The sequence below is a fragment of the Ornithorhynchus anatinus genome, chromosome X1, assembly GCF_004115215.2.
Source record: "Ornithorhynchus anatinus isolate Pmale09 chromosome X1, mOrnAna1.pri.v4, whole genome shotgun sequence".
NCBI classification, from domain to species: domain Eukaryota; kingdom Metazoa; phylum Chordata; class Mammalia; order Monotremata; family Ornithorhynchidae; genus Ornithorhynchus; species Ornithorhynchus anatinus.
In genome coordinates, this window is record NC_041749.1 from 3,949,627 (window position 1) to 4,074,013 (window position 124,387).

At 46.8% G+C, this 124,387-nt stretch overlaps 2 protein-coding genes across 4 annotated transcripts; both read right to left on the bottom strand.

Annotated features, from left to right (window-relative positions):
- Positions 1-9,565: 9,565 nt before the first annotated feature.
- DCDC2C (doublecortin domain containing 2C) lies at positions 9,566-91,793 on the bottom strand. 2 transcript variants are annotated; one of them, XM_029050040.1, is made up of 12 exons: positions 91,410-91,793; positions 87,808-87,859; positions 77,739-77,815; positions 72,692-72,820; positions 71,436-71,573; positions 56,644-56,686; positions 47,011-47,137; positions 46,413-46,513; positions 43,472-43,543; positions 23,232-23,295; positions 13,598-13,725; positions 9,566-9,702 (listed from the first exon to the last, which is right to left on the bottom strand). In XM_029050040.1, the coding sequence occupies exons 1-11, from the start codon at positions 91,700-91,702 to the stop codon at positions 13,679-13,681; spliced, it is 1,143 nt and encodes a 380-aa protein (XP_028905873.1). In that variant the 5' UTR covers positions 91,703-91,793; the 3' UTR covers positions 9,566-9,702; positions 13,598-13,678. The 2 variants fall into 2 exon arrangements, with proteins under 2 accessions (XP_028905873.1, XP_028905874.1); XM_029050041.1 differs by lacking the exons at positions 9,566-9,702; positions 13,598-13,725; positions 23,232-23,295 and adding an exon at positions 42,030-42,175.
- Positions 91,794-93,368: 1,575 nt separating this feature from the next.
- ALLC (allantoicase) lies at positions 93,369-115,064 on the bottom strand. Of its 2 annotated transcripts, XM_007672888.3 has the most exons (11): positions 114,859-115,064; positions 110,513-110,563; positions 109,461-109,548; positions 107,189-107,314; positions 105,200-105,279; positions 103,967-104,099; positions 101,756-101,911; positions 99,406-99,479; positions 97,598-97,706; positions 96,318-96,445; positions 93,369-94,233 (listed from the first exon to the last, which is right to left on the bottom strand). In XM_007672888.3, exons 1-11 carry the CDS (start codon positions 114,946-114,948, stop codon positions 94,081-94,083), a joined length of 1,188 nt encoding a protein of 395 aa, XP_007671078.1. In that variant the 5' UTR covers positions 114,949-115,064; the 3' UTR covers positions 93,369-94,080. The 2 variants fall into 2 exon arrangements, with proteins under 2 accessions (XP_007671078.1, XP_028905701.1); XM_029049868.2 differs by lacking the exon at positions 101,756-101,911.
- Positions 115,065-124,387: the final 9,323 nt, after the last annotated feature.

The window sequence follows — 124,387 nt, forward strand, 5'->3', positions numbered from 1 at the left end:
CCGGTATAATAATGTTGGTATTGGTGAAGCGCTTACTATGTGCCGAGCACTGTTCTAAGCGCTGGGGGAGATACAGGGCCATCGGGTTGTCCCACGTGAGGCTCACGGTCTTCACCTCCATTTTTACAGATGAGGTACTGAGGCACCGAGAAGTGAAGTGACTTGCCCACAGTCACACAGCTGACAAGCTGGGATTCGAACCCATGACCTCCGACTCCCAAGCCCGGGCTCTTTCCACTGAGCCACGCTGCTTCTCTATCCTCATTTATCATATCCTCATTTTACAGATGAGAATACTGAGGCCCAGAGGGGTTAAGATGACTTGCTCACGGTCACCCAACGGGAAAGTAGCAGAGCTGGGTTTAGAAGCCAGGTTTCTTGACTCTCGCTACTGTGCTCTTTCCACTCTTGACCAAGCTACTCTGCGAACCGCTCAAGTTGAACTGGAATTCAAATAGACTCCGTGTCTTGTCTTTATTTCTTTAAAAATCGATACACTTAATGAGCTGGGAGGGTTGCTGAAATGTGTTCAATCTGTAGTTTTCCAAAAAAAAAAAATACAATTCGCCCAAAGCCGCTTTGCCATTTTAAGCTCGTTGAAGATATGAAATGATCTCTTCTGCCCAGAGTCAGTGTCGGCATTATCGATACTTTAATAAGACAGAAGGAGAAGTGTAGTTCCAAATTTCAATTTGGAAATCTCTTGGAGCCATTCTGACAAGTTATTTTCTCTAGAAACCACAGATTCTTGCCCCGTCTCTCCCGCCATCTGCCATTACTGCTCAGAAGTAGAAATCACTTCAGTCTTGGTGAAAATCTATTCTGCAGAGAAAATTCTCAAGGGACACCAGCCAACCCTGCCACAGGCCAGCTTCGTTCCCACCTGTCCCGATCCGCGACTCCGGCGTGCATGATTTCACGCTCAACGCGGACCGTCGATTGTCAGGGGGCGAAGGCTTTTCAGAATTAACAGTCTGGAGTGTGAAAACCATCCGAGACAAACACAAATATCGGTGAAAGCTGCCCTCCGTCTCCACCTAAGGAGAAGCTGAGTTCTCTCACCGACCCCAGATATGCCCCAGTTAGCCAAATACCCGCACTGGAGCCCGAACTCTACAGTTTCCTTTTCATTAATAATAATACCACTAATTTTGGTACTGGTTAAGCGCTTGCTATGTGCCAAGCGCTGTTCTAAGAGCTCAGATAGAAGCAAGTTAATCAGGTTGGACGCCGTCCCTGTCCCTCGTGGGGCTCACGATCTTAATCTCCATTTTACAGATGAGGTACCTGAGGCCCGGAGAAGTGAAGTGACTTGCCCAAGGTCACACAGCAGATATGTGGCGGAGCCGGGATTAGAACCCACGTCCTTCTGACTCCCCGGTCCATGCTCTATCCACTAAGCCATGCTGCTTCCCAAACACAATCTCCTGCCCAAGTGGCAACCTCCCCTGCTAATGGCATCAACTAAATAGCAACGGAAGAATTCATTTTTCTAATACGCTTGGAAACCACGGGAAAATCTAGATTTCAACCTCTCTGCCCCATTGTTTAAAAGCTAATGAAGCGAAATGGATTCAGCTTTGCAAAACACTTCCTTAATTTACATTTGTCCTTTCAGAAATCTCACCCATTGAATATTTAAGATGGCACTCTTCATCTCTCTTCCTTTCTGAAATCTGAAATGTCATCAATTATGTAGGTAATCCCTCTTTGGTTTTCACTAAAACCCATAGGGAAATGCCAAAAAGGAAATTATCCAAGATTTGGGGCAGATGACATCATCAAAATGATCCATATTAAGCTCCTTCTGGGAGATCAAGTCTCAAAAAAACCACTGTGGTGTTAGCAGATAAAGCACAGGCCTGGGAGTCAAAAGGACCTGGGTTCTAATTCTGCCTCTACCACTCATCTGTTGTGTGACCTTGGGAAAGTCACTTTGCTTCTCATGTACCTCAGGTACCTCGTCTGTAAAATGGGGATTAAGACCGTGAGTTCCATGCAGGTCATATTGTGCCCAACCAGATTACCTTGTATCTAATTTAGAAAAAACGGTCTAGGGATTGTTTTTAATTTTTAAAGCGCTGTATCTGTTTGATCACTGACTGCTTTGAGAAGTCAGCTGTAGAGTGACTCAAATTTCCAAACAAGAGAAAAACACTGCCTTTTTCAAGGTAGGTTTATCATTTAAAGATTTTAAACGTTATCACTAGTTCATAGATTTTAATGTAAAAGACTTTCATTCAAAGTCAGGGTGTTTTACATTAGACACTAGAGGCTTAATCAGGCCTGCGAAGTGAAGAACATGGAGGATTGAAGGTCATGCAGGAAGTATATTTTAACGTTTCCCGTGTAGACTGTACCTTGTGGGCAGAGATCATGCCTACCAGCTCTGGTTTTTTTTTATGACATCAATTAAGCCAGACTTCAACGTTTAACCTGACAAGTAAACTGATTCATTGATTCAGTTGTGTTTATTGAGCACTTGCTATGTGCAAAACACTGTTCAAAACTCTTCAATAAACAGATATATTTCTGGGCTTTACAAGCCCGGAAAGAGCATGGGCTTAGGAGCCGGGGTCACGGGTTCGAATCCCTGCTCTGCCACTTGTCAGCTGTGTGACTGTGGGCAAGTCACTTCACTTCTCTGGGGCTCGGTGACCTCATCTGTAAAATGGGGATTAAGACTGTGAGCCTCACGTGGGACAACCTGATGACCCTGTACCTCCCCCAGCGCTTAGAACAGTGCTCAGCACATAGTAAGCGCTTAACAAATACCAACATCATTATATATTCCCCACCCAAAGCAAACGATAATTAATCAGTGGTATTTGAGTCCCTCCTGTGTGCAGAGCACTGTACTAAGAGCTCGGGAGAGTCCGACACTACAGAAATGGTGAAGTTCCCTGTCTTCAACAAGCTTACAGACTAGAGGGGGACAGCGTCCAGACTGCAGCGTCATTTTCAGAAATTCAAAGTGCTTGTCATCATTCGGGATTCTAGACTCTCTGTGGATTCTCTGCACCTGTCAATTGCACCGCGTGAGTAAGAAGCATACGTGTGGGACCGTTTTGCCATCCCTGTATCACTGGGTGGGGGGACAAAAGCATCCGACTACCAGAAAATCCAAGCCAAGAACAAAACAGCTCTGCCCACCGGAGACCTCAGAAGGAAAGCAGGCTGCCTCAGATTCCTTTTGAATTATTTGATTCGAGCAGCGTGAATGAGAGGCGGCGCTATTCAAGGTGTTAAACAAAGCATAAAATGAGTCTATAATATGCGGTTAGGGTTGGGTTTCCTTTTAATTCGCCTTTTCGGTTTTTCCCTTGAATCATTAATAAATGAATTATTCTGGCTATGTATTATGAATAAGCAAAGACTGTGTAAAAGCAACTCATAATTTTTTATACCTATGAATGTCATTTCTGCAGCCAATATGCCATACCCAGATGCATTTTATGGATTCATCAATCCAAGTCATGGCATTGTATTCCCACATTACCGATATTTCACGGAGGGGAAAAAACATAGTGCTTTTTATGGGCAATTCCTGACAGAATAGGCAAGCCCTTAAGCAAATTAGCCTCGAGTCGGGGTAGCCCAGAGATCCCCATTCTTGCAGGTTCAACATCGCATGGCCGGGGATTTTACTCGGAATCCCCCGTGAAGTAGAACGATCTCTGCATTGCTTTTTGGCATGTAAAATTTTAAAAAGAGTAGATCTCTGTGGCTGTGCGATTTATAGGATGTTTTCCTTAGGATTCATTAGCAGCGTGGCCCAACGGAAAGAGCGCGGGCCCGGAAGTCAGTTGACCCAGCTCTGCCAGTTTCCAGCTGTGGCAAACTCACCTAATATACCTGTGCCTTAGCTTCCTCCCCTATAAAGCAGTTGTGAAATACCTGTTCTCCCTCCCCCATTATCTGTTAGCCCCATCTGAGGCTTGATTACCTTCTATCTACTCCAGCGCTTAGCACATAGTAGTTGTAATAGCAGGTACTAAGTGCCAAGCGCTTGTATGAAGCACGGGGAAAGACTACTCTGGTGGGAATTAGACACGGAGAACCTGTCCCTTCAGGGGCTCACCATCTATGAATTTAGTTAGTGCTTAACAAATACGACGGTTCCTATTATTATTGGCAAAATAAATTCCTCTTAATTTTATTCACAGCCCAAAAACCTTTTTTGTTGGTTTTTTGGGGGCAATTAAAGAATCCAGTGGAATTTATTCCATTAAAGCAGCACTGCAATTTTTAGTGCACTTCACGAAAGACACTCGTCCCCGAATGGAATCCAAACTAAGCTTGGCGTATTGTGTTACCTGGAAATATTTGGGTGGATGACTGTTTTATTGCACCGTCAACAGATCACCACCCACCAGCCAGCCCTGTGGGCCAGGAATGGGTTTTGTCTTTCCCACGTTCTTAGTACCCTATGTAGCTGGCACCCGTTGGGAATTCAATAAATACGATCACTACTAAGACCGCCATTTCAAAATTTGAGTTCTAATTAGTCAGATGGCCATACTTTTATAAATCTGTCATACCAGGGGTCTGTTCACCCATCACCGATGCGCTGTCAATATTTAATAAATAATGAGCCGGCTTCTCCCGGGGCCGGTGGACTCTATCGGTGTGGGGGCTAAGTCATTCCCTGGGTGGAAGTCAAGCACGAGAAGCAGCCGGACCCCTCATTCCAGCCCTTGGACGCGCTTGAGTGCGTTCCTTCCGGCAACCGGGAATGAAGTGGCCCGAGCGGGCTAATGGAAGCCTCCAAACGCCTGACTTCCTTCCTCGGAGCCACTCGGGACCCTGGGGAGCCAAGAGCCCGTTTGGAATGTCTGCAATGGATGGAAGAAGAGGATGAGAAGAAGAGGGGAAATCTGGAGAAGCATTTCTTTCCTCCACTCGGATCTCAAAAATGTTTTCTTCTGTCAGACTTGAGCGGGTGGAAAAACATGCCACGGTGGATGCCCAAGAGACAAGTCTCCACGTCTCCTGGGTGGATTGGGAGGCAGATTATTAACCCAAGAAACATTCTTCTCCCCTTAATGATGACGGTAGTTGTCAAGCACTGTTCTAAGCGCTAAGTACAAGCTAATCAGGTTGGACAGTCCCTGTCCCATATGGTGCTCACAGTCCTCATCCCCATTTTACAGTTACAGAGGTAACTGAGGCGCAGAGAAGCAAAGTGACTCGCCCAAGGCCACACAATAAGCAAGTGATAGAGCCGGGATTAGAACCCAGGTCCTTCTGACTCCCAGGCCTGTGCTCTTTCCATTCTGCCACGCTTCTTATTCAACTGTATTCAATCGTACATTTCATTCATTTATTCAACTGTATGTTTTGAGCACTTGCATTGTGCAGAGCACTGTACTAGATGCTTGGGAGACACAATATAACAAACGGACACATAGCCTGTCCACAATGAGCTTACGGTCTAGCGGGGGAGACAGACATTAAGATAGATAGATAGATAGATAGATAGATAGATAGATAGATAGATAGATAGATAGGTATAGAGATAGGTAGATAGATAGATAGATAGATAGATAGATAGATAGATAGATAGATAGATAGATAGATAGATAGATGATAGATAGATAGATAGATAGATAGATAGATAGATAGATAGATAGATAGATAGATAGATAGAGATAACAGATATATATATATACATATGCATTGTGAGGATGGGAAGGAGGATGAAGTCAGGGGGTCGCAGAAGGGAGTGGGAGGGCTTAGTCTGGGAAGGCCTCTTGGACGAGATGGGCCCTCAATAAGGCTTTGAAGTGGGGGAGAGCGATTGTCTGATGGGAGGAGGGAGGGCATTCGAGTCCAGAGGGAGGATGTGAGCCCTTTGTTGCGTAGGGATCTTCTCTTTCTGTGGCCGAATTGTACTTTCCAAGCGCTTAGTATGGTGCTGGGCACACAGTAGCGCTCAATAAATACGATTTAATGATTGTGGGCGAGAGGTCGGCGGTGAGATAGACGAGATCGAGGTACAGTGAGAAGGTTTGTGCTAGAGGAACAAAGGGTGTGGTCTGGGATGGAGTAGGAGAGTAGCAAAGCGAGGTTGAGGGGGCAAGGGGATTAGGTGCTTTAAAGCCAAAAGTGAGGAGCTTTTGTTTGATGCAGAGGCGGATGGGCAACCACTGAAGGTTCTTGAGAAGTGGGGAAAGATGGTCGGAACGTTTCTGAAGGAAAATGATCCGGGCAGCAGAGTGGAGTATGGACTGGAGTGGGGAGAGACAGGAGGTCAGCGAGGAGGCTGATTCTATAGTCAAGATGGGATAGGAGAAGTGTTTGCATTAATGTGGTACATTTGGTTACCAACTTTGATTACTCTATTTGTAAATCCCCTTACATCTGTCTCCATTCTAATGAAAGCTCCACATGAGCAGGGAACAATTTCAGCCTTATTCCATAGGAATTTCTCTGTTGGAAAAGCAAATCTCTGGGCCAAGGAAATAAGATACCTGTCTTTCCTTCCTCCGAAACCATGGGCCCTATGAGGGACAAACACCTTCAACCGATTATCTTCTGTCTACCCCACACCTTACCATCTTAGTGCTTTACAAAGACCATTATTATTATGGCTTTTATTGTAGTGTTCTGCATGCTGATTCCACGATGCCGCGGAGAAAAAAATATCCCTACTGCCCAAGAAAAGCGTGGTTACACAAAGGCGAAGAACATTTAACATGTCATTTCGATATGTCGGCTTTTACTGACAGGGTACTGGCCCATCTGTGACTAATTCAGTTCCCTACTTTTCCTAGCAAGTACATTTTCAGAATGAGATTCAAACGTGCTTTCACTGTTCATGATTAACGTGATATCGATTTCACATCTGAGTTGGGATTTTTACCCTAAACGAGGTGCAAGTTCTCATTTGCCAAGACGGTATAAATGAATAAGGACTCTTTAGATTTCTTCACTATATTGGGTCTTAAAGTAGATTGTATTGTTTTTAAAACGCTATCTCGTTCCTTAATAAAGGTCATCAAACTAAAGCGGAGAAAAAGTATGTCATTCTGCTTAGATATGTGAATGGAATTTCTTTATTCTAACTAATTTAATCATCAAACTAATTCACCTCATGCGATGGTAATTTTCCTGCCAGTACAATTATATTTCACAGCATGCCTGCTGATTCAGCAACACAGAAATAATCCATTAGAAAAATTATAGAAAGATTAAACCTTTAACAAAATATAGTTTAAAAAATTACCATTATCCTTCTGTTTAATAACTGGACGCACATGCATTTTAAAAAAAAGCTCCCCAAAGGCCAGCGGGTAGCTGACAGTGGCCAGAGGTCACCCTTCAGGTGAGACTGTCCCGAGGATGATAAAGATGTTTGTTAAGTGCTTACTTCACCATCTCCCGGGACTATAAAATCATTTTGCGCGGGGAATGTGTCTGTTAGTTCTGTTCTACCGCACACTCCCAACTGCTTAGTGCAGTGCTTTGCACATAGTAAGCACTCATATACCACTGATTGATTGCTTATACTGAACAAAGCACTGAGGTAGACACAAGATAGTCAGGTCAGACACGTTTCAGTCCCTCAGAGGGTCACAGTCTAAACGTGAGGGAGAACAGGGACTTTACACTCATTTTTCAGATGGGATAACTGAGGCACAGAGAAATGAAGTGATTTGCCCAACCTCACCTGGCAGACGAGAAGCAGAGTCAGGATTGGAACCCAGATCCTCTGACTCTCAGACCCGTGGTCTTTCCACTAGAGCATGCTGTCCTGATTTTCAAGGTTTTTCTTTGCGGCCTAGCTGGGCTAAGATGAGAATCAGTATGGTTGAGCAGTTCAAGTTCCTCATAGCATCAGTGATGGCGGAGATTACTGGTGGTGTTTTCTTCTTCTTCTTCTTTCTTCTCCTTCTCCTTCTTCATCATCATCACCAACCCCAGCAGAACTGGCCTCTGGGGCTGCAAACAGGAACATCTGCCTCAACTCAGAGTGCATTTCCAGATACAAGAGAACCTGATATTCAAGGCTCTCATCGGGGGCCGGGTCCCCGATTCCAGTCTCACCGAGCTCCAGGCTGACTCGCTCGGGAAGAGCTGCGGCACTGGGCCGGTTTCTAGGGGCAGCAAGGTGGGGAGTGGTTAGGGTTGGAGGAGAAGGGAGAAGAGGTTGGGGGAGAGAGGAAAGGGAGAAGGAGGATAAGGAGGAGGAAGAGAAAAATGAGGGAGGAGGGGGGGAAGAGAGAAAGGAGGAGGGGAAGAGAGAGGAGGAAGAGAAAGAAGGAGGGGAGGAGAGGGAAGAGAAAGAGGAGGGGGGAGGAGGAGGAATGAATGCCCTCCCTCCTCACATCCGCCAAACTAACTCTCTTCCCCTCTTCAAAGCCCTACTGAGAGCTCACCTCTTCCAGGAGGTCTTCCTAGACTGAGCCCCCCTTTCCCTCTGCTCCTCCTTCCCTCCCCTTTCCCCTCCACTCAGCCCTGTGCATATTTGTTTATATTATTTATTACCCTATTTATTTTGTAAATGATGTGTATATCTCTATGATTCTATTTATCTTGATGATGTCATTTTGCTTTGTTCTGTTTTGCTTTGCTGTCTGTGTCCCCCGTTTAGACTGTGAGCCCGTTACTGGCAGGGATGGTCTCTCTGTGTTGCCGAACTGTCCATTCCAAGCGCTTAGTCCAGTGCTCTGCACATAGTAAGCACTCAATAAATACTATTGAATGAATGAATGAATGAGTAGGAGGGGGAGGAGGGAAGGAGGAGGGTGATGAGGAAGAAAGAGGCAGGGGAAGAGGAAAAAGAAGAGGAGGAGGGAGAGGAGAAGGAGGGGGAAGAGAGTGAGGAAAAAGGGGGAAGGAGAAGGAAGAGGGAGAGAAGAAGGATGAGCAGGGAGGAGGAGAGAGAAGAAGGTGCTTTTGTTTAATGCCAGCAGATTTGTTTGAACCTGGTCCGGCATATATGCATGAAGGAGAGGAAGAGAATGAAATCAGTAGGTGGACAGAGAAAGAAGTGATTCTCCCCATCTTTTTATTTGAAAGTTATTTGTTAAGTGTTGCTTATATGTCAAGCACTGGTCTAAGTGCTGGGGTATCTACAAGTTAATCAGGTTGGACCGAGTCCCTGTCCCACATGGGGCTCACAGTCTAAACAGTGGGGTGACTAGGTAGTGAATCCCCATTTTACAGTTGAGGAAACTGAGGAACAGAGAAGTCGAGTGACTTGCCCAAGGTCACAGAGCAAGCAAGTGGCAGAATCAGGATCAGAGTGTAGGCCCCCAAACTTCCAGGCCCGTGTTTTTTTCCACTACATCAAACTGCTTCCCATCTCCCACCTTTCCAATTTTCCCCTTTCCTTTTTCTTTTTATGCATCTCCCCTCTCCTTCCTCCCACGTCCCGCTCCCTTTTTCCCGCCTTCCTTATTCCCCTTGTGCCTATTCTTCCATTCCACTCTTCCTTTTCCCTTTCTTCCCTTTGTTCCATTCCTTTCTAAGACCTTCCATTTCCGCTGCGACCCTTCCAGCTCCCAAGACCCGGTCACCTTCCACAAGAGAGACGCACAAAAAAATCTCTCATCAAATGTTCGGGGGTGTCGCACCTTAGGATAGGCAATTTTAATTGTCTATACCTCTACGGGGCAGAATTTCTGCTGGTTCGATGGCAACTAACTCCCTGAAGTAAAGACGATGTCTCTTAAATCACCTTCCTACAGTCAAGGCCTACGAAGAGAAGAAGAAATTAATGTCAGAGAGTCAGAATTGCTTAATTCTCATTCATTTCTCTTCCGGGGCGAGCACAACCCGAAGTTTGCTTCGGTTTGCTTTTTGCCAGCCCCTACTCTAGCAGCTTTTGGGTTTCGGATAATCTGTACCCATCCCAGGATCAGTCAATCACTCGATCAACCGACAGCGCTTATCGAGTTCCCACCGAGCTGATCATTTGCGAGCACACGATAAAGTTACACCACGCGATCCCCGCCCTCCGGAAGCTTGTAATTTAGAGCGTAGTGATCTGTTGAGGTAATTCACAACCGATCAATCCGTGTTACTTATTGAGTCCTTGCTGTGTGCAGAGCACTGTATTAAGCACTTGGGAGAGTACAACATAGCAAAACAAGAGACGCATTCCCTGCCTACAGTGAGCTTCCAGTCTAGATGGGGAGGCAGACATTAATCGAAATAAATATTACAGCTCTAATAAAGAAACTACAGAGATGACAGATACGTTCCCTTCCCACAAGGAGTTTACGGTCCAGATGGAGCTTCCGGTAGCGTACCCTTCCCTGGACAGAGCTTCCTTCCAGAAGTCTTGGAATAGTTTTGGGGAACCCCCATCCTCGTCGGCAGCAGTTCCCAAAATTATAGTGAGCTCTAGAGGTTCTTCCCACCTGGAACGCTCACGGGGCCCAGCCCTGGGGGCAGGAGCCGGCCTGGCCAAGGGCAAAGCTAGGCCGGCGGAGGGACCGCGGAGGATGCGGAGATAACAAGGGAGTGGGGAAAACGGCACCGGCCTGGAAGTCAGGAAACCTGGCTTCTAATCCCAGCTCGGCCACTTGCCCGCTGGGTGGACTTGGGCAAATCATTTAACTGCTCCGGTCTCAGTTGCAGCGTGGCATAATGGATAGAGCACGGGCCTGGGAGTCAGAAGGTCACGGGTTCTAATCTCCGCTCCGACACTTGTCTGCTGTGTGACCTTGGGCGAAGCAGCGTGGCTCAGTGGAAAGAGCACGGGCTTTGGAGTCAGAGGTCATGAGTTCGAATCCCAGCTCTGCCACTCGTCAGCTGTGGGACTGTGGGCGAGTCACTTCACTTCTCTGTGCCTCAGTGACCTCATCTGTAAAATGGGGATGAAGACTGTGAGCCCCACGTGGGACAACCCGATTCCCCTCTGTCTACCCCAGCGCTTAGAACAGTGCTCGGCACATAGTAAGCGCTTAACAAATACCAACGTTATTATTATTATTAAATCGCTTTACCTAATGTGCCTCAGTGACTTCATCTGAAAGATGGGGATAGAGACTGTGAGCCCCACATGGGACAGGGACCGTGTCCAACCTGATTTGCTTGCAACCACCCCAGCGCATTGCCGCTGGCACATAGTGAGCACTTAATACCATCATTATTATTATCTTTAAAATAATAATTAAGATTAGTATATACATATCTGTGATTTATTTACATTAATGTCTTTCTTCCCCTCCGTAAACTTATCACGGACAGGGAACGTGTCCGTTTACTGTTGCACTGTACTTTCCCGAGCCCCTCTCAGGGTTTGCACCTGGAGAGTTTCCAATCCTCAGCCAGTCTCGGCTCCGGGAGGGAGAGTCGATCAGAGGCCCGTCCGTTCCATCCCTAGCTTGGCCGGTGGCTAGCGAAGGGCAGGCCGTCGGCTACAAGTCAAAACTCACTCGTGCTGGGCGGCGGCGGCCCGGGGGAGAGTCGAGGGCGGAGACTCGAGTTTACCGAATGGAAGACGGCAATGGTAAACCACTTCCTGATTTTTCCCAAGAAAACTCTCCGGATCCACTACCGGAACTATTGCGGAGGGTGAACGGGGCGTTCTGGGAGAGACGTGTCCGTGGTGTCGCTGCGGGTCGGAATCGACTCGACGGCGTAAGACTCTCCCAAGTGCTTAGTACAGTGCTTTGCACACTGTAAGCACTCAAAGACGATCGAATGAATGAATTATTATTATTGTTGTTGTGATATTTGTCAAGTGCTCACTGTGTGCCTAGATCAATTCACTGGGGCACGTATAAGATAATCAGATCCGCCACAATCATTATCGTACACGGGGTTCGTGGTCTAAATAGAAGAAAGTAAGATTTAATCCCCATTTTATAGCAGAGGAGACTGAGGCACAGAGGAGTTAAGTGGCTTGCCCAAGGTCACACGGTCGGCAAGTGGCAGAGGCGGGATTAGAACCCAGGTCCCCTGACTCCCAGGTTTGTGCCGTATCCACTAAAATACCTATTCTCCTTCCCCCTTAGACCGTTTACCCTTCATGGAACCAAGATTAAGTCCGACCTCATTATCTTTCATCTACCTCCGCTTTTAGCACAGAGCCGAGCGCATAGCAAGCACTCAAACTGCCCAGGTCTTATTATTATTACGGGAATTCCGGAGCCGGATAGTCCTGAGAGGCGAACGGGCCCCGGGCCACCTACAAAAACCAGCTAACCGTGCTTCTCTGTGGCTTGGAGCCAAGGAGAGGGGAAGGCTGTCAGAGAGGTCCTGGAAAAGTGGATTTCGTCAGCGCTGCAATCCCGCTCCGTGTTCCTCTCCCACCCGAATCTTCAGATCCAAACGCTGAAATGTCCACATAGGAGACCAAAGGCACGGTGGAGGGGCAAAACTGGCGCCGAGTAGGATTGAAGGCGGCATCGGTCACTTTGTCACCGGCCACTTCCACGTTGGCCGAAAGGTTTTTGGGGCATCCGGTGAAGCAGCTTCCGAGTCCTGAACGACCACATCCAAGGCCATTCTGCCAGCGTCCATGCAGCCTGCTAACTGGTATTTGTACTGGTTCAAACTGGTATCTGTAACGTCGGTATTTGTTGAGCGCTTACTATGTGCCGAGCACTGTTCTAAGCGCTGCGGGAGATACAGGGTAATCAGGTTGTCCCCCGTGAGGCTCACAGTTAATCCCCATTTTACAGATGAGGTCATGGGGAGGCCCAGAGAAGTGAAGTGACGCCCCCACGGTCACACAGCTGACGAGTAGCAGAGCCGGGATTGGAACCCACGACCTCTGACTCCCAACCCGGGGCTCTTTCCACTGAGTCACGCTGCTTCTCTAACTCCACCTGTCTGTTAACCTCACCATATTCTTCCGAGTGCTTAGGGTGGTGCTCTGCACCCAGCGGGTGCTCAATAAATACTACCGATCGAGTGCTTGACTGGCTTGAAGGTGGTGCTCTCTTCCTTTGAACATTTTCCTTTGCAGATTTCCAGCTTTTGCCATTGACATCTGCAAAGCACCCGGACTCACTTTCGAGAATAGACACTGAATTTGGAAAGGTGGCCTGGTCTCTCCCAATTATTATTATTATTATTGAGGTTATTTTCCCTCAACCGCCTCTATTAAACTGCAAGCTCGTTGTGGGCAGGGAACTGTCTACCAGCTCTGTTCTAGTGTCCTCTCCCAAGAGTGTGGCAGAGTGTTCTGCGCCCAGTAAGTATCCAATCGATATGGTTGATTGATTGATTGATTGATCGAATGAGGTGGGATTTGTTCCAGGAAGAGCATTTTATAGCATCATATAGCGACAGCACTTAATTGTACTTAGTGAGAAGCAGCGTGGCTCAGTGGAAAGAGCCCGGGCTTGGGAGTCAGAGGTCATGGGTTCAAATCCCAGCTCTGCCACTTGGCAGCTGGGTGACTGTGGGCAAGTCACTTCACTTCTCTGTGCCTCAGTTACCTCATCTGTAAAATCTGTATCAGTACCTGATCTGTACCTCATCCGTATCTCACCCAGCGCTTAGAAGAGTGCTGTGCACATAGTAAGCGCTTAACAAATACCAACATTATTAATTGTATACCCAACAGTGCTCTAATCGAACCAGACTTTCAACTCCAATTTATAAATCCCAAATTCCATAATTAAAGACTTACCTCTGCCTCAAAATGTGACGCTAATGTAACTTTTGTCTTCATTTGTCTTCTGGTTGCTGTTCCTGGCCTGGTGGGTTTATCTTATTTTTCATCTGTGCTTGGTTTGACTCTGGTGGTTTTTTTGCTTTCTATTGAAAAAAAAATCAGTAACATTGGAAGCATATTTTTAGAGCAGAAAACTAAAGTTGATAACATGCTTCATTAATTACTCAGTGCTGCTTTTTGGAGAAGAGCCTTGAAAGCAAAACGGTCAAAATGCGGAGACACCGCCTGAGCTCTGACTTCTGAGGAAGGAACTTCCAAAGCCAGTTTTCTCCTGTCCATATTGTAGAAGGTCAAACTATCCACCATCTTCATATCGTTAAGCTGGGAAGAGATATATTTTTACTACCCTATTCATTTTGTTAACGAGGTGTCCATCCCCTTGATTCTATTTATTGCTATTGTTTTAGTCTGTCTCCCCCGATTCGACTGTAAACCCGTCAGTGGACAGGGATTATCTCTATCTGTTGCCGAATTGTCCATTCCAAGCGCCAAGTACAGTGCTCTGCACAAAGTAAGCGCTCAATAAATATTACTGAATGAACGAATAAGCAAGCTTCCCATCAGAGATGGTCTTTTTGGGGAGGTGACTGATTTCTGACTGAAGTTGATCACCCTCTAATCGGGACCCTCCTGTCCTTTCAAGCCGAAGGGCCTGAACCGGACAAAGAGAGTCACGGGAGGAAAAGTCTGACCAGACATCTGTCAATCAGACAGTCTTAAAATGAGAATAATTACAGTATTTATTATGCACCACGCACCAGGGTAGAGCCACGATATTCAGCCCAGAGTCACTTTCTGTCTCCCATGAGGAATAAAGTCTGAGAGAGGGAGAGAAGGTAGCTTATCCCCATTTTACAGATGAGGGAACTGAGGCTCAGAGCGGTGTTGAGTTGCCCCGGGTCGGCCAGCAGGCCAGTGACACAGAGCTGAGGCTAGAAGACTGGGACCTGGATCTGTTGACTTCCAGTTCCGTGCTCCCGGCCACACCACCTTTCCTGCCGGGGAAGATTCCCGTGGCGGCCCGGCTTCGGTCGCTGCTTTCAAAAAACGCGATTCCTTTCGGGAAGCAACAAACCCGACTAAAATCGAAAGGGAGCTTGAAATCAGCTTTGCCCGGGACAAATAAATGTCTTCAGACATGTGCCTGGCCCGTGCAGATGCAACCCGAGCTTCAGGCGGCGTGGCCTGGGAATCGGAAGACCTGGGTTCTGATCCTGGCTCTGTCACGTACCTGTAATGTCATCTTGGACCAGTCACCTCACTTCTCTGTGCCTCAGTTCCCTCATCTGCAAAATGGGGATTCAATACCTGTTTTCTCTCCTACTTATATGGCACTTGATTGTCTTGAATCTATCCCAGTGTTTATTACAGTCCTTGGCACATAGTAAGCGCTTAGCAAATACTACAATTATTATTATCATTATCATCTTTACTATAGACTTGGCTCTGACAAGCCCGGAGCTGCCGTTAAAAAGGGATTTTAAAAAGCGAGGGCGGAGATCGGATCAAAGTGGATTTTCCGGTTCAAAGACTTCAGGGAGAGTTTGTTGTTTTTTCACCCCATGTAATTTTACAGTGGAAAGCAAATGGCATGTGGTGACATTTTCTTTTGTCTTCAAGGGTTTCATCAGATGATAATTAATGGAGTTGATTCATCAAGATTAACGAACGGTAAAATACAGGTGTTTGAAGTAGCATGGAAATACCTAGGGAATGTCAATGAGTCCATTTCGCCCTACCACAGCTGGGTAATAATCGTTGATAATCGCAACCAAGAATTAAAACTTCTACAGCCAAATAAAAAGCGGTGTGAAAAATAATGAAACTGAAATAGCAATATATCTTCTTTAATTATGTTATCCACGTGGGGTATTTGTTAAGTGCTTACTATGTGTCGATCGCTGTTCTAAGCATCGGCGGAGGTAGAAGCTGATCGTGCTCAGACACGGTCCCTGTCCCACGTGGGGCTCACAGACTAAGTAGGAGGGAAATTGATGCCAAGTCACCTGTAGCAGGTGACACGTGTACCCAAAAATACGTTTGCTATCATTTTTACAGAAAGACAAGGATTCTACCATGGATGGGAAGCAGCGTGGCTCAGTGGAAAGAGCCTGGGCTTCGGAGTCAGAGGTCACGGGTTCGACTCCCGGCTCTGCCGCTTGTCAGCTGCGGGACTGTGGGCAAGGCACTTCACGTCTCTGGGCCTCAGTTCCCTCATCTGTAAAATGGGGATTAACTGTGAGCCTCCCGTGGGACGACCTGATTACCCTGTATCTACCCCAGCGCTTTGAACAGGGCTCTGCACATAGTAAGTGGTTAAGAATTACCAACATTAAACGTTATCGTTACCATTTACAAACACTAATTTTGTCTATTTTTCCTCAGAGCGCTATAACTCAGAGAAGTGTGTGTCCACTAAATATTTTTCCATGCTCATTCACCTAGCGCTCAGAACCGTGCTTGGCACATAGTAAGCGCTGAACAAATACGATCATCGTCATCATCATGCAATATATGTAGGAATATTACTGGAGCTACTAGCATTTGCTTGCAGTTTGAGTTCCCCAATCAAAATGTGTAATTTCAAGCTGTTTTGAAGGCTGGACTTTCTGGCGCACATATTGAAAGATGGATAAGAGCAGCTGGGGGAGTCTGACAATCCCTGGAGGAAGAAATCAAAGAGCCGGTTAAAAGAGTTCACGGATGGGACTGAACCGCCAACAGGGAGAGTAGGAATAGAATATAATAATAATGTTAGCATTTGTTAAGCGCTTATTATGTGCAGAGCACTGTTCTAAGCGCTGGGGTATTCACAGGGGAATAAGGTTGTCCCACATGGGGCTCACAGTCTTAATCCCCATTTTACAGATGAGGTAACTGAGGCCCAGAGAAGCTAAGTGACTTGCCCAGAGTCACACAGTTGACAAGTGATGGAGTGGGGATTTGAACCCATAACTTCTGACTCCCAAGCCCGGAGTCTTTCCACTGAGCCACGCTGCTTAGGACTGTGAGCCCCACGTGGAACCATCTGATTATCTTGTATCTACTCCAGCACTTAGAACAGTGCTTGGCACCTAGTAAGCGCTTAAAAAATACCATAATGATTATTCTTACGAGACACAGTACTAAGCGCAGGGGTGGATACAAGCAAATCGGGTGGGACGCAGTCCCCGTCCCACGTGGAGTTCATAGTCCCAATCCCCATTTTCCAGATGAGGAAACTGAGGCACAGAGAAGTGAAGTATCTTGCCCAAGGCAACACAACAGACAACAGTGTCGGAGCCAGGATCGAAGCCCTGGAGAAGCAGCATGGCCTAGTGGACAGAGCATGGGCCTGAGAGTCAGACGTTTATGGCTTCTAATCCCGCTTCTGCCACTTGTCTGCTGAGTGACCTTGGGCAAGTCACTTTACTTTTGGCACATAGTAAACTTGGCACATAGTAAGCGCTTAAGAAATCCCATAATTACTATTCTCTGGGCCTCAGTGACCTCATCGGTTACCTCATCTGATTGAGACGGTGAGTCCCGCGTGGGACAGGGACTGTGTCCAACCCCATTTGCCCGGATCCACCCCATCGCTTAGTATAGTGCCCGGCACGCGCCATATTTATTATTTGAGAGAAGCAGCACGGCTTAGCGGAAACGTCACGGGCATAGGAAGCAGCGTAGCTCAGTGGAAAGAGCCCGAGCTTGGGAGTCAGAGGTCATGGGTTCGAATCCCAGCTCCGCCACTTGTCAGCTGTGTGACTGTGGGCAAGTCACTTCACTTCTCTGGGCCTCAGTTCCCTCATCTGGAAAATGGGGATTAACTGTGAGCCTCACGTGGGACAACTTGATTTCCCTGTATCTACCTCAGCGCTTAGAACAGTGCTCTGCACATAGTAAGCTCTTAACAAATACCAGCATTATTACAGGCGTCAGAGGTCAAGGGTTCTAATGTCAGCTCCGCCACCTGTCTGTTGTGTGACCTCGGACAAGTCACTTCATTTCTCTGTGCCTCAGTTACCTCATCTGTAAAACGGGGATGAAGACTGTGAGCCCTACGTGGGACAATCAGATGACCTTGGCACTACCCCAGTGCTTAGAATGGTGTTTGGCACGTAGTAAGCGCTTAACAAACACCATAATAAAAAGACCCATGACTTTCTGAATTCCAGGCCCATGTTCTATCCACTAAGCCACGATAAATGAGGAGAAGGTGTGAGGCGCAAGAATAGCCCCACGAGAAGGCTGTCCGGAGGGAAGGGCTCCAGAAAATTGAAAGAGGAGGGTTCGGTCCAGCTCGGTACCACTCGTCCCCTACCAAGTGGTATCACACCCCCTCAGCCCCTGACCGGCCACCGAGGCCACAACACACTCGAGCCACAGGACCAAGAGGCCTCCGTCAACCCAGGAAGACCTTGGTAGTTACGAAGGACGGGTTCTGGGTCTGTTTCCCACCCAGATGTAATCTCCCAGCGCTTAGTACAGTGCTCTGCAAACAGTAGGTGCTTAATAAATACCCATTAGTACTGTGTGGACTCCAGACTTCCAGGTCGCATGCTTGTAAAACGCCCCTCTTTGGGTGCTGTCTCTCCTTATCGTATTTTTAGCTTTACATTTGAAATCCCTCCACACGGGAAGGAGCGTGGCCTAATGAAGAGAGTTTGGAGCTGGGAGTCGGGGGTCCCGCCACTTGCTTGCTGTGTGACCCTGGGCAAGTCACTTCACTTCCCGGGGCCTCAGTTTCCTCATCTGCAAAATGGGTATTCAATACCTGTCCTCCCTCCTACTTTGTGAGCCCAAGGAGGGATGTGCCCGACCTGATTAACTTATATCTACCCCAGCGCTTAGTAGGGGGCTTGGCAAATAAAAATTAAGTGCTTAACAAATATCATCTTTTTTATTATTATTATTATTATGCATCCGACCCCAGCCCCCTTTTAGAATGGGAACTCCCTGAGGGCCAGGGCCTTATTTATCCTTTAATGCATTCTTCTCCAGAGCTCAGTACAGTGCTTTGCACACAGTATGTCCTCGACAAATACAACCAGGTGAATGGATGATACCTTCATCCATATATCTTCATTACCCTATTTATTTCGTTAATGAGATGTACAGCACCCTGATCCTATTTATTTGCTATCGTTTTAATGAGATGTTCTTCCCCTCGGTTCTATTTACTGCTACTGTTCTCGTCTGTCCGTCTCCCCCGATTAGACCGTAAGCCCGTCAAAGGGCAGGGACACTGTCTCTGTTACCGATTTGTCCATTCCAAGCGCTTAGTACAGTGCTCTGCACAGAGTAAGCGCTCAATAAATACTACTGAATGAATACCGAGCCAAACATCAAGCGGGGTGATCAGCTAGTCAGTGTCGACGGTGCCGACAAACTCCCTTCCCCCTATTTAGAGGCGGGCTGGCTCCCTCCGAACCGGCCAAGTAATTTAAACTCCTTTGCATTGCACCGGAGGAAATCCACCTAAACTACTTTAATTCCTTCTGTAAAATTGAACCTGAAAATGCTCACAGGAGATCCAAGGGAATAAAAATACCTCGGAAATTGTGTCACGCTCTGTAGAAGTCAGAGCTGCCGAGCCTTTTCTCTCTAGGAAGATCCGCCGCACCCAAGAACGAATCATGGCTCCAAACAGTCGATAGGAAGGTCACGGGTTCCAAAGTGAAGCGAATGCGTTTTCCTCCCAAGTAAATCTATGCTTTGCACAAGGATTTCTGATGGGATCTGATTGGTTTATTAACTGGGAAAGACCTGTACCAGGCAGGTTAGTGAAATGCGCCTTATAACCCCAGCAGACTAAAATTGAATTGCGAGGGGATCGGGAGCGGCTTTTTTGGCCAGAGGCCAATCCAATTCACCTGGAAAGATCCGGTTTGATCAGGGGGCAGCTTACAGGCCCATCCATCACTCCGCTCCCCGGCCCCCGCCAATGAACCCATCTGCCACAGCAGTTTGAGGCAGCGGACACTTCCAAGAGAAGTGAGGAGAGAGGCGATTTTGAGTAACAAACGGGGTCTGTCTGCGAAGGAATCAGTTAAGCCCTTCGCTAACTCTTCCTATCGCTTTGGGGAGTCACAGAATAACTTTGGTGAAGTAACTACTTGTCATTTTTAAAGTCTCAGGGCGACTTGCTTCCCTCCCTGAGTCACTGAGTGACCGGGCCTTTACGCTGAAGAAGCAGCGTGGCTTAGTGGCTAGAGCCCAGGCCTGGGAGTCAGAAGGACCTGGGTTCTAATCTCTGCTCCACCACATATCTGCTATGTGACCTTGGGCAAGTCACTTTATTTCTCTGTGCCTCAGTTACCTCATCTGTAAAATGAGGATTAAGACTGTGAGCCCATGTGGGACAGGGACTGTGTTAACCTGATTTGTTTGTATTTACCCCAGCACTTAGAACAGTGCCTGGCACATTATAATTATTATTATTATTATTATTTTAAGAAGCAGCGTGGCTTAGTGGCTAGAACCCAGGCCTGGGAGTCAGAGGACCTGGGTTCTAATCCCTACTCCACCACATGTCTGCTGTGTGACTGTGGGCAAGCGACTTCATTTATCTGTGCCTCAGTTACCTCATCTGTAAAATGGTGATTAAGACTGTGAGCCCCACGTGGGACAACCTGATTACCTTGTATCTACCCTAGCGCTTAGAACAATGCTTGGCACATAGTAAGCACCTAACAAAAATCATTATTATTATTATCCTGAGAAATTGTGTTTCCCAATGAAACCAAGACTCCCGTCAGCAGAAAATTTCTTTTCCACAAACTGAGCTCCTCAACCCCGCAGTCTTGAGGAGATGTGCTGATCAAATTGTAATTTTCAATTGTAATTGTAATTTGTAAGCACTTAACAAATACCATCATTATGATTATTATTACCCAGAACAGCGACCATCAGCCCTGACCGTTCAAGGATGAGCCATGCCATTTCTCCCCAGGGACTCATGGGCTCAGAACGGACAGGTGCCTGGAGCCTGACTCTCCGAGGACTGGTTAATGCATGTTTTCACTGTGATATTCTTGATGGTTTCATTTCAAGTTGTCTAAACTGTGGTCTGTGTTACCGTCTCATTGCTCTCTGGACTTGTCCTTCCCCACGTGGAGCGGGCGCTGCTTGCTGGAATGAGCTGGATCTGAGTTATTCTCCTGATGGAAGAGCTTCCCGTACATCTACGGACTCATCCAACTTGTTATCTTCATTCCTCCCAACCATGCGGTGAACCATACCTCGCTCTCGACTCTCCCGCCTCTGTCCCCATATTCACGCTATTCTCCTGACCAGAACTCTCTCCCTCCCCTCATTAGCCAGATCACAGCTTTCCCCATGTTCAAATCCTTCCTAAAATCCCTCCACCTCTATCAGGCCTTTCCTGAGCAACTTCTCAGCACTGTAAATCATAAAGACCCATCAGGGAATTCTAGCTCTCTATCCTCAGCATTTTTGAATATGTTTATTCCATTGTTTATCCATTATTTCAAATATTTTTATGTCTGTCTCCTCTGTTAGAGTGTGAGTGTTAGAAAAGCAGCACGATATAGTGGATTAGAGCACGGGCCTGGGAGTCTGTAGGTCGTAGGGTTCTAATTCCAGCTCAACCACTTCTCTGCTGTGTGACCTTGGACAAGTCACTTCACTTCTCTATGCCTCAATTGCCTAATCTGCGAAACGGGGATTGAGACTGATAGCCCAACATGGGACAGGGCTTATGCCCAACTGGATTTATTTGTGTCCACCCCAGAGTTTAGTACAGTGCCTGGCACAGAGTTAGCGCTTAACAAATACTATCATTATTATTATTATTATTATTATTATTAAGCTCCCTGTGGGCAGGAAAAGCCTTCCTTCATTCTTCTGTACCTCCCAAGCGACTAGTACTGTGAGCTGCACCAAGCGGATGCTCAGTCAATAATCTTACCACCGCCACTGCTATCGTGGGCAGGGAATGTGTCCCTTTATTTGTTGCGGTGTACTCTCCCAAGCGCTTAGTACCGTTCTCTGCGCACAGTGAGCGCTCAATAAATACGACCGACCGATTGAGAAGCCAGGCCGCACCAGAATGGCAACGCCGGTTTAGGCCATCTGGTAGCAATCCCCGTCTGAACGTTTACCAGCATGTCCCCTCAACAAATGGAGCCCCAAGTGTCTGAACCCCATCCACAGTGCAGAGAAGAAAGTACATCTAACCCAGAAACAACCTCAGCCACGCGCGAGGAAAAGATGGGGGTTGACAAGTGGGATCGGACGTTTCTTGTCCTCCCCAACACTTCCCTTCCGGAGGCTATGGCTCCCCGGGTCTCCCGGCCAAGCCCCAGTCCCGCGATCGGCTCGGCTTCAAGCCCCACCTCCCGACTCTGTTGGAGGTTGTTTGCGTTTCACCGTTATCCCTGTCTCTGTCTACCACCAGTCGAGGCCACGAGCCCCGTGTGGGACAGGAACTGCATCTAAACTGTTATCTTTTAATGCATCCCGGCATTTGGCAAAAAAAAAAAAAAAACGCTTAATAAATAGTAATAATAATGATGGTATTTGTTAAGCGCTTACTATGTGCCAGGCACTGTTCTAAGCCCTGGGGTAGTTACAAGGTAATCAGATTGTCCCACGTGGGGCTCACATTTTACAGATGAGGTAACTGAGAAGAGAAGTGAAGTCGCTTGCCCAAGGTCACCCAGCAAACAGGTGGCGGAGTCAGGATTAGAACCCATGACCTTCTGACTCCCAGGCCCGGGCTCTAGCCATTGCACCATGCTGCTTCTCAAGTGCCATAACTGATCGATTAATGGTCTTTATTGAGCACTTACTGTGCGCACAGTACTGTACTAAGCCCTTGGGAGAGGACGGAACAACGGAGTTGGTAGACATGATCCCTGCCCACAAGAAGCTTACACTCTACAGAGCTAACAGCTCTCGACTTACCTCTAGCTCAGAGGTTTCAGTTCAAGCTCTAAGTACGGTCTTTGTTTGGCCTCCTCCGTACCTAGCCTCAATCCCCAAATCCACTGACCGTTTCCAAGGCAGCTAGGAAACGTAAAGGGGGCCGTGGGGAGGGAGGAACGGGGAGATTCCAATTCCAACCAGGTCTCTGAATAGAGTGAGGAATTGGAGGAAGGGTGAGCTCCTGATGGGAACGTAATAAGCGCCCAATAAACATCACTGATGAAGAGGAGGAGGAGGAAGAGAGCTGGAGTCCGGAGGACTGAGGGCTTGGTCACTGGAGTAGGGAAGAAGAGCTGACACCTGGGAAACTGGACTCCTGGGTCCTCCAGGGGAGTGAGTTCATCTCAGTAGGGCCCAAGACCATTTTCCCAACTTATGGAGGGTGCGTCCTATTTTCAAATGAATAAAATATGGCCATTTTACCAAATGAAATCACTTCATCACCAGAGGAAATCACTTAGGAGTGAGGTTTCATTTCAAAAAGGTAAATCGAAATGCAGCAGTCTACAAAAAGGAGGACTCGATAGTAGTAGAGGATGTGAGATCTGCGTGCATTTTAAAAATGAAAAATTATACTTTTTCTACCCCGTCACTCCATCCCATTCTATTACAGTGATAGAAATAAGTGTTCTAACTCTTTAACACACACATAACGTACCTTTTTCCTTGGGTTTATATAAAAAGTCAAACACGTCCATGAATTTCCAGCCTCTTTTTTGTTCCTGAAACAGAAACCGTGGTGTTAATATCCGACTTTATTTTTTTTCCTCAGTTTATTTGTGGAAACGCTGGTGACGTTCGGGAGTTCAATAAATATTAATTGATGGTAATGGATGATGAGGTCCCCTTGGGAAATCAGTGGCAGAAGCCGCGAGAAAAAATGTTTCCTACCAATTTATCTGCACCTTCTGAACCCCTTCTTTATGGATTTATGTTCATTCTGACTTTAGGATTACATAATGAGAAAAGCCCAAGTAAAGAGAGAGACCTGCGAAAGACAGAAAGGGAAATAGAAGACTACCCTTAAAGACAGAAATATCCCACGTCCACAGAGCGGGGGGACGATAACTTACTGTCTCACAGACGCGGTTTGTTCTTGACGCAGGCTCACAGGTGGTTAATGAACCCATCCTCAACCTAATCCACTGGCAACAGCGTTTCCCCTAGTACTACCTACTTTATCCCACATCAAACTGAAATCCTGAACCATTAAACATCCCTCCCTCCTCCGGCATCCCAGCTCCTGGCATCAAAGAGCCGCTCCACAGCCGCTTTCTCCTTCGCTCTCCCAACCTGGCATCAGCGAGGCCAGTTGTTCACCTCAAAGTCCGACTTTTCCGGCCTCATTCAGCCTCCTGGGGTTCCACCAGCTGGCTGGCACTCTATGTGGGCGGCTCTGCCACCCAACCCCCTGGCACAATGTGCAGATGCCCGGCCATGCTCTCGGAACACCCTCAACCCCTCCCGCCTTGTCAATTCAGAGACCTCTGTGTCAAAACCTCCGCCGGCCCTCCACGGCAACCGCCAAGAAAAACGTTCTCTATCCGACGAGGAAGGAAAGTTCTTCCAGAAAGTTGCTGAAAAAAAGGAGACTTTACATAGTATTTAATCTTCATAGTCACCCAGAGGGCCAGCTGCATTCCGATTCGGGGAGCGGACGGCATCGACGAGAAGAAAGCGGGAAGACCCGAAGAAATAAGAAAGGATCTAATAAAAGATTTCTTTCATTCAATATTAAATAGCTAACTTCTTAGACTGTGAGCTAAAAGGCTTTCACCTTGGGGTGTAAAAATAAATGACCCTGCAAAAATAATAATAATAATTTTATGACTATTATTTTTATTGTGGTATGTGTTAAGTGCTTACTCTGTGTCAGGCACTGTTCTAAGCGCTGGGGTAGACACAAGACAATCAGGTTGGACACAGACCCGCATGGGGTTTTAAATAGGAGGGCGAACAAGAGAACTGAGGCACAGAGAAATGAAGTGACTTGCCCAAGGTCACACAGCAGACGAGTGGCGTAGCCGGGATTAAAACCCAGGTCCTACTGACACCAAGGGCCATGCTCTATCTGTAAGCCACTCTATCAGAAACCAAGGGAATAACAACTGCTTCAGGAAACGCAAGAGAACATATATGCACATGAAGGCCTTTGTCCTCCAGGAGACCTTCCCAGATTGATTTTCAACCTTCCTTCCTTATACCCCGGCTACTGCATGCTGAGTACTTCTGTGCCACCCGAGTGCTCATTCCCTCCGGTGGCATTTCTGTACATACCTTACGTAGCCCTGAGGTTCCAAAAGCGAGGGATATTAGGATAACCAGAAAGAATGTCGCATATAACTGCCCCACTTTGTCCAATTCGCTGCCAACTCCCTTCCCACATCCTCTCCCTAGCCTGGAACTCTCTCCCCGACCTTAACCGCCGGGCCACCGCTCTCCCCACCTTCAAAGCCTAAGGTCACATCTTCTCGAAGAGACCTTCCCCGACTAAGCGCTCCTTTCCCCTATTCACTCTCCCTTCTGCGTCATCTACCCACTTCAATCCGTGACACTTGATATTCACCCAACCCCTAGCCCCATAGCACTTATGTCCATGTCTTTAAATCATATATTATTAATTATTTATTCATATTAATGTCCATTTCCCCCTCTAGACTTTAAGCTCGTTACGGGCAGGGAACGTGACTGCTAATTCCGTTGTATCGTACTCTCCCGAGAGCTGAATACAGTGTTCCGCACATAGTAAGAGCCCAGTAAATAAGAGGGATTGATCTAACAGCCATGAAACAATTCTCTGTCGCACACTAGTCAGGCATAAGCGGCTAAAGAAAGATGGAACTATCTCTCTTTCGATGAACTAAAGTGTTTCACATTCAGTTTCATTCTGCTGTGGGAGTCTGCCTTTCCCAGCTGGAGTCAATAGCGACTTGGGTTCTTTAGGGGTGTATTAACTCTTTCAGGCCATTAGAATATCACTTAAAGGGATGTAGTAAATTTTCAAATGCATAATTCACTTCCCACAGAGATTAGTTCTAGGAAGTAGCCTTCTTAAACGGCAGGAGAGAGATGACCGGCAAATTAATCTCCATAAATCCTCAGAGAAGATAAACAAGATAAACATCGGCATCGTCGATGGAATTTATTGCGGGTTTACTGTGTGCAGAGCACTGTACTAAGCACTTGGGGGAGTATACTTAAAAAGAGCTGGCAGACACGTTTACTGTCTCTATTTTAAAGAAAGGGAAATTGAGGCAAAGTATTATGATCAATATTTTAAAAGTCGGTAAGAGAAATCGAAAGCATCTAAGGCCATTTATCTACTAGCATAATGAAGTAGTCATAGTATCAATAGTATTTATTGAGTATCCACTGGGCATAATTTTATTGCCATTGTTCTTGTCTGTTCTTGTCAGTCTGTCTCCCCCGATTAGACCGTAAGTCCGTCAAACGGCAGGGACCGTCTCTATCTGTTGCCGACTTGTTCATTCCAAGCGCTTAGTACAGTGCTCTGCACATAGTAAGCGCTCAATAAATACTATTGAATTGAATGAATACTGCACTGAACACTTGAAAAGTTCAAAAGATATGACACTTTCCTCTCCCACAAGGAGCTTCCGCTCCGAACAAGAAGCCTTCTCTGAGTGAAATCAGAATAGCTGTGTTAGCATGATGGAATTTCATCCCCATAATCAAGAGCAATTGTCGATCAATCAGTGGGCTTTTTTGGAGTGCTTACTGTGTACAGAACACTGTACAAAGAACCTGGCTGAGTATTCATTCATTTATTCGATCGTATTTATTGGTAGACATGTTCCTTGCCCGCCAGGAGGTTATAGTCTAGAAAGGAAGCTAGGCATTAAAATAAATTATAGATACGGACGTAAGTGCTGTGGAGCGGAGAGTGGAATGGGTGTTAAGTGCTTAAACGGTACAGATGCAAGCGCATGGGTGATAGAGAAGGGATGGAGAGTAGGGAAAATGAGGACTCAATCAGGGAAGGCCTCTTGGAGGAGTTATGAGTGTGGCTCAGTGGAAAGAGCCCGGGTTTGGGAGTCAGAGGTCATGGGTTCCAATCTCGGCTCTGCCACTTGTCAGCTGTGACTGTGGGCAAGTCACTTTACTTCTCTGTACCTCAGTTCCCTCATCTGTAAAATGGGGATGAAGACTGTGAGCCTCAAGTGGGACAACCTGATTACCCTGTATCTACCCCAGCACTTAGGACAGTGCTCTACACATAGTAAATGCTTAACAAATACCAGCATTATTATTATTATTAAGGTTTTGAAAGTAGAGACATTATAGTTTGTAGTATACGACTGGGTACAAAGCGTGGAAATAAGTTCTTGGGATGCCACAACAGATTTAGAAGCCTTGATTCCTGCCCTCAAAGAGCTTACAATCTAACAGGCTAGACTGACAGGAAATTAAATTACAGGTAGGAGGAAGAAATTCATTCAATAGTATTTATTGAGCGCTTACTATGTGCAGAGCACTGTACTAAGCGCTTGGAATGGACAAATCAGTAACAGATAGAGACAGTCCCCGCCCTTTGACGGGCTTACAGTCTAATCAGGTACATGTGTTACAAAAGGGTGTGAGTATCCAAATGCTTAGGTAGTGCCTAAGTGTGCATGTGCTAAAGTGGTATTTGGGGACAAGGGATGGAAAGGACCCTGTCCCTTCTTGGTTCTCCTCTTATTCTCAGTCTCCTGCTCTGCCTCCCACCCCCTACTACGGGGGGTCCCTCAAGGTTCAATCTGGGTCCCCTTCTATTCTCCATCTCCACCCACCCCCTTGGAGAATTCATTTTACTCCCACGGCTTCAACTACCACCTCTGTGCGGATGATTCCCAAATCTCCATCTCCGGCCCTGATGTCTCTCCCTCTCTGCAGTCTCACATTTCCTCCGACCATCAGGTCAACTCTACTTGAATGTTCCGCTGTCACCTCAAACTTAACACGTCCAAAACAGAACTCCTTACCTTCCCACCCAAACCCTGTCCTCCCTCTGACCTCCCCATCGCTGTTGTCGGCACCACCATCCTTCCTGCCTCACGAGCCCATAACCTAGGCTTTATCTTTGACCCTTGTCGCTCATTCAACCCAAATGGTCAATCTCACCTTGACTACTGGCTCAACCTTCACATCGCTAAAATCCACCCTTTCCACTCCATCCAAATTGCTACCACGTTGAATACCGTTTCGGCCTCCTTGCTGGCCTCGCTGTCTTCTGCCTCTCCCCACTCCAGTCCATACTTCACTCCGCTGCCCAGATGGTTCTTCTACAAAAAATGTTCCATCCATGTTTCCCCACTCCTCAAGGACCTCCAGCGGTTACCCTTCCACCTCTACATCAAAGAGAAACTCCTCACCGTCGGCTTTGAAACAATCACCTTGCTTTCTCCTACGTCACCTCACAACTCTACTACTACTACTGGAGAAGCAGCGTGGCTCAGTGGAAAGAGCACGGGCTTTGGAGTCAGGGCTCATGAGTTCGAATCCCGGCTCGGCCACTTGTCGGCTGTGTGACTGTGGGCGAGTCACTTCACTTCTCTGTGCCTCAGTTCCCTCATCTGTAAAATGGGGATGAAGACTGTGAGCCCCACGTGGGACGACCTGATTCCCCTGTGTCTACCCCAGCGCTTAGAACAGTGCTCGGCACATGGTAAGCGCTTAACAAATACCAACATTATTATTATTACTATAACCCAATTCAGACATTTCGCTCCTTTATGGGGATTAAGATTAAGATTAATGGGGATTAAGATGGTGAGCCCTATTCGGGCCAGGGACCGTATCCAACCTGATTACCTTGTATCTACTACAGGACTTGGTAAAGTGCCTGGTCCATAGAAAGTGCTTAGCAAATACCATTTTAAAAAAAACACAAAATAACACCTGATTTCATTTCTGGGGTGCTGAAATGAAGCAGGTTGGCTGACTCCTCTTGGAATATTTTTTATTAATTTAATCCATCACCCTCATACCGCACACCTCCATAAATCAGGTCCTGAAAAAGAGTTTGATGAGTTTAAGAACGACAAGTAGCTAATGCTGTCTGTTTCATTTGCAGGCATCAGTCAAAGCCTCGGATTCACTTATGAAATCGTTTGTTCAGCTTCATTATCCAATGCGTTACGGTGGATATTTTGAGTTTTGAACTAAAAGGCCAACTCTCTTTGATGAGAATTTGATTTGATTTTATGCCATAATTCTAGATCTGTGTAAAGACATCCATTTGTATATATGTTCCCTCGGTATCTGAAAGTTTCAGTGTGTAATATTCGATTCACCATGATCCCACTTAGCATTATTGATGACTTATACTTAGCTTCTGAGACTTCTACGTTGATCAATATTGACCCTGTCGGAGATGGAGGCAGTGAGAGACTCAGCTGTGGTGACAGAATGGTAGCCAGATAATAAAGAGTGAAAAGGAGTAGAGACCAACGAGGCTATGAATTTTAAACGTCGATAAAATAATCAATGTTGCATAGACTTTTAGCACAAAATTCTACGACGGAGTGCTTGATCAAAAATATCCTCGTTTTATTGGCAGTTCTGGCAATATTAATTAAATGGAAGCTTTCTCCCGCATGACCGGTGGAGCGAATAGAAACAGTAAATTTTATTATGGATTTTGGGGCACGTTTAACTTCTGTAGCTCTCTTAACCCAATATCGCCAACGGGAGTTGCACACTCACTCTAGAAATATTGGTTCTGGTTTCTGCACATTGATTTTTGGATTTATGAAAGGAAAAATTAACTGCTTGCTAATTCATTTAGCTCATTGGCTGATCATTTTTAAATATTTTTAAAGGTATATGTGACTCTCTTCTGTGCTTTTACCTTTTACTACAGAGAAATTCACCTGAGGGAATACTGAGCCTCCCACTGAAACGTTGTATCTAATTTTTAGAACCATGACCCGGTTTACTGCTACTACTACTGCTAATAATAATTATTATAGTCTTTGTTAAACCCTTACTATGTGCAATGATAATGATTATGGTATTTGTTAAATGCTTCTTATGTGCCGTGCACTGTTCTAAGCGCTGAGGTAGATACAAGTTAATCAGGTCAGACAGAGTCCCTGTCCCATATGGGGCTCACATTCTTATCCCCATTGTACAGGTGAGATATCTGAGGCACAGGAAGTGACGTGACTTGCTCAGGGTCACACAGCAAATATGTGGTGGAGCTGGGATTAGGTTCTTCTGCCTCCCAGTCTCGTGCTCTACCCACTGTCACACTGCTTCTCAAGTATTTGTTAAGCGCTTACTACATATTCAACACTGTTCTACTTGCTGGGATAGGTACAAGCTAATCAGAATGGACACAGTTCCTGCCCCTCATAAGGGCTCACAGTCTTCATCCCCATTTTACAGATGAGGGAACTGAGGCACAGAGAAGTAAAGTGACTTGCCCAAGGTCACATAGCAGATTAGTGGCGGAACTGGGATTCAAACTGAGGTCCTTCTGACTCCCAGGCTCTATCCATTAGGCCACTCTGCTTTTGTGAACACAGAAACTGGTCATTCTGGCTATGCTAGATTTCTAATACACCCAAATCTCCTGTATTACGGCTCAATCTGGCAAGAAAATAGCCATATTCCAGGTGGGGCCTTGTGACTGCAGATCAACTGGAGGTGATGGTGAAAAAACAGATGAAAAATTCCTCGTTACTCAGATACTCTCAATCATTTGTGCATGTCATAGTTTGGGGAATTTAGAATTCCAACAAGATCCTTAAAAGAGAGCCGAGAGAGAAATCAATTTCTCACATTTCAGTGTTTACTCCAGCCTTCTTGGACTTGAGCCTATTTCTTACATTTAGCCACATGACACCAGAGGCAAGAGATGGAAGGGGAAGAAGAAGAAAAGAGAAAGGAAAAGGGAAGGACCCAGGACTGTGAGAGAGAGTTAGAGATTTGACTGATTCCATTTGCTAATTTGATTCGATTTTCAGCCATGCCGTTGGTCCAAGGGGAAAAACTCTGCTCTGGCCATCCAGAGACCTGGGTTCGAGACACAGTTCCACCTGTTTGGTCTGGTCCATCGGGGGAAGGTTTTCTGAACCAACTTTCCAACGTTGTTCCACGAGGTATACGGACCTGAGAATGACAGTGGCTCCGAGCCAGCCACTAGCACTAGAATCATTTCTTGCACTCAGGTTGTCAATCCTGAAGGGTTTTTCTTAATGGCATTTAATAATAGTTGTGGTATTTGTTAATGTGTCAGACAATATACTAAGGGCTGAGGTATACATGAGAAAATTGGGATGAACCCAGTCCCAGTCCCACATAGGGCTCACAGTTGTAATCCCCATCTTTCCAACGAGGGAACTGAGGCACAGAGAAGTTAAGCGACTTGCCCTAGATCACACGGCAGGTGAGTGGAGGAGTGGGGATTAGAACACAGTTCCTCTGACTCCAATGTCTGTGCTCTTTCTACTAGGCCAGATGTGTATATATCTATAATTTCATTTATTTGTATTGATGCCAATTTACTTGCTTTGATGTCTCTCAAAACTGTAAACCCGCTTTGAGCAGGGATTGTCTCTATTGCTGAATTGTACTTTCCAAGAGCTTACTTAGTACAGTGTTCTGCACGCAGTCAGCACTCAATAAATACAATTGAATGAATGAATGAATGAATGAATGAATAAATGAATGCCACTTATTAAATAAAAGTCAAGGATGTCACCCAAGTTCTGGGGTTCTGGGACAAGGAGAATTGCGAAGGATAGGAGGAGAACTGTGTTTAGGAGCACAACCCTTGGAGGCAGAGGACCTTGGTCCTAGTCTTAGTTTCACCACTTGTCTGCTGTGTGACTTTAAGCAAGTGATTAACTTCTCTGTGCCTCAGTTATCTCACCTGTAAAATGGGGAATTAAGACTGTGAGCCCCATGTGGGTCAGGGACTGTCCAATCCGATGATCTTGTATCTACCCCAGCTCTTAGTCCAGTGCCTGGAACTTCATAATTAGCCAGTAGCATTAAAAAAAAAAGGAAGGAGTTCTTTTTTTACCCATTTGAGTTTTTAAGATGCCCACAAGTGATCCATGTGATGATGTCCTGGAGGCAGAAGGAAATGTGAGAACGGAAGACAGCTGAGAAGGTAGGTTAGGGCATCATCCACATGGAGGTTGTAGCGGAAACCAAGCAAGTGGAGGAGTTTGCCAAGAGAATGAGTATAAAACTAAAAGAGTAGAGGACCCAGAAGAGAAATGTGTGGAGTTCCCCCAGCTAAAAGGTGAAAGGACGATGAAGAACCAGCAAAGGAGACTGATGATGAGCGGCAGAGTGGTCTAGTGGATAGAGTACAGGCCTGGGAGTCAGAAGGACCTGGGTTCTAATCCCAGCCCTTCCCCTTGCCTGTTGTAAGAAGTTGTGTTAACTTCTTCTCTGTGTTATGTGCTTATAAATACCATTTTTTTTTAAATGAACATTTCTAGAATGCCTGGAATTTGAGATGGGGAGAATGTAGACAGAACATTGGAGCCTTCTTGATTTGACAGCTCAAACTTAACAATCTCCAGCTCTTCCCTCATTCCAAGCCCACCTAAAATGTCATCTCCTCTATGAAGCCCTCCCACCTTAATCCTCATCTCACCCGTCATAACGACTCAGCCGTCTCCCGTCTAGTACTGAAACATATGTAAAACAAGTGTACAATCCATTATTGTCAGCTGTGTGACTGTGGGCATGTCACTTTACTTCTCTGTGCCTCAGTTCCCTCATCTGTAAAATGGGGATGAAGACTGTGAGCCTCACATGGGACAACCTCATTCCCCTGTATCTACCCCAGCGCTTAGAACAGTGTTCTGCATGTAGTAAGCGCTTAACAAACACCAACATTGTTATTATTATTATGATTTACTCCAGTCACTTTATTAATAGGTGTGCTTATGCCCGTCTTCGCCCATTAGACTGTAAACTCTTCGTGGGTCGTGTGCTCCTATTTCATTTTCCCAAGCTCCTAGTACAGTGCATTACACCCAGTGGGTGCTCAGCAAATACCAATATCATTACGAGAAAGGGCAGAAAAATTGTCTTTAGCGGGCTGACCGCATGACTTCCTCTGAAATCCATCTTAGAGCACTCGTTTGGAGTTCTAGTTTATGTTTACCATTCCCAGGCTCTTATACAATTCTGCTTCAGTGCACCCTTAATCCGAGTCCTCAATCAAGTGAATTTAATACCGTCGTAAGAGCAGCGCCGAAATTTATTGAAAATAATCCTCACATTTTAATCACCTATGCGAAGACTTTCAATGCCTGACTCTGTGTGAGCAGAATGTATGAGATGAAACAAGCAAGTCAAATACCATTAACCAGAATTATAGTTCTTATTTCAGTCAATGCCAGAATTTCTAAAATGTGGGTTTTCTCTCTCATCATTTTCATTAACACTTTCCTGGAGCTTGATTCTTTGCCACAACTTGGCTTAACACCTCGAGTTCAAAAGTTATTTATAATTCAAACGCATAAACTACAGTAAAAGCAATTTAACATCACCAAGTATCCTGAAGATATTTGGGTAGCAAATAATCCAGAGGAGTGTGCAAATCTGATCTCCTACTTATCCTCGACCTCCTCCCACTACATCCCAGCTGATATGCTTCTTTCCTCCGAAGCCAATACAGTAGTCATAAAGTAATATGAGTTTGATGCCCAAGAATCACGATGTGAATTCGGAGTCTAGTTTATCTGACTAGTAAGAAATTATCCTCGCTCTATTCTTCACAGGTCAAAATGTGTCCTGTTCTGCCCAGAAGGGACCCAGAGATGAACTGCAAACGTCATCATCTTTATAACGATAACAATGATAACTGTGGTATTTGTTAAGCACTTGCTGTGTGCCGAGTACTGTACTAAGCGCTGGGGTAGATACAAGATAATCACATCCCGCATGTGCTCCCCATCTTAAGTAGGAGGGAGAACAGGTATTAAATCCCCATTTTGCATATGAGGGAGTGAAGTGACTTACCCAAGGTCACGCAGCAGACAAGTGGCAGAGCTGGGATTAGAACCCAGGACCTCTGATTCAGGTTCTTTCCAGTAAGTCACACTACTTCTCAAATATGACTCAAGGGTCAGATAATGACTCCCCGAAGCCTCAAAGCCTTATTGAAGGCCCATCTCCTCCGAGAGGCCTTCCCTGACTAAACCCTCATTTCCTTTTCTCTCGCTCCCTTCTGCATCACCCTGATTCGTTCCCTTTATTCACCAGTCTCCCACGCCCAACCTCAGCCCCACAGCACTTATGTAAATATCCATAATTTACTTATTTATATAGGGGGGATACAAGGTGATCAGGTTATCCCACGTGGGGCTCACAGTATTAATCCCCATTTCACAGATGAGGTAACAGAGGCACGGAGAAGTTAAATGACTTGCCCAAGTTCACACAGCTGACAAGCGGCAGAGCCGGGATTCGAACCCATGACCTCTGACTCCCAAGCCCGGGCTCGTTCCACTGAGCCATGCTGCTTCTCATTGTCTCTCTCCACCTCTAGCCTGTAAGCTTGTTGTGGACAGGGAATGTGTCTGTTATTTTGTACGCTCCCAAGCTCTTAGCTCAGTGCTCTGCACATAGTAAGCATTCAATAAAGATGATCGTTAGAAAAGTGAATCCAGGGGGAAATGCTGTTGCTTCACCCACTGAACAAAAGTCAAAGGACTGACTTAAACCTCTTTGGAAATTTGAAGACCTTCCCAACAGGAATAAACACAAGAAAATGGGCTTCTATTAAAGCAGGACTAATTTGGGTTGGATTTAGGAAAACACTGCTTGACTAGAAAGGTGAACAGACACCGGAGTCATGGGGCTAAAAGACAGAGGGGCTAGAAAATCCCACAGAGCCGCTTTAAAAAAGAAATGACATTTGTTAAGCACTTACCATAGGCACTGTACGAAGTACTGAGGTAGATACAAAATAATCAGGTTGGACACAGTCCATATCCTACATGGGACTCACAGTCTTGATCCCTGTTTTGCAGATGAGGGAACTGAGGCACAGAGAAGTTAAGTGACTTGCCTGAAGTCACTCAGCAGACAAGTGGTGGATCTGGGATTAGAACCCAGGTCTTCTGACTCCCAGGTCCCTGCTCTTTCAACTAGACCATGCCGTTTCTTCAGTCTATAGTTCTATGATTTTGATTCTTAATAATGATGTCGGTATTTGTTAAGCGCTTACTCTGTGCAGAGCACCGTTCTAAGCGCTGGGGAGATACAGGGTCATCAGGTTGTCCCACGTGAGGCTCACAATTAATCCCCATTTTACAGATGAGGGAACTGAGGCCCAGAGAAGTGAAGTGACTTGCCCACAGTCACACAGCTGACAAGAGGCAGAGCTGGGATTCGAACCCATGATTCTTAGCTCTTGACTACTAGAGAGAAAGACGAGATCGAGGTACGGAGGGTGGGTTGATATTGATTGTAGGAGGAAATAAAGAAGATAGGAGGGGGCGAGGCGATTAAGGTCTTTAAAGCGGTTGGTAAGGAATTTCAGTTGGATGAGGAGGTGGATGGGTAACCACTGGACGTTCTTGAGGAGAGGGGAGACGTGAACTGAAAGTTTTTTAGAAAAGCGTTCCGGGCATCAGAGTGAAGTGTGGAGTGGAGTGGGGAGAAAAAGGAGGCAGGGAGGTCAGCAAGGAGGCTGATGCAGAAGTCAAGGTGGGATAGGATAAAAGAACCAAAACAGAGATAAAGCCACTGTCTGAGACTTCAAGGGTCTTCTAAAATCAAGCAACTAGAATATTCTACCCAAGCAATTCAGAGATAGCCCAACCAAATCTGCCCACGATTTAAAATTTAAAAAAAAAAAAAACAACTAAAAGGCAATTTGCTTTTAAGCCCCTTTCCATTAAAATGAAAGACGACTCTGCTTAGCAATCTTCAAGCCTAGTCAACTGGACATAATCTAAATACGGAAATCTATTGAATGCATTATACAAAATTATATCCTGAAATTGAATATGCAAAGTACCTAAGACCGTGACTTAAGTGCACAATCTTGTGTTATACTGTCAGTACCAATGGGACAGCTTTTTGGTGTCGTATTCTGTCACTTTCCAGGGAGATGGGATCAAGAGCGGATATTTGGGAGAGAGAGGGGAAGATAATAGTAATAATCGTAAGTGCATTCTTTCCCGACTCTGCCCCTTGTCAGCTGTGTGACTGTGGGCAAGTCACTTCACTTCTCTGTGCCTCAATTCCCTCATCTGTAAAATGGGGATGAAGACTGTGAGCCTCACGAGGGACAACCTCATTCCCCTGTATCTACCCCAGCATTTAGAACAGTGCTCTGCATGTAGTAAGCACTTGCCAAATACCAGCATTATTATTCTTATTATTTCCTAAAAACAATAGCAGTAGTTTTGACTGAGAGCATTTTCAGCTGTACTAGATGCTCTGTTCAACGCACTGTATTAGACACTTGGGAAGCACAGGGCAGAAATAACACATCGCATCCCCAAGAGAGCTTGAAATCTAATGGAAAAAAAAACCCCAAAAATCACTTTAGCATTTAAAAGTAACAATTAAAATTGAAACAATTTTTAGACTCCAAATTCCCTTGAAGGAAGTGGAGCTGTATTACAAAAATGGAACACCTTTCAAAAACAATTTGATCTCCTCCCTGTGGAAGAACGTTGCTCAGCCGAAGCTGACACCTTGTCCATCCAATAAAGACTTTTAAGAGAACTTTCTTTCTGCTTTCGGTGTCTGTTGCTACCTCACGAATCCGCAGCGTAATGGAGAGGTTTTGAAACCGCATCTTTTTGGCCAAGCTGAACTCCATTAGCATAGTTGTTAGAAAGGAGACCTATAACAAATCAGGGCTGTTGTCTAATGCATTGACCCCAGCGCTTAATACAGTCCCTGGCACATAGTGAGTGCTTAACAAATATCACAATTATTATTATTATCACTACTAAAGGAGATTTTACTTGGCAAATTTCTCAACGCCTTTCAGAGGGAATCGTGACACCTATTACCACACACCTTAATGGTTTCCAATTTCTCTGAGTTTTATTTTCGACTCTGGGATGGGGTAGAGGGTGAAAGCACCAGAGATTATATTAATAACAATCCCAGCCTGTTTTCATTTGCTTTCCATCAAATTGCATCAAGCTCATTAGCATCAATGCCTCTCCCTAACGGAAGAAACAGAGTTATGTATGCGTTGATAACTTTCAGGATCTTCAGAGGCTCCTTTTTTTTGTGGACGTAAAAGCATGCCACGATCAGCTGTTCCAGAAGTGAATTTTTTATTTTTTCCAAAAGCATCATTCATTCATTCGATCATATTGATTGAGTGCTTACTGTGTGCAAAGCACTGTACGAAGCGCTTAGGAGAGTGCAATATCAAACACGATCCCTGACCATGAGGTAACAGCCAAGAGCCACATGAGCCAAATAATTGTTCAGCTCCCAACAGTCCTGAAATCAGTGAAGCCACTTAGATTTGATTCAGGACCAGGAGGAGGACAGAGAAGAGGAATAATAGGAATATTTGTTGAGCCCCTATTGAGTACAATCCACTATATTATGTGCCTGGGAAAGTACAATAGCATCCCAAGACCATTCCCTGCCCTCAAGGAGCTTCCCATCTAACAGAACTGATAAAGATAAAAACGTCTATAAGTATTGGAATCAGAAAGAATGAAGTAATCGCCGGACCGAATAATAATAATAATAATGTTGGTATTTGTTAAGCGCTTACTATGTGCAGAGCAATGTTCTAAGCGCTGGAGTAGATACAGGGTAATCAGGTTGTCCCACCTGAGGCTCACAGTGTGCATCCCCATGAGGTACACATGAGGTACTGAGGTACAGATGAGGTAACTGAGGCCCAGAGAAGTTATACGCACATACAGGCACCCAAGTGCTAATGATGGGTATAAACATCGTATAACTGGTATAAACAGGGAAATAACTGGAGGTGAATGTTGGGTGACATGACTCATTTGCTGGTAACCAAATGGGGAAGACTTGCAGGAGGAGGGGGAATTTTAGGAGGGCTCAGCGGAGAAAAAGGCTGTCAACTGGTCCATCACATTTGGGGGAGAGTTTCAGTTCTGCCCAAACTTCCAGAAGGAATCACCTCAACTCATCCCTATTCCTAGGACACAAGGGGGATCCAGTTGGCTCCAAGGGCCCCTGCTACGAAGAACAGTGGGGAGAGAAATGGGGGGAGGAAGATGGTGGTAACAGCATCCACTGCCCACCAGGAGTGAAGCCGGAGAGAGCACGGGCCTGGGAGTCAGAAGACCTGGGTTCTAATCCCTGCTCTGCCATTTGCCTGCTGCGTGACCTAGGACAAGTTTCGCTTTGCTTCTCTGTGCTTCAGTTCATTCATCTGTAAAATGAGGGTTAAGATCATCAACCCCATGTGGAACAGGAACTGTGTCCATCCTGATTAGCTTGCATCCATCCCAGCGTTTAGCCCAGTGCCTGGCACATAGTAATCACGGAAAAAAAAAATAGATTGGGTTGACTGGCCCCACTTTAGTCCCTGTTCTGCATTAGCGGACTTAATCCCCGTTTTACAGATGAGGTAACAGAAGCACAGAGAAGAGAAGCGACTTGCCGAATGTCACACAGCCAACAAGTGGAAGATCCGGGATCAGGACGCCGGGATCCTCCGACACCCAGGTCTGTTCTCTTTCCATTAGGCCATGCTGCTTCTCATGACTATTCATGATTACTTATTGAACACCCACTGTAAACTAATCACTTTCTCATTAACAGCATCTCCTCTGAAAAAAATCTAGTCTTGGAACGATTACCACGCCTGCTTTACTCTCATTTCATTTTTCCATTGAAAGAGCAGAGAAATCAAAGTACAAAGAGTAAGAGGCTGGCAGGCATTTTTGTTAGTTTGCAAGCATTAAAGTGGCTTGCCATCAATGTAATTAGAAGGGGATGAAAAAGGGAAATATGATTTTCATCTTTATTATCTCACAGTGGGGTTATTCAAATTAGTTAATTAATGCTGATAAAAATCTAGTTTAAGAGACAAAAAAGAATGCTACAAGTGCCTAATTTGGTCAGGGTTGATTAGGAATGGTTAATTGATGCTGGTAAAACCTTCTGAAGGTGAAAAGCACCTTTTAAAATATTATTTTATCTCCGATCCTTCTGAAATGAAAGCAAAACCCTTACAGCCCAGATAGCTCTGTGCCCCCGAGAGTAAGTCACAAAGTGAAATTGCAAATCATCTCCGCTTCTTAATGACAAGCAAGCAGAACACACATTCCTATAGCTGTGCACCTTCATACTCTTCAGAAGCACCATCTATAAAGTAATGGAGAGGCAGTGTGGCCTAGTGGAAAGGGCATGCGTCTGGTAGTCACGAGACTTGGGTTCTAGTCCCGGCAAAGCCACTGGTCAACTGTGCGACCTTGGGCAATTCACAGTTTCTTCGGTCCTCGGTTCCCCGGTCTTTAAAAGCTCACAGTGGCCAGGGAATATATCCGATGTTATATCGTACTCTCCCAAACACTTATTACAGTGTTTTGCAATGAATAAATAATAAATGCATTATTTAATACATCTCAATCTCAATAAATCTCAATAAATACGATTGAGTAATTGAATGGATGTAGTGAGGATAAATTACCCCTTCTCTCTGCCTCTTAGGCTGCAGGTCCCGTGTGAGATAGCAACTCTGTCCAATCTCATCATCTTGAACCAAGCCATGATATCAATCCATCAGTGGTATTCACTGAGAGCTTACTACGTGCAGGGCACTGAGCTAAGCACTTGGGCGAGTACAACAGCGTGGCTCAGTGGAAAGAGCACAGGCTTTGGAGACAGAGGTCATGGGTTTGAATCCCGGCTCGGCCACTTGTCAGCTGTGTGACTTTGGGCAAGTCACTTCACTTCTCTGTGCCTCAGTCACCTCATCTGTAAAATGGGGACTAAGACTGTGAGCCCCACGTGGGACAACCTGATTCCCCCGTGTCTACCCCAGCGCTTAGAACAGTGCTCGGCACATAGTAAGCGCTTAACAAATACCAACATTATTATTATTATTATTATTACAACACAACTGAAGTAGCAGACACATGGCTTAACCATAACAAACTTACACAGAAGTAGCAATAAGAAGGAGAAGAATACTATTTGTTTAGTGCTTACTATGTGTCAAACACCATGCTAAGTGCTCAGGTAGATACGACATAAGCAGAATGGACACAGGTGGGGTCACAGTCAAGAGGGAGGGGAGAACAGGCACTGAATCCCCATTTTATAAATGAGGAAACTGAGGCCCAGTACTTCTAAGAGACTTGCCCAAGGTCACCCAGCAGGCAAGTCTGCCGGGCCGACTTTAGAACCGAGGTCATCCGGCTCCCAGTTCTCTGCCCTTTCCAGCTGCTGAGCACAGTGCTCGGCATGGAGTACACACTGAATAAATACCATCGGTATTACTTTCCTGAAAGCACTTTGCATCCTCTCAGCTAGAATGTGCTACGTAGCTCCCGCCAAGTCACCATATCCAGGAGGATGGAGGTAAGGACGAGACTCATTTTTCAAGTATCCACCTTGAGGCACCTCCAAGTGATTAAACAACTTTTTCAGAGCACGGTGTGGGTTCTGATTCGGAATTTTTTCTGAGTTGGAGTTGTGGGTAGCCCCGAATGAAGTTCAGCTTCTAAACGGGACAACCATCCAGCTCCCCAAACTCTACATTTTTGCTCACAAAGTTGCCTGCCCCTTCCTGCCACTGAAAGAAAAATGTTGGCTTCAAAGACCACCTCTCCTGAGTGAGAACTGGTATAGTGATAACTGTAGTGGTGGTTATTAGTAGTATTTGTATCTACCGAGCATCTTCTGAAGTGGATTTCAATGCATTATAATAGGCGGTGAGAAAGCGACTGATTGATCAAAATGGCACATTTCCAAACAACAGTGTGCAGTTGAATAAACAGATATGCAATATTTCTGAGCTTGGATAAAAATGACTTTATAAGCGGTGGAATTGACTGGTAAGTTTTTACAGCTTTGGGAAATGAACTGAGGAAGGCTTGTTGTAGAAGGTGGGATTTCAGGAAAGGAATGTGGAGAGAGCTATGAGCTGTCAGATTTGGGGAGGGAAACGTGTGAGAGAGGGGTTTTAGATAAAAATATAAAGTAAAATGGTGATTTTCTTCAATGGATGCAAGGAGGGGCGATTCATAAGTTAATATCATTTGAACCATAATTCATCTTGTGTGCTACCAAAACAATGGTGAGGAGTTTCTGTTTGATATGGAGGTCGATAGGCAACCACTGGAGATCTGGGGGGGAGGTCGGGCGGGAATGACATGTCCTGAATGTTTTCACAGAAAGATGATCTGGGCAGCAAAGTGAAGTATGGACTGGAGTGGGGAGAGACAGGAGGCTGGGAGGTCAGCAAGGAGGTTGATGTAGTAATCTAGGTGGGATATGATGAGCGACTATACTAACGTGTTAGTGATTTTGATGGAGAGGAAAGGGCAGATCTTGGCGATGTTGTGAAGGTGGGATGACAGGATTTAGTAATGGATGGAATATGCCGGTTGAATGACAGAGGAGTCACGGATAATGTCAAGGTTATAGGCTTGAGAGACAGGAAGGATGGTGATGTCGTCTACAGTAATGGGAAAGTCTGGGGGAGACAGGGTTTGGATGGGAGGATAAGGAGCTCTGTTTTGGAAATTTTAAGTCTGAGGTGACAGGAGGACCAAGTAGAGATATTCAAAGGCACGAGGAGATACAAGGCTGGAGAGAAGAAAGATCAGGGGAGGAGATGTAGATTTGGGTATCATCCACACAGAGGAGGTAGGAGTAGGAAATGGGAGTGAATGAGTTCTCCAAGGGAGTGGGCGCAGATGGAGAATGGAAGGAGCGGAGTGTGCGGGCCGGGCTGGAGGAGAGAAGGGAGGTGAGGTCGGAGGGGGCAAGGGGATGGACAGCTTAGAAGCCAAGGGGGAGGAGTTTTCGATTCATGTGAAGGTTGACGGGCAACCACTGGAGATTTTTGAGGAGGGGGGTGACATGCCCAGAGCATTTCTGTGGAAAGATCATCCAGGGCAGCAGAGTGAAGTAGTACAGTGGTTTGCAAGTAGTAAGCACTCAATAAATACCATTGATTTATTGAGTGCTCTAAAGTTCTTCCCGATCCCCTTTCCCACTGGACTTGTTGGACTCCGTCCTGTTCTACCATTTTGTCTTTATGCTATTTCATTTTTCCTACTCGTTCTGTCTCCAAACCCCATCCCACCCTATTTTTAGACTGTGAGTTCCTTGCAGGCAGGTAACTCAATCTAACGATCCCCCGTGTATTTTTTCCGAGCAGTTAGTGTGATACTCTGTATGCAGTGAGCACTTAATAAATATTATTAATACTATTAAATCTGGATTCTGGGTTAAAGAAAAAGGACTCCAGGCCAAAAGAAAAAAAAATTCCACAACCGAGTTAGGAAAAATAACTTACTCTATTCTTTCAATGAACTGTGTGTTGGTTTGAATTCAATAAAACTTCCTCGAGTCATATCTTTTGTGTCAGAGATTACTTGGTGGTATTGACACCGAGAAGAACATATAATCCTGCTCGCTGTGTTACTGCAACATACAGAATGTTGATATTATGTTACATCTCAAAATAGGATAGAGGAACCTGAAAACAAATGTTAAACTCTCCAGGTATTGGATATTTTCCATTCGTCTCTACTGCCATCTAAAGAGCAGGTATAATCTAAAAACTCCTACGATTTCACAGAGTAACGTGTAGAGTTTCCCCTGATCAAAATCTGTGAATATTTTCAATGCGTGTTTACACAGGACCACCTACATGTTCGGGTTTGCTCTCGTTGAAACCAGAGACTAAACCCCTGACCTGTCATTTGAAACTTGATTTTCGGGCCAGGAATTGGTTAAAATCTACAGTGGAATCTGTACTTTGGTTTACCCACTTTCCCCCAAACATGAATCGATGCAGGCCAAAATGGGATGTGCCCTCTTAAGGAAAAAAAAAGTCTATCCGGCAATAGAAAATGACCTGAGTTCATTTAAAAATTAATGGTATTTTTTGACTGCTAACTGTATGCAGAGGACTGTATTAAGTGCTTGAAAGAGTACAATAAGGTTGCTAGACATGATCCCTGCCCTCAAGAAGCCTACAATCTAGCGGGGGTAGTATGAGATTAAAATAAAAGGCGAAGCAGAACTGTATAAGAATATCAATCATTCAGTGATACTTATTGAGCACTTCCTGAGGGTGGGCACTGTAATAAGCACTTGGGTGTGTACAGTACAACAGAGTTGGTAGATATGATCCTTGCCCACAGAGAGCTAACAATCTAAAGGGGGAGAGAGATATTTAAATAGATGCAGCTTAGGGCAAATAGTAGAGATTCAGAATATTCACATAAATCTGTGGGAGTGGAGTAACAAGGGATTACGGGCATGGGAGTCAGAGGGCGTGAGTTCTAATCCCGGCTCCACCACTCACCAGCTGTGTGACTTTGGGCAAGTCACTAAACTTGTCTGTGCCTCATTTCCCTCATCTGTAAAATGGGGATTAAAATCGTGACCCCCACATGGGACAACCTGGTGATTTGTATCTTACCCCAGCGCTTAGAACACTGCTTGGCACATAGTAAATTCTTAACAAAGACCATCAATGTCATCATCATTACGGGGTATGGTTCCAGGTGCAGAAGGGGCACAGAAAGGAAGAAGAACTGGGTGAGTTGATGATAAATTATTCAGGGAAGGCTCCCTGGAGGACTCTCAAGTTAGTATATATTGTCCCTTTTCCTTCCACTACCTGCCAACCCTTGGGATTTGAGGAATATATCAAAGTTGCCAGAGAATTGTCATTTGCTCCAAAATAGTAAGGAAACCAACCAGACTCACCTTCTTGTCGCCGCTAGGAGTGGCAACCGCCTCACTGGTGTATTCTTCTTCTTTTATCATCTCAGCTGGCATCTGGAGGGGGAAAAAAATGTTCCTTTTAGATGGAAAACCTGCTAAAAAATAGGTTACTTAATCGAGACGATTTTACGTGTCTAGGTTCCTTAGAAATGCAAGTGAGTGCCTATTCTGGATACCACTACGGGCACAACAGAATTGTCCAATTTTCCACAGAAAATACTCGAGAGACGCCGTAACATTTTGGCTGTCAAAATAATGACGCTCCTCCCAGAGCCTTAATGAGGACGAAGCATCTGAAGACACATCATGCAGCCTTTTACAGACATAAAATCCAGGTTTCCCTTCTAGAGATGCCCGTGGCCAGCAGCCCTGATTTAGTTATTTTACATAGGCCGTTCCTGTGGGAATCCAACCTGCTACTTTGCTTTTTCCTTCAACAGACAGTGTTTGATGAGTCTTTTGTTTGAGTGAAATGCCTGGCTGATCCCATTCCTCTCACCCCAGTGAATCCATAGTTCTTCATTTGTTTTTACCCATCTTTCATGGCTCATCAGAGCTCTGAGGAGAAGAGCGAAGGCTGATTATTGGCTCTTCCCCCTGGCTCAAGGCAACACATCACTTTTAACCGAACACTCCACCGTTGGGATGAATTGGATGGTGTCAATGGGCCGTCTAAAGGTGGGACCACCAGAGCTAGGCTACTGCCCACAATGACCCTTGAGTTTGCTGCGAAGACAGAATTTCGTTTCTTCTTAGCAATCGACTTCTTATTTACGAGTTCTACTTTGGAACCGAGCTATTACTGGGTGATTCATCTTGCTTCCAGGAGTGATCCTGGGATGAATTCCAGGAATAGAGTTCTCCCTATATTGACCCTTTCCAAGGTCCAGAGAGGTTAAATGAGAAGGAGGAGGAGGAGGAGAAGGGAGGATATTGTTTTTGGTTGGTTGGTTTTTGTATGGCACTCGTTAAGTGTGCTTACTATGTGCCAGGCACTATACTAAGTGCTAGGAAGATTCAGGCTAATCAGGTTGGACACAGTCCATCTCCCTCATGGGGCTCACAGTTTTAATCCCCATTTTATAGATGAGGTAACTGAGGCCCAGAGAAGTGAAGTGACTTACACAAGGTCACACAGCGGACAGGTGGCAGAGCCGGGAATAAGACCTAGGTCCCTCGGACTCTTAGCTTCAGCAGAAAAGTAACATAAGCATTATCTTAACTAACACCAACAATCCATAGGAGGGTCAAAATTGCTCCTTAAGCAGGGTGGTGAAATGTGACTCAAAAAAGATCAAACCCCAGAGAAGTTTCAAAAGAAAAAAAAAAGGAGATTCCAAGTGAAGAATTTGGCATAAAGTTATTGGTTGAAATGTGAAATAAAGATGGTTCATAAACGCTAAAAGGGATCTCGAGAAAAAGAAAACATCAGTAATCACGCCTTCTGGATAATTTATGTCAAGAACCAACAGCGTGTTAGAATTTATGGAAGGAGAGATCATGTTAAAAGGGTGTTCTAAATGTTAAGAGGAAATGGAAGCGCATATTGAGAAAGTATAATAGACTTAAAAAATACACTAGAGGATTCAAAAATAACTGGAGTTAAAAATAGAGCCACAAAGTGATAAATGATTGATTACTAAAGAAGAAATTGTAGAAAAAGTTCATTGTTCGAGGGAATGGATTTTTCAGTGTTTGTTCTTCTTGTTTTAAAAGAGGTGAGAAGGAAACCAAAATTGGATTAGCAGACATTGAGGTAGTTGATAAACGGAGGTAATCTGGGGGGAGAGAGGGGGCAAGAGAGAAGGGGACAAGAGGAGAGGGGATAAGGGGAGGGAGGTGAGAGAAGGAGATGAGAGATAAGGGGATATGAGGAAAGGGGATAAGGGAGGGGGGAGATAGAAGGGGGAAGAGAGAAGGAAGAAGAGAAAAGGGAATAGGAGAGAAGAGGATAATAAGAGACAAAAAGGGAAGAGAGAAGGGAGAAGAGAGAAGGGGGGAAGAGAGAAGCAGTGTGGCACAGTGGAAAGCATATGGGCTTGGGAGTCAGAGGGCATGGGTTCTAATCCCGGATCCACCACATGTCTGCTGTGTGACCTTGGGCAAGCCACTTAACTTCTCTGTGCCTCAGTTAGCTCATCTGTAAAATGGGGATTAAGACTGTGAGCCCCACGTGGGACAACCTGATTCCCCTGTGTCTACCTCTGTGCTTAGAACAGTGCTTGGCTCATAGTCAGCACTTAACAAACACATTATTATTATTAGCATCATTATTATTAGAAGGGGGAAAGAGAGAAGAGGATAAAAGAGAAGGGGGAAGAGAAAGGGGGAAAAGAGAAGGGGGGGAGAGAAAAGGGGAAGAGAGAAAGGGGGGAAAGAGAAGGGGGAAGAGAGAAAGAGGGGAAGAGAGAAGGGGGTCAAGCAGGTGGGGAGAGGAGGAGAAAGAGGTTGGAAAGAAAAGAGAGAAAGAAGTGGAAGGGAAGGAAAGAGTAAAAAAGGAGGGAGAGAAAAGAAGGAAGGGATGGAGGGAGGATATGAGGGGGGAAGGGCAGAAGGGACGGAGGAAGGAAGAAGGAGAAGGAAAGAGGAAGAGAGATTGGAGGGAGGGAGCTAGATTAGGCCACAACCAGTGGCTGGAGGGATGAAAAAGAGAAATTGGGAGATGACGGGATGAATTGGTGAGTAGATGGAGAGCAGAGTGGATGAGTCCAGGAGACAAACCCAATATCCGACAATACCTCTCTTCTCAAACAGACCCTGCCCCCTCACAAAGCATTTGTCATTGACCTCTGGCAAAAAAAAAAAAAAATTTGGGGTTGATTTGTTTGGGTTTTTTTTTTTAACTTATGGAAAAAATGGAAATACAGACGACATACTTGAACTCCTGTAATTCAGGCAATGGTAAAGTCTAACCCAACATTACCTGATCAATGGGGACATCGACCTGCACGTGCTTGTCATCTTTGACGTAGGGGGCTCCTTGGACTTCTTTCCGGGGAGTGCGGGCTTTGAACACACCCCCTTCTGAGGAACAATGATAACAAGGATCAAAATTACATGACACCAAGGGGAAAGATGGCAGTTTCAATTAAGAATGCTTCTCTGTGCCTCACTTCCCTCATCTGTAAAATGGGGGCTAAGACTGTGAGCTCTACGGGGGACAGGGACTGTGTCCAATTCAATTTGCTTGTACCCAGCCCCCAGCATTAAGTACAGTGCCTAGCACTTAGTAAACACTTAACAAATACCACAATTATTCTTAAGAGAATTTCAGGGATCTCCCAATTAAACACCCGCTATCTACTTTTGTATGTTCAACTGTTGATGCTTCAGTGAATCTAGGAGACCTTCCCAAGGCTCCATCATTTCATTTTATTGAAAATACTGGGGGTTTTAGGAAGAAACAACTTCGATTTTACAGAAAATTGTGGAAAGTGACCAGTAGCCCTTAGCTAATAGGGATGCCCTTGAAAGAACTCTACGGTTGCGCTGAAGTACACTTGGTGGCTGCTTCTTATTACCTGGATTTTTTTCTGTGACCAAATGATCTGAAAAACCTTGCTTCTGGCCCTTCTTGGCATAAAACACTGAATTCTCCTTTTTGGTTGAAGTCTTTTCAGGTTTCTGAGGATAAATTTCACTCACTTCCTAGAAAAGACAAAATTGAGAGTAAAACTGCATTAGGCATCAGTGCGTAGGTTTTCACCCAGCCAGATTCCAGCTTAGACTCTAAGCTCATAAAGGGAAGGGATGGCATCTTCTAATTCTACCGAACGCTCCCAAGCACTAAGGACAGTGCTCTATGCAATACAAAGCAGCGTGGCTCAGTGGAAAGCGCCCGGGCTTGGGAGTCAGACGTCATGGGTTCGAATCCCGGCCCCACCACTTGCCAGCTGTGTGACTGTGGGCAGGTCACTTCACTTCTCGGTGCCTCAGTGACCTCATCTGTAAAATGGGGATGAAAACTGTGAGCCCCACATGGGACAACCTGATCACCTTGTATCCCCCCAGCGCTTAGAACAGGGCTTTGCACAGAGTAAGCGCTTAACAAACACCACCATTATTATTTTGCACACAGTGCCTTGTACACCGTGCTCACCCAATCTATATTCCTGGTTATGGTTTGTAGTGCAGAGAACAGAGGATCACTAAGAATGATGGCTCAGAGTCAACGGCCAAACTGGAACAAGCCCATGTCTCATTTCATGCATCTGGGTAAGAATCATATAGTGATAACAATAATAAGAATAAGAATAATGGCATTTGTTAAGCACTTACTATGTGCAAAACACTGTTCTAAGTCCTGGGGAGGATACAAGGTGATCAGGTTGCCCCTCGTGGGGCTCACAGTCTTCATCCCCATTTTACAGATGAGATAACTGAGGCACTGAGAAGTTAAGTGACTTGCCCAAAGTCACACACCTGATAAGGGGCTGAGCTGGGATTAGAACCCATGACCTCTGACTCCCAAGCCCGGGCTCTTTTCACCGAGCCACGCTGCTTCTCAACAGTCATCTTAAATCTACTCCAGCGCTTAATACAGTGCCTGGCGCACAGGAAGTGCTTAGCAAATATCATTTTTAAAAAATGGCTAAGTTGAAATTATAAAGGTATATTTCCTCTAGTATCTGTGTGAAATGGAAAATGATGGGAAAAGCTAACATGTAGAGCACTCGCTTTGAAGGAAAAGATGAAGCAAAGGAGGATTTGAATAATTCATCCCCCTGCCAGGTGTTAGAGCTCAAACACATTATTCCACAGGAATGACACGATTTTTATCTCTAGCCTCATTCTCCCCCCATCGAGCAGTTCTGTAACTCAAGTCGGCCTTCACTGAATTTTATTTATTTTTTTAATTTCTGCCCCTTGCTAAAATATCTGAGGGCCTGTGAAAGCAGAAAAGAAATATAAGCTAGCCAGACTCCATATGTCACTTGGGAAAATGTTAACCCCAAAAGACCTACCCGGGATCATTATTGAGCTGTTTTCAAATATGATTTGCATGCATAGCCGGTCCACTGCAAAAGTCTTGCAGGTTTTATTCTTTACAACATCCGAATCCACCCCTCTCCCCTCCACACAAACTAACACACACACACACACACCCCGGCACAAGACCTGGTCTTGCTGCTGACAAGACTATTGCTTCCACTCCCTCTCTGGTCTCCCACCCTCCAGCCTCTCCCTCCTCCAATCTATACCTTCATTCATTTATTCAATCATATACATTAACTGCCTACTGTGTGTAGAACACTGTACTGAGCAGTTGGGAAAGTACAACAATAAATAGTGACATTCCCTGCGCACAGTGAGCTCAGAGCCTAGATGAGGGGAGACATAAAACAAATACAAATAAATTTATATGATACAAATAAATTCATTCATTCAATTGCATTTGTTGAGTCCTCCCTGTATGCAGAGCACTGTACTAAGAACTTGGAAAATATAATTCAGCAAATAAATAAAATTACTGATATATACATAAGTGCTGTGGGGTTAGGGGTCGGGGGAGAACAAAGAGAGCAAGTCAGGACGAAGCGGAAGGGAGTGGGAGATGAGGAAAAGTGGGGGTCAGTCTGGGAAGGCCTCTTGGAGGAGATGGGCCTTCAGTAAGGCTTTGAAGAGGGGGAGAGTCATTGTCTGTGGGATTTGAGGAGGGAGGGTGGTCCAGGACAGAGGCGGGATGTGGGCCAGGGGGCAGTGGAGAGACAGGCAAGGTGGCGGCACAGTGAGAAAGTTAGCGGCACCAGAGGAGCGGAGTGTGTGGGCTGGGATGTAGAAGGAGAAAAGGGAGGTGAGGTAGGAGGGGGCAAGGGGATGGACAGCTTGGAAGCCAATGGAGAGGAGTTTTTGTTTGATATGGAGGTGGATAGGCAAACACTGGAGATTTTTGAGGAGGGGAATGACATGTCCAGAACGTTTCTGTAGAAGGATAAGTTGGGCAGCAGAGTGAAGTATAGACTGAAGTGGGGAGAGACAGGAGACTGAGAGGTAGAAAGGAGGTTAATGCAGTCATCCGGTTGGGATAGGATGAAGGATTGTATTAACTCGGTAGGAGTCTGGATGGAGAGGAAAGGCAGATTTTATAATGGTGTGAAGGTAGGACTGACAGGACTTGGTGCCGATAGAATAGGTGGGTTGAATTACAGAGAGGAGTCAAAAATAACACCAAGGTTATGGGTTTATGAGAAGAGAAGGATAGGGGTGCCATCTTCAGTGATGGGACGGTGGGAGAGAGGAAAGGGTTTAGGTGGGAAGATAAGGAGCTCTGTTTAGGATATCTCAAGTATGAGATGATGGGAGGACATCCAAGTAGAGATGTCTTAAAGGTAGGAGGATATGCGAGCCGGGAGAGAGGGAGAGAGGTCGGGGAGGAGATATGAGTATCATCTGCATGGACATGGCAGTTGAAACCATGGGAGTCAATGAGGCCTTCTCAGACTAAGCCCCACTTTCCTCTTTCCCACTCCCTTCTGCGTCACCCTGATTTGCTCCTTTTGCTCTTCCCCCATCCCAGCCCCACAACACTTATGCATATATCTGTAATTGTATTTTATTTATTTGCACTGTCTCCCCTCCCCCTACTCAGACTGTAAGCTCATTGTGGGTAGGGAATGCGACTGCTTATTGTAATGTACTCTCCCAACTGCTTAGTAAAGTGCTCTGCACTCGGTAACCACTCAGTAAATACCTCTGACTGAGCGACTGATCCACTAGCAGGCCAGAATACCTTCCAATATGAGTCACATAAAGATTTTCTTTTAAAAAGAGAGTATTACGTCAAAACGTCAATAATCCTCAATTCACTTATTTATGCGGCTCACTCTTTGTAAGTCTCAAGAATTTTTAGTTGAGTACAACATCGATGGGGCACACCAAAATGTCTTCAAGGCCATTTACTGAGACTGCTTGAGGGGACTGTTTTTTCCATAGCTTCTGGGATACTCTTGATGGGATGGAGCTGAAATGGCATAGGTTTCGCTCAGATCTCCTCCAGATCCAACCCTAAGAAGATGAGCCTAAAAAAATCCTTTCACCTTCAGAAAATATTGGCCTCAGGCAGCCAATGGAAAAAAGACTCGGGAAGCTCGCAAATGGAAAAAATTGAAGAGAAAATGTCTCATTTTGTTATCCTCAATTTGAATTGATTGCTGCTGCACACAGCCCGTTTCAGTCACCCCTGCAAGTATGGAGAGAATCTCACCACTGGTGTCATTTTGAAAAATGACAAATCTATGTAATAAATCTACACACACATACACACAATCACATCAAACCCACTCTGCAAGCCTTATTTATTCCGGACAGGTTCGGCTTCCACAATTAAGTATGCGTTTCCTGTAAAAAGGTTAACAAAATTAAAAGCTCTGTCATTTTGTCTCAGGAGTATGAAAGGAGAGAAAATACCCTTCTCCAGACCCTCAGTCTGAAACCTTTCATGAGCATATCAGACCTAGATTCTCCCTCACGGCACCGCGGAGCTTTACCAGTTCCCTTTGAAGTCCATAAGAGCTTTTTCTCCCCCTACATACACACCCACGCCAACATACACCAGCACTCATGTGAATGGGCCATTTCTCTCCTTTCGATCTGATTTGAAACAAGGGAAACAAACATCAGGATTTTTGTGTGTTTCTCTCTCAGGTGGGCTAAGACCTATTAATTAATATCCTGTCTTATTTTCAATCAATCCAGTTATATCTTAATGCTATCGTAATAGATTAGCTCAGGGACATGAAGCACGGCCTCTCAAGATAATTTTGGATGAATGATGACGGTAATCTAATTGAAGAATCGTAACAGCCTCTCCTGGGAGACAATCCACCCTCAGGTATAAAATGACTGACTCTCCAGGCAAAACCACATTTCACCGCTCCCCCAAGTGATACCCGGCATTACCGAGGCAGCCTGAGAATTTCTGCACTGAATGAGTTTATATCTTGAACATTTATTAAGATGAAAGATGGGCAAACGTCCCAACTCAACTGCTGCTCCTTTAGTCGGTCGATAGTATTTAATGAGCGCTTACTCTGTGAAGAGCACTGTACTAAACATTTGGGAGAGTACAATAGAACAATATAACCGACACAGCCCCTGATCACAAGCTTACAGTCTAGATTTTAATAAGAGTAATTAATTAGAATAAAGATATTTGTTAAGTGCTTACTCTGTGGCAGGCACTGTTCTAAGCGCTGGGGTAGATAGATACAAGGTAATTGGATTGAACATAATCCCTGTCTCACAGGGTTCACAGTCATAATCCCCATTTTACAGATGAGGGAACTGAGGCCCAGAGAAGTTAAGTGACTTGCCCAAGATCAGACAGCAGACAAGCAGCAGAGCTTGTCTATCCATACTCACTCCCTTGGAGAACTCATTCGCTCCAACGGCTTCAACTAACATCTCTATGCAGATGACACTCAAATCTCCATCTCCTCCCCTGTCCTCTCCCCCTCCCTCCAGGCTCGTGTCTCCTCCTGCCTCCGGGACGTCTCCACCTGGATGTCTGCCCGCCATCTAAAACTCAACATGTCCAAGCCTGTGCTCCTCATCTTCCCTCCCAAACCCCGTCCTCTTCCTGACTTTTCCGTCACTGTGGACGGCACTGCCGTCCTTCCCGTCTCACAGGCCCGCAACCTCGGTGTCATCCTTGACTCTGCTCTCTCATTCACCCCACACATCCAATCCGACACCAAAATCTGCCGATCTCACCTTCACAACATCACCAAGATCTGTCCTTTTCTCTCCATCCATCGGCTCCCACATTAGTACAATCCCTCATCTTATCCCAACTGGATGATTGCATCAGCCTCCTTGCTGATCTCCCAACCTCCTGTCTCTCTCCACTTCAGTCTATACTTCACTCTGCTGCCCTGATTATCTTTCTACAGAAACGCTCTGTACATGTCACTCCCCTCCTCAAAAAACTCCAGGTGTTGCCTATCAACCTTCGCACAAATCAGAAACTCCTCTCTCTTGGCTTCCAAGCTGTCCATCCCTTTGCCCCCTCTTACCTCACCTCCCTTCTCTCCTTCTCCAGCCCAGCCCGCACACTCCGCTCCTCTGCAGCCGCTAACCTTCTCACTGGGCCTCCATCTCTCCTGTCCAGCCGTTGACCCCTGGCCCACATCCCGGAACTCCCTCCCTCCTCGCATCCACCAAACGATCACACTTTCCCCCTTCAAAACCTTACTTCAAAGCCCCCCTTCAAAGACTCACCTCCTCCAGGTGAGGCTTCCCAGACTAAGACCCCCTTTTTCCCCAGCTCTCCCTCCCCACACCTCACCCCGATTCGCTCCCTTTCCTCTACCATTCTCCCCGTCCCACAACACTTGTGTAAATATGTACATATCTATAATTCCATTTATTTATATTAATGCCTGTTTTACTTGTTCTGATATGTAAATATGTACATATCTATAATTCTATTTATTTATATTGATGTTACTGATGCCCGTTTAACTGTCTGCTAATTGTTAAATGTCTCTCTCCCCCCTTCTAGACGGTGAGCCCGTTGTGGTCATGGATTGTCTCTTTTTATTGCTGAATTGTACTTTCCAAGTGTTTAGTATTGCGCTCTGCACACAGAAAGCGCTCAACAAATCTGATTGAATGAATGAATTAATGAATGAATCCTCATTTTGCAGATGAGGGAACTGAGGCACAGACAAATGAAGTGATTTACCCAAGGCACACAGCAGGGATGTGGGAGAGCAGAGCAGGAATTAGAACTCAGATCCTCTGATTCCCAAGTCTGTGCTTTTCAATTACGTCACGCTGCTTCTCCATTTTAGACTCCATTATCATCAGTGGTATTCATTGAACATTTAGTGTGTGCGGAACGCTGAACTAAGCGCTTGGGAGGGCACAGTACAAAATGTCGGTGGACACATTCCCTGTCCACAACGAGCTTACTAAGTGCCATCCTGTGCTTTCTTGGTCTACATTTGCTTATAGATAATTGATCTTATTCTCATGATGATGACTGCACACCTTTCTGTTACTGGAGCCTGCATCTATTTGAACAGTAAACTAGAAACAACTGGGATGGGGAAAAAAATACCTCCCAGTCAATAAACGCAATGTTAATGGTGTTATCGATTGTTCATAGGTCTCCCTAACCCAATAAAATATTTAAAATTACATTTACCAATTCAGCTGAGCCTCTCTGGAAAAGCCCACGAGTTTTACCCTTCCCTTCTTCTCTAGAAAAGAACTAGAAACCGGCTTTCCTAGGTGTCAGGGAGTTTTCCCTCCCAGTTTTCTAGTAGCAGACCTCTGACCCCATCCAAGAAAGGTCCAGTTACTTCAAGAGCCAGAATCCCAGCCGTGAGAGGAAGGCCCTCTGCAATGTTCACTGAATGGGAATTTGATCAATCAATCAATCATATTTATTGATCACTTGCAGCTTGCGGAGTACCACACGAAGCACTTAGGAGAGTACAATTTAACAGAGTTGGTAGACAGGTTGCCTTCCGCCAATGAGTTTGCAGCGTAGAGACATTAATATAAATAAATTTAGGATATGTAAGCCCGTCATTGGGCAGGGATCGTCTCTATCTGTTGCCGAATTGTATATCCCAAGTGCTTAATACAGTGCTCTGCATATAATAAGCGCTCAATAAATACTCTTGAATGAATGAATGTACTTAAGTGCTGTAGGGCTGAGGTGGATTTGAGAAGAGTCACCCTAGCAAATTGCTCCCTAACAACTTCCTTCTTCATCCCCACCGTGATCTTCTGGGTTGTCAACTCCCAGGACTGTTGGTGCTGGAGCAATAAGCATATTCATTCAAGCAATCCATGGTACTTATCGAACGCTTACTCGAACCATCCCCTGATACTGCCCTGCCTATTCGTATGTCCACCTTTCTCCCCGCTCCGGCCACACCCAAATACCCCAGTGATAATCACACCATCAGAAAGTGGGTCCTTGGGGGCCAGAAAGGTCTGGGGTTGCTAAAAGTGGAGAAAAGTCCTCACTGGTATTTATAGGGCAGCCACAGCCCATCCTTCTAATAATAATAATGGTATTTCTTAAGTGCTTACTATGTGTCAAGCACTGTTCTAAACACGGCCCATCCTTCTAATAATAATAATGGTATTTCTTAAGTGCTTCCTATGTGTCAAGCACTGTTCTAAACACTGAAGTTGGTATAAGGTAAGCAGGTCATCCCACATGGGGCTCACTGTCTTAATCCCCATTTTACAGATGAGATAACTTAAGTACAGAGAAGTGAAGTGGCTTGCCCAAGGTCACACAGTTGACAAGTGGCAGAGCCGGGATTAGAACCCACATCCTCTAACTCCCGAGCCCTTGTTCTTTCCACTAAGCTTCGTTGCTTCTCTAGACCATAAGCGCCTTGTGGGCAGGGAGTGCGTCTACCAACTACGTCATACTGTACTCTCCCCAGCGCTTAGTACAGTGCTCTGCACACAGTAAATGCTCCATAAATACCACTGAATGATTTGGGAATCCAGTGCTGGGAGCTTGGGAAAATTCAATCGAAATAGAAGACGCGAGATGTTTACAATATAACGGATCACACCGGAAAGCCAGGAAGGGGAAAGAGGGGAAATCTAAGGGGTCCGGAAATCAGAGAAAGGGGCTGCAGGAGGTCACCAGAAAGGAGTTAAGGATCTAAAATCACCCTCCTACACTTGAGCAGCCAGAAGGCCTTAATATTGAACACTCTACCATTTTCCTAATCCAAGGCCTGAACTCTTCCGGCAAGCAGGCAAGCTCTCTAATCAACTCTGCGATGTTTTCTTTCTCCTCCCCATACTTTCTTTTTGTATTCTTTTATTCTATTTATTCACCAGAACTCTTATCCATCACTCCTTCCTCTATCTCACCGATATCTATTTACTTCAATTAGCTTTATATTTCTTCTGCTCTTTCCATATGTCTCAACAATCGAAAGTGTCAGAAATCCGATTCCCAGTCATTTCCTTCAACTTCCAACCAGTTAGGTATCATGACAGGAGCAATTAGTTCTCAAGAGAAAGTGTCACCATAATCTGCATACAAGATTTTATGCAACTCAAGTGCATCCAAGCATGCCCGCTGGGAGGAGATGGGGGGAAATTTTCCTATTGTTTTATTCATAAAAGGATACATGATAATAACACAAGGAAAATGGCATGTACAAACCCAGGAGAATATGAAGTGTAAAAATGAATTTTAAGAGCAGGTGCCAACTAGACCTTGAAAATTTGCAATCTGAAGGTAAAAAAAAAAAAAAGAAAGGTCTTTGACTAAATATTTCACTCTCCACCAGAAGGGGATCTGGAAAAGGATTTTATTTTCTTCTATTGTATTAGTAGTAATAATGATAATAACTATATTACTGCAGCACAAGAGCTAAGTAAAGTCTTGGATCCCATTTCATGCAGTCAAACTATTTCCGCTAGCAACCTAATGAGGGGAGAAACCCGTAAGATCACACTTTGGCAGTCCTGGATTTCCTGCCAAACTTTCTAAACTGATCTCTGCAGTCTCTAGATTGAAAGCTTGTTATGGGCAGGGAATGTTTCTGCTGATTCTCTTGTATCGTCCTCTCCCAAGCGCCGAGTCCAGTGCTCTGCACAAAGAAACTGTTCGATTAATACCATTGACCGATTGAGAGAGATGATTTCCCATTTGATTCGGGAAAAGAATCAAAGCTTCGAGCAACTCGCACCGGATTTAACATCCAATCTGAAGTCTTGTTGGGGGCTGTCGATATTATAGGTGATGATAATAATAATAATTAATATTAGTGCTGAAATGAACGCAACTCCTGGGCCAGTCTCAGGAGTCACTCGAGGTGAGCTGCGTGCTTATTTCCAGAGAGGTTGAAAAGAACAAAATATAAAAATGAATACAAATTTGATAGATGTTTTACAAAATTAAAAAATAAAAACTCCCCGAAAGAGCAGCCTTAATTATTAAAGGAGTGGAAGAGAAACTGTAGAAGGAAAGATTAAATAGCAGTGAACCTAATGCCTTTTAGAGAGAAGTCTAGGAGTAATTTAGAAATTGTCTTATCTGTGATGGCTTGGGACCAATTTTTCCCCATTTCCATTGACTGGGAACAGGTTCCTAAAGGAAGGTCACATTTAGATTCGCTCTCCATCGACCCTACCTGAAGGTGGAGAGGTCAAGTACTTACTCTTTTTTTTCTTCGTGGATTCTTATCCGAGCCAGCAAACCTGCTAAAATACAAAATATTCAACAGCTTTAAATTCCACCATCTTAGATAGAGCACGGTTTGTTTAACATTTTCATGAAGGATTCATTGGCTCATAGTGGGGCTCAGTGGAAAGAGCCTGGGCTTGGGAATCAGAGGTCGTGGGTTCGAATTCCGGCTCTGCCATTTGTCAGCTGTGTGACTGTGGGCAAGTCACTTAACTTCTCTGGGCCTCAGTGACCTCATCTGTAAAATGGGGATTAAGACTCTGAGCCCCACGTGGGACAACCTGATGATCCTGTGTCTACCCCAGCGCTTAGAACAGTGCTCTGCACATAGTAAGCGCTTAACAAATACCAACATTATTATTATTATTATTATTACGAGTCCCCCTCCCACCCAGAACTCTGACTTTTCTTCATTACTGGGGCAGTCGGCAAGGAAAGCAGGCATATTTGACCCTCTCGGTTGATCCTCAAGCGGCCTATATCAGCTTAATTAGCTGGTGGAGCCAATGTGGGATCTGGTTTTAAGAGCTGAAGAAGAAGCTCCTCACTCTATCGGCATCCCCTGAGAGGAGAGAGCGTGAGGGTCTCCGCCCCTCCGAACTTCCAAATACTGGCTTCTCCAAGACCAGCCATTTCTGTGCTGGCTTCCAAGCCGTCCATCGCCTTGCCCCCTCCTATCTCACCTCCCTTCTCTCCTTCTTCATCGCAGCCCGCACACTCCGCTCCTCTGGTGCCACTCACCTCCTCACTGGGCCTCCTTCTCGCCTGTCCCGCCGTCAACCCCTGGCCCATATCCTACCTCTGGCCTGGAATGCCCTCCCTCTTCACATCCACCCAACTAGCTCTCTTAGCCCCCTTCAAAGCCCTACTGAAAACTCACCTCCTCCAGGAGGCCTTCCCGGACTAAGCCCGCCTTTCCCTCTGCTCCTCCTCCCCTCCCCATCTCTCCAACTCCCTCCCTCTGCTCTACCCCCCTCCCTGCCCCACAGCACTTGTGTATATTTGTACATATTTCTTATTCTATTTATTTTATTAATGATATGTATATATCTATAATTCTATTTATTTCTATTGATTCTATTAATGCCTGTTTACTTGTTTGGATGTCTGTCTCCTTCCTTCTAGATTGTGAGCCTGTTGTTGGGCAGGGATTGTCTCTGTTGCTGAATTGTATTTTCTAAGCGCTCACTACAGTGCTCTGCACACAGTAAGTGCTCAATAAATACGATTGAATGAAGGAATGAATGAAAAGGTAGCAAATCAGACCCCCTGCTTCCTGGGAAATGCAGTTTCTCCTTTCATTCTCTGACTTCCTCTGCCCCTTCTGATAGGATCGTCATCAACAAATTGAGTACTCACTGTATTCAGTAAACACTCAATAAATACCATTGATGAGGACGAATATAACGATATGTTATTCGTGTGACCATGCTATAACTGGTAGAGGAAACTTGGAAAACTCCGTGGTATTTACTGAGCACTTCCTGTGGGCAAAACATCGTACTAAGAGCATGGGAAAATACAGTACAGAGTTGGTAATAATAATAATGGTATTTGTTTTGTTAAGCGCTTACTATGTGCCAAGCACTGTTCTAAGCACTAAAGGAGATACGAGGTTATCAAGTTGTCTCAAGTGGGGCTCACAGTCTTAATCCCCATTTTCCAGATGAGGTAACTGAGGCACAGAGAAGTGAAGTCACACAAGAACCCACGCCATCTGACTCCCAAGCCCGCGCTCTTTCCACTAAGCCACGCTGCTTCTCTACGTGCACGTGTCTACGTGATAGACACATTCCCTGCCCACAACGAGTTTGCAGTCCAGAAGGGGAGAGAAGGATGTTTTGAAGAGGGGCATCTCTTAGAGTCGGACTAAAATATCAAATAATCCCACAGAAATAAGCTACTGAAAGTGAAGATTCTACCAATTGTGCTTCATTCTCATCTTTCCCCCAGCTGATCTCTGGCTCACACCCTCCTGTCAATAGAATTTAAAAAAACTGGCCTAGACAGACACTAAAATGAATACATATATGTGTGTGTGTATATATATGCATAGTGATCCTTTGAACTTGAAGAATGACACCTCTAAAAGTGAATAATAATAACAGTAATAATAGTATTATTAAATGTTTACTGTGTTCTAAGCACTGGGAGAGAGATAGAAGATTCACACGATACAAGACACAGCCCTGTCCTCCACAGGGCTCACAATCTAAGTAGGAGGGAGAACAGTTTATTGAATCTCCATTTTACAGATGAAGCAGCTGAAGCCCAGAGAAGTTAAAGGACTCAGTCAAAATCACATAGCAGGTGTGTGGCAGACTTTGGGATTAGGACCCAGGTGCTCTGACTCCCAGGCCCTGCTCTTTCCATTAGGCCACCCTGCTCCTGTGACTTAGAAAAAATCACATCTGAGTTCTTATTGTGGCTGAAAAAGCCAAGAGAAGGTCCGTAGTCCTGGAGCAGTAGGAGTACAAAAAGGCTGCCCTTTATGTGCAATATTTTCAGCACTTGACACTATTTCCTGTTTTCTCTCCTTGTCTCTCTTTCTGGGCGTAACTTTTGCCCAAAGAGCCACTCCTTTCCTGATGGCAATTTGTCCTACTGATCTATACTAAGCAGTTGGTTTTTATGGTATTCCTTAAGCTCTGACTATGCGCCCGGCACTGTTCTAAGCGCTGGGGTAGACATCAGGTTGGACACAGTCCATGTCCCACATGGGGCTCACAGTCAATCCCCATTTTACAGATGAGGAGACAGAGGCACGGAAAGATTCCTTTCCTTCCCCACGGATCACGGCGGCGGGGGTGAAGCGTCACAGAAGAGGTCGGACTTGCCCAACTCGCCCCTGGAAAGTCAGCTTTTCCTTAGCCCGACTGACCGGTGGCTCTCCAGATCTCTAGACTGTAAGCCATCTCGTTGTGGGCAGGGGGTGTGTCTGTTTATAGTTGTATTGTTCTCCCCCAAGTACTTAGTACAGTGCTCTGCGCACCGAAAGCGCTCAATAAATACGGTTGAATGAGTGAATGAGTTAAGCGACTAACCCGAGGTCACCCAAGCACAAAAATGGAGGAGCCGGGATTAGAAACCAGGACCTTCTGACTCCCAGGTCTGTGCTCTACCCACTCGACCACACTGCTTCTCGAAATTGATTCCCATTTTTCATCTGGGATGCACCAATATCCGCACCATCCTTAAAATGCTTCCTCTGTCCTCACTGCTTTCCGTTTCCCAATGTCAGCTCTCCACATAGCAGCTGCAGGGGTTCTCTCTTTGTAGCTCGCTCTCCCGCCATGCCTCACCCAACGTGGCCGTGTTTAGGTGAGCATATGGCTCACCAAATAATTACAGACAGGAGAAAAAAAGAAAGAAAGAGGCCTAAGTGTGTTGCTGCTTAACTAGGGGGAATTTAAAATATGTATAAAAATCCTACGAGAGGCCTCATTAAAGATCCAGAGCTAAAGATCCACAAAGAGAAGGAAAAAAAAAATAGCAATAAATGCAAATATAAAACTTCTGGGCAAAGAGTGTATTAAATCATGATACTAATAATACTAAGGCAAGAAGACCAAAAATAATAGCAATAATGACCGTATTTGTTAAGCGCTCGCTCTGTTGCAGGAATTAAACTCTAGGGTGGATCCAAGTACATCCAACTGAACACAGTTTCTGTCCCATGTGGGACTCCCAGTCTCCAACCCCATTTTACAGATGAGGTAACTGAGGTGCAGAGACGGGAAACGACTTGCCTAAGGTCACAGAGCAGACAACTGGGCGGAACAGGGATTAGGGACCTTCCGGCTCCCAGGCCCGTGGGCTTTCCAGTAGGCCACGCCGCTTCTCTTGAGCTTGATTAATGAAGCTGAGACCCAAGCTAACTGAAGATAAAAGAAAATAGGACTGGCAAAATCATCTCCCAACGCTACGTTTAGCCTCCAAACTGGCTACACTCCATCATCACAACAGTGACAACGACAGCAATGTCTGGTCAAGGTTAGTAGCGCATCACAAACCCCTGGTGTTGGCCTAGTTTTCCGTATTCAGAATAGGAACGGCCCATTACTGAATTCTTTTACGTTACGGCTCTTAAATGGAATATTCAGAATAAACTTAACAACGTGAAAAACGACTCTGGCGTATTGAATCACGACCTCATGAAAATGTTTAAAAAAAAAATCAATAATGCAGAGTGATAGAGGACAGCATTAGGAATAAAGATGCCGTGTAAAAGCCAGGCGTTCTGTAGTCTAGATACAAACGGACATTTTCTCCTTCATTAACTCACGCAAATAAAGCTATTTGGAATTCTTTTTATGCTGTTTTTAGCACCATTACCTTCCCTACACTGAACCTAATCTAGTAATTTCCAAACAATTTATTCAAGGTCCCTCCAGGAGGAAGCAAATGGAATAGAGGAATGGGGATTGTCTTTGTAAGACGAGGTGGAGAACAGTGGCGAACTACCGGATCACCTCCCTCCCCTTACAAGCCCTGGGCTCCTCCTGAGTTATTCATTTATTCATTCAATTTACTGAGCACTTACACTGTGCAGAGCACTCTACTAAGCTCTTGGGAGAGTACAATATAAGAATCCTGAGACACATTCCCTGCCCACAATGAGCTTACAGTTTAAAGGGGGAGTTCGACTTTAACATAAATAAATTACAGATATAGACATAAGTGCTGCGAGATTGGGAGGCGGGATGAGTTAGGGTGGACACTGCAGGTGCTAGGTCAACGGTTAGCACAGTAAGCGCTTAGTACAGTGCTTTGCACACAGTAGGTGCTCAATAAATACAATTGAATGAATGAATAAATGAAGAGGGCATATTCTTGCCACTAGCGGTAGCATGGTGATAATAATATTAATAATAATGTTGGTATTTGTTAAGTGTTTACTCTGTGCAGAGCACTGTTCTAAGCACTGGGGGAGATACAGGGGAATCAGGTTGTCCCTCATGAGGCTCACAGTTTATCCCCTTTTTACAGATGCGGTAACTGAGGCACAGAGAAGTGAAGTGACTTGCCCACAGTCACACAGCTGACAAGTGGCAGAGCCGGGAGGCGAACCCATGACCTCTGACTCCGAAGCCCGGGCTCTTTCCACTGAGCCACGCTGCTTCCCTGAGTATTCATGGTCACGTGAATACTCATCATTATCATCATCAAAAGTATTTATTGAGCACTTACTATGTGCAGAACACTGTAGTAAGTACTGGGGAGAGTACATAAGTACTCATGAGAATCAATGTGGCCCAGTGGAGAGAACACTGGCCTGGGAGTCAGAAGGATCTGGGTTCTAATCCCACCTCCTCCACGTGTCTGCTGTGTGACCTTCAGCAATTCGCATCACTTCTCTGGACCTCAGTTACCTCAACTGTAAAATGGGAATTCAGAGTGTGAGCCCCATGTGAGACATGGACTGGGTCATACCTGATTAATTCGTATCTACCCCAGCTCTTAGAACAGCGCTTGGCACATTGTGAACGCTTAACAAGTAGCACCATCATTATTATTATTACAACACAGGTCCTCTGACTCAGGTCAGCGCTCTTTCCACTAGGCTACCCTATTAGGATTGATTGTCTTCGGAAATAAGTGGCTATTGATGGGAGTTTCCAACACGCACAAAAAGGAGGAGAAGGAGGAGCTTTCCCAAAAGATCTGAATGAAATCTCAGGAGGAAAGGAGCAAATGGAAAAGAACGATGAATCCGAATGACCTGCAGGTAGGACGCTGAAGGTGGAGCGAGAGAATCAGTTTGGTAGGGTTGGGGTGGGTGAAGAAAAAAGGTGGGAGTAAAGAGTCAACCAGGGGAGAGTCCTGAACAAGGGACAATGAGAAAGTTTGCTTGGAAAGAACTAAGAATGTCAGATGCCGCGTAGTGAAAACAGAAGATAGGAAGAAGGAAATCAGCTACCGGTGGGAAATGGGTATCTTTTTAATTCATTCAATAGTATTTATTGAGTGCTTACTATGTGCAGAGCTCTGTTTTTAATGTGGCGGGGGACAGACTCTTTGGCTTTTTAAGAAAGTGGAAATAGCCGCTAAATGGAAGGGGGTTAGGCCGAAGGGGAAGCCAGCAGGGAGACTGACACAGTATTCTGTCTAGACTGGTAAGCTCAGTGTGGGCAGGGAGCACGTCGACCAACTGTGTTACGCTGTACTCTCCCAAGACTACAGTCAACGCCCAATAAATGCAACTGATTGATAGCCTTCTTCACCCAGAGGATGGTGGTTGGAGGACATAGTAAGAGCTCTGTAAATTCCATTGACTGATTGATTGATTGATTGATTGATTGGAATGCCTTACCCAAGAACAGAGCACAGGCTAAAAACGTCAGCACGTTCAAGAGGAGATTGGATTCATTCATGGGCAAGTTAGACATATTGGGTTTCCAGTAGGAAAATAAGAATTTTAGAGGGTGAAGGTAGGAATGTCCCATGGGACATCTTTAGAGAAGCAGCGTGGCTTAGTGGTTAGAGCGAGGTCCTGAGAGTCAGAAAGACCTGGGTTGGCTCTGCCACATGTCTCCTGGGCGACCTTGGGCAAGTCGCTTCACATCTCTGGGCCTCAGTTACCTCATCTGTAAAATGGAGATTGAGAGTGTGAACCCAAAGTGGGACGGGAATTGTGTCCATCCTGATTAACTTGTATCCACCCCAGCACTTAGAACAGTGGTTGGCAAATAGTAAGTGCTTAATGAGTACCATAATTATTATCATTATTATTTATTAATAAGCGTTAGGATGGCTGTCAAAAAGGCCAATCATTACACTGTTAATCCTCCAAGCATTCCACAGTCACTGGCCATCCCCCAGATCCAATAATGAATAGTTTTAAAGCTCATAGGCCTTTCCAACAACATACTCCATTCTCCCACTTATGAGGTGAAAAAATAAAGATCATTATCTCTGCTTCACCCTATCCCGGACGCATCAAGGGAAAACAGACATCCGTGTTCAACAAGGCAGTCTATGGGAACTTTGCTTTCAAGGTAATAGTCATTTGGCTGAAAATCAAATTATGGGGAAAAAAAATATTTCCATCAGGGACGTAGCGCCACAGAGCCCTTTGACCATAAAAGGATGTTGCTTCAAAGATACGGCATGCCTTAAAGTACACAGTACAAAAGCATCGGAGTGAGAATACTGACAGGAACTTCCAAAGAGAAAAATCAAACTTACACAATGTGCCTGCAGTAATGTATAAAATGTCTTAACTGCACTGACAACCTCCAACCAAAGCACTTTCTCAAGCATGGCAAGGCCAAGAAAAAGACAGAATGTAGTGTAGCCAGCATTTTCTGAAAACAAGCTTAACAGCCTAAAATCATTCATCCAAGACAAGACGATGAAAAGCCATGGATTTTTTTTCCCGTAATAGAAAGATCATTAAGAAACTTTGCAGAAAAATAACTATAAAGCCTTAAGAATCATATATATATATATATATATATATATATATATATATATAGTTTCATACTTTCAGACTGTATTGCACAAGCACCAATTAAGGAAAATCAGTCTAAGGTAAACCCGATCTGAAGTCTGCTCTGCCTCGAAGACCTGCAAACCCATTGCTGAAGGAACTGGAATTCAGTGCCCCTTATTATGACAAAAAACAGTGAGAAACTTCAGCCAGCAGGTAAGAAAACAAAACAAGACAGAGGGTTATGCAATTATCCTGGGAAATTGCCTGCATTCTAGGAGTCGATCTGCATTTACCAGTCAGTCAATCAATCATATTTATTGAGCAGTTACTGTGTGCAGAGCACTGTACTGAGCTCTTGGGAGAGGACAAGAGAACATTGCTGGTAGACACGTTCCTTGCCCACAACCATCTAGCCAAACTGACCGTTGAGAACTGAAACTTTTTTTGCCCATATTCCACAAGTTAAACCTTTAAGGATTCCAAAGATGGAAATATGCCACGCATTTCGAGACATTACTGATGCAGGATATCAATCTATTTATAGTATTTAGCTCTTAAGTGCTTGAGAGTTAGTAGAAATGACCCCCCCCCCCTTCCTTGCCCTCCGAGTGCTTCCAGGCTAGCAGGGGAGGGAGGAAAGAAAGAAGGGAGAGGAAAGTCTCCATTTTACAGCTGAGGTAACTGAGGCAAACAGAAGTGAAGTCACTTGCCCAAAGACAACGAGAGGCAAATGATGGAGCCAGGATTAGAATCCAGGTCTTTCTGATTCTCAGGCCCATGCTCTATTCACCAGTTCACACTGCTTCTTGCATGTACTTGTATGTACTTGTAACATATGCCCTTGTAGCCCTTAAGCAGTGATTTTCAACCCACCCACAGGACTTACATACATATCCTGAAAAAACTCCCCCCTTCCCACTCCTATAATTCTCCCTCAGAGAACTCATTTGCTCCCAGGCTTCAACCACCACCTTTAAGCATATGATTCCCAAATCTAGCTCTCCAATCCTCACCTCTGCAGTCTTGCATTTCCTTCTACCTCCAGGACATCTCTACCTCAATATACCGACACCTCAAATTTAACGTATCCGAAGCAGAACTCCTTATCTCCCCATCCGAACCCTCTCCTCCCCTAAAATAATTCAATCACTGTAGACAACACCACTATCCTCCCCCTCACACAAGCACGTGAGCTTGGCATCATCCTCAACTCATCTCTCTCTTTTTTTAATGGTATTTGTTAAGCGCTTACGATGGGCCAGGCACTGAACTAAATGCTGGAGTAGATACAAGCTTGGACACAATTCATGTCCCACGCGGGGCTCACGGTCTCAATCCCCATTTTACAGACGAGGTAACTGAGGCACAGGGAAGTCAGGTGATTTCCCAAGGTCACACAGGCAGACAAGAGGCAGAGCCGGGATTAAAGGTCATATCCTCTGACTCCCAGGCCCGTGCTCATTCAATAATGAGCATAATCTGTCTCCAAATTCTGTCAGTTCTACCTTCACGACATCGCTAAAATCCCTTTTTTCCTCTATCCAAACTGCTACTGTGCCTTTATCATATCCCGTCTTGACTACTGAAGCAGCGTGGCCTAGTGGATAGAGCATGAGCCTGGGAGTCAGAAGATCACGGGTTCTAATCCCGGCTCCGCCACTTGTCTGCTGTGTAAACTTGGGCAAGTCACTTCACTTCTCTGGGCCTCAGATCCCTCATCTGTAAAATGGAGATTGAGGCCGTAAGTCGCACGTGGGACAGGGAGGGTGTCCAACCCGATTTGCTTGTATCCACCCCATTGCTTAGAACAGTGCCTGGTGCATAGTAAGCACTTATAAAAACCATCATCATTATTATTACTGACCTTCCTATTTCCAATATCCCTCCTCTCCAAACCCTACGTCACTCTGCTGTCCGGATCATTTATCTAAAAAAAAAAAAAGTTCAATCCAAGTTTGTCCGATCCCCAAGAATCTCGGGGGGTTCCCATCCACCTCCGCATCAAACAGAAACTCCTCACTATTGGCTTCAACCGGTTTGTGCCCTCCTAGCTTACTTCACTGATTTCCTATTACAACTCAGCCCCTACATTCTTCTCCTCTAAACACCAACCTACTCACTGTATCTCAGTCTCCACTATCTCACGGTCGACCCCGTGCCTGTACCCTCTCTCTAACCTTGAAATCCCTCCTTCTTTATATATAACAGACCACCACTCTCCCCACCCTCAAATTCTTATTACGATCTCATCCTCCAAGAGGCCTTCCCCAACTAAGCCCACATTTCCCCTACTCCCTTTCCTCTCTGGGTCGCTTATGCAATTGGATCCGCGCTCTTAAACATTTGATATTCACCCCACCTCCAATCCCACAATACTTGTGTGCTTATCTGTAATTTATTATATTGTCTGTCTCCCCGCTTAGACTGTAAGCTCCTCGTGGGCAGGATGTCTACATGTCTACAACGCTGTCATACTGTTCTCTGCCAAGCACTTAATAGAGTGTTTTGAATACAGTTTTTTCTCAATAAATGCTGTCAAATAACACTGACTGAATTTATTTAAATATCCGTCTCCCCCTCTAATAATAATAATAATAATAATAATGTTGCTATTTGTTAAGCGCTTACTATGTGCAGAGCACTGTTCTAAGCGCCGGGGGAGATACAGGGTAGTCAGGTTGTCCCACGTGAGGCTCACAGTTAACCCCCATTTTACAGATGAGGTCACTGAGGCACAGAGAAGTTAAGTGACTCGCCCACAGTCACACAGCTGACTAGTGGCAGAGCCAGGAGTCGAACTCATGACCTCTGACTCCAAAACCCAGGCTCTTTCCACTGAGCCACATTGCTTCCTCTAGACTGTAAGATCCTAGAAGGCAGGGAACAGATTTACCAACTCTCTTGTACTGTATTCTCCCAAGCATTTCATTCATTCAATAGTATTTACTGAGCGCTTACTTTGTGCAGAGCACTGTACTAAGCACTTGGAATGAACAAGTCGGCAACAGATAGAGACGGTCCCTGCCGTTTGACGGGCACACGGTCTAATCGGGGGAGACGGACAGACGAGAACGATGGCGATAAATAGAGTCGAGGGGAAGAACGTCTCGTAAAAACAATGGCGACTAAATAGAATCGAGGCGATGTACATTTCATTAACAAAATAACTAGGGTAATGAAAATATATACAGTTGAGTTTAATACGGTGCTCTGCACACAATAAGTGATCAATAAATACCAGTGATTGATTAATTACTGTCTCCTTCTCTGGCCTATCGTGTGACCTTGGGCAAGTCACTTAACTTATCTGTGCCTCAGTTTCAATCAATGGTATTTTAGTGCTTCCTAGGCGCTTGGGAGAATACAACACACGATTTCTACCCTCAAGGAGCTTGCAGTCAGGTAGGTGAGAAAGACATTACAATAAATTACAGAGAGAGGAAAGGGAGGACTATAAGGATCTATGTCTAAGCTGTCTAGACTGTATTCCCTCTCCCTTCTTCATCAGCTACGCACTTGGTTCTTTACCCTGGTCTGCTGGGTGACTCTGGGCAAGTCACTTAACTTCTCTGGGCTTCAATTAAGGGGATTAAGACTGTGAGCCCTGTGTGGGACAGGGACTGTGTCCAACCTGATTAGCTCTTGATTCTATTTAGTTGCCACTGTTTTTACGAGACGTTCTTCCCCTCGACTCTATTTATCGCCATCGTTCTCGTCTGTCCGTCTCCCCCGATTAGACCGTGCGCCCGTCAAACGGCAGGGACCGTCTCTATCTGTTGCCGACTTGTTCATTCCAAGCGCTTAGTACAGTGCTCTGCACATAGGAAGCGCTCGATAAATACTATTGAATGAATGAATGAATCATATCTACCCCAGTGCTCAGTCCAGTGCTTGGCACATAGTAAATGCTCAACAAAGACCAAAAAAAGGTTAGGGAGAGAGGTTTCACAGAGAAAGCTCCACAAGATGGAAAGATCTGCACAGTGGATCAGAGATGAGAGAGTAAGGAGTGAGAAAGCTCTAGAAGGGGAGGTTGGAAGGAGAAAAAACATGAGCTTACGTAAAGCATCGTCTTGATTCTATTTAGTTGCCATTGTTTTTACGAGATGTTCTTCCCCTTGACGCTGTTTAGTGCCATTGTTCTTGTCTGTCCGTCTCCCCCGATTGGACTGTAGGCCCGTCAAACGGCAGGGACTGTCTCTATCTGTTGCCGACTTGTTCATCCCAAGCGCTTAGTACAGTGCTCTGCACATAGTAAGCGCTCAATAAATACTATTGAATGAATGAATGAATACTGAATTTTAGTCAGGTATTTGTTCGATGCTAAGAAATGAGTAGCCACTGGAGGTTAATGAGGAGGGTAGCGAGGTGATAATAATAATAATGTTGGTATTTGTTAAGCGCTTACTTTGTGCCGAGCACTGTTCTAAGCGCTGGGGTAGACACAGGGGAATCAGGTTGTCCCACGTGGGGCTCACGGTCTCAATCCCCATTTTACAGATGAGGGAACTGAGGCACCGAGAAGTTAAGTGACTTGCCCAAAGTCACACAGCTGGCAAGTGGCAGAGCTGGGGTTCGAACCCATGACCTCTGACTCCAAAGCCCGTGCTCTTTCCAGTGAGCCACGAGGTGCTGTCATCAACTTTTTAGAAAGACAACGGGGCAACAAAGATGACCCCTCTGGACTGTGAGCTCACCGTGATCAGGGAATGTGTCTGTTTAATGAGTTCGAATCCCAGCTCTGCCACTTGTCAGCTGTGTGACTGTGGGCAAGTCACTTCACTTCTCTGTGCCTCAGTGACCTCATCTGTAAAATGGGGATGAAGACTGTGAGCCCCACGTGGGACAACCTGATTCCCCTGTGTCTACCCCAGGGCTTAGAACAGTGCTCTGCACATAGTAAACGCTTAACAAATACCAACATTATTATTGTTACATTGTATTCTACCAAGCGGTTAGCACAGTGCTCTGGGGGTGAACCCACAACAAGCTGTCTTGTCAGTGACCGTTTGTGATCCCACGAACAACAGGAAGGAAGAGACTGACCAAGGCACTGATGGGCTCTACCTGAGACAGGTGATTGCAGGCCTGTGGGGGAGGAGGCTGGAGGGAGGCCTGGCTTTCTCTCCCTGCTCCATCCGGAATGCGCCTGGACCAATCGATGACCCAATCGAATGAATGAACGAACAAGAGCAACGGGAAACACTAAAGAGGGGAGAGGCTGGAAGCAGGAAAACTGGTAAGGAGGCTGGTGTTAGGAGGTGACAAAAGGTAACAAGGGCTTGTCTGAGGTGGTGGCTATACTGGGGGAGAGGCAAGGCCGGGACTGGGAATGATTACAGAGAATCATTCCGGAGTCTGTCAGTCAGTCGATCGTATTTATTGAGCGCTTACCGTGCGCAGAGCACTGTACTAAATGTTTGGGAGCACACAACAATAGACATATTCCCTACCCACCACGAGCTTACAGCCTAGAGAGGGAGACCTACAATCATATAAATAAATTACAGATATGGCCGTAAGTGTCGTGGGGCTGGGAGTGGGGATGAATAAAGGCGGCAAGTCAGGGTGACGCAGAAGAGAGCGGGAGAGGAGGAAAAGCGGGGCTTAGTCAGGGAAGGCCTCTCGGAGAAGATGGACCTTCAATAAGGTTTGAATGGGGGAGAGTCACTGTCTGTTGGATATGAGGAAGGAGGGTTTTCCAGGCCAGAGGCAGGATGTGGGCAAGAGGTCAGGGGTGAGAGAGACGAGACAAGAGGTCAGTGCTGAGATAGGCGAGATGGAGGTACGGTGAGAAGGTGGGCGTTAGAGGACCGAAGTGTGTGGGCTGGGTTGTAGGTGAGTAGCCAGGTGAGGTAGGAGGGGTAAGGTGATTGACTGCTTTGACTGTGAGGAGCTTTTGTTTGTTGGGGAGGTGGATGGGCAACCACTGAAGGTTCTTGAGGAGTGGGGAAAGATGGCCTTAGGAGATGGGACTTCAGAAAGCCCTGGAAGATGGGGAGAGCAATGGACAGCTGAACGGCCCATCTCCTCCAAACGGCCTTCCCCGATTAAGCCCTCTTTTCCCTGGCTCCCTCTCCCTTCTGTGTGGTCCATCTCCTCCAAGCGGCCTTCCCCGATTAAGCCCTCTTTTCCCTGGCTCCCTCTCCCTTCTGTCCCATCTGTGAACTTGGATCTGTACCCCCTTGGGCATTTGGCATTCAACCCACCTTCAGTCCCACACCACTTATTTACAGATGCATAAATTCTATGAATGTGTGTCTTCCCTCTCCAGAGTTTTCATCTGTGGGCGGAGAATGAGTCTGTCAACTCCCAAGAGCTTATGGTACAGTGCTGTGCACGCAGTCAGCGGTCAGTAAATACCGTTTATTGAATGTGAAGGGGGAGTTTTGAGAAGAAGGGCGGGGGTGTGGGCAAGAGGTTGGCAGCAAGAGAGATGAAAATCAGGACTAGTGAGTAGGTTGGCTGGAGAGAAGTGAAGCACGCAAGCCGGGTTATAGAGAGAGAGAAGCACGGATAAGTCGTGGGAGAGAGTAGACTGAGTGCCTAAAAGACACGGGTCAGGAGTTTCTGCCTGAACCATTGAGGGATGGACAACCACTAGATGATTTCGAAGACATAATTTTTCAGGTAAATGATCCCGAGAGTAGTAAAGTAGGTTCCCCTTTATCTGTTGCTTGCAATTATCTTTGATCTCTGTTTTTTTGTTTTTGTAAAAAAACGATTTTCTCTGCAATTCCTTTCTTTCCTCCTGATTTCCCAACTGCCTGATTCTTAAACTCCTGTTTGTAGTCTGTTAAAAATTGTACATGATATTTCTCAGCGCATTAGGCATGATCTCTCTGACAAATTATCCCCCGGGGTAAAGAACCTGAGTTTCACGAGCTCGAGTCTGACAAAAGATAGAACACAACCGATTTTTCATTTGAAAAGTGTCCAGAAGGTTCCAGACTTCTGCAAGTCACAAGAACCAATGCTCTTTTTACGGATTAATGGGTCCCGGAACTTAACCAGCTGTTTTCCATGTAGAACCAGGTTCCTTTTGCATAGATTTGCTCTGCGGTGCCTTTTCTCAGATTCTATATTCTGTATTCTATAAGGGACACCAGCATACTAAGAAGAACAACTTCCCCCATTCCCCCACCATCACCGCACAATCTTCAAGGAACAATGTCACCCTGAGCTTAAGGGTAAAGAAAAACCAATCCAACACCTGTAGCCAAAGGGCGTGGGGTACGTTTCCCTGAATTCCAGGATTCAAATAATTTAACTGGTAAATCAGAATGAATTTGACTAATGCACAATAGCCCAACAGATTAAAAAGTTCTTACTCTTGAATATCTTTGGGGACTTTGGGGGAATCCCAGTATGGCAGATATTTAAAGTTCTCTTTTCCTGCAGCCACATAGAATTGGTGGTCTTCCAACTCATCTGAGTTACCCAAAAGACAGCCATCCATCGTATACAGTCTATAGGTAAAAAGAGGAGGAAAAAGCTGAAGTAGTTGTCACTTGATTTTCAAACTTAGAATTTATCCTTCTGTCCAGTTTTCTAATACTATACTTTAGCACTATGGAGAAATGATGCATTTTATGCCACCATTCAGAGAAAAATCAAGATGCTAGAGTAGTGGTTACTTCGATAGAAATTTATTGGTATTTTTGTTTGTTCATTTTGGTTTTTAATGGTATTTGTTAAGTGCTTACTTTGTGCCAGGCACTGTTCTCGGTGCTGAGGTAGATACAAGATAATCAGATTGGACACAGCCCAGGTCCCAGTCTTAATCCCCATTTTACAGATGAATACAGAGAAAATAAATTATTTGCCCGGGTCACAGAGCAGAAAAGTGGTAGAGCTGGGATTAAAATAATAATAATAATAATACTTATGGCATATAAGTGCTTACTATGTGCCAGGCACTGTACTAAGCGCTGGCGTGGAGACAGGCAAATCGGGTTGGACACAGTCCCTGACCCACATGGGGCTCACAGTCTCAATCCCCATTTTACAAATGAGGTAACTGAGGCCCAGAGAAGTGAAGCGACTTGTCCAAGGTCACACAGCAGACAAGTGGCAGAGCGGGGATTAGAACTCATGACCTTCTGACTTCCAGGACCGTGCTCTCTCCTTTAGACCATACTGCTTTCTAAAAACATCTGGAATGTTTTAATCACCTAGATTTTAGCATCTGCTACAAGCGCATCATTGTACAAGGTGAATAGGAGCGGCAAACAGCGGTAAAATATGTGGTGATGATGACGATGATGGTATTTGTTAAGCGCTTACTATGTGCCAAGCACTGATCTAAGTGCTGGGGGAGATACAAGGTAATCAGGTAGTCCCACATGGGGCTCACAGTCTTAATTCTCATTTTCCAGACAAGGGAACCGAGGCCCAGAGAAGTGAAGTGACTTGCCCAAGGTCACACGGCAGACAAGTACCGGGTTACTCCCAGTAATTCTGCACGAGAAAGGGGAAAAATACGATTCCAAGTCATTTGGCTGTACTGTGCTCTGCACCTAGTAAGCGTTCGGTACATGCCATCGATCGATGGATTGAATCGGTCGAACTACCAGGGTCGCCTTACCTCCGAACACCACCCAGAGGGAAGACTTTTTCTCCAATCATGGCAAGCACATTATCCCAGTCTGTTAAAGTGAATTTGGGTATCAGTAGCTTGGTAGGTGGAATGTGTAGATTCCCATTGGTTAGCACACTGTCAAAAGACAAAAATACACTCACGTCCTCAGTCAGGAAAATCAGGAGAAACGGTGAGGAAAAATAAAAGTTATATTAATATTTGCACTCTCTTCCAGCACTAATACAGTCTTCTGCACACAATAAGTGCTTAATATTACTATAACTGCTAATGCAGTCTCATTAGTGATTTACTAAATGGAGCTGTGGTATCCTTCCTGCCCCCCAGTGACTGTCAAAACAATAAAATCAAGGATAAGGTGGGAAGATTTTCCTTCCCCCAGTAAACTAGCTGTGACTGCTATGAGGGTAAGATGGCCGGCTTCTAATCCCCACTCTACCACATGTCTGCTGTGTGACCTCGGGCAAGTCGTTTCACTTCTCTGTGCCTCGGTTCCATCATCTGTAAAATGGGGATTGAGACTGTGAGCCCCAGCTGGGACGGGGACTGTGTCCAACCTGATTAGCTTGTATCTACCCCGGCGCTTAGAGCTTGACGCATAGTAAACACTTAATACCATAGTTAGGGATGGAAATTGTATTTGTTAAGCCCTTGGTGTATCAAACCCTGCGCTAAGCACTGGAGTAGAGACAGTACAATCAGATCGGACAGTCCCTGCCCCACATGGGGTTCACAGTCTAAGGAGGAGGGAAAATGGCTGTTTTACAATCCCCACTTTAACGGATGAGGAAACAGTGAAGTTAAGTAACTTGGCCCAGGTCGCAAAGCAGACAGTAATAATAATACTAAGGTTGGTATTTGTTAAGTGCTATGTGAAGAGCGCTGTTCTAAGCGCTGGGGTAGATACAGGGTAATCAGGTTGTCCCTCGTGAGGCTCACAGACCTCATCCCCATTTTACAGATGAGGTCACTGAGGCACAGAGAAGTGAAGTGACTTGCCCACGCTCACGCAGCTGACAAGCGGCAGAGCAGGGATTCGAACCCATCACCTCTGACTCCCCAGCCTGGGCTCTTTCCACTGAGCCAGGCCGCTTCGATACTTAACTCACCTCATCGGTTAAACTGGGGATTGTAAAAAAGCCATCTTCCCTCCTCCTTAGACTGTGAACCCCCTGTGGGGCAGGGACTGTCTGATCTGATTGTATTGTCTCTACTCCAGTGCTCAGCACAGGGTTTGATACACTAAGGGCTTAACAAATACAGTTACCATCTCTAATTGTGGTATTCAGTGTTTACTATGCGTCAAGCTCTGTTCTAAGCGCAGGGGTAGACAAGAGGAGGCGTTGGGATCAGAACCCAGGCGCTCCGCTTCCCAGGCCTGTATTCTTTCCTTTGGGCCACGCTGCTTCTCTAGAGAAGCAAAGAGAGTAGTAGAGAGAGATTGAAATTCGAAAATGGCATTTATTGAGCATTTACTGTGTGCACAGCGTGCACTAAGTACTTGCGAAAGAACAGTGCTCGGCACATAGTAAGCGCTCAACAAATACCATCATGATTTTTATTACAATACCACCATCCCTGCCTTCGAGATGTTTTCAGTCTACAGACAGAAAAACATTAAAATAAGTTATGGCTACGGGAAATAGCAGAGAATGAAGATATTTACCTAACTGCTGTCAGCCCAAAGGCAGATACACCAGAGGTGAAAGGGGCAAGAGGGAAATTTCTCTCTCCCCACGTCAGACCCCTGAGGATATCAAGTCCTGAACCCAGTGACAGAATGGGAAAATGACTATTTTCAAGCACGGGTTATACAGCCAACTTCAGTCCGTGGGCCAAAATATGATGAGCTGTGAAATAATGTTGGTATTTATTAAGCGCTTACTATGTGCAAAGCACTGTTCTAAGCGCTGGGGGGGGATACAAGGCGATCAGGTTGTCCCTCATGGGGCTCACAGTCTTCATCCCCATATTACAGATGAGGGAAATGAGGCCCAGAGAAGTGAAGTGACTTGCCCAAAGTCACACAGCTGACAAGCGGCGGAGCCGGGATTAGAACCCACGACCTCTGACTCCCAAACCCGGGCTCTTTCCACTGAGCCACGATGACTCCGGAGTACGTATTCTAGGGGGACCACACAGCCTTCAACCAAGCATACAGAATTCAGAGGGAGAAGCAGCACGCCTCAGTGGAAAGAGCACGGGCTTGGGAGTCAGAGGTCACGGGTTCTGATCCCGGCTCTGCCGCTAGTCAGCTGTGTGACCTTGGGCAAGTCACTTGACTTCTCTGGGCCTCAGTTACCTCATCTGTCAAATGGGGATTAAAAAGCTGGGAGCCCCACGTGGGACAACCTGATCACCTTGTATCCCCCCAGTGCTTAGAACAGTGCTTTGCACAGAGTAAGCGCTTAACAAATACCACAGTTTATTTATTTATTTTTTAGGTTCTATCTTTCTGCCGCTCCTTACCCCGCTGCTCGCCTACTCCAACCCAGCCCGCACGCTCCGCTCCTCTAATGCCGACCATCTCGCTGGACCTGGATCTCTTCTATCTCGCCGCTGGCCCTCGCCCGCATTCTGGCTCTGACCTGGAACGCCCTCCCTCTTCATGTCAGACAGGCGAGGACTCTCCCCACCTTCCATGCCTTCCTGAAGGCCCCTCTCCTCCAGGAGGCCTTCCCCGATTAAGCCCTCCTCTCCTCTCACTCCCTTCTGTGTCGCCCTTCCGCTTGGAACTGCTCCCTTGAATCACCCCTCCCTCAGCCCCACAGCACTTATGGAGAAGCAGCGCGGCTCAGTGGAAAGAGCCCGGGCTTGGGAGTCTGAGGTCATGGGTTCGAATTCCGGCTCTGCCACTTGGCAGCTGGGTGACTGTGGGCGAGTCACTTCACTTCTCTGTGCCTCAGTTACCTCATCTGGAAAATGGGGATTGACGGTGAGCCTCTCGTGGGACGACCTGACGACCCTGCATCCATCCCAGCGCTTAGAACAGTGCCCTGCACATAGCAAGCGCTTCAATACCAACATTACTATGGACATATCTGTAATTTATTTCTGTTAATATCTGTCTCTCCTCTAGACTGCAAACTCGTTGTCGACAGAAACCGACTCTGTCGTATCGTGCTTTGCCAAGTGCTTAGTACAGCGCTCCGCACACAGTAAGCACTCGAATACGATTGATTGGTCTGATCTACGGAGGCTTGGACAATCCACCCTCCTGCTTCAGTTCGGCCCCAACGTTTTTCTTACCGGACGCTCGGTCTGATGGACCGGGACCAGTAAATAACCACTACACGTGGCACCGGGTATTTTAAGAATTATTAGATTCTCAACATGGCAGCGCCAGCACAATTCTGAAAACCAAGATCAGATATATTTAGATGGATATTTGGGTCCACCTAGTGGAAATGTTGAGGACGCTAATGTGAAATAGGGAATATGAAAGACAGTAAATGATTTTCAAGAAAAATAAAACCATACAGTCGTACAATGTTTAAAAATCATCGATATCTTCAGTTTCATCACTGAAGAGCTTAAAACTGAGGTGGCATTATACACCTTAACCCTTTCTCCAACTGACATCTGTCCCTGAAAATATATTTTGCTTTCAGGTCAGATCAAAGGATTTCCAGTTTTAGGGATATTGTCGTTCTCTCCCCGGTTAACTAAAAAATGGCGTGATTTTTGTTATCTGTGTCGGCTCTTAAAACTGCCCGGGCAAGGATACAGGATAATGAAATACATGGAGGGTGTCATTTCAGTAGCCCAAATATGACAAAATCACCCTCTAGATGCGAGACATTTAATAACGTGGTTCAGAAAAGGAATACGGACCGTGAAAAGTGATATTGACCCATTCCTTTGGTTTCCATCCCTGAGTTCAAGCCACCAAATCAGTAAATTTTAATCTTAAGAATTATGGGCTCTAAAAATTCTCCGAGTACAAAACCACTATTAGGCTCTCGAGACCAGGCCATGGAGCAGCATGGCCTAATGGAAATGCCGTGGGCCTACGAATCAGAGAACCTCATTTCTTCTCTCGATTCTTCCACTTGTCCGCTAAGTGACCCAGAGCAAGTCACTTCAGTTCTCTGTGCCTCAGTTCCCTCAGCTGTAAAATGGGGACTAAAAACGTGAGCCTTATGTGGGACGGGGACTGCGTCCATCCTGATTAGCTTGCATCTACACCAGCACTTAGTACAGGGCCTGGCACAGAGTGCTTAACAAATACCATTAAAAAAAGAAAAGACACCCAAGCATACAGAGTAAGATGAAGGGGATAGTTACAGAATAGACGATAGAAAAAAATACCAAAACCACGTGTGATTTCAGAGGAAATGTGGAGTTAGGGTTCAAAGCATCCCTTCCTGCTATAGCTGCTGCCCACAGAAAACAAACGACAGATTCCTGCATCCGTCAGCTAGTTTAACAATCAATAGTTTCATTGAGCGTTTTACTAAGAGCTTGAGAGAGTAGCAGGGAGTCGGTAGACCCGTTCCCTGTCCCCAGAGAGCTTACGTTCTAGCAGACCTGAATATAAAACAAATTACGGGTGCGACGGATACAATACAAAAGTGCTGTGGGGCTGAGGGAGGGGTGGATGAAGGGTGTAAATCCAAGAATAAGGACGAAGCAGCAGAGAGTGGGAGAAGAGGAAATGAGGGCTTAGTCGGGGAAGGTCTCCTGGAGGAGATGTGCTTTTAATAAAGCTTTTAACAAGATGAGCTGTAGTCCCGTGCTGTGTTTCAAGCTTAGGGTGGGTAGAGAGGCTGCTGCTTGTCTCCTGTATGCAGTGATTAGACTGCAAGCCCATCAGAGGGCAGGGACCGTCTCTATCTGTTACCGATTTGTCCATTCCAAGCGCTTAGTACAGTGCTCTGCACATTGTAAGTGCTCAATAAATACTATTGAATGAATGAATGGTTCAAACCAGGAGACCCGCCGACCCCACGCTCCCCCCGAAATTTTAAGCAAAGAGCACCGTCATTTTTCCAAAACCACAGCAAGCGCTAATATTCATATCAGACCAACTTACTTTATTTCCCTAGGCTTGCGAAAGAAGGTTTGCCATCTGGAAGGGACATTCAGTTCACTGTGGACAACTGGCTTAATCTACAAGAAGAATTAAGGAGAGAGAGACAGTTCAGAAAATATTATTTCAATTCCCTCCCAAATTGTCGTTAAATACTTTAGACCTGTGTTGTGCATATGGTAACTCAAGTTGTTTGTTTTCATTTTATCCATTCATGGAAGCTTCCTTGTGGGCAGGAAACCTGTTTCATGCTTCCGTTGGACATTTCCAACTGCTTAGTTCAGAGTGCATTTCCTGATGGTATCTGTTAAGCGCTTGCCATATGCCAGGCGTTGTACTAAGCGCTGGGCTAGACAGAAGCTAATCTGGCTGGACACGGTCCACGTCCCACATGAAGCTCATAGGAGAAGCAGCGTGGCTCAGTGGAAAGAGCCCGGGCTTGGGAGTCAGAGGTCATGCGTTCGAATCCCGGCTTCCCCACTTGTCAGCTGTGTGACTGTGGGCAAGTCACTTAACTTCTCTGTGCCTCAGTTCCCTCATCTGTAAAATGGGGAGTAAGACCGTGAGCCTCACGTGGGACGACCTGATGACCCTGTATCTCCCCCAGCGCTTAGAACAGTGCTCTGCACATAGTAAGCGCTTAACAAATACCGACATTATTATTATTATTGTCTCAATCCCCATTTTACAGATGAGGGAACCGAGGCACAGAGAAGTGAAGTGACTTGCCCAAGGTCACACAGCAGACAAACCCAGGTCCTTCTAATGCCCAGGCCCATGTTCTCTCCAATAGGCCACGCAGCTTCTCAGTGAATAGCACCCCAGGGGAGCTCATTAAATACCTTTACTAGCTGCTGTGAGAGTTCAATCCTTGCACTATTTCATTTATAATAATGCACGGATTAAACTCACAGATATAGATATCTAGATATATATGAATTTTTATAATTGTACAGAGCGTTAGCCAGCCTGCATTTTTGCACATGATGTTACAGAAGGTGGGATCTTCCCTACTGGGCAACATCAAGGTCAGTCAGGTGTGAGGTTGGTTATTATTATCCAAGAGCCAATTCAGGGAGACTACAGGCTATGGCTAGGAATATTTTGGGATCCCACAACTGTTCCCAGGATGTTTTTTTCTGACGGTAGTGATGTTGGCGCCGATCAATCGGACTGCAGGAATGGGGAGAAAGAAAGCCCACCTGCTCCTAAAACCACACTCATTCTCATCCCACCTGACCTCAGGCAGACATCCCGATTAGACTGCGGCTTCGGGAAGGACAGCGCGGCCTAGAAGAAAGAGCCTGGGAGTCACAGGACCTGGGTTCTACTCCCAGCTCCGCCGCTTCCCTGCTGCTTTGTGACCCGTCGGGCACGTTCCTTCACTTCTCTGTGCCTCGGTTCCCTCATCTGTAAAATGGGGATTGAGAGTGTGAACCCCAAGTGGGACAGGGACCGTGTCCGCCCCGATCATCTTGTATCTATCCCACAGTGCCTGGCTCGTAGAAAGCGTTTAACAAATACCATTACAAAAAAAAAATTCCTTCCACCAACCCCCGCTGCATCACATCCCCCAGGAAGCTTAGCTGGAACTGATAGAGTTCTGTTCCTCTCCCAAGAGTTTAGTGCAGCGCTCCGAGCACAGCAAGCGCTCAATAAATAGCATTGATTGCTTGATTCTAGTTGAGGGTAGACATTAGGGTCCGTTAACATCAACAAAGTGTGAACAAGACTGTAAAATAAGAGTGAATTTGATTATAAACTGCTGGAAGGCTGGAATCCCTTCTACCGACTGGCCTGGGCTCTCCCAAGCGCTTATATAATTGGTATTTGTTAAGCGCTTACTATGTGCCGAGCACTGTTCTAAGCGCTGGGGTAGACACGGGGGAATCAGGTTGTCCCACGTGGGGCTCACAGTCTTAATCCCCATTTTACAGATGAGGGAAATGAGGCCCAGAGAAGTTAAGTGACTTGCCCACAGTCACACAGCCGACAAGTGGCAGAAGACAAGTGACAGTTATATAGGAAACTCTCCCCAGAGTAGGTACAAAGTAGGATTGATTATTGACCTGTTTCCACCACAGAGCTCACCAGATCTGCTTTTCTCAGAGAAGCAGCGTGGCTCAGTGGAAAGAGGCCGGGCTTGGGAGTCAGAGGTCATGGGTTCTGATCTCCGCTCCGCCACTTGTCAGCTGTGTGACTTTGGGTAAGTCACTTCACTTCTCTGTGCCTCAGTGACCTCACCTGCAAAATGGGGATGAAGACTGTGAGCCCCACGGGGGACAACCTGATCACCTGTATCCCCCCAGCGCTTAGAACAGTGCTTCACACATAGTAAGCGCTTAAATACTATCATCATCATAATAATGATGGCTGCTTCATCATCATCTCTTTTTCATTCATTCCATCTATTTCCAGACTATTTCCAGTCCTTCATCACTGTGGGCAGGGAACGTGTCGACCAACTCGGTTAGTTTGTAATTAATAATGACGTTAATGGTATTTGTTAAGCTTTTACTATGTGTTCAGCACTCTTCTAAGAGAAGCAGCATGGTTTAGTGGAAAGAGCCCAGACTTGGGAGTCCCAGGTCATGGGTTCTAATTCCCACTCTACCACTCGTCAGATGTGAGACTTTGAGCAAGTCACTTAACTTCTCTGTGCCTCGGTTATTTCATCTGAAAATGGGGATTAAGACTGTGAGCCCCATGAGGAGCAACCTGATTACCTTGTTTCTATCTCAGGGTTTAGAACAGTGCTTGGCACATAGTAAGCACTTAACAAGTACTGTTATTATTACTATCATTATTATTAGAGGGTAAGTTTCTTGTGGGCAGGGAACGTGCCTGCTAATTCTCTTATACTGTACCCTTCCAAGTGCTTAGTACAGTGCTCTGCACATAGTAAGCGCTCAACACATTTCGTTGATTGATTGATTGATCGATCTAGACTGTGAGCTCATTGTGAGCAGGAACAGTGTCTGTTGTATATTGTACTCTCCCAAGAGCTTAGAACAGCAGTACGTTACACACAGTAAGCGCTCAATAAATGCAACTGAATGAAGGAATGATCCGAACGGCAGAAATCCCCCTCCCTCCAAATAATACTATCAATACACTTGACACCAAATTTCATAAATGTGTTTTTCATAGTTAGACAAGACTCACTGAGTAGTTTCAGACTGACTACTCACTGAACAGCTTGAGAGAGTAACCGTTCATTCGGTCGTATTTATTAAGCGCTTACTCTACGCGGAGCACTGTACTAAGTGCTTAACTAGAATGCCTATTCACCTACAGAGCCCCCTCTTCCCTTCTCTTTGATTTATTTTAGTCTGTCTCCCTGCAGGATTGTAAGATCCTTAGGGATACCGATTGTATCTATTAATTCTGCCATTTTTTTATGGTACTGGTTAAGCGCTTACTCTGTGTCAGGCACTGTTCTAACTCTACCAAGTACTTAGAAAATACACAAGGTAGGTACTCAGTAAATACCCCTGAGTGAATACCCCAAATGGTGAATATCAAGGACAAAACCACAAGGAAAAGAATACACTCTGGGAAGCCCAAAAGGGCTTTTTGAAACTAGCAACGCAACTGATGGGAGTCGATACGAACGTGGGATGATCAGGCTCCAAGCCCTGTTAAGTGCTACAGGCTAGAGTGCTCTAACCTCACCCTTGAAAAAAATCATTTTAGTTTCGCCTTAAACACATGCTCTTAAAAACAAAGTCATTTCACATCATTCCAAACCGCCCCCCCCCCAAAAAAATCCACCTTGTAGTTCAATAACAAAAGAGCAGTTGTGATTGTGCTTTAAAAAAAAAAACCCTATAAAGGTGCAGGAACGCAAAGAAACATCTTTCTGCTTGATTGTGCAAAAATATGGAACTATGCTAATTGATCTTTTGATGTGGTAATGATTCATTAACCCCAATGTAATCTGTGTAATTAAATACTCTAGTAATTAAATGCACGGGGCCTTGGTGTTTTCCGTACAATAAGAAAAGGGAAACATCCACAAGCCTGTGTAATTTTCCCTGCCCCCTTATAACTAAGATGGAGCTGCAGTTCTCTGCTCTTGGATTTGAAGGTAGAGCCGATGGTTTCTTAAATGCTGATTGTGCATGTGGAAGGGAGCCGGGGGAAGAGTCAGAGGAGTTAGGAGGGAAGGAAGTGACAGACTGCCAGGAGAGATTTATAGCTGTCTTCTGCTTGCTACTGGCAAACCCCCAGGGTGAAATCACGGCCTCTACAGCTGCCATTTATCAAGCGGCAGAGAGATAGTCCTCAAGTGAGCAGTGCAAAACTTCCAAAATTCTGCCCTAAGGGTACGGAGTTGGCGCTCTTAATTGCTTCCAGGAAAATAGAACTGTTATGTACAAGAGGCGCTAAATGGAGGGCCAAAACAATCCCAGAATCTCGAAGAACAGAGATTAAAAAACCCACATTGCACATGATCGAATAGGAGTATCAGTGTACACCAGTCATCAAAGACTTCCAAGGAGCTTTTTTAAATAATAATAATTGTGGTATTTGTTAGGCGCTTACTAGGTGCAGAGCACTGTTCTAAATCCTGGGGTAGATACAGGATAATCAGATTGTCCCACGTGGGGCTCACGGTTTTAATCCCCATTTTTGCAGATGAGGTAACTGAGGCACAGAGAAGAAGTGACTCGCCCGAGGTCACACAGCAGACAAGTGGCGGAGCCGGAATTAGATCCCACGACCTCTGACTCCCAAGCCCGGCCTCTTTCCACTAAGCCACGCCGCTTCTCATGTGCACGGGGGTAAATACCTAATCCCAGAAATGTTATCTATTCAGCAGTCTGATCATTTGGGGGGGAGTCCCCCACCTTCTCTAGCCTAAAGAACCCCAAAGTCACCTTGGAGGTGTCCCAGCGCTTAGTAAAGTGCCTGGCACACACCAAGTGCTTAACAAGTACCAGAATTACTATCATTCTACAGAAATGCCCTGGGCATGGCACTCCCCTCCTCAAAAACCTCCGGTGGTTGCCTGTCAAGCTTCGCATGAAACAAAAACTCCTCCCTCTTGGCTTCCAAGCCGTCCATCCCCTGGCCCCCTCCTACCTCACCTCCCTTCTCTCCTTCTGCAGCCCGGCCCGCACACTCTGCTCATCTGCCGCTCTCCTCCTCGGTGGGCCTCGTTCTCGCCTGTCCCGCTGTCGGCCCCTGGCCCACGTCCTACCGCCGTCCTGGAAAGCCCTCCCTCCTCACCTCCGCCAAACTAGCCCTCTTCCCCCTTCAAAGCCCTACTGAGAGCTCCCCTCCTCCAGGAGGCCTTCCCAGACTGAACCCCCCCTTTCCCTCTGCCCCTCCTCCCCTCTCCATCGCCCCAACGCCCTCCCTCTGCTCTACCCCCTTCCCCTCCCCACAGCACTTGTGTATATCTGTATCTATTACTTATTACTCTATTCTATTAACCATGTGTACCTATCTATGATTCTATTTATCTATTCTGATGGTATCGAAGCCTGACTGCTTGTTTTGCTCTGCTGTCCGTCTCCCCCTTTTAGACCGTGAGCCCGTCGTTGGGCAGGGCCGGTCTCTATCTGTTGCCGAATTGACCATCCCAAGCGCTTAGTAGAGTGCTCTGCACACAGCGAGCGCTCAATAAATACAATTGAATGAATTAATTAATGAATTATTGTAAGTCTCAAAGCTCTCTGGGTGTCAAGTGCCCATTTACTGCCTCCACTCTTTGGTTTCTTCAATTAAGCAAGGGAATGACTCGAGGAAGTCACTGCAGCTAGAAGGCTGGCTCCTCGAAGCCCTGAGAGCTTTCGGGCTTCCTCCCCGAAGCAGCACGGAGGAGCGGATAGAGCTTGTCTGCCGTGTGACCTCGGACGAGTCACGTCACTGGCCGTCAGTTACCCAGTTAAAATAATAATGTTGGTATTTGTTAAGCGCTTACTATATGCAGAGCACTGTTCTAGGCGCTGGGGTAGATACAGGGTCATCAGGTCGTCCCACGTGAGGCTCACGGTCTTTTAATCCCCATTTTACAGGTGAGGGAACTGAGGCCCAGAGAAGTGAAGTGACTGGCCCACAGTCACACAGCTGACAAGTGGCAGAGTGGGATTTGAACCCATGACCTCTGACTCCCAAGCCCGGGCTCTTTCCACTGAGCCACGCCGCTTCTGTGACTAGCTGTGTACTCCGCTGCTTTCGCCCATCTTTTATTTAGTGTCTGTGTTCCTCAGATTGTAAAATCCTACGCTAATAATTACGGTATTTGTTTAGCGCTTATTTTGTGCCAAGCACTGTTCTAAGCCCTGGTATAGATACAAGATAATCAGGTTGTCCCATGTGGGGCTCACAGTCTTCATCCCCATTTTACAGACGAGGGGAGTGAGGGACAGAGAAGTGAAGCGGCCTGCCCAAGGTCACACAGCAGACAAGCGGCGGAGCCGGGATTAGAACCCACCTCCTCTTACTCCCAAGCCCGGGCTCTTTCCACTGAGCCACGCTGCTTCGTATCCTGTGGGGTAAGGACTATGTCTACTAATTATTTTGCACTCTCCCAAGTGTCTAGTACAGTAGAGGTGCTCAGTACATATTACCGATTGATGGATGGGTTGGGAAAGACTAAACGAAGCCTCAGGCTTGGTAGGACACCCCACTCAGCCTAATATTTGGAAGAATAATTGGCTTTGTCTCCTCCCTGGGACAGTGGGTTTCTGAAAGCTTAGTGGAAAGAGCCCGGGCTTGGGAGTCAGAGGTCGTGGGTTCTAATCCCGGCTCCGGCACTAGTCTGCTGTATGACCTTAGGCAAGTCACTTCACTTCTCTGTGCTTCAGTCCCCTCATCTGTAAAATGGGGATGAAGACTGTGAGCCCCACATGATGATGATGTTGGTATTTGTTAAGCGCTTACTATGTGCAGAGCACTGTTCTAAGCGCTGGGGTAGACACAGGGGAATCAGGTTGTCCCCCGTGGGGCTCGCAGTCTTAATCCCCCTTTTCCAGATGAGGGAACTGAGGCACAGAGAAGTGAAGTGACTCGCCCACAGTCACACAGCTGACAAGTGGCGGAGCTGGGATTCGAACCCATGACCTCTGACTCCCAAGCCCGTGCTCTTTCCACTGAGCCACGCTGTGGGACAACCTGATCACCTTGCATCTCTCCCAGTGCTTAGAACAGTGCTTGGCACAGAGTAAGAGTTTAACAAATGCCATCATCATCATTACAATTATGAAGCATTAGAAAAGGAGCTAGCCGAGCTGCCTTATTTGTTCATCTGGTCCTGTGGCCACTCCCCCAGAATCCAAACCTCTTACTTGGATTATAAAACGACAAAGCTGTCGAAATAGGAGCTCTTGAATCCAATTGAAACCAAACATTTTTCTCATTAAAACAAATGGGAAACACCAGTTGTAAGGCCTCAGGGGTGTTTGTCTTAATTCATTTTTCTCCCTCATTAAATGAAATGTGATTTCAAATGCATTATACTAGAGAATTTTACAGATTATTTCTATGGACTACATTAAGGGTATATGATGGTTTCCTAATTAACTTAAGTGAATTTCTATATTAAAACAAGCTCTCCGGAGATTTTCTTAAATTTTTCCATTAATTCGCTTTGCCGAAATGGACGTATTCAGTGAAATCTAGCGATATATGTTGAAACCGTATATTTTGACTCCTCCAAATCATGGCCACCACATGTAAAAGGCACCTGATACGATAACCCAGTATTGCCCTATACTTTACAACCTACACTGTTGGATGCCTTTGACCCCAAGCAAAAGTTCAATCATCACGCTAACGTCCCGGCAGAGCCCTCCACACCTTGGCTTAAGAGAAGCAGCGTGACTTCGTAAATTGAGCCCAGGCCTGGGAGTCAGAAGGCCCTGGGTTCTAATCCCGACTCCGCCCCATGTCTATTGAGTAAGCTTGGGGGAGTCACTTCATTTCTCTGGGTCTCGGTGACCTCATCTGTGAGCCCAGTGGCGGACGGGGACAGGGTCCGACCTGATCACCTTGTATCTACCCCAGAGTTTAGAACAGTGCTTGGCACATAGGAAATGATTACCCTTAGCCCATGTACTGCCTCTGGCCTGGAACGCCCTCTCTCCTCGAATCCGCCAGACGACTACTCTCGCCCGCTTCAAAGCCTTTATTGAAGGCCCATCTCCTCCAAGAAGCCTTCCCAGACTAAGCCCCCCCTTTTCCTCACCTCCCACTCCCTTCTGCGTCGCCCCAACTTGCTCCCTTCACTCTTCCTCCCCTTATAATAATGTTGGTATTTATTAAGCGCTTACTATGTTCAGAGCACTGTTCTAAGCGCTGGGGTATACAGGGTAATTAGGTTGTCCCACGTGAGGCTCCCGGTCTTCATCCCCATTTTACAGATGAGGGAACTGAGGCCCAGAGAAGTGAAGTGACTTGCCCGCAGTCACACAGCTGACAAGTGGCAGAGCTGGGATTCGAACCCGTGACCTCTGACTCCCCATCCCGTGCTCTTTCCACTGAGCCACGCTGCTCCTCTAACCCCACACCACTTATATACATATCTGTCATTTTATTTCTTTGTATTGATGACTGTCTCCCCACCTCTAGACTGTAAGCTCATTGTGGGCAGGGAATATGACCGTTTATTGCTGTAATGTACTCTCCCAAGTGCTTAGTACAGTGTTCTGCACGCAGTTAGCGCTCAATAAATACGACTGAATGAATGAATGAATTATTATTAGATTGACTACACATCAATTAATGGATTTTAGAGAAGGGTCTTTGCCCAGTTTGGGTCAGATTTTTTGAGGTCTAGAAGAGACCCTTGAGCCAATCACCAAGAAAGTATTGAACTAGGAAGGCAGCATTATTTAGATTTCAGTGTGTTCACTACACCGTATCCAGAAGCAAAATGGCCCCAAAAGTTCCTCATCGAACTTCAGTCACCCGTCTTAGCAAGATGCCAAAACCTCCTCATTAGAGAAGTCAGGGATCTCCCCACTACCGGCTAAAGTTTAGCCGATGAAGAAGTATTGCGTCCATTTTCAAGAGTATAGATGACCTTATGAAAACGGTAGAAGATGGTGCTGTTGGAGGAGATCAAAGGTGTGCCGAGGTATTCACTAGTTAAGAAAAGAAAGCTGCCGTTCAACCTAAATTAGACTAATTTTGGTGGATTTTATGGGATTTGTTAAGCACTTACAATGTGCCAGACACTGTACAGTGAGTTTTGTGGGATTTATTAAGCACTTACAATGTGCCAGACACTGTACAAAGCCCTGAGGTAGATAAAAAAGAATCGGGTTGGACGCAGTCTTGATCCCCATTTTACAGATGAGGTAACTGAGGCCCAGAGAGTAATTGTGGTATTTGTTGAGCGCTTAACACGTGCCAGCCACCGTCCTAAGCGCTGAGGTAGATACAAGATAACTGGGTTGGACACAGTCCGTGTCCCACAGGGGGCTCACAGTCTTTAACCCCTCTTTGCGGATGAGGTAACTGAGGCCCAGAGAAGTGAAGTGACTTGCCCAAGGTCACGCAGCAGGCACGTGGTGAAGCCGGGATTAGAACGCAGGTCCTTCTGACTCGCAGGCCTGTGCTCTATCCACTAGGCCACGATGCTTCCCTATTGGCTCCGGCTCTGCGGTAAATAGAATAGGGGTTTGGCGGTCCCCCGCCGAGAAACACTCCGGGATCACACGGAATCAGCAATCCTCCCCAAAATGGTACCCGTGACGTCACCTAGGCACCACGCGGCTTCACCGCTGAGGTACGCTGCGTTTCCCGCGGAGCACACGTGACATCGCATGCCCTTCCCTGTCTGGTATTCTCGAGGGTTTGTCTGAAGCCACCCTACTAGTGGGGTGTGTTTGTGTTTGGTTTCTTCCCCAGTAATCGCCTCTTAATCACCCAGGAGCTCCGGCAGATAATGCAAAATCACAAAAGTGATCGACTGCAAAGCGCTGGGCCGTATCCTTGCCAGCATTCAACAAAAATCGCCCCTTCTCCAGCGTAAATATACTTAATGCTACTAGTATTCGTTCCCAAATGCTCACAGAATGATCCAATTTTGGCTTAATAATAACCAGAAAACACTCACTTCCTTCATCCTTCTCATCCTCTGCGGCTTTCTGGCTGTTATTTGAAAGTAACTGTAAACGGGAATAAAGATAAATTAGAATACGCAGAACGCTCGGCAGGTAAATCGGATCACTGAACAAAATCTGGGCCTGTCGATAGGGAGAGCTCTTTTCGGCACCGTAATAACATGCGGCAAATTAAAGCGCGGAACAATCAAAGAAGCGTTTACGCCGCTCTAGGCCTGGTTTTCATCCTATGTAATGTCAAGTCCTGTGGAAGAGAAACCAAGATGGAAAAAGGTTCTCTCTCCCACAGTTCCCTTCTGTCTCACAGGCATCAGTTGCCGTTTCCACCTGCTTAGTCAAGAGCACGAGGGCCCAGTTGTAAGGCCCACGGCACTCTCTAGAGCGTGGCTCAGTGGAAAGAGCCCGGGCCTGGGAGTCAGAGGTCATGGGTTCGAATCCCAACTCCGCCGCTTGCCAGCTGTGTGACTTTGGGCAAGTCGCTTAACTTCTCTGTGCCTCAGTAACCTCATCTGTCAAATGGGATTAAAAACTGTGAGCCCCATGTGGGACAACTTGTTCACCTTGTATCCCCCCAGCGCTTAGAACAGTGCTTCGCACATAGCAAGCGCTTAACAAATACCACCCGTTATTATTATTATTATTAGGGAAACCCACTCTAAGGTAGGAATATTCATCATGGATCAATCAGTCTTAGTTACGGAGTATCTGCCGTGTGGAGAGCCCAGAACTGAGGGTTTGAGAGAATACGATTGACTTAGTAGACACGATCCTCTGCCCTTAAGGACCCGTTCATAAAAGAATTCGCTTGAAGGAGGAAGAAGGAAAAGGGGAGAGGTACATGAGTTGTTGGGGTTCACATGATATGTAAAGAGAAGGCTGTGAGGAAATAAAGTGCAGAGTTGGTCCAGGCCGACTTAACCTGGGGAGAGCAGAAATCAGTCTGGGAAGCCTCAAGGAAATGATAGCGACTGTCTCTTTGGAATTTCAACTGCTTTATTTCACGGACAGTTATTCTTTTAAAAAAAAAACAGGATTTTGGAAATCACGTACAACCCTCCTATTCATACGACATATGAAAAAGAATTAATTCTCTCGATCACATGTTTGATCATACAATTTTTCCACCCACGGAGGAAACCTCGATACTGAGAGCGATTAAAAAGATCAAAATTGAAGATGGAAATCATCAAAAAATGATCTCATTATCGATAGTATCACTGAGAAAATGTGAAGCAGATACACCAAGGAGAGAAACAGAGTGGCCTGGTGAAAAGACCCCAAGTCTGGGAGTCGCAGGAGCTGAGCTCCAATCCCAGCTCGGCCACTTGCCCGCTACGTGATCTTGGGTAGGTCACTTAACTTTTCTATGCCTCGATTTCCTCCTCTGTAAAATGGGGACTTAAATACCCGCTGTCCCTCTCCCTTAGACTGTGAATCCCACGTGGGACAGAGATCGGGTCCTACCTGATCATTTTGTATCTACCCCAGGACTTGGTAAAGTGCTGGGTACTTAGTAAGCACGTAAATACCAAAATTATTATGAGATAAATGGAAGCGTTTTCAGTTTCAAAAGCTGTTTCAAGATATTTTTTGAATGAGTGCAAGTTTCCCTAGACCTTAAACTCACTGTGGGCAGGAAACATGTCTACCAACTCCGTTACACGGTACTCTCCGAAGCGCTTAGTAAATAAGCGCTCAATAAATGTGGCTGATTGGTCAGGAGAGAACTGTAAATGGGTGGGCTTAAGAATAATAATAATGATAACAATGATCCTGATATTTGTTAGGCGCTTTCTCTGTGCCAGGCACTTTACTAAGCGCTGGGGTGGATACAGGCAAATCGGGCTGGACATAGTCCCTTTCCCACGTGGGGCTCACAGTCTCAATCCCCATTTTACAGATGAGGGAACTGAGGCCCAGACCAGTGAAGAGGCTTGCCCAAGGACACACGGCAGGCTGAGTCGGGATTAGAACCCATGACCTTAAGAACGTGATTCTCACACTATTAATAAGCCTAAATGGAGAACTCTCAGCTGGATCACGCTTATTCAAAATTTCACTTCTCAGAGAGGAGGAGAAGCACTAGCTATAAGCCATATTTATTTGGGCTCCCGAGCACTCGCTGAGTGCTGCGTTATGGCTTAGTGGCTAGAGCAAGGGCCTGGGAGTCAGGAGGTCGTGGGTTCTAATCCCAACTCCGCCACTTGGCTTCTGTGCGACATTGGCCAGGTCACTTCACTTCTCTGGGCCTAAGTTACCTCATTTGTAAAATGAAGATTGAGAGCGGGAGCACCTGGGACAGGGACTGTGTCCAACTCGATTTGCGTTGTATCCACCCCAGCGCTAAGTACAGTGTCTCACAAATACCATTATTATTATTATCAATGCTATTATTATTACTATATATTTGTACTTATTTATTGCTCTATTTATTTTATTAATGATATGCCTTTTTCTATGGTTCTATTTATCTATTATGATGGCGTCGATGCCTGTCTACTTGTTTTGCGGTCTGTCTTCCCCTTCTAGACTGTGAGCCCGTTGTTGGAATCCCTACTGCTGAATTCTGCTTTCCAAGCGCTTAGCGCAGTGCTCTGCACACAGTAAGCGCTCAGTAAATACGATCGAATGAATGAGTGAATGAACAGAGAAGCTAGCAGCCATTTCTTGGGTGTCTTTAGCCAAGCCCCTTCCTCCAGCCTCCCTCCTCATCACTAGTTTGTAAATTTCTCCAGGGCAGGGATTGTGTTCAGAGATGCAGCATGGCCTAGCGGAAAGAACACGGGCCTGGAAGTCGGAGGACCTGGGTTCTAATGCCGACTCCGCCGGTAGTCCACCGCGTACCCTTGGGTGAGTCACTGAACTTCACTCAACCTCCCTGGCCCTCAGTTTCTTCAACTGTAAAATGGGGATTCGGTGCCCGTTCTCCCAGATATTTAGAGCGGGAGCCCCATTTGGGACAGGGACTGTGTCCAACCTGAGTAACCCGTGTCTACCGGGCACTTGGAACAGTGCTTGACACATAGCGAGCGCTGAACAAATGCCCTAAGATAATTAAATACACTATGCATTTATTCAATTATTTAGAGAAGCAGCGTGACTTAGGGGAAAGAGCCCGGGCTTGCGAGTCAGAGATCGTGGGTTCTAATTCCGACTCCGCCACTTGTCCGCTGTGGGCCTTTGGGCAAGTCGCTTCACTTCTCTGTGCCTCAGTGACCTCATCTGGAAAATGGGGATGGAGATTGTGAGCCCCACGTGGGACAACCTGATAACCTCGGAAGACTGCTTGGCACATAGTAAGCGCTTAACAAATACCGTCGTCATTATTATTGTTATTATTAATACCCGTCTCCCCCTCTAGAACGGCGAGCTCACTGTGGGTGGGGAAGGTGTCCGTTGCCCTACTGCACTCCCCCGAGCGCTTAGTACAGTGCTCTGCACACAGTGCGGGCTCAACAGTAATAAGATCGAATGGATGACTCCTCTCCCAGAGGCTGAGTCCAGTGTTCTGCGGAGAGCGGGCATCGGATGCCGACGATCGATGGATCGATCGTCCCGCCCGTCCACCGTGGGCCCCCTCCGGGGGCCGACTTACTCGAGTTTCCTGAACTTCTCTCTGCCGGCCGCCACGTATCTGCCGCCCTGCTTTAACTCCTCCAGCTCCTGCACCGGGTGTCCTTGGCTGGGGGTGTAGAGCTGCCTCACCCCGAAGGGAGCCTCCACCTCCTCGTTCAGCTGGTTCATGAAGGCCTCGAAGTTGGGCACCCTCCGGTTGATGACAAATTTCTTGCCCAGGTAATATCGGTCCCCGTTGCGGAGCACCAGCACCGTGCGGGCCGGCGTGGTCTCGAACAAGTGGTTGGCGGCGGAGGCATCTTGGGTGTCCATGGTACCCCAGGAGGAGAAACGCCCTGGGGGTGTTGGGGGACTGATGGGGGAAGGAGGAGGAGGATGGAGGGGGAAGGAGGAGGAGGACGGATGGGAAAGGAGGAGGGGGGAGGGGGGAGAGGGTGCAGGAGTGGTGGGCGCAGGTGTGCACGGAGCAGAGCGCGGATGTTGACACGCCGGGGGGATGTGGCCGCCCCCCCTGAGCCGCCCTGCCCCCTGCACCCTCCCCTTCTTCCCCCACGGCGGGGGTGGGAGGGGGGCCGACGTGGGCCATTGTGACCTGGGCGCCCCCACCCCCCCGCCGCCCCGCAAGAGGACAACGAGCAGCACGGCCTAGTGGCAAGAGCCCAGGCCCGAGAGGCACAAAGGCCCGGTCTCTGATCCTGACTCTACCGCTTGTCTGCTGTGAGACCTTAGACGAGTCACTTCATTCCGCCGGGCCTCAATTTCCTCATGCGAAAAGTGGGAATTATGACAGAGTCCCGTGGGGGAATGGGCCTGACTTGGGATCTACCCCAGGGCTCAGCACAGCGCCTGCACATGGCAAGCGCTTAGCAAAGACCGTTAAAAAAAATCTGAAGACCGGCAGAAGGGCCCGGTGACGGGGAAGGAGAAGGGGAGAGGGCAGGGGGAAAAGGTGGACTTGAATGAAATGGCTCCTCTCCCAGGCAACCAAAGAGAGCCAGCCCGGTCCTGGGGCAGAAACCCTGGGTTGGAGACCCAGCTGTCTCACTAGCCTGCTGGATGACTTCGGCCACGTCACTTAACCTCTCTGGGCCTCGGTTTCCTCGTGTGTAAAATGGAGGTAAAATAAATTGTGAGCCCCGAGTGGGTGAGGAATCCCATCCTATCTGATAACCTTCTTGCTACGTGCAGAATTAAGCATGTAGGAAGCTCTCATTAAACGCCATAATTCATCTGCGGGGGAACAATTCGGGAAGTCTGGCTTCGTGGAGAACTAAGAGATCGGTGGGGCTGTTCCTCTTTCTTCTTTCAAATCGGGCATAAGGAGCCAAAGTGGACCGAGTCCCAGTCCCTTAAAGAGATGATTCGATTCCCTGTGGTGGACTTCAAAAGCAAGGAGCCCGTTCGCGTAATTTTGTGCCTTTAAAAATTGGGAAATGGCTAGACCGGGAATTTCCTAACAGTAACAGTTCTCAAGGTGACTTTTCTTTTAGAAGCCTACATTCATTCATTCAGTAGTATTTATTGAGCGCTTCCTATGTGCGGAGCACTGTACTGAGCTCTTGGAATGTACAATTCGGCAACAGATAGGGACACTCCCTGCCCGATGACGGGCTTACAGTCCACATGATACCCACCCACACAACGGAGTTTAATTTTTAGGTTGTTGAAAGCATTGTGCTCATTATACCCCTTGAGGAATTTTTTTTAACATCACTTTTCAATATACTACGGGAAATAAGGATTGGTGGAAAGAGCCCAGGCTTGGGAGTCAGAGGTCGTGGGTTCTAATCCCGGCTCTGCCACTTAGCAACTGTGTGACTCTGGGCAAGTCACTTCACTTCTCGGTGCCTCAGTTACCTCATCTGTAAAATGGGGATGAAGACCGTGAGCCCCACGTGGAAAAACTTGATTACCTTGTATCTACCCCAGCGCTTAGAACGGTGCTCGGCCCATAGTAAGCGCTTAACGAACACCATCATTATTATCTGGATTCAAAAATTAATCTTTATTCAGTTTCAAAACAGCTTAGGGTTCAGAATTTTCCCCAGAAGGAATGTACTTAATCTGCATTATTCAATCAACGGTATTTATTGAGTACTTACGGTGTATAGAGCGTTGAAATTAAGCGCTTGAAAAAGTCCGGTACAGAGTTAGTAGACATGATCTCTGACCACAGAGGAGTTTACAGTCTGCACTTATGAAGTGGAGAATCGAGGTGCTGAACCAAATCATTCAAACCAAAAAAAAAATTAGCAAAGAAAAGGGAAAAAAAAAATACACTCTTGCCTGAAAATCCAAATAACTGATTAGGTCTGAACGATCCAGATAGAGTGAAGACTTGGCCTCAATTAACTTATCCTCTTTAATGCGATTGAAAGGCAGAGTAAATGTAGTCTATTATCATGTATGGTATTTGTTAAGCACTTACTATGTGTCAAGCACTGTTCTAAGCGTTGGGGTCTAGTGGAAAGAAGGCGGGTCAAGGAGTCACAAGGTCAAAGTCCTTGACCTCGTTTTTCAGGTTCCTCATCTGTGAAATGGAGATGAGAGACCTATTCTCTCAACAGGGAACCCCGTACGGAACAGGGACTACGTCTAAACTAGCCCAGAGTTGAGCACAGGGTAGCGGCTTAAGGAAAGGCCAGTTTTCTGGTTTTTTGACCGAGACTCTTCTGGAAAAGGTGACCGTTTCACTGGTCCGCAGGCAGGAGAGGTCGTGTGAAGCCCCAGAGCCGCAGCCTACTCACTCCTCCGTCTGGAGCGATAGTGAGTTTCACGTGGGTGATGACGTCCCGCAGCCGGAGGCTCCTGCCGTCGAAGAAATGCCGCTTGTGGGCCGAAAGCTGGAGGGAACGAGCGGTCGTTTGGGATTAGCCGTGACGGAAGAAACCCACACAACTCATTTTGGGGTGTCTAGCCCAGTGCTTGGAAGAGAGGAAGCACTTACTAAACGTCTCTTATAGAAGCAAAGAGGCTTAGGGGAAAGAGGTCGGGCTTGGGAGCCGGCATGGGTTCTAATCCCGGCTCCGCCACTTGTCTGCTGAGTGACCTTGGGCCAGTCACTTCACTTCTCTGGGCCTCAGTGACCTCATCAGTAAAATGGCGGTTAAAACCGTGAGCCCAACGTGGGACAACCCGATTACCCTTGCATCTACCCCAGCGCTTGGAACAGTGCTTGACACACAGTAAGTGCTTAACAAATACCATCATCATTATTATAATTATCATCTCTAAGAAGGAAAACACGTGGAATAATCATCATCGTGATCAAGTGGCTAGAGCCCGGGACTGGGAGTCAGAAGGTCATGGGTTCTAATCCCGGCTCCGTCACCTGTCGGCTGTGTGACCTTGGCCAAGTCACTCCACTTCCCCGTGCCTCAGTGACCTCATCTGTAAAATGAGGATCGAGACCGGGAGCCCCACGTGGGCCAGGGACTGTGTCCTACCCGATTTGATTGTATCCACCCCAGTGCTTAACACAGTGCCCGGCACACAGTAAGCGCCTAACAAATACCATTATTATTTATCATCATCAATCAATGGTATTTAGACCGTAAGCTCGTCCTCTAGACCGTAAGCTCGTGGCGGACGGGGAACGTGTCCGCTGTTTTGTTGTATCGTACTCTCCCAAGTGCTTAGTACAGTGCTCTGCACACAGTAAGAGCTCAAAAAATACGATGGCTGGATTGAGTGCTTACTATAGGCAGAACACTGTACTTAGCACTTGTGAAAGTAAAATAAAACAGAATTAGTAGACCTGTTCTAATTACATGAATTACAGTCTAGAGAGGGAGACAGACATTTTAAAAATAATAACTGTGGTATTTGTTAAGCACTCACTATGTGCCAAGCTCTGTACTAAGCACTGAGGTAGATAAAAGGATCACCAGGCCTTAACCTGGGAGTCGGAGGACGTGGACAAGCGCTTAGTACAGTGCTCTGCACATAGTAAGCGCTCAATAAATGCTATTGAATAACACCGGCTCAGCCACCTTTCTGCTATATGACCTTGGGCAAATCACTTCACTTCATCTGTAAAATGGGGATTAAATCCTCCTTCCTCCTACTTAAGCTGTGAGCCCCATGTGGGACGGCGACTGTGTCCAACCTGATGAATCCGTACCTACCTCAGCGCTTAGAACAGTGCTTGGCACATAGGACGTGCTTAACAAGTACCACAGTGATTACCTATTATTATTATTTTTCGCTAGGCCCTGCTGCTTCCCTGAAGACTAGAATCTCTTCCAACCTTCCCGAACAACGACAGAGTGATTCCTCCACTGTATGTTGAGTTCCTTGGAGAGCAACCGGAAAAAGCAGAGTTCAGTTCCTCAGTATTTAAAAACGATGGCATTTGTTAAGCGCTTACTATGTGCCAAGCACCGTTCTAAGCGCTGGGGCATATACAGGGTAATCAGTTTGTCCTACTTGAGGTTCACAGTCTTCATCCCCAATTTACAGATGAGGAAACTGAGGCACAGAGAAGTGAAGTGACTTGCCCAAGGTCACACAGCTGGCAAGCGGCGGAGCCGGGATTAGAACCCATGACCTCTGACTCCCAAAATTTAACAAACCTTGTAAAATAAATCCTTGAATTCTTTGTTCCGTGGCATTTGTTCAGTACTTAGTACGTGTCAAGGACCGTTCTAAGCACTGGGGAAGGTTCGAGTTAATCGGGTCGGACGCAGTCCCCCATTATACAGATGAGGGAACCGAGGCCCAGAGAAGCAAAACGAGTCGCCCAAGGTCACACAGCGGACAAGTGGCGGAGCCGAGATTAGAACCCATGACCTTCTGACTGCCAGGCCCGGGTTCTATCCACTAGACCGTGCTGCTTATCTCTTGAAAACAGCTCGAGCCAGAATAAAAACCAAAAACCACTCCTGGATGCGGCGACTGGGATAAAGCCATAACGGCGTGTGCTCACTTTGGTAACGGAAAGCAGAGGCTGCCAATTCAGATTCCGCTTCACCTCCCACCTCCGTACAACTCCATCTTCTTCCTCCTGGGCGTTCAGGACGCAGCCATCAAGTCTGCAGGTGTCTGGAAAATTCCCTGATGAGATGAATGAGACAGCTAAAGCTCTAGTTGTATTACAGCAAGAGCGATACGGACTAAGCGCTTAGCGTCTGCCAAACTCTGTGCTAAATGTTGGGGTAGATTCATTCATTCGATCGTATTTATTGAGCGCTTACTGTGTGCAGAGCACTGTGTACAGCAGCAGTCCCTGTCCCACACGAGGCTCACCGCCTAAGAGGGAGGGAGAGCAGAAGTCTTATTCCTCGTGTACAGAAGAGGAAACTGAGGCCCACGGAGGTTAGGTGACTTGTCCAAGGTCGTATAGCAGGGCGGGGGCAGACTTGGAACTACTAGTCAGGTGTCCTGAATTCCAATCCCGTGCTCTTTCCACTAGGCCAGGAATTCAAACTCAAGCTACTTTTCCCACTGCAGTCTACCTTGAAGAAAATTAACACGACACCCCAAAAAGGGCATATTGTGTGCTGTATCGCTTATGGGAGATGAGAGGTTTTCTGGAACAGATACGGCGAGAAGCAGCGTGGCTCACTGGAAAGGGCCCGGGCTTGGGAGTCAGAGGTCATGGGTTCGAATCCCCGCTCTGCCGCTTGTCAGTTGTGCGACTGTGGGCGAGTCACTTCACTTCTCTGTGCCTCAGTTGCCTCATCTGGAAAATGGGGATTAAGACTGCGAGCCTCACGTGGGACAACCTGATTACCCTGGATCTACCCCAGTGCTTAGAACAGTGCTCTGCGCATACTAAGCGCTTAACAGATACCAACATTAATTAAGTCAGATCTGAAACATATGGGGCTCCCGCTCCACGGGGAAGGGAAGACAGGTGTCTTATCCTTATTTTACAGCTGAGGAAATGGAGGTTCAGAGAGGTGCAGTGATTTTCCCAAGGTCACACAGCAGGCCAGGAGCAGGACTGGGACTGGGACCGCGTTTCAGTCCCAGACTCTTTCCTCTAGGCCACTCTGCCTCAAGAACATCGCCCCAATTTCAACCCCTACCTACTCACCCAAACGCAAATTGCTCTCGACGATCAGAGAAGGAAGAGTGAGAGGAGAGGCAACTATCTAATGCTTCTAGAACAACTAAAATGCATCCAGTGGATTCATTTAATCAACACGGTGAACAACTAGTGCCCGTCCGACCATTCCTTAGCAATGAACACGTAACGTTTACCTTTAAAATGATTTGTGTCGATTTCTATTTGAGTTATTATACCGGGATGTGCCAGTCGAAAAATGGACCATTCGCTACCCGGCATCAGAAGGGCACCCTCGCCGTCTCTCTGAAATTCAAAAAGAAGGATTATCAGCATCTTTAGCAAATTGTAAAATCAAAGAGTTGAAATGCACTTCTTTTAAAACTGGTATTTGTTAAGCACCTACTATGTGCCAGGTACTGTAGTAAGCGCTGGGTAGATACAAGCTAATCAGGTTGGACCCAGTCCCTGTCCCACATGGAGTTCACAGTCTCAAATCCCCATCTTACAGATGAGGTAACTGAGGCACAGAGAAGTGAAATGATTCGCCCAAGAGGCGGACCTAGGATTAGAACTCAGGACCTTCTGACTTCCAGGCCTGTGCTCTCTCCATTGAGCCACAGTACTTCACTTTAAAATGAATTATCACCTTCTGGTTTTATGTTTGGGTAATAATAAAAGTACTCTGTCCTTATTCTATGCAAAGCACTGTATTAAACTCTGGGGAAGAAGTCACAGGTGCGAATTAGACAGGGGTCCTCAGCTCGCAGTCTAATTTGTGGGTATAAAAAGGACCCAAGAATATTGACTTAGAATTCCGAACATGGACTAAGTCTTTTGAAATCCACTTGCCTCGCATTCCTCTTCCCCCTTCAGTCAATCAGTCAATTGCATTGAATAATAATGGCCTTTGTTAAGCGCTTACTATGTGCAAAGCACTGTTCTAAGCGCTGGGAGGGATACAAGGTGATCAGATTGTCCCACGTGGGGCTCACATTCTTCATCCCCATTTTCCAGATGAGGTCACTGAGGCCCAGAGAAGTGAAGTGACTCGCCCGAAGTCACACAGCTGACGAGCGACAGAGCCGGGGTTAGAACCCATGACCTCTGAGTCCCAAGCCCGGGCTCTTTGTGGCGCTTTCTGTGTGCAGAGCACTGTACTGAGCACTTGGGAGAGTATAATATAACAATGTAACGGACACATCCCCTGCCTACGACGAGCTTACAGTCTACAGGGACAGACATTAATATAAATAAGTATATTTTTTTCCATTCAATCGTATTTATTGAGCGCTAACAGTGTGCAGAGCACTGATTGACTGCTTTAAAGTCGATGGTAAGGAGTTTCTGTTTGAAACCGAACCAAACGTAAAATACAAAATCAGGCACGTGGCCTACAGCTAAATTTGCTGTCCCTTTGGATAGATGATAAGGAATTTTATATGTGTGGAATTTTGCCTTTTGCTCTAGACCGTAAACTGCAAGCTCACTGCTACACTGAATTCCTCCAAGCGCTTAGTTGAGTGGTCTAGACGCCGTAAGGGCTCAAATACAACTGCCTGATTCTCTCTCACCTAAATGTTTTTCCTGGTGAAATAGCAAATAACTTTTCTTCAGGATGATTTAGTTTTCCATCGAGATTTGAGGCGTTTTCTTCAGACGTGAAGCCGACCCCAAAATATTTTGGGTTTTGTAGAGAAACATCAACACCGGGAAAAGTCGGTATTTTAGGAAACTGCACTAGTGAATTTCCTGTCTTTGATCCCTTGAATAAGCCAAACTCTCGGTTTCAACCTTTGGAAGTAATTGCACACACCAAAGTGTATTTTGTGTTTTCTGTGACTCGCGCAAATATCGATCTGCCTACAACTTCATCTATCCGTAAACTATAGCACACGAGGCCTTTCTAAAATGGCGAGATTTTTACGACAGCAAGAGCTTCTGTAGATTTAAAATAAAATAATTGGAGGAGGATCTGAGAATGAGAGTCGCTTCACCGTCTTACTTTCAGTATCGGCGGCCTGTCCAGTCTTCTCGCTGTCTCCCAGCCATCTGCCATGGATTTAGACCTCCCAACTCCTGTCAGAGCACAATCGTTAACTAGATGTTTTCCAGTTTGCGTGTACAAGGGGAATTATAGAGCACAGCGCGTTTCCGTGAGAAAAATCATTTCACGATACTGAGGGAATTTGGTCGTTATCCTAGTGCTAATAAAAATTGGATTTAATCTGTGGTTTCAGAACAAGGGAAAGAAAATGATTCACTCTGATGAACTCTATATCGTGGAATCACTGACTGATGTTTCTCCCACTCGATTTCCTTGCTGATAATAATGACGACTCTAGTATTTATTAAGCGGCTCCTCTGTTACAGGAGAATCAGATCAGACCCAGTCCCTTCCTATTCAGCTGTGTGACTTTGGGCAAGTCACTTCACTTCTCGGTGCCTCAGTCACCTCATCTGTAAAATGGGGATGAAGACCGTGAGCCCCACGGGGGACGACCTGATTCCCCCGTGTCTACCCCAGCGCTTAGAACAGTGCTCGGCACATAGTAAGCGCTTAACAAATACCAACATTATTATTATTATTATCACTATTTCGTCTAAGAGGGAAGGACCAGATGTATCGCATCTCCACGAGGTAGAGATGAGTTAAAGGAAGCCCAGAGAAGTTAAGTGAGCTGGCCAAAGTCACACAGCAGGGCCAGGACTAGAATCCGAGATCTTTCCACTAAGCCGCCCCAAACGGCCAAATTTTCCTTTAATGCCAAGATGAAAAAGGGCTGGAGCTTGGAATTCGGACAACGGGACGGGGTTTGGGTGTGGCGGGGAAGCTCGAAGAGAGGAGCAGTGTGGCTCAGTGGAAAAAGCCCGGGCTTGGGAGTCAGAGGTCGTGGGTTCTAATCCCAACTCCCCCACTTGTCAGCTGTGTGACCTTGAGCAAATCACTTCATTTCTCTGGCCCTCAGTTACCTGAACTGTAAAATGGGGATGAAGACTGTGAGCCCCACCTGGGACACCCTGATTACCTCGTATCCTCCCCAGCACTTAGCACACTGCTTGGCACATAGGAAGTGCTTAACAAATACCAACATTATTATTATTAATCAATCAATTGTAGTTACTGAGCACTTACTGTTTGCAGAACACTGCAATAGGCGCTTGGAAGAGTACAATACAAAAGAGTTGGCAGACACATTCCGTGCTCAATGAGCTTAAGTTCTTCTTCTTCAGTCGGATTTATTGAGCGCTTACTATGTGCAGAGCACCGTACTAAGCGCTTGGAAAGTACAATTCGGCAACAGAGAGAGACAATCCCTGCCCAGTGAGGGGCTCACGGTCTAAATTCTCGAAGAGGAGTTTACAGCGTAGCTAATGGGTCAGACAGACTTCATGGAGGAACATTTTCACTCTGCTCAAACCTAACAGTAATAATAATTGGGGTATTCGTTAAGTGTGTGGGAAGTATTGTACGAAGCATTGGAGTAATAATAATAGTAATGATGGTATTTGTTAAGTGCTCACTATGTGTCAAGCACTGTTCTAAGCACTGGGGGTGATACAAGGTAAGGAGGTTGTCCCAGATTGAGCTCACGGTCTTAGTCCCCATTTTACAGACAAGGTAAGTGAGGCCCAGAGAAGTGAAGTGAGTTGCCCAAAGTCACACAGCTGACAAGCGGCGGAGCGGGAATTAGAACCCATGACCTCCGACTCCCAAGCCCTTAGATACAAGGTAACCAGATCAAATACAGTCATCCCTGTCCCTCATGGGACACCCCCGTCCAAGGGGACTATGAAACCCCATTTAAATATAATAATAATTGTGGAATTTGTTAAGCACCTACTATGTGCCGAGCACCGTTCTAAGCATTGGGGCGGATACAAGGTTATCAGATTGTCCCACTTGGGGCTCACAATCTCAATCCCCATTTTCAGATGAGGAAACTGAGGCCCGGAGAAGTGAAGTGACTTGCCCAAGGTCACACAGCAGAGTGGCGGAGCCGGGATTAGAACCCATGACCTTCTGACTCCCAGGACCGTGTCCTAGCCACAAGGCCACCCTGCTTCCTTTCATCCTCACTCCACCACCTGTCTGCTGGGTGACCCTGGGCAAGTCACATAACATCTTTGTGCCTCAGTTTCCTTCCCTGCAAAATGAGGATTCAATGCCTGGTCTCCCTCCCTCTTAGACTGGGAGCTCTTGAGGGAGGGGGATTTTTGTTGAGACCTTATATCGTATCCACCTCAGCGCTTACGATATAGAGAGATCTTAACAAATACCGTTATGATAACTATTCCTATTACTATTCTCCTTAAATTTCATGCAAATATTTGGCACCCGTCATGCACAGTACCTATAATATTCTTCGGGTGGCCAAAATGAGCATTGCTAAATCCAACGCAGGCTCCTCCGTTCTCCATGGCCACTAAGTCATATAATTCATTTGGCTCCACGGTGGCCCAATCTCTTTGCCCAAAACCGTATACTTTGAAACGTGCTATCCCGCCATCTGGAAGGGAAAAAGGGCAAACCACTGTCGTTATTTCTCTCTCTGAAAACTACGATTCCATCAAGGCCCAGATGGGCACGTGTCCTCAAGACCGCAGGACTGGAGAGCTCAACCTGTGCAAAGAAGTGCTCTTTTCTTCTGTGGACTGGGGTCTTGGTTTCAGGGCGAGCCACAGTTTCTCGGGACAATACTAATAACGATATTTGTTAAGTGCTTACCATGCTTACTGTTCTAAGCACCGGGGGAGATACAAGGTGATCGGGTCGTCCCACGTGGGGCTCACGGTCTTCATCCCCATTTTCCAGATGAGGGAACTGAGGCCCAGAGAAGTGAAGTGACTCGCCCAAAGTCACACAGCTGACAAGCGGCGGAGCTGGGATTAGAACCCACGACCTCTGACTTCGGAGCCCGGGCTCTTTCCTCTACGCCAGGCTGCTTAATAAGGAGTCCCCTGCAACTCAGAGAAGCAGCGTGGCTCAGTGAAAAGAGCATGGGCTTTGGAGTCAGAGTTCATGGGTTCGAATCCCGGCTCGGCCACTTGTCAGCTGTGTGACTTTGGGCGAGTCACTTCACTTCTCTGTGCCTCAGTTACCTCATCTGTAAAATGGGGAGTAAGACCGTGAGCCCCACGTGGGACGACCTGATTCCCCTGTGTCTACCCCGGCGCTTAGAACGGTGCTCAGCACATAGTTAAAGCGCTTAACAAATACCAACATTATTATTATTAACTCTTTAGTGTCCTTGATATATAGCTACAGTTGGCGTTCAGAAAGAGCGCTGTTTGAAGGAAGGTGAGCTTGTATTTTTTCCCAAATGTCCCAGGTGAAGGGAAAGGGAAGCAGCGTGGCTCAGTGGAAAGAGCCCGGGCTTGGGAGTCAGAAGTCATGAGTTCGAATCCCAGCTCTGCCACTTGTCGGCTGTGTGACTGTGGGCGAGTCACTTAACTTCTCTGTGCCTCAGTTACCTCATCTGTAAAATGGGGATTAAGACTGTGAGCCCCACGTGGGACAACCTGATTCCCCTATGTCTACCCCAGCGCTTAGAACAGTGCTCGGCACATAGTAAGCGCTTAACAAATACCAACATTATTATTATTATTATTAATCAGCGTGGCTCAGTGGAAAGAGCATGGGCTTTGGAGTCAGGGGTCATGAGTTCGAATCCCAGCACCGCCACTTGTCACCTCCTCCAAGAGGCCTTCCCAGACCGAGCTCCTCTTCCCCCTCTACTCCCTCTGCCATCCCCCCTTTACCTCTCCGCAGCTAAAGCCTCATTTTCCCCTTTTCCCTCTGCTCCTCCACCTCTCCCTTCCCATCCCCACGGCACTGTACTCGTCCGCTCAACTGTATCTATTTTCGTTACCCTATTTATTTTGTTAATGAATTGTACATCGCCTCGATTCTATTTAGTCGCCATCGGTTTTTACGAGATGTTCTTCCCCTTGACTCTGTTTATCGCCATCGTTCTCGTCTTTCCGTCTCCCCCGATCAGACCGTAAGCCCGTCAAACGGCAGGGACCGTCTCTATCTGTTGCCGACCAGTTCGTCCCAAGCGCTTAGTACAGTGCTCTGCACATAGTAAGCGCTCAATAAATACTATTGAATGAATGAATGAAAGCTGTGTGACTGTGGGAGAGTCACTTCACTTCTCTGTGCCTCAGTTCCCTCATCTGTAAAATGGGGATGAAGACTGTGAGCCCCACGTGGGACAACCTCATTCCCCTGGGTCTCCCCCAGCGCTTAGAACAGTGCTCTGCACATAGTGAGCGCTTAACAAATACCAACATTATTATTATTATTATTAATCCTGGCTCCGCCACTTATCGGCTGTGTGACTTTGTCACTTCACTTCTCTGTGCCTCAGTTCCCTCTTCTGTAAAATGGGGATTAAAACCGTGAGCCCTCCGTGGGACAACCTGATCACCTTGGATCCTCCCCAGCGCTTAGAACAGAGCCCGGCACACAGTAAGCGCTTAACAAGTGCCATAAAAAAGGGAGGGAGAAGCAGCTCGGTCACCAACGAAGGAGGGAAACCTGTGGTAGTGTCCATGTTTACCTGGATAGATGTTGAGTCTGAGGTGAGTCCATCGCTGCTGAGAATTTACAGGGAAATAATTTTGACTCTTGCCAACATATCCGGGTTTGAGTTTCGCCATGGGAACCAAAAGTCTCCAGTTGTCCGACTTCAACTGGAATAAAACATCAGTATGTCATCTTGTCAGCTCCTTGAGGACGGGAATCGTGACTACCAGCTCTATCGCACTCCCCCAAGTGCATAGTATATTCATTCATTCGGTCGTATTTATTGAGCACTTGCTGCGTACTAAGCGTTTGGGAAGTGCAGTGCAACAACACGTAGAGACGATCCCTGACCACGGTGGACTCGCAGTCTAGAAGGGGGAAGGCTGACATCAGAACAAGAAGACAGGCATCAGTGGCATCAATATAAGCAGCATGGCTCGGTGGAAAGAGCCCGGGCTTCGGAGTCAGAGGTCACGGGTTCGACTCCCGGCTCTGCCGCCTGTCAGCTGCGTGACCGTGGGCGAGTCGCTTCACTTCTCCGGGCCTCAGTGCCCTCATCTGGAAAATGGGGATTCACTGTGAGCCTCACGGGGGACGACCCGATGTCCCTGTATCTCCCCCAGCGCTTAGAACAGTGCTCTGCACGTAGTAAGCGCTTAACAAATACCCACATTATTATAAGCAGAATTCCACACGCATGCGTAGCGCTAGTAAAAATAAATAGAATTATAAATATGAACGTCTGTACACAAGTGGGGCGGGGCGGGGGTAGAGCAGAGGGAGGGAGTCGGGGGGATGGGGAGGGGAGGGAAAGGGGGGCTCGGTCTGAGAGGGCGTCCTGGAGGAGGGGAGCTTTCATTAGGGCTTTGAAGGGGGAAAGAGAGCTAGTTTGGCGGATTTGAGGAGGAAGAACGTTCCGGGCTAGAGGTAGGACGTGGGCCGGGGGTCGACGGCGGGGCAGGCGAGATGGAGGCCCAGCGAGGAGATGAGCAGCGGCAGAGAAACGGGGCGTGCGGGCCGGTCTGGAGGAGGAGAGAAGGGAGGTGAGGTAGGAGGGGGCCAGCTTGGAAGCCAGGAGGGAGGAGTTTTTGCTTGATAGGGGAGTTTTGGGTCGTATATCGCTCTGCCCAGAGCAGGTACCTGATTGCTGCAATCGACTGAGATAGTCTAGCAGGAGCAATCAGCCCTTTGGAAAACAGAATCAAGTGCCACTCTCGATAAATAGAGGAATCGCTTCTAAGAGCTGATCGGCCGTCCTCTCACGTACCCTCTCGATGCTTTCCAGCTCCTCGTTTGTAGCTGCCGTTCCGATCTCGATCCCTCTTGGGGCTATTTCAGGAATTTCCTCTGCAAGCAACCGAGTCAACCCCCTTAGTGTGCGGTAGAGGCCTCGAGGATAAGCCAAGTAGGAAGATACCGAGAGGCGGTAGGTCTCTAGAATACTTCACACTTGGGCCTGGGGGGTCAGACGGTCTTGTGTCCACTATGACGGCATTCGTCAAGCACTTACTATGTGTCGGGCTCACTCCCCATTTGCCAGATGAGGTAACTGAGGCCCAGAGAAATGAAGTGACTTGCCCAAGGTCACACAGCGGAGTGGCAGAGCCGGGATTAGAACCCATGACCTTCTGACCCCCAGGCCCGGGCTCTCTCCACCACGCCGTGCTGCTTCTAATCTGCACACGTGCTGCTTGGGTTCTAACCCCGGCTCTGTCCCTTGTCGGCTGTGTGACCTTGGGCGAGTCACTTCACTTTTCTGGGCCTCGGTTGCCTCATCTTGTGAGCCCCAAATGGGACAGGGATCGCGTCCAACTCATTTTGCTTGTGTCCACCCCAGTGCCGCTTAGTCATAATAATGTTGGTATTTGTTAAGCGCTTACTATGTGCAGAGCACTGTTCTAAGCGCTGGGGGAGATACAGGATCATCGGGTCGTCCCAAGGGAGGCTCCCAGTCTTCATCCCCATTTTCCAGATGAGGGAACCGAGGCCCAGAGAAGTGAAGTGACCTGCCCACGGTCACCCAGCTGACAAGTGGCAGAGCAGGGATTCGAACCCATGACCTCGGACTCCAAAGGCCGGGTTCTTTCCACTGAGCCACGCTGCTTCATTAATACAGTGTCTGGCACTTAGTAAGCGCCGAACAAATGCCATCATTATTAACCGAGACCGACATGATAGTCTATTTTTTGTGGATTTCTGAGGAGGATCTTTGGCCACCTTCCTCCCTCCCACAGAATGAGAGGACAGACTTCACCCTCCCCATCTCCCCACTGCACGCAGCACAGCATAACGTAGCGGATGGAGCCCAGGCCTGGGAGTCAGAAGGTCGTGGGTTCTAATCCCGGCCCCGCCACTTGTCTGCTGGGTGATCTTGGGCAAGTCACTTCACTTCTCTGGGCCTCAGTTACCTCATCTGTCAAATGAGGGTTGAGACCGGGATCCCCCATGTGAGACAGGGACTGTGTCCCACCTCATCAACTTGTAGCTCCCCCAGCGCTTAGCACAGTGCCTGGCACAAAGAAAGCACTTAAAAAAACCGACAATTATTATTAGTAGTAAGGGTAGCCGGAGAATGATGTCGGCAGAGAATCGGCGGAGAAGCAGCGTGGCTCAGTGGCAAGAGCCCGGGCTTGGGAGTCAGAGGTCATGGGTTCCAATCCCGGCTCCGCCGCTTATCGGCTGTGTGACTGTGGGCAAATCACTTCACTTCCCTGTGCCTCAGTTACCTCATCCGCAAAATGGGGATGAAGACCGTGGGACAACCTGATGACCTTCTATCTCCCCCAGCGCTTAGAACCGTGCTTGGCACATAGTAAGCGCTTAACAAATACCATCATCATCATTATCATTACCAGCTGGCCAACCCCACGCCGAGCCCATCAACCCATCGGCGGGGTATTTTCTGAGCGCTTATTCTGTGCAGAGCACTGTACTGAACGCTCGGGGGAGAGGCCAATGCGACAGAATTAGTAGCCGCGTTCTATCCCCAGAGTGAACATCCAGTCTAGAGGCCCCTCTGCCCTCTTTGGAGGGAAAAATAATAACTCATTACCATTTCCCCCCTTTGCAGTGGTCTCTCTCATTTCCTCTCCCTCTTTAAAACTCCTTAAGAAAGCTTTCATTCCGATGATTCGATTTCAGAAGGAGCAAATCCAAGTATGACGATAATGAGGTTGATTTGGGGATTCTAAAAAAGGCCATCAACGGCCCGTTTTACACCCACTCGCCCACAGAGACAGAGGTTGCCACCAGGTACCCGGTCGTAAACAGGCGGCCTGAACCGATAAGTGAGGAGCGTAGTTTCCGGTGAAGAAAGCGGTGTCGGCTTCGAAACCGTGAATAATCCCTGGGATTCCCAGCTGGATGAGACACCAGTCGTGGCCTGCCGGGAAAATTAAAACACCTTTAGTGTGCGTTAGGGCTCTGGGGAAAGAGCGCGCCATTGGAAGCCTGGAGTCCTAACCCCAGCTTTGCCGCTGGCCTGCCGGGTGACGGAGGACAAGATCAATTCGTCTCTCTGGCTCTCAGGTCTCACATCAGGAAGGAGCACGGCGTAGTGGATAGAGCACGGGCCTGGCAGTCAGACGTTGTGGATTCTAATCCTGGCTCTGCCACGTGTCTGCTGTGTGACCTTGGGTAAGTCACTTCACTTCTCTGGGCCTCGGTTTCCTCCTCTCTAAAATGGGGATGAAGACTGTGAGCCCCATGTGGGACAGGGACTGTGTCTAACCTGATTTGCCTGGATCCACCCCAGCGTTTAGTACAGTGCCTGGCACACAGTGAGCACTTAACAAAAACCAGAATTATGATGATTATTATTATCTGTAAAATGGGGACAAGACCCCCTGTTCTCGGTCCCTCCCCATGTGGGTCAGGAATGTCTTGAATCTACACTTAGCACCCACTGTTAAAGCACACAGTGAACATCACGACCCCTGATGTGTCTCGGTAGAATCTATAACTGGGGATTGGTAAAGGATGAAGTTCTCCGCCACCACAGAAACACCGGTTCGAATGAGGATTCTTACGGAACCCAGTGAACTAGTCGTTTGGAGAAAAATCAAGTTTCGGGTGATGAAAATCCATCGGTTGGTCCACGTTCCTACTGGTTCCCGAACAGCAGAGAGGAAGCAGTCGGTAAATTTGGGCCAGATGCGAAGGGAGAGATTGGATTTTTTTTTTTTTTTTCCCCAGCAAAGACAAGAGGGACCTTGCGTTGCAGTTCAGGGAGGCGGCAGCCCAATCCGCTGAGGACACGGTCCCTTCCTTCCTCTTCCTAAACGCCGCCTTCCCGCCGCCAACGAGCATCCCCTCTCCCGGAATGCTCTGGGCACACCGGACGGGCATCACAGCCGCAAGCTCTAGGACTCCAGACTGGAAGCTCCTTGTGGGCAGGGAATGTACCCGTTTATTGTTACAGTATACTCTCCCGAGCGCTTAGTACACTGCTCTGCACACATGGAGCCCTCCATAAATTAGAAGGATTGGCTGACTGACTCCTCCATCCCTGCTGAGAACGTGAGCCCGTTTTGTGTGTTCCTTTAGGGTGGCGAGAGAATCTGAACCTGTTTTGTGTATTGGGGAAGCAGAGTGGCTCGGTGGAAAGAACCCGGGCTTGGGAGTCAGAGGTCATGGGTTCCAATCCCGGCTCTGCCACTCGTCAGCTGTGTGACCGTGGGCGAGTCACTTCACTTCTCTGGGCCTCAGTTCCCTCATCTGTAAAATGGCGATTAAGACTGTGAGCCTCACGTGGGACGACCTGATGACCCTGTACCTACCCCAGCGCTTAGAACAGTGCTCGGCACATAGTGAGCGCTTAACAAATACCAACATTATCATTATTATTCCTTGGGGTCGCGTGAGAATCTGAACCTGTTTTGAGCATTCCTTCGGGTTGCCTTTTAAAGCAGCGTGGCTCAGTGGAAAGAGCACGGGCTTTGGAGTCAGGGCTCATGAGTTCGAATCCCAGCTCGGCCACTTGTCGGCTGTGTGACCGTGGGCGAGTCACTTCACTTCTCTGTGCCTCAGTTCCCTCGTCTGTAAAATGGGGATGAAGACTGTGAGCCCCACGTGGGACAACCTGATTCCCCTGTGTCTACCCCAGCGCTTAGAACAGTGCTCGGCACATAGTAAGCGCTTAACAAATACCAACATTATTATTATTATGCTTCGTCACTTGTGTCGCTCCTTTCTCCGACCCCTTCACCCTACTTGAACTCTTAGACTGTGAACCCCTACAAGGGGCAGGGACTGATTACCACCTGGGAAGTCTCTCCCAGCATTTAGTACAGTGCTGTGCACACAGCACTTAACGACGACTGTTACTACTTACTATTAGTACCTCGGACCACTCAAGATCTCAGACATTCTAGCGCTCAAGGACCTACGTCTCGCCACGCCGATTTGCGCTCTGACCAGGATCTCCCTGGTGTTTTTAACCTTCCAACTTGGAACCTCGCCGTTCACTGACTCACCACCTCCCCTCCTGGGTCCGACAAAAGGGTCCCGCTCCCTGTCCGTTGGGTTACCTGGAATCCTCTTCCTCCTGGTCTCCCACCCGTCCATCCATTTTCCAAACTCAGTAAATTCATCAGCTTTAAATTCTGGACCCCGACTCTAAAACAAAACAGAAGCGGAAGAGAATTGGCAGCAGCAGTCTGCAGAGCACTCTACTCGGGAGAGTAAAATGTAACAATAAACAGGTACATTCCCTGCCCACAACGAGTTTACGGTCTAGAGGGGGGAGAAGGGCATTAATAGAAATAAGGCCAGAGCAGCAGAGGAGTGGTTGGATCCTGGGGCTGTGCTAGTAATAATAATTATTATTATTATTATGGTATTTGCTAAGCACTTACTATGTTCTAGGCACTGTACTAAGCACTGGGGTGGATACATGCACTGGGTTGGACACAGTCCCTGTCCCACGTGGGGCTCACAGTCTTAATCCCCATTTTACAGATGAGGTCACTGAGGCCCAGAGAAGTGAACTGACTTGCCCGACGTCACACAGCTGACAAGTGGCGGAGCCGGGATTAGAACCCATGACCTCTGACTCTCCAGCCCGGCCTCTTTCCACTAAGCCATGCTGCCTTATTCACTCCTCTCTCAGCCCCAGAGCACTTACATCTGTATCCATAATTTATCGATTTATATTAATGTCTGCCTCCCCCTCTAAACTGTAAGATCGCTGTGGGCAGGGAACGCGTCTTCCATTTCTGTTCTACCGTACCCTCCTAAGTGCTTAGTACAGTGCTTTGCATACAGTAGGTGCTCCGTAAATATGACTGATTGATTCGTTCACCTAAGCCCTATCGTAAATCCACTGATAGATAAGGTTGTCTTGTTTTCGTTTCATTCTGTTTCGCTTTGCGTTCTGTGTCCCCCCATTAGACCGTGAGCCCGTCACTGGGCGGGGCCTGTCTCTATCTGTTGCCGAATTGTCCATTCCAAGCGCTTAGTACAGTGCTCCGCACATCGTAAGCGCTCAATAAATACTACTGAATGAATGAATTTGAATTTACCCATCCACCCAGATATTTTTCATTCAATCACTTCGACTTGCGGCCTCAGTTCACTTTACCTTTAAAAGGTTTTCTGCAGGAGCAAAGAAGTCATCTGTTGCAAATAAAACCTAAACAAATAAAAACGAGAACTGAATATAAAACACCTATAAATTCAAAACCATTTGATTTCATTCGTCAGTGAGACCTCAGAAAGGACAGTTAAAGGGAAATGTTAAACTGCCTGGAGGAAGGAAGACAATATGCAGTTAAAACAGCGATGCTTTTAAAGATTTCCATTACCCTGCACGTGTTCTTCTTAATCTTCCTTGTTCCAGACTCTCACATTTCCCTGCACCATCTGGATGCAGAGGTGCTAAGTCTTATGCGATGGAAATGCATTCCCGGTGACCTGCTTCCTCCCCGGAACCCGAGTCATTTCCAGGCCGACTTTTGGGTCATTTGTAAAAGTCCCCCAAATCGTGTACTAGTGAAGAGAGCACGGGCCTGGGAGTCAGAGGGATTCTAATCCCGGCTCTAACACGTACCTGCTGGGTGACCGTGGACAAGTCGCTTCACTTCTCTGTTCTGCGCAAAGTAAGCGCTCGCTAAATACCATCAACTGATCGAGGACCGGGAGGTGGTGGGGAGAGGCGGAGTTCAGATTTGGACATGCTGAGCTTGAGGCGCCGGGAGCGGACATCCAAGTGGAGATGTCCCGGAGGCGGGGGAACGTGTGAGATTGCAGAAGAGACGAGAGGCGGGAGCGCTTGGCGAGGTCGATTTGGGAGTCATCCACACTGCCAACAACCAGGACCTCCTTCTCCCCAGCCTGCTTTGGGGGTCCCCAAATTTCAGTCTCCTTACACACGGGGGAGGACATTGTCAAACTTGCCCCACGGCACTTAGGTACATATCTGTAATTGATTTATTGAAATATATATATATGATTGAATGAATATATATTTAAATAAATCAATTTAAATATATATTCATTCATTCAATCATATTTATTAAGCGCTTACTGTGTTCAAAGCACTCTAATAATAATGTTGGTATTTGTTAAGCACTTACTATGTGCAGAGCACTGTTCTAAGCACTGAGGGAGATACAGAGTCATCAGGTTGTCCCACCTGAGGCTCACAGTTAATCCCCATTTTACAGATAAGGTAACTGAGGCACAGGGAATAATAAGAATAATAATGTTGGTATTTGTTAAGCGCTTACTACGTGCAGAGCACTGTTCTAAGCGCTGGGGTAGACACAGGGTAATCAGGTCGTCCCACGTGAGGCTCACAGTCTTCATCCCCATTTTACAGATGAGGTCACTGAGGCCCAGAGAAGTGAGGTGACTTGCCCGCAGTCACACAGCTGACACGTGGCAGAGCCGGGATTCGAACCCACGACCTCTGACTCCCAAGCCCGGCCTCTTCCCACTGAGCCACGACTCTACTAAGCGCTTGGGAAAGTACCATGTAACAAAAAATAGATATACATGTCTATCTCCCTCTCTACACTGTAAGCTCGTGGTGGACAGGGGATGTATGTCTTTATTGTTATATTGAACTCTCCCACGCACTTATTGTAGCGGTTTGCATACGGTAAGCGCTCAGTGAATACAGTTGGATGAATGAATAAACGCCCCTTCGTTCCCAGGCCTTGTCCAGATCCTGAGGCATCATTTAATTCTAGAAACAACCCTGATCGTGCTCAGAAGGAAGTCTGGGCACTGGGAAAAGCTGAGAGCAAAATTCAAAAATACCTTGTTGAGCTAGGAGGGTCCAAGAGTGGACTTGCTTTCTCTTTCTCTCTTTCCTCTCCTGCACGTATCAGCCTTCCCCCGCTCACCCCCGTGGACGAAGTACGACGTCCCCGCCCACAATAATCTAGCCGGGGATACAGACGTCAAAATACATAAATAAATTACAAATATGTATAAAAGTGCTGTAGGGCTGAAGGAGGGGTGACTAAAGGGTGTAAATCCATATGCAAGGGTGACGGATAAGGGAGCGGGAGAAGAGAAAATGAGGGCTTAGTGAGGAAGGCCTCTTGGAAGAGATGGGTCTGACTGGTTTTTGTAGAAAAATAATCTGGGCAGCAGAGTGAAATGCGGATTGGAGTGGGGAGAGACGGGAGGCAGGGAGGTCAGCGAGGAGGCGGCTGTTGCTGTAATCGAGGCAGGAGAGGACGAGGGCTTGGATAAGCGTGGCAGCAGTTTGGATGGTGAGGAAAAGGCGGATTTTAGCGATGCTGTGAAGGTGGGAGCGGCAGGATTTGGTGACGCTGAATATGGGGGCTGAATGAGAGAGATGAGTCGAAGATGACACCTTGAGAGACGGGGAGGGTGGCGATGCTGGCTGCGGTGATGGGAAAGTCTACTTATTGCTATTGTTTTTGTCTTTCTCCTCAGATTAGACCGTGAGCCCGTCAAAGGGCAGGGACCGTCTCTATCTGTTGCCGATCTGTCCATTCCAAGCGCTCAGTCCAGTGCTCTGCACATAGTAAGCCCTCAATAAATGCTATTGAATGAATGAAAGTCGAGGGGAGGACAGGGTTCAGGTGGGAAGATAAGGAGTTCTGTTTTGGACGTGTTCAGTTCCAAGTGCAGGCGGGACATCCAAATAAAGACACCCTGAAGGCAGGAGGAAATGTGAGACCGAAGAGGAGGAGAGAGATCGGGGCTGGAGATGGAGATTTGGTAATCAACCACATAGAGATGGTAGTCGAAGCCATAGTTTAGCACACGGTGTTCAGCACACAGAAATGCCCTATACAAATCTAAAGCAAAACTAGAAGCAGGCACCTAAAATTAGTAGAGAGGGAAAAGAAAATGACGAAATCCACTCCTTTGTCCCAGAGAAGAAATTCTCCTCCAGCCTTCTAGTGCCTACAATAACTACTTTTTTTTTTTATTTTTTCCAACCTACTACCTGGTAGGTCGGTGGTTTGGGGTCAAAATTTCCCTTTCCGCCATTTTAAGTGTATCACTATTTCCAACTGCAATCATTTCACTGGAAGAAGGGGGAGGAGGAAGGAGAGGATGGGCTAAACGGAGATGTGGACAATTCCAGAAATTTTCTTTCCACGGGTGAGATTTCACAACCAAATATCACGGTTCAGAGGTTGGATAAGTACTGAGAATAGCCTGAACTTTGAGGTGCTTATCGGAATGAAAACCGAACTTTGAACCCCCAGCATTTAGCTCTTCACTATTGACACCAGCTTTTGTGCAAATATCAGTGCAATAAAGGTCATTTTGATCCTGCTGTTTTGCCAAATATGTCTTCTCTCTTCATTACATGGGGATGAGAGAAGCGGCATGGCCTAGTGAAAAAAAGCACAGGGAGTCAGAGGACCTGGGTTCTAATTCTGACTCCACCACTTGTCTGCTGTGCGACCTTGGGCAAATCACGACTTGTCTGTGCCTCAGTTTCTTCATCCAATTCCTGTTCTTCCTCCCCATTAGACTGTCAGCTCACTGTGGGGCAAGGACTGCATCTGATCATTTTTTATCTATGCAAATGGTTGGTAGAATACTATTTATTACCATTAATAATAATAATAATAATAATGTTGGTATTTATTAAGCGCTTACTATGTGCCGAGCACCGTTCTAAGCGCTGGGGTAGACACAGGGGAATCAGGTTGTCCCACGTGGGGCTCACAGTCTTAATCCCCATTTTACAGCTGAGGTCACTGAGGCACAGAGAAGTTAAGTGACTCGCCCACAGTCACACAGCTGACGAGTGGCAGAGCCGGGATTCGAACTCATGACCTCTGACTCCCAAGCCCGTGCTCTTTCCACTGAGCCAAACTGCTTCTCATTAATATTCATTAGTAAGAAAATTAACAGGCACTGGCAAAGTCAGAGCCATGTAGTTGCTAAGAAGGCATCTTCTGTCTTTCTCTTGAGCAATCAGCGGAGCTATTACTCTGATACATCCGCACATTATAGGTAGATAAAATTGACATTTTAAAGGTAATGTTCCACACTGACTATCTTCTATTCCTTTAGTGTAGAGGATGGCATATTAGATTCATCTGGCTTCCACCCCATACGACCAGATTGAAACAGAGCATTTGATTGGGAATAAACATCGAGTTCAAGTTTAGCAATAGTAAGTTATGTCCCCGGTAACGTGCCAAAATAGCTGCAGCTAGGATTAAAAAAAAAAAAAAAACGACCTTATCTTCAGGATTAGTTAATGTCTGAGCGACTGTGGAAGATTAAAAACCGCTTCATAAACGCTAAGCGCAGTGATATCCCCGTTTTCGATAATGGGTTGGTAGGAGGAGGAGCACGAGAGGAAGACATTTCATTAAGCCTAATTCTTATCGTTCTCATTCCCTCTACTGCAGCACCTCATTTCTAATCATTATCATCGGCGCATTAAGGGCTTGTTCTCGCTAATAGGAATCCATTTACCTTTCCTCCTACATTTTCAGATGCCAAGTCAGTGAACCGCAAGAAGCTGGGAGGCTCCTCAGCTTTCCCGTCCCCCAGAGAAGTCTCCATCCTCTTTTCCAGGGATCCGAATCCCAGCGAGGGTCCAGTTCCCTCCTTTTTCCTGAAGGCCCCGGTCACCCGCCCTAGACGTGGAGGACAGACGGGAGCAAGCTTTCCATGGAGGGAGGGAATTAGTCGGTCCCCCAAATCCTGCAATTTGCATTAAAGGGATACAGCGGGAGAATCAGAGGAAGGGAATTGGTGACAGGTGCCGATGACAACGTAATCCCTCCCTCTGAGCCTCACGCTTTGCCCAAAAATTCTCATTAAAAAGGAAAAGCTCCGCCAGACTTGTGACCGAGCTTCTCCTGGCCCAATTTTCTTCTGTTATCTCAGTGTTTGCCTCCTACGCACTGAATAATAACAACAGGAATCATAATTGTGGTATTGGTTAAGCGCTTGCTATGAGTCAGGCACCGTACTAAGCGCTGGGCCGGATACAAGGAAATCGGGTTGGACACAGGCCCCGTCCCACACTGGGCCCACAGTCTTAATCCCCGTTTTACGGATGAGGGAATCGAAAGGAAGTGAAGTGACTTACCCGAGGTCACACGGCAGACAGCAGACCTTGGGCAAGTCACTTCACTTCTCTGTGCCTCCAGCTGGCTCAGGGGAAAGAGCCCGGCCTTGGGAGTCAGAGGTCACGGGTTCTAATCCCGCCTCTGCCACTTGGCAGCTGTGTGACTTTGGGCAAGTCACTTCACTTCTCTGTGCTTCAGTTCCCTCATCCGTCAAATGGGGATGAAGACTGTGAGCCCCACGTGGGACAACCTGATGACCTTGCGTCTACCCCAGTGCTTAGAACAGTGCCTGGAACCTAGTTTAAGAGCTTAACAAATACCACTATTATTAGGGAAGCAGCGTGGCTTGGGAGTCAGAGGTCCTGGGTTCTAAACCCGGCTCTGCCACTCGTCAGATGGGTGACGTTGGGCAAGTCACTTCACTTCTCTGGGCCTCGGTTCCCTCATCTGGAAAATGGGGATGAAGACTGTGAGCCTACGGGGGACAATCTGATTACCGTGTATCCCCCCACACACACCGGCGCTTAGAACAGCACTTGGCACATAGTAAGCGCTTAATGAATACCATTCTTGTTATTATTATTATCCGTAAAAGAGGGATTAAGGTTGCAAACTCTGCGTGGGATAGAGACTCTGTCCAAACGGATAATAATAATGTTGGTATTTGTTAAGCGCTTACTATGTGCAGAGCACTGTTCTAAGCGCTGAGGGAGATACAGAGTCATCAGGTCGTCCCACGTGAGGCTCACAGTCTTCATCCCCATTTGACGGATGAGGGAAGTGGGGCACAGAGAAGTGAAGTGTCTCGCCCACAGTCCCACAGCTGACAAGTGGCGTGATCTGGTACCTTCCCCGGCGCTTAGCACAGTGCCTGGCACATAGTAAGCGCTTAATAAACGCCGTTAAAAATAAAAATGACTGAAGGGGGAAGCCCAAAGAGTGAAGGATGTATTAAGCGTCGCAAAGAGGAATGTGTTTCCTTTGTTCCACTAGGTGGCATCCACTTACCGTTCCGAAAAACATTTTTTCCCTCAAAGTGAAGGGTGGAAAATAGAAGCAATTGCCACGGGGCTACTAATAATAATGTTGGTATTTGTTAAGCGCTTCCTAGGTGCAGAGCACTGTTCTAAGCGCTGGGGGAGATACAGGGTCATCAGGTCGTCCCACGTGAGGCTCACAGTCTTCATCCCCATTTTACAGCTGAGGTCACTGAGGCACAGAGAAGTGAAGCGACTCGCCCACCGTCACCCAGCTGGCAAGTGGCAGAGCCGGGATTCGAACCCGTGACCTCTGACTCCCAAACCCGGGCTCTTTCCACTGAGCCACACTGCTTCCCTATAATAATGATGGTATTTGTTAAGTGCTTACTAGGTGGAGACCACCGGTCTAAGCGCCGGGGGAGATACAGGGCAATCAGGTTGTCCCACGTGGGGCTCACAGTCTTAATCCTCATTTTCCAGATGAGGTCACTGAGGCCCAGAGAAGTGAAGCGACTCGCCCACAGTCACACAGCTGACAAGCGGCAGAGCCGGGGTTCGAACCCATCACCTCCGGTTCCCAAGCCCGGGCCCTTTCCACTGAGCCACGCTGCTTCTCAGGTAACTGAGGCCCAGAGAAGTTAAGTGACTTGCCCACAGTCACACAGTTGACAAGCGGCAGAGTCGGGAGTCGAACCCGTGACCTCTGACTCCCAAACCCAGTCTCTTTCCACTGAGCCAAGCTGCTTGGTTGTCCCTCGTGGTGCTCACACATTTAATCCCCATTTTGCAGATGGGTTAACTGAGACACAGAGAAGTTAAGTGACCCGCCCAAGGTCACACGGCGGACGAGGGGCGGAGCCGGGATTAGAATCCATGTCCTCTGACTCCCAAAATCGGGCTCGTCCCACTAAGCCACGCTGTTTCCCCTACCGTGTGCCAAGCACTGTACTAAGCGCTGAAATCCATCCCGAAATCATCAGGTTGGACGCAGTCCCCCGTGCGAAGGTTAGATAAATCCCTTTCCTATACCGAAAGCACTGACAGTGATTTCTATTACTGGCTGTACGTGACAATTGTGGCTTTTTTTAAGCGCTTACTATGGGCCAGCCACGGTGATAATAATAATCATGGTATTTGTTAAGCGCTCAATATGTACCAGGCACTGCTCTAAGCGCTGGGGTAGATTCAAGCTAATCAGGTTGAACAGTCCCTGTCTCACATGGGGCTCACAAGCTTCATCCCTGTTTTATCGATGTGGTAATTGAGGCCCAGAGAAGTGAAGTGACTCATCCAAAGTCACACAGCAGACGAGGGGCAGAGCTGGGATTAGCACCTGTGATGATGATGTTGGTATTTGTTAAGCGCTTACTAGGTGCAAAGCACTGTTCTAAGCGCCGGGGGATACAAGGTGATCAGGTTGTCCCCCGTGGGGCTCACAGTTTTAATCCCCGTTTTACGGATGAGGTCACTGAGGCCCAGAGAGGTGAAGTGACTTGCCCAAAGTCACACAGCTGGCAAGCAGCGGAACTGTGACCTTCCCAGGCCTGTGCTCTGTCCGCTACCCTATGGATACACTTCTGAAACTTCCAAATAGTGGGGGAGAAAAGTAGTCGCCCAAGTGCTCAGAAAACTTGACTAATGAATGACTCCTATGACTGGGAGACCAGAATCGTTGGTCCTAATTGCCAAAATTTGGAATCCAGAACGAACGTTTTGGCGAGGCTCGATTCCAACTCCAGTCCTCCAGAACGAGGTCTCGCCTTCCAAAGCAGCTAGAGTAACTATACGACATAAAATCGTTCTAGAGAAGCAGCCTGGCTCAGTGGAAAGAGCGCGGGCTTGGGAGTCAGAGGTCATGGGTTCCAATCTCGGCTCTGCCGCTTGTCAGCTGTGTGACTTTGGGACAGTCACTTCACTTCTCTGGGCCTCAGTGACCTCATCTGGAAAATGGGGATTTGTGAGTCCCACGTGGGACAACCAGATCACCTCGTGTACCCCCCAGCGCTTAGAACAGTGCTCGGCACATAGTAAGCGCTTAATAAATGCCATTATTAATGTTGGTATTTGTTAAGCGCTTCCTATGTGCCGAGCACTGTTCTAAGCGCTGGGGGAGATACAGGGTCATCAGGTCGTCCCACGTGAGGCTCACGGTCTTCATCCCCATTTTACAGCTGAGGTCACTGAGGCCCAGAGAAGTGAAGTGACTCGCCCACCGTCACGCAGCTGACAAGTGGCAGAGATGGGATTCGAACCCATGACCTCTGACTCCCAAGCCCGGGCTCTTTCCACTGAGCCACGCTGCTTCTCTTTTAATAACTCATTACTCAGCTATATGGTATAGCGGAATTCACGGTGTGAGTGGTTTGCAGCTTTGGGGATTTCTTTGTTTTGTTTGTTTTTTTTAAAGCAGAAGATTAGGTCATGGGTTCTAATCCCGGCTCCGCCACTTGTCTGCTGGGTGAACTTGGGCGAGTCACTTCACTTCTCCGTGACTCAGTTGCCTCATCGGGAGAATGGAGATTGAGAGTGGGAGTCCCACGTGGACAGGAACTGTGTCCAAGCCCATTTGCTTGTATCCACCCCAGCGCTTAGAACAGTGCCCGGAACATAGGAAGCGCTTAGTAAATACTGTAATTATCATTATTCTTATCATTAAGATCAGAGAGCACACGAGATCCCATCCAATTTGAATGTGCTCAGAACAATGGCTAGAATAAGAAATTGTGGAAGAGACTGAAAATCCCTTTTTCTATTTACTTTTTATGTTAACTGCCTGATTATGCACCTTTAAATTCAGCTAGCAGGGCAAGCGGACCCAGGGTTTGAGGCTTTTAGAGAAGCAGCGCGGCTCAGTGGAAAGAGCCCGGGCTTGGGAGTCAGAGGTCATGGGTTCGAATCCCAGCCCCGCCGCCTGCCAGCTGGGTGACTGTGGGCGAGTCACTTAACCTCTCTGTGCTGCCTCAGAGACCCCATCTGTAAAATGGGGATAAAAAGGGTGAGGCCCACGTGGGACAACGTGATCACCTTGTATCCCCCAGCGCTTAGAGCACTGCTTTGCGCATAGTAAGCGCTTAACAAATACCACCATTTTTATTTTTTAGGCTCAGAAATCCTCACGGCCTTCAGCCCCACACGTGTCAGTGTGTTGGGGGCAGAAGGTGGAGCATCAAAGCCTTAGAAGACACGCTACCCGAGCCGTAGGCCGTATTTTTCATTTTCAACCAAACTGGGCATTACCCGATTCCTTTCTTGCCCCCGAGCTTGGGCTGATTTGCCCGTCGGGCCTGCAACGGGATGCTTGAATTAAGTTTCCAAAGCCGTTGGGCGTTTTCGACCCCGCTGGGGGAAAGGCTACTGAAGCCTATTCAGACAAACGGTTTCCTCACGTCTGCGTCTTAGTTGCTAAAAAGGCCTTTTTCTCTTGAAATCTCTGCAGCTCCTGGCAGAGTTTCCTCAGCCTCAATCTCGTCAGAAAGGACAATCAACCCAAAGTTTTCTTCACTCCCACTCCGCCACCCACTCACACATTCTCTCGGTCCCTCTGTCTCTCTTTCCGTCTCTCTCGGCCTCTCCTGTCTCTGTGTATCTCTCCTCCCTCCCTCTCTTCCTCCCTCTCTGTCTGTTGACGATGTCTACCGACTCAGTTGTCCTCTCCCAGATGCTTAGGACAAGGCGCTGCACACAGTAAGCGCTTGAAAAATATAATGAATTATCATTTGACTACCGATTAGGGAGGGACAGAGGGAAAGGGTGGTGCGGAGAAAGACGTACCATCTCCTTCGATCTCTTTCACACACACACACACCTCCCAGCCCCTCAGCGTTTATGTCTATATCTGTAATTGATTTATTTATATTATTCATTCGTTCATTCAGTGGTATTTATTGAGCGCTTACTACGTGCAGAGCACTGGACTAAACGCTTGGAATGGACAATTCGGCAACAGATAGAGACGGTCCCTGCCCTTTGACGGGCTCACAGTCTGTCTACCCTTCTAGACTGTAAGCTTGTTGCGGGCGGGGACTGTATCTGTTTATACTCAGTGGAAAGAGCCCGGGCTTGGGAGTCAGAGGTCATGGGTTCGAATCCCAGCTCCGCCACTTGTCAGCTGGGTGACCGTGGGCGGGTCACTTCACTTCTCTGGGCCTCAGTGACCTCATCTGTAAAATGGGGATTAACTGTGAGCCTCACGAGGGACGACCTGATGACCCTGAATCTACCCCAGCGCTTAGAACGGTGCTCTGCACATAGTAAACGCTTAACAAATACCAACATTATTATTATCATTATTATTATTATTGTTATATTGTACACTCTGCACCCGGCAAGCGCTCCACAGATACGAATGACTGACAGACGCACACACACGTGCACAAACGGTCGCATTTAAAGGCAGTTGTCTGAGGACTTTTGTGTGTTTTATGGAGCCGGCATCCGAAAAATTCTGCTCTCGTACTGGAGGCCCGATTGCGTCTCTTTCATGCAATTGTCTCCTTTGGGCCACGAGGTGGAAATATGGCGATCCACCGCTATTCTTTCACGTGGCTATTCATAATAGTAATCATAATAATGGTATTTGTTAAGCGCCTACTATGTGCCAGACGCTGTACGAAGCCCTGGGATAGATAAGGGAATCGGGTTAAATAATAATAATGATGGTATTTGTTGAGCTCTATGTGTCAAGCACTGTTCTAAGCGATGGGGTAGGTACCAGGTGATCAGGTTGTTCCGCGTGGGGCTCCCAGTCTTCATCCCCATTTGACAGGTGAGGACACCCTCACAGGGCACAGAGAAGTGAAGCGTCCTGCCCAAAATCACACAGCTGACGAGGGACGGAACACGGATTAGAACCCACGACCTCTGACTCCCCAGGCCGGGCTCTTTCCCCTAAGCCACTCTGGGTTGGGCACAGTTCCTGTCCCACATGGAGCTCACAGTCTCAATCCCCATTTTCCAGATGGGGGAACTGAGGCACAGTGAAGTGACTGGTCCAAGGTCACACAGCAGACAAATGGCGGAGCCGGGATTAGAACCCATGACCTTCCGACTCCCAGGCCCGGGGTCTGTCCACTAAACCGTTCTGTTCCCTTTGTTCTTCCCCCACTTCCCCCCCCCCCCCACGGCCCTTATGTATATATCTGTCATTTTGTTTATTCATATTGACGTCTGTTTATTTGTATCTATGTCTGTCTCCCCCATTCTAGACTGCGAGGTCACTGTGGGCAGGGATTCTCTCTCTTTATTGCTGCATTATACTCTCCCGAGCTTTTGGTGCAGTGCTCTGCACACGGTAAGTGCTCAATAAATACGATTGAGTGAATGAGTAAATGAATATCTGCAGTTTTATTTATTTATATCGATGTCTGCTTATTTGTATTGATGTCTGTCTCTCCCCTCCTCTAGACTGTGAGCTCTTTGAGGGCAGGGATTGTCTCTCTTTATTGCTGTATTGTATTTTCCCAAACGCTTAGTACAGCGCTCTGCACACGGTAAGCGCTCAATAAATGCGATTGAGTGAATGAATCAATGCATGAATGCATGCATGAATGAATGAATGGACAGATGAATGAATGTGCATGAATGAATGAATGCATGGATGGATAATAATAATAGTAATGTTGGCATTTGTTAAGCGCTTACTATGTGCAGAGCACTGTTCTAAGCACTGGGGGAGATACAGAGTAATCAGGTTGTCCCACGTGAGGCTCACAGTCTTCATCCCCATCTCACAGATGAGGTCACTGAGGCACAGAGAAGTGAAGTGACTTACCCACGGTCACACAGCTGACAAGCGGCAGAGCCGGGATTCGAACACACGACCTCTGACTCCCAAGCCCCTGCTCTTTCCACTGAGCCACGCTCATTCTCATGGATGGATGGATGGATGCACAATAATGCATGAATGCGTGGTGCATGGATGAATGAATGAATGTATGAACGAATGAAGTGAATACGATCACAAAGCACCTTACAAGCACTGGGATAAACAGAAGAAAATTGGGCCAGAAGAAACTCTGTCATAAGTCTGTGGAGTTTTTCATATTTAATGAGAATTTTGATGTCCTGATGCCAACCTACTCGCCGTAAGTCCATTTCCTCTGCCTTGCCGATGACGCCCTCACCCACTTCCCGCCTCTGCCCTAGTGCATCCGCCCTCTTCATATCTGACAGTGACTCTCCCCACCTGCAAAACCTCCTTAAACACCCAGCTCCTCCAAGAGGCCTTCCCTGACTAACCCTACTTTTCCTTCCTCCCACTCCCTTCCGGGTCACCCTTGAACTTGGATTTGCAGCCTTTATTCACCCCCTCCCTTACGGCCCACGTCGAGTATGTGCAAATCTGCATTTTATGCATTTATAGTCATGCCCATCCCCCTATAGTCATTGACGGGGGGGGGGAAGGACATCACGTCTACCCAACTCTACTGCACCGCACTCTCCCAAGCACGTACTGCGGTGCTCTACACAGAGTAAAGCGTCCGATAAATAATAACGTTGGCATTCGTTAAGCGCTTACTATGTGCCGAGCACTGTTCTAAGCGCTGGGGTAGATACAGGGTAATCAGGTGGTCCCACGTGAGGCTCACAGTTAATCTCCATTTTACAGATCAGAGAAGTCAAGTGACTTGCCCGCGGTCACACGGCTGACAAGCGGCAGGTCCCGGGATTCCAACTCACGACCTCTGACTCCCCACCCCGGGCTCTTTCCACTGAGCCACGCACCGAGGGATGACTGCGTCTATTGAAATGCAAAATTCTAAGAGGAGTCCGGGTTTTTCTTCCGCCGCCGACGATGGAGGTGTTTCCTCATTTGGGTTGAGACTCTCAAGTGGCTATTGTTTTAACGAGATGCTCATCCCGTCGATTCTATTCCTCGCTACTGTTCTCGTCCGTCCGTCTCCCCCGATCAGACCGCGAGCCCGTCGGAGGGCCAGGGACCGTCTCTATCTGTTACCGATTTGTCCGTTCCAAGCGCTCGGTACAGTGCTCTGCACATAGTAAGCGCTCGATAAATACTATTGAATGAATGAATGAATGAATGAAAAGTGGTAAGAAAACAGACTGCAGACCAACATGGAAACTTCCAGGAACAAAGTGATCAAGGAGCATTCAGAGGGATTAGACTGTAAGTTGGTTGCGGGCGGGAGACGTGTCTACCAACTCCGTTATATTGCACTCTCCCGGTCGCTAAGGACAAGTGCTCTGCCCACGGTGAGCGCTCAGTAAATACGACAGGTCGATTGATTCGGGTGAATTTAATACGAGGGCCCTGTCCACAGTAAGCACTCAATAAATACGATCGACTGCTCGATTGTTCGGGTTATTTTTTCCCCTCCCTCAAATCACCGGACAGAGCGCAGCTTTGGATCGTTCGGCTCTTATATTCATTCGTCCATTCGATCGTATTTATTGAGCGCTCGCTGTGTGCGGAGCGCCGTACTAAGCGCTTGGAAAGTACAATTCGGCCTCAAAGAGAGACATCGATCCCTGCCCACAGCGGGCTCACGGTCTAGAAGGGAGGGGAAATTCAAACCCAGTCGGGCTCAGGTCAATCAGTGTTATGTACTGAGCGTTTACTGTGTTCGAGGCACTGTCCCGAGAGCTTGGGAGAGTATACGCCAAAACGGAGTTAGACGCGTTCCCCGCCCGCAACGAGCTTACGGTCCAGAGAGAATTGGTACAGGCTCGAAGAGAGCCGGTATCTTAAAAACCAGCGGGGGTCAAGGGCGAGTGTTAGAGGGGATTTTTCACGGGAACCGGGAGGTAGGCGGGCGGCCCGGCGATTTAAATGTCCGAAAGCGTCGGGGCGTGAACCGGAGCCGGCCGAACGCTTCCCGCGAGCGCCAAAATGAACCGGGCCCAACGCTTCCCGCGAACCCCCAAATGAACCAGGCATCGGTAGCGTTGGCTAACATAGGAAGGTATGACAGCTTTACTTTTTCCGGA

Coding starts and splice junctions, on each gene's coding strand:
- ALLC (XM_007672888.3), bottom strand. CDS start 114,948: ATGGAGACTTCTCTGGGGGACGGGAAAGCTGAGGAGCCTCCCAGCTTC. Junction 107,315..109,460: donor CAGGAGGAAGAGGATTCCAG/GTAACCCAACGG, acceptor TTTTCCCGGCAG/GCCACGACTGGTGTCTCATC. Junction 104,100..105,199: donor AGCTGGAAAGCATCGAGAGG/GTACGTGAGAGG, acceptor GTTTTATTCCAG/TTGAAGTCGGACAACTGGAG.
- DCDC2C (XM_029050040.1), bottom strand. CDS start 91,702: ATGGACACCCAAGATGCCTCCGCCGCCAACCACTTGTTCGAGACCACG. Junction 77,816..87,807: donor GGATGAGAAGGATGAAGGAA/GTGAGTGTTTTC, acceptor TTCTTCTTGTAG/ATTAAGCCAGTTGTCCACAG. Junction 47,138..56,643: donor ATCCACGAAGAAAAAAAAGA/GTAAGTACTTGA, acceptor TGTCTTTTCTAG/GAAGTGAGTGAAATTTATCC.